This window comes from Notolepis coatsorum (genome assembly GCF_963971535.1).
Source record: "Notolepis coatsorum genome assembly, chromosome: 5".
Lineage (NCBI taxonomy): Eukaryota > Metazoa > Chordata > Actinopteri > Aulopiformes > Paralepididae > Notolepis > Notolepis coatsorum.
Window position 1 is genome coordinate 134672076 of NC_140169.1, and position 144179 is coordinate 134816254.

A 144179-nucleotide genomic window follows, 5' to 3' on the forward strand; every position below is an offset into this window, starting at 1 on the left:
TAACCGTTCTAACCTTAACCAACTCCGAAACAATGCCTAACCTTAACCTTAACCTTAACCATGCCTAACCTTAACCGGCGAAAGAATACACGTTAAAAAAAAAATCACGTTAAAAAAAAAAGATTTGATGGGATTCGAACTCACCAACAACAGACCGCAGGATCGCAGGACCGCTGCTCTGCCAGGTGAGCTGAAGCACCGAATGAAAGTCATGGCGTATTTGGACGGTTACGTAATTCCGCAAGCTCTGCCGCTCCGTGCCGCGCGGCAGAGAAAGTTGCGCGTCACGTGCCTGTCGGGGCCAATCAGGCCTACCCCGGAAGTAACTTACTGTTGCGGATAAGCTATAAGCGGCCTGGCCGTGTGGCAATAAAAGGAACTTGAACTTGAACTTGAACTTGAGATGACTTTCGATGGGCTAAACTAGATAGACTGCTTTTTTTCTCTCGACTAAAGTGAAATATCCCTTTAAGCAGTCAGTGGTCCAGGTATGCTGCCTGTTACTTCTTCTCTAAGGGAAAGTCCTGCCTAAAGTATAATTGTGGTATTTCTAAAATACTGTACAGCTCATTTTGATTTGTGAATAATGAATATCAACAAGTCTGTCCTTAGACTGAACACCAGAGAGACTGTAGTGATGATGTCATCAGAGCTACCCTGTAGACAGTGAATAATACAGTAACCCATGGTGATTTTACTGCATGGGATACATGGGTAGATTAGATGATTCAGAGCTGCAGGTCCTTTATTTAATTAAAACAACTTTGGATGTAATAGCTCAAACAAAAAAATACATGAGTACATACAATTGGTCACTAACTCATTGTCAATGGACCAACAAAAAGTGACAAATTCAGCTTTTGAGGCTCTGAACTCCAGCTTAGGGAGACAGTTGTATATGTGTATAGATAATGATTTAAAGGGGCACTTCACCAAAAAACAAAGCTAATTAGTTTCATAATGCATGAAGCTTTCAAATGTAAACAAATTCATGAAACCAGTGTGATCAATTGCTATGGGAGATTAATATTGGCTAACTGTGCTACTTGTTTGTGGACTAGCTAGCTGATATCTGATATGATACGACTGCTGACAGACAGACTGATGAACCAATCAGGGTATATCATGCAATATTTCAAAGGAAGTAGATTGGTTATCTGAAATGGCTTGATTTTGTTGATATCCAGGGGGATAGACATCAAAGGCCTTTAGTCATCATTTTCACCACCACAACAACAACAACAACAACAAACAACAATAGCTCTAACATGTTGGAAAACATTTGATCAACATAACTTCTGTTAAAAAATGCAACAAGATTTCTATTGTATTGCATCTTTAAGTCCGGTACGTTTCCTTCAAACCATGCTGCTGAACACAATTTGACCATCTACTTTGCCTCAACAAGTTGCCCTATTATGACACTATTGCATTTAATTGAATTTGTTTAAAGTATTGGAAAATATCTCAATGCCACCTGTTAGAACCTTTGCAAGTATTTTCAGAATTAAAACACAGGCCGACTGATATAATGTCCTATGGCAAGCTATGATCGTTCCCCTCTGTTTATACTAAGTCCTTTCTTTCAACTCATTCAACACTAAACAACAATACAATACTAGAGCCAATCACAGTACAGTTTCAGTCATCACATTACACAGTTACAAATTAATTATATAATTTCAGCACTAAACAAGAGGAACCATTGCACCCTATTTATCGATCTGTCAAAAGCTTTTGATACAGTCGATCACCGTCTAATATATAGAAATATTATTAATGAAGATGTGCACATATCTACATTAAGTGGTTCTAGCATTGAGAGAGACACTGAATATAAATATCTGGGCATATGGCTTGATGAGAAATCTATATTTAAATGCCATGTGGACAACCTTGCCAGAACCAGCTTTCCTCCGATTAGTAGAACGAGGATTGTCGAAGCAGTGTTCTTATCAGTTTTGGACAATGGTGATGTGATTTATATAGGCCCCTAATCCAGGCCTCTGTTTGTAGTCAGTTGCGTCATGTCTGTCTGTATGTGTCTGTGGCTGCAGTGTGGGTGTAAGCCCAAGACAAATTTCCCAGCTGATGGGACAATAAAGTGACTCTTGACTTGACTCTTGACTTGACTAACACGCTCTTAAGATTGAGATTCTCTCCCCTCTGTTGCAGAGTTTAGGACCTTGATCTTTAAATGGTAAATGGTGCATTTATATAGAGCTTTTACCCAAAACGCTTTACAATTTTTGTTACTCACATTTGACCGATTCACTCACACATTCACACACCGATGGCGGAGGCAACCATGCAAGGCGCCAAGCCGCCAACCTGCTCATCGGGAGCAATTATGGGTTAAGTGTCTTGCTCAAGGACACTTCGACGCGCTGCCCGGGAGGAGCTGGAATTGAACCGGGAACCTTCTGACTATAAGTCAACTGCTCTACCTCCTTTAACCACTGTCTCTCACGTTGTACTTGTTTTAGTTTATTTCTTCGTTTGTCCTCGTTCCTTCTTGACATGTTGTGATTTTGAAATGCTGCTATTTATGTTTTTTCTGTATGTAACCCGTCGTCGGTTTCAGTAGTGTATAGACAGTGTGGGTACTAATAGAATAATTACCAGAACCACCATGCGGCTGCAACTTTTCCCTGCGGTCGATCAGTACTTTATTTACATATTTTAAGTGAGAGCGGGCCGGGCCACAGAGTGAGTCAGTGTGAGAGCGGGCCACAGAGAGAGTCAGTGTGAGAGCGGGCCACAGAGAGAGTCAGTGTGAGAGCGGAGCGGGCCACAGAGAGAGTCAGTGTGAGAGCGGGCCACAGAGAGTCAGTGTGAGAGCGGAGCGGGCCACAGAGAGAGTCAGTGTGAGAGCGGAGCGGGCCACAGAGAGAGTCAGTGTGAGAGCGGGCCACAGAGAGTCAGTGTGAGAGCGGAGCGGGCCACAGAGTGAGTCAGTGTGAGAGCGGAGCGGGCCACAGAGAGAGTCAGTGTGAGAGCGGGCCACAGAGAGAGTCAGTGTGAGAGCGGGCCACAGAGAGAGTCAGTGTGAGAGCGGGCCACAGAGAGAGTCAGTGTGAGAGCGGAGCGGGCCACAGAGTGAGTCACTGTGAGAGCGGGTGACGGCAGAGACTGAGTATTAAGCGCAGCGCGGAAATGCCTCAGCACAGCAACACTAAAGCCAGGCTCACGACTCATTAGACCGGCCCATTGTCTCTCTATCCTCTCTGCACTGTTAACCTCTCCCTGACCAACCCCTCCAACCCAACACCATTCTCCCACCCAATCCCTCCCTTTATTCCCTTTTCCGGATCTCTGACTATTCATGTCCCCCGCTGCTGCTGCTCTCTGGTCTCCGGGCAGCTGAATGCGTGAAACTTCTCAGGAAAGGAATGATCGCAAATTGTGTGTGAAAAGTTATCCAGTACGATGATGTTTATTATTATTTTTTTAGTCATAAATAGCTTATTGTGGAATGTTAACGCAGGAGTGTCGTTTTTGTCAGCTTCAGATGTATCATTAGATTTGTTATAACTGTTTTAGTGCAGCCTCTCTGAGCACATAGCCAACTCTCAGTAGGCTGAGGGGGCGTGGCCCTCTGTAGTCTGACGTCACTCAGCTAGACGTGACTGGTGGGCTAATCAGAGTCACTTGAGTGCATTATGCAATATCTTCAAGGAAGCAGATTGGATATCGGAAATGGCTTGATTATGTTGATGATGTTGGGGAGAGACATCAAAGAGCGTTAGTCGTCATTTTCACCACATCAGCTCTAACATTTTCAACGTACCTTCTGGTGAAAAATGCAATGATATGTGGTATTCTCTCTCTCTCTTATTCGATGGCATTATTCAACGTGCCTTAATGGAATATTCCACCAAAAGAATGAAGCCGATTTATTCGGTCCATAATCCCTAAAATTAACCCTAACCAAGAACACGCTAACATGATGGGAAATGCGGTTACCGTCTTCTCCAGAGTCAGACAAGAATATAGATACCGGTTTCCTCTCTGTGCGTTCAGTAGAAGGCTATCCAGCTGCAAGCTAGCTTAGCACAAATGAATGGAAGCGGATACGGACCAGCTAGCCTATAGCTTAAAACTCAGGGAGAGGTGTTTTTGGCCAACAGGTAGCTGCTCCAAATCAGCATTTCCCATAATGTTGGCATGTTACCTTCCCGCTATACCTTCAAATTACATAAACATTTATAATAATTTTAAAGAAAAACATCTTTCTAGGCAATGGGATCTAGACACTACCGTTCTATTCCTCTTTTCATCCCACTTCCTGTCCTCCGTACCAGACATTGACTGACAGCACTTCCCTCCATCCACCTTCTTCCATGCTCTGCCAATCCCCTCCCTCTCTTGTCCACTATAGTTCACCCAGCCCGGCCCTCTCTCTGTTTTCTCTGAATGACACCCAGTCAGTTTCCATGTGGTGTGAGGTGTGACACATAAAAGACATTTAATCATTGATCGGCTTCCTGAATTATTCAGCCCCCGTGTTCTTGTTACAGCGCCTGTGACCATGTGATACACAGACGCCCCCACCCTCTCCCCCAAACACAAAAACACACACACGCATGTATGAAAATGGTCGCACACACATATACACATATACACACACACATGCATGTATGCATATGGCTGCATTTATATAGCGCTTTTATCCAAAGCGCTTTACAATTTTGTTCCTCACATTTTACCCATTCACTCACACATTCGCACACCGACAGCGGAGGAGACCATGCAAGGTGCCAACCTGCTCATCGGGAGCAATTAGGGGTTAAGTGTCTTGCTCAAGGACACATCGACACGCTGCCCGGGAGGAGCGGGAATCAAACTGGGAACCTCCGGATTGCCAGACGACTGCTCTACCTCCCGAGCCACTGTCGCCCCCAAATGTTATCTTTTAGCAGTGGCGGACTGGGACACAAATTCAGCCCGGGACATTCAGACACACCAGCCCACACACCGGCCCACGCACCGGCCCCGAAACCGGGCCCACACAACGGGCGTTATGAAACACTTGTCCAGTATTAAACAACCCAAGGCTGTGGCTAAGGAGTCAACATCAGGGAGACCAAATCTACACACCGCCCCTAGATGTGCACTCATGCACAGTGCACACACACACACACACAGACACACACATACATATACCGTTACTTCCCGTCATTGGCATATGTTTTTTTTTTTACTAACATCTTAGTGCCTCATTAGCCTAGGGATTAAGGATACATGAAGTATTAACTACACCATAATAATATTGAGGTTTTGATCCATAGAAAGTAGGGATGTCCGATATTATCGGCCTACCGATATTATCGGCCGATATCGGCATTAAAATGTGATATCGAAAAATATCGGTATTGGTTTTTAAAAAATAATATTTTATTTACATTTCTATAACCTTTATTTACCCAGGCAAGCAAGTAAGAACCAATTCTGATTTTATTTATTGTCAAAAGTATGCATAATGTTGTGTTAATTCCACAACAAGAGATATGTAATGTTAATTACCTGAAAGTATTCCATTTCTTGGGGCGGGAAACCCTGCATATATCGGTATCGGTTGATATCGGTATCGGAAATTAAGAGTTGGACAATATCGGTATATCGGTATCGGTAAAAAAGCCAATATCGAGCATCCCTAATAGAAAGGTCTGTGCTACACAATTTCAGTTAGATTGGATTTATTGTCCTTTAATTTGGCACTCATGACATTAGTTGCTTGCCGTTTAATCAACATTGAAAGACCCCCCACTTCCTCCCAGACACCCATTCCAAGAGCCTGTTTTCTCTCTCTCTCTCTCTCTCTCTCTCTCTCTCTCTCTCTCTCTCTCTCTCTCGCTCTCGCTCTCTCTGTGTATGTGTCTCTCTGTGTGTGTGTCTCTCTCTCTCTGTTTCTCCCTCTCTCTGTGTGTCTCTCTCTGTGTCTCTCTCTCTGTGTGTCTCTCTCTGTGTCTCTCTCTCTGTGTCTCTCTCTGTGTCTCTCTCTCTCTGTCTCTCTCTCTGTCTGTCTGTCTGGACTGGGCTCTCTCTCCCCTCAGGGTCAGCTGTGCTGGACTGGGCGCTCTCTCTCCCCTCAGGGTCAGCTGTGCTGGACTGGGCGCTCTCTCTCCCCTCAGGGTCAGCTGTGCTGGACTGGGCGCTCTCTCTTTCCTCAGAGTCAACTGCATAAGAAGAACATCAGCAATCAATAATAATGGCTTGAATTCATACAGCGTTTTTCAGCCTTTTGAAAACACCCAAAGTAGTAGTAGTAGTAGTAGTAGTAGTAGTAGTAGTTTATTCAGTCATCATCTCACACAATACAATATACCCCATCATTTAACAATATTTGATTTTACAGTGACTGAAAAGGTACAGACTGAAGCATAATGCTTATATATGCCTGTCCTATATTATTAACAAAAACTAAAAAAAAATGGCGGCTACGTGGCGTAGTGGGCAAGGCGCTCGCCACAAATACTGGAGACGCTGGGCTCGCCTGTTCGAGCCCAGCGCTCCACATTGCTTTCAGTTTAGCTGGTCGTTCATACTAATACACATTGGCCGTATTAGGGGGTGGGAAACTGATGGGTGGGGATCGGGCGTTGTGGACAGCGACTCCTACAGGTCGGTTGGTGCGCCTGCGCAGTAGAATCAGGAAGTGTCGGGGGCAGCGTGAGCCTCCCACGCGTTACTCCTCGCCACTGAGAGATCGAGCTGCGCAGGTGAAAAGATGCGACTGCTGTTACCTCAAGTACCGGAGGGGACTTGTGCTATGTATGACTTAGTCCACATTGCAGCCGGCTTGTGGGAGGCAAGAAACAGCGTTCGTGACAGGGGAGGGTTGAATTGGATGATACGAAATTGGGATGGGAGAAAATGTAGAAAATGGGAGAAAAAGTGGATAAAAAAAAACAAATTAAAAAAATTAAGACTCCAAAACAGTATTCTAAAAGAAAATAGCAAAAGAAAACAGTATTATTCACCCTTGTAGTTTTCAAAAATAGCTTTACAAACCTTTTTCTTAAAAACCAAAAGCGAATTACTCATTCTTAACTGTATATCAGCATTGTTCCACAAAGCGCTTCACAGAAACCATCAAGCATTCACACTCACACAGTCATACGCTACTGGTGGTCGTGAGCAGCATCAGCAAACACAGCTGCCCTGTGGCAGACTGACGGAATCATGTCTGCTAATCAGCGCCAACCACCATCAACAACCTTCATAAATACATTCAACATTAATGGAATAGGCTAACTACCAACTTAGCTGTAGCAGTTAGCTGTTATATGCAATCACATTTGTTTAACTACGAGTAGCACATTTAGTATAGTATTGCAGTTTATCATAACAGAATATAGCAAAGCATTACAGTATAGTAATATAGTAGTATATATATATATATTCTTTCATTTATTTGCATTTATTTTAAATTTGTTGGACCTTATGGTGTTCTTGTTCTGTTCTTGACTTATTGTTATGTTTCTTCTTGACTTGTTTAAAGAAGACATGTACGGCCCATGGGGACATTAACGTGTGTTGTCGGGCCTTACAAATAAATTTGATTTGATTTATATATATTATAGAATAATAATATATTAAAATAACAGTATATAAAATAATATTGTATATTACTGTATACCAATATAATATAGTCTAGTTACTTTAGTATAATATAGTATAATTTAGTTATAGTATAATAAAATAAAAATAATACAATTATATAGAATAATACATGATATAATAGAACAGTGTACTATAAATATATAGATACATGTGTGTGTGTCTGTGTGTATAAATGAATGAACCTCAGTAAATATGTAATTTAACTGATATACACAACATTTATTTATTTATGTTAATTTAATTGTGTTTATGTTTTAATTTCTGCAAAATAAGTATGTACATTTTGTTTGGTTTGGTAAACATTGCGCTATGAACAGTCTATCAGTGTACTGTATGTGTGTAGGGGCAGGTACAATATTGAGCCTTCTTCTTCCTGTTCCTTTCGGCCATGGAGTTTAGTGGATCATATTAAGTCAATATGTACTGAAGACACTGTTGGACTGTAACAATTCCATGTACAAATAAATAAAAATTAAATGAAATGAAAATGAAAATTGATTGATGGAGTAATATGGGGTTCTTAACCTGATAAATCAAAAGGATTTATCTTAAAATAACGTATATTTTTACATCTATGCAAATGCATATTGTGGTGGAATTTTAGCAAAAAATTACCCAGTTGGAACTGTGAACGAATGCTTACTTGAATCAAGGATAGAAGCTGATAAGCTAAATGTATTATCTGTGTACAGAGTCTCACTTCAGTTTACAAGGTGTAGCTGAAAAGAGTTTAAATGCAGAGACAGGATACCGCATACCGGGGGTGGGGGGCAAAAATGCAAACCTGCCATTTCTAACTGGAAACAAGCTTCCTGTGTTGCCCTGGCAACGGGCAGTTTTATCATTATATTTGACGTAGCAGGATGTGTAGGGGACTGGAAGTAACACCTGTGTATCTCCTTGCATCTTTACGAAGAAATATAGAGCAGAAAAACGTAGGCAATTTCCACAGAAGTGCATTGTAGACATTTTCTGAGCAGGGTTAAAGAGCAAATACAATTTTTTCCTATCACAATATGTAATATTTGTAACTTGAAGTAATAGAATAGAAGTAATGAATACAGAAACAGTTATTTAACAATATGTAAAGGAGTAGTTGCATTTATTTTACATTACATTATATTTACATTTATACTTTGGCCCTTTGAGGGCTACCATGCTGATGTGGCCCTCTGTGAAATATAGTTTGACACCCCTGCCCTAACCCTATCAAAACAGCAGTCAAAGTGTATATTTTCAGCACTGTTTGTTTACCAATGGATTTTAAAATCTTCACGCGATGTACCGGTAAACGGACGTTTTAGACGTGAGGACAGGAAGCCGCCATGAAATCACTGTAGTTGTATTAACGTATTAAATCATTTGAACAAAATAAAAAGCAGCAGCACTATTGCATAACTGAGTCATGTGTGCTATGGGGGGGGGGGGGGGGCGGCAGTATCGGATGGGTATCGCGGTATCGTGCCATCCCTGGAACTGATACAACTGTGTTGTAGTTGTTTATTGTTGGATTGTTTCATCCATGCAACTATGTTGGTGGTTATAGTCAACGGGGTAGTAGTTGACCTAGTTGTTAGCTTAAGCTAGTTAGCTGTGGTTATTTACAAACATGTAGATGAGACTAATCATATACAGATCGAGAACATGGCTAACAGTTGGGAATTCTAAGGTACATCTTATTTAAGCATGTAAAATGGCAACTAATCAATTCAATCAATTAGATTACCAATATTATATCAACATGAAAATTTGGAAGGGAACATAATAGTATTTTATTTTAGTATTTACTATTATAATATTAGTAGCCGATTAATTTGCAGCCCGTCCTAGGTTCTGATTGGCTCTCTAGGTTAGCACTTTAGCTTCTGATGCTGTGGTGGGCACTAGTCCTAACATTGCTAACTAAACTTTTAGTCAGAGAAAAAACGTCACGACGAGTCACAACTATTTACGTCCACGTGCTGTAAGGAATCAGGAATACGGAAAGCACATTGTCTTGTAATAGAATGACTGAAATCACTGCAAGAGCTAGTATAGGCTAGCTAGCCCTCATGAACCGGCAGACACCAACAGTAGAATATGCACTAGGCTACTGCATGCACCTGTCATGTTACTGTTGGTTCCTTCCACTTGAACTTCATCATCATTAGCAGCAGCAGCGGGTAAACATGTCTGTAATTTTAGAACATTGTTCTGCGTCTTTTACTAGCAATTTTAGTTTTTTAATTCTAGCTTTTTCAGCTCCACCCTTTCTTTTTTTGCATTCTCCATTTCTGCGCTTCTAGGCCTACTCGCGGTTGGGAGGAAACGTGAATCTCATTCACTGATGTCTCATGTCTCATTCAAGACTGGCTAACAAAAGCATGTCTTTCACTTAACACCAAGAAAACAGTGTGTATGATGTTCACAAAGTCACCAGTAGAGGTCACTCACTCTAATGTGTTTCTGGGAGAGGCGGAGCTGGACATTGTACATTAATTCAAGTATCTTGGGGTCACATTGGACTCTACATTGACCTTCAAAAAGTCATGTGAAGAAAGTGACAAACACAGTCAAGTTTAACATCGAAAACTTCAGGCAGATCAGGCCCTGCCTGCCAGTTAATGCTGCAAGGATGTTTCTGCATTCAATGATTTTATCACACATCGAGTAGGCCTATTGTTTTATCAACTGGTCTCTTTTATATGTCACTACTCTTACACCAATATAATTACTCTACAAAAAAGCCATAAAAGTATTTGATAGGAAACCAATTTCATTTCATCACTGTAATGTTTTAGAAAAACATAACATGCTAAGTTTCGAGAATTTCCAAGTTTTCAAATATACTTGCTTCATGTACAAGGTTCTGCATGGACTTGCCCCTCCCCCATTGAATGAGTTCATCCAACAGAAAGCAGACACTGGCATTACCACCAGGGCCATCAGTAGAGGGGACTGTAAGGTGCCTTTTCGGTATACTACCATTGCAAAAACTGTGTTCTCTGTTAAAAGTGGTAACTACTGGAATAGCCTACCAGTTGTGATTAGAGAGTGACCTACATACTCCATGTTCAAGACCCATCTTAAACTGCATCTTAAGGCAAACCAGAACTGTGATCATTTTTAATCTGATTTAGTTTATGCAACTTGTTTATTGTTTTATTGCCGGCCCACACACTGGCCCACACACCGGCCCACATAATGGCCCACACACCGGCCCACATACGGCCCACACACTGGCCCACACACTACACCGGCCCACACACTACACCGGCCCACATTAGTGGCCCACACACTGGCCCACACACTGGCCCACACACTGGCCCACATACTGGCCCACACACCGGCCCACACACTGGCCCACATACTGGCCCACACACCGGCCCACACACCGGCCCACATACTGGCACACACACCGGCCCACACACTGGCCCACATTAGTGGCCCACACACCGACTCACACACTGGCCCACACACCGGCCCACACACTGGCCCACATTAGTGGCCCACACACCGACTCACACACTGGCCCACACACTGGCCCACACACCGGCCCACATTAGTGGCCCACACACTGGCCCACACACTGGTCAAAAAAAAAAAAAAAAAAAAAAAAATTTTTTTTTTTTTTTTTTTGGACCAGCCCACTTTGGTCCCGGCCCATCGGGATTCGTCCCGAACGTCCCGATGGCCAGTCCGCCACTGTCTTTTAGATACAAAGCAAAAAGCTGAAGAACTATTGCGTCAACACTCATCACACACACACACACACACACACACAATCGCGTCACGACTCCCTTCCCTCAAGGCCCTGGCTAGGATACTTGTTATGAAGAATTATTGCAACGACTGATACATATAATGTCCCCATCTGTACTGCGTAGACGTGTTGTACAAATTGGAGAGCTGTGTCTGTGTGTAGATTCCACTGTTGAGTACAATTCACACTGCAATATTACAGTACTCCTTTTTTCTGAGTAACTAACCAGCTCTGAAAGTGTGTGTGTGTGTGTGTGTGTGTGTGTGTGTGCATGTGTGTGTGTGTGTGTGTGTGCATGCGTGTGTGTGTGCGCGCGTGCGTGTGTGTACTGTATGTGTGCTCATGCACATGTATGTAATGTGTTGGGCGTGTAGCCAGAGGGTTAAGGGGTTCTGGTGTTACATATTCGGCTTTCCTTTCTCTACAGGCTGAGGCCCTCTGACTTGTGTCAAGTTTCCTATACGTTTCAGGGTTGCCAAGGAGCCACGTCTTGAGAGGATAAGCTCCCAAAGTTGTAGACAACACAGTGACAGTAGATTTCTTGAGTCGTTGCAGTGTATAGTTTAAAGTTACTGCATCGGGACACAGCGTTGGATGTGTGTGTGTGTGTGTGGGATATGGACATGGTTTTTCGCTTGTACAGTCAGGAAGGCCTTATGAATTATCCAACACACGCACCTCCGACCGACACATATCTCCATGTCACACCTGTCCAGCGCTGGGTCTGTTGCCTAGCATCAGTAAGCCTCTAGAGATGGTTAATTCACAGACATAAGGTGGGAGGCTGGAGGGGCATGTGGCTATGAGGAGGTGTTAGGACAATCAACAGCAGCTGCTCCCACACTGTCCCCCCCCCCCCTCCACCCAAAGAAATAACAAAACAAAAAAACAAGTGGTCTTCACATTCTGTGAGAGAAGTAAAGAAAAAAAAGCTGCAGTCTAAATGATATTCCATGATGGATTATTGAGGTGCGGTTAACCTTGCACGGCAGCCGGCTGAATCCATCTCGTCAGGCTTTGAGTTATTATGCGCTTGTGGGCCGAACCGCAGTGATTCGGACCAATCAGCCGTTCCTTTGAGGAACTACTGGCGGCGACGGGGGTCGGTTTATGTGAGGCGACGGCGGGGACGGCGGCGAGTTACGAGAGTTACAAACAGTTTCAAAGGACGCCTTCCCAGATGGTTACTATGCAGTTCCCGGGGAGGGAGATTTGTTGACATGTGCAGCGCCTGCAATTAGTATTCGTGAAAAACGATTCTATATTATGTCATCATAAATCAAAGCATGAATAATTTTGAGGCACTGTGAACCGAGCAAACAGTGAAACAGTAACGTACTGGATAGCTTTCTAGCTTCTGACAGTGTGGGACCTATAGTTTGTTGTGAAAATATATACCGTTGGATTCTTTTCACTTCTCTGATTCTCCCAAAACTTCATGGTGCTCCTTTAATAATAAACTCTACAAACAAACAGACTGTACAGCATATAGGATTAACTGAGATCCGGCTGTGTATACAGTACATACATATAGCTGTGTGGCTATACAGTATAACATGATATCCAGACGAGATAAGAGATTAAATAAGGCTGAGAAAAATGATCTCTTCTGATTTTCTTATCCTCTTTAGGCTAATTTGCTTAAAACTTCTTCCACCCGACGGGACCGGCACCGATCCCGAAATGACATCTGGTCATAAATCAATATTTTTCAGACTGTTGTATAAAAGTAGCGATTTTTATTTCAAACGTATTCAAGTATTAACATCATAAACATGTCACAACAGCATGTAGAATGTATATTATCATCAATACGTTAGTTTAGCAATAGGTTAAAAGTGTTATTAGATAGATTTTACTTTTCGATTTGGTCAAGTCTATTTCGCGAGGGCGACCATTTTGGATATTTTTAACCATGGGAATTGTAGTCTTTTTGCTGCCATTTTGTAGCAGACTTCCACAGGTCTGGTTCTGCATTGAACGTTTTTAAAACTACACTTCCTGGAAGATTCTATGGGGTTCAAGGTTCGGAGTTCTGTATGAATTATTTCAATAACTGTTATTATTCGGGATAATAAGCCACAAAAGGTAAAGTTTTTGACAAATATTGAAAGGCAGTTAGTTTCTCTTCCCTATTGTTAACATTAACATTAACATGGATCGAGTAATAGACTGTTATTACTGTACCACCCATGTAGCAGTCAAAGCTCCATCACAAATGCAGTTATGTGAATAGAAAGGGATTCCACTGTCGTTGCTGCCGGGAGGAAAGGCATGCTGCATGTTTTCAATTCATTAAATAAAACGGATACTTTTTGCAAGGGTTTATGACTGTCATACAAATAATCAACCAACTACATACTGTAACTTTTCAGTGCACATTCTTATTTACATTGTGACAACAGCCTTGTGAGCTCCCGCACACAGACATGATGGAATTCAAGTTCATGTTTGTATTGATCACATATAGGCAGGCTACACATGGCGTATAGGCTACATCATACATGGCAGTGAGATTCATTGTTCTTGTATATGCTCTCGTATTATTGTTTATATAGGCTACCCCATCGGCGTATTTAGACCACTATCAGTAGGGCACGTGCCCTACTGATGATCATCTGTGCCCCACTGATTAAAAGAAAATGTTTTTTTTTTTACAAATGTTTTATATTTCCCCTTTTTTAACATGATCAAATGATCATTTAACATGATCAAATAATTATTATAATATTTTTTACTTCACTTTGAAATATTATAGTGAAATATTTTGCAATGTTGTCGCATTTATCTTGTTGAAATCCTCCAACAGGCTCTTTTTTGTAAGTTGACTGGTTTGCACACCAATAATACAGTGCAATAATAGAATAGTATTCTCATCAGTTTTCTCATCTTATTCTCGTTTTTGCTTTTATTAGCAATATCCATTCATTTTTCATCCATCCAGCCTGACGTTATCATTGAGAATGGGTCTGAGCTCGAAAAGGGCAAATACCGCCGCCTATCGTCTCCCGGATGGTAATGCACATCATTGGATTGGATTGGGTGGGCATGTGCATCAGAAAAAAAGTCCAGTCCGGGGTTTTCCCTTCTCTGGCAAGCAGTATCGTGTCATCACATTCACTGGCGAGGCTCGGAGCAGCGCCGATTATGTGTTTTGGTGCTATAACGTTGGATCAATAAACACGATCAATATTTGGAATGGCGATCAGGAATTGGATTCATCTTTTTGCAGAACATCTGATGTGAGGTAAGGACTCTATTTTACCAGTATTGGGTTAATCAGATATTTTTTTCTCAGCCATCGCGTGTCTGTGTGTGTGACGTTAGTGCTGACCAGGTCATGGATAATATATTTTTCAGCCCGCTTCTCTAGCGTGCATAAGTACACATATACTATCGATAATCTAGCATTTATTTGAAAACAATTCATAAATCAGCAGAAAAATGACAACGTGTTTTGTGTATTCCACTAAAGAACGAAAATGTACCAATGAAAAAACAATCCGTTTCATACATGTTGACTGCAAGCAAGTCATTGATTTCCCCGACCTCCCATTGACTTCAGTGCTGGCACTCTAGCCCATATAATTATGGTCAAAGGGGCGTGGCACTTGACCATCAATGTGTTAAGGGTGAATACACTAGAGTCCAAGGAATCATGAACAACAAAAAATGCAGCACTGTCCCTTTAAGGGCGAATACACTAGAATCCAGGAATACTGTGAAATGTTCTGAGTCTGTAAAAGACTCACCAGAGCACTGCCGACGGGCAACTCAACAAACAAGGGTCCACGAAAAAAGAGCGAGTACACAGGAATCCTCCCGGGGAAAATAGGGAGCGACAACGACGTCTCACACCAACAACGAGGAGCCACGGAGAGAGAAAGAAACGCACACGCACAGGAATCCTCCCGGGGAAGATAGGGAGCGACACGACGTCTCACACCGGAGACGCGGCAGTACGCGGCACCATACAGCAGTAGATGGCACGACGTCTCACACCGGAGACGCGGCAGTAGGTGGTAGTGTATAGATGGCACGACGTCTCACACCGGAGACGCGACAGTAGATGGAAGCAACAAGACGACCTGGCCACGAGTGAAAAGGCAGTAGGAACACTTATACTCACCCCACGAGCTGATTGCCAACCACTCTCAGGTGCGTGAAGCTGATTGTTCGGCACGCCCCCCGTCGGGAAGCGCGCAGAGTTCCACCAGCCCTCACAGATCCAGCTGATCAGCGTGTGTGGTGTTCAAAACGAATGCCATTACTGCCGATCAAAGCATCAAGAAACGACCCCCCCCCCTTTCATGCATTCATGATGAAACATAATACCTATTATATACATTTGATTTGGAAATAGTAGCGTGTCCAGGCGAGAAACGCCAAAGCTTTTAGCAGAATTCACGTAGCGCCCTATAACTCAGCTTTTCGGGAATTAGCCCGGATCACTCTGAAATTATACAATATTCACCACCGGATAACGTGCAAACCTATACATCAGTTCAGTTCAGACTTTATTGTCCCTCAAGGGGAACATTAACATTAACTATTTTTTTTGCATGTTCGGCGGGAGATACCGACTGTCAAATGACCATAGTATTGTCTCCATAGCTATAGTAGAGAATATAGATATAGCTCTACAAACATAGTGACGCACAGTGAAAATAGGCTATGGAAACCTGGCGCATTAGCTACAAGGATGAGTGTAATGGCTGGTGCTGAAAGTGTTAAAGTTTGTTCAGTAGCTTGGTTTACATTATGCAGCTCATACAAACATTTGAAAACGTTTTATGAAATGTTTTATGAAACTATTATTATAATAGCTTGGATTTATATAGCTCCTTTCCCAAATAAAAAACCACATAAGGAATAGACTAAATAAATATAGTAATAACAATAAAGGACAGGGAGACGACTAGAGGCCGTAGGCCTTAATGAACAGGTGGGTTTTCAGGGCCGTCTTGAAGGAGTCCAAGGATGTAGCAGAGTGGCTCTCAGCCAGGAGAGAGTTCCAGAGGGTGGGGGCCGCCACGCTGAAGGCTCTGTCCCCAAAGGTTCATAGGCAGGTGTGGGGGATGTAGAGCAGATCCCTGTCTGAGGATCGCAGATATATATACAGTAGGTCAATACAACCCCACAGATGGCTCTACCTTATGAATATTTCCATAAGGTTAGGCATTCTTATATAGGCACACCTAATTATGTGAGTTATTCACATGTTGTGGGTGCTAGAATGGAATTCATTGAAGATATGTTGTCTACAAAATCTCAAGTATTACATATTTACAAGTCTCTTAAATATCATCTTTGCCTCTTACCAACTATATATTGTCCAACCACGGTAAACAATCCAATTTCCCTGTTGTGTCTGTATTGAATGCAACGTCAGATCTGATATCCTACACTACAGGGTGTAATCAAATCATCCAAGATTAGATAAAGCCTCTTGTAAAGAAGGCTTCAGCAGGTATCTTGCTGAGGTTTGCTTGCTGGCAAAAACAAAAGCCATTCAAATCACATTAGCCCCGCCCCTGTTGGAGAAGCAAATGTGTCCGAAAACAACAGCCTCGTCTGAAGCAACAAGAAAAGCACCTTCTCTGTTTTCTTCTGGCTCGGAGTTCAGTCCAGAAAGCTGGAGGTTTTTGCATGAATTTACACGTTTATAAACTCTTTGCAAATGAAGATTTGCAAAGTTTCCAGGTCCCATGTCAGCACATGACTTCACCCTGTTTTCAACAGAGGGCTTTCCAACTCAGTTTGGTATAGAGACAGCCAGCACTGAATACTAGTCCACAATCATAGGACGTGTGAGACCATGTAGCATAGAAATAATGTAGAAATATGTGACATTCAAATTGACATTCAAATTCCGCATGGAGACATTCAAATTCACTCCATAACCACATATGTACAATACTCACAAGCTAGTATACATACTACACATATACTGTAGCTCACTGATTCTTGAGAGTCGGGACAAAACACTTTTTAATATTATATTTTGAGAATGCACACTATATTGATTAGAGTTGTATATTCATGTAGAGAAAGGTCTGAGCTATTTAACCATGTAAAGGTGCGGGCTCTACATAGAAAAACATTTTCAACAAATTCACATGTTTCCCTTTGAAACTTGATTTGTGTTAACTCCGTCAGACACACAAAAAAGTAAATAATTCTAATTATTCCAGTCCAACAAGAATCTAAAGTTCTGAAGTATGTTGTAATAGTGTTTAGTTACTCTGGTATGCAATCAAATATAATATATAAACCTCAGGTGTAATTTCACACTATTCTGAAAACCCAGATTTAGAAATATTTGCATTTTCAAACTTTGTTTTTAATTTTGAAATGATAAAAAAAGATCATTAAGTAAATAAGACAAGAGGATGAAGATCTGATGCTCCTTTATTACTTAAAAACATAAACTGAAGAAGGAATTTGTATTTTCCCCAAAATTAACAAAAACAAACATCTGACGGTGTTGACAAAGATCTGACGGTGTCGACGAGAAACTGACGGAGTTGACAAAATTGTATATGCATCTCTGATAAATGAACACATGCATTTTTTAAACAGATGGAAGTGACAATGACAACTCCTTGTCTTATACTGAACATTTTGTTAACTCAATTGTAATAACAACAAACTTTACATACACCGTTTCCAACTATTACAAAATGCACTGTTTCCAACAACAAAAACAGTAATGGAGACCAGGACCCCTTCTTCTCGTCCCTGTTTTCATCGACCTCTTCTACACCACTTCCGGATCTCCACTTTTGATTGATTGATTGATTGATTGAAAACTGTATTAACAGATTGCAGAATGGGTACAGTACAGTTCAATACATACAATTGTTAAGGGGATGCAGACCAGAGAAAGACTTTCGTCTTGTTTACATCAGGGTCCCCCATTTTCAATTCCTCTTCTCTTCCTTCTGCATTTCCGATTAGTTTCACTATGATGTCTTGAACTGGGCAGAAAGAGAACCTTTTCTGTTGGACCATGGGGATGCAGAAATTCCCCTTTCACATCTTGTTGATCAGTATCCACATTGATGATCTTGGCTAGCCACCAGTGGTCATCATATTAGGGCGGGCCATACTTTTGTGCAAACATGAATTTTTAAGAAATCTTAACATGAGGGGTGTCTAAAATATGTGTTTCTTGTGGGGAATTCAAATATAGGATAATTTTCCGGATATGATAACTCTAACCTACATCATTTTGGATTTCAAAATGATTTTACCATTTTTCACCCCTTCGCAGGGCCGGACTGGGGGAATTATTCAGGCCAGGAAATATAGTGTGAAATATAGCCCAAGTCAGGCCACTTTTTAAGCAGGGGGTCTGGGGGTCCCCCACCAGGAAGATTTTTGTTACAAAGACGTAATGCCCTGCATGCTGGTGCAGGACTTTTAAAATATTTACCCTTTAAATGCCATTGTTTGTGATGGCATCACAAATTGTTATATATATCAAAATGCAAAGTGGATTTTTCTGGGGGGGGGGGGGGGTTATTACAGGCTAATAATAGTTATAATCATCATGTGTCAATGGTTAGCAACAACACTGATTTTGATGGATTTTTACTTAGTTTTTGTAATGTCAGACTTAACAACTCTTATCAGAAAAGTGAGAGTATTTCATTTTTAATCTGACAAAATGAAAAATATGATCAGGACTGAAGTTGAATAAAAGATTTATGGAAAAATAAAAGTGACAGGGGGCGATGATGATGCATGGTAACGTTAGCTATGTTAGCTAGCTAGCATGTTTATTTTGATCACTGACTAACCTGGTGGTCCCGTGGTGCAACCCTAACCCTAACCCTAACCTGGTGGTCCCTAACCCTAACCTGGTGGTTCCGTGGTGCAAGAAAACATTTGGTCAATGTTGCCACATTTAGCGGCATCTCCTGCAAGGGCCTTTCTTTTTTTATCTCTCTCCCTCTATGCTCCATGCTTCCTCTTTTTTCCACTGTTGAACTGTTGAATCATTTCATTTCCAATCATTTCCATCTGACTGTTCTGTGAAATACAAGCAGTCAGCAGTATCCCCCCTCTCTGTTCCACCCTTCCTCTTTTTTCCACTGTTGAAACATTTCATTTCCAGTCATTTCCATCTGACTGTTCTGTGAAATACAAGCAGTAAGCAGTATGTATTTTTCTCTCTTTCCCTCTCTGCTATTACATTCCTCTTTTTCCACTGTCCATCTTCAAGCGCAGGTTATGCTTGATATTTTTTGTCTTTCGCTCTGTCTCTCCCTGTCATTTTGCAGAAGTGCCATCATGACATGAATCTGAAGGAAATCCTAACATGCAAGGTGTCTAAATGATGTGTTTATTAATGGGGAATTTAAATATGAGTACATTTTTGGGATAGGATAACTCTAACCTACATCATTTTGTATTGCAAAATTTCCAAATGTACCCATCCCCTTTCGAAGATTTTAAAAGATATGGGAAATCATTTATAATGACAAAGCCATCATTAGCACTATCCATCGTCACACATCGTCACACGTGCAGAGTTCAGGAAGAAATCCTGGACAGTCTGTGTTATACCCTGTATGAATGTTGGCCTTTTCTGAGGATGCGCCTTTTCTCTCATTAACTTATAGGTTAACCCAAACTCTTTAATTTGTTGAAGAAGACGATATTTTTTAAGAATCGTGCCTGATGACACACCGTGGGCCAGGAGTTTGTTTGTTTGTTTTCAGCTCTCTTCTGAGGATGTGGTGGAATAGCAGGGCCTTTTGGATTTTCCGATTCCTTACTTTGCTTCCTGATAGCATATTCTTTGTTTCCGTGCCTGGAGAGTCCAGTGGTGATGTGTTTGTAGCCTTTTTTCAGCACATTGTTTTTCTCAGGTTGTTTTGTTGCTTTGTTACATTTGTAATCTTCTCTTTCAAAATTTGTATTTCTCTTGAATACCTTTTTCGCATTTTACTTTGTTGCTCTTCCTGTCTGAGAGACTCCCTGCACTGTCTGGCATTGTTATCTAGAATATCCAGCACCGCACCTTCACGGGACCTTTTCTGTCTGCACCTTTTCTGGACCTCTCTCCAATATTTTCTCCGATACCTCTGTGCCCTGTCTCCCATCTTGTCTATTTCTATAACTTTTTTGTCTTGAACCCTCTTTTTCCACCTTTGTCTTTCCTGCTCTTGCATGGCATGTTTGCTCTCTGCGTCACTGTAATTTTTCTCTTCTCTTTCATTGGTACTCTCTATTTCTTCTCCTTCACTCCTCAACTGACAATTTTTGTCTAGCCATGCTTTCCTATTATACAAAAGTCATGAAAATGTATTAGAATAAGACTATAAAATCAGGTGTCTATTTACTAAACATGATTGATTGATTGATTGACGTTAAATCTTAAAGCTGCAGTGCATAGTTTCTACAACTATATTGCAAACATCTTCACACTGGCTTGTGCAGACAACATCCATGTTCAGTGGAAGCAGTGGGAGCAAATTCAAGAAGACAGTCATTCCAATATTCCTAGGGTATATTACAACTGATAAGATTGTGACAACTGACTAGCAAAATATTATCCTATTGATCACTCCATACCATAATGTATTACACTATGGAAAGTCAGAGAAAGGATGATGCAGCAATCTAGACACGCATGGACCAGTCCTATATTAAGAATTATTATAAAGATATTAAGATGAAATATCCACAGTTTACCACCGTGCACCTTTGCTCTGATGACCTAAGTAAACAGTATAAGAACAAGAATAACTGTTTTCTTCTGTCTTGTATCCCTTCTGGGATATGAAAGGGCAACATGGAACTCCTTCCCCGCTCTATAAAAGGCAAGAGTGTAGATGTTTGGTAGTGAAAACTACACACTGCACCATATTTTACATCAATCAATCAACCACGTAGACAAGTGATATATTTATATTTATGTATTAACACATGTGCTGGGAAAGTAAGACAATTATTCAATAAGCAGACCACAGCCTGCCCATGCTCTAGAAAGTCAGAAGTGTATTGTAATGCATGCTATTATATGCACACTGTGCAGATAAAACTCTGAAATAACATTTAAATCCTTTACTGTGTTAAAAAATAGTATAATAATAGCATATTATGAGGTTATTGATGGATTTGTCAACTCCGTTAGCTTACACGTCAACTCCGTCAGACACAAAATCTGATGGAGTTGACGTCTGACGGAGTTGACAAAAGGGCACACATTTCCCTCCAAGCCTGTATTGTGCACTACAGCTAGCTAGTTTTTTGGCAGTTGCTAGCTGTCTTAATAATCTCACTGAAACACTTGAATTCAATAAACTATTGTTTTTTAAAAAGTATAATAAACGGAGAGACGGTGTTGACATGTTCCAGCTGTGACCATCGGAATATTGACATTGTTTGTCTAAAATATCAAAAAGTGTAAAACTTACCAGACCATGTGTGGTAGTGTTGCATTCTATATAGATATCTATGGTTGCATTCACCACATTCAGGGGAAGGAAAAGGGGTCCTCAGGGATAGAGCTGACCATGCTATTGCCTAATTTAATTAGAATTATGAAAAGGTCTGACAGAGTTGACATAAACTGAGGACACAACTTTGATAGGTAGATTTCTATGGAAAATATTATTTGAGTTTCATGGCATGCATTGTTTTATACATGTGTATAACCCTTATTTGATATGTATATTTTCAGTGGAGAGGTCTTTCAAGCTTTTATGGGCTGGTCAATACTGTGACCCCTGGCTGAGGACAAGATAATTAACATGGGAGCTTCTAACCACAGATTATACATTTAAACAAATATCCCCCAAAAAACAAATGTATGTGCTAAAACATAACATCAGTATACACAACCTTTAGATGTAACTTTGTGAGTATGTCAATCATTATGAATTTCTTTATTTTTCTTTATATAAATTAGACTTTTCTATGTGGGACATGTTTTGTCCCAACTCTCAAGAATCAGTGAGCTATATATGTTTTTTTTATTTTTTTATTTTTTTTACTTCAATCAACCTCATAGCAGGTTGATACAGTGAAGTTGATCCTCCACATAGAAAGATAAATATGTCAAGAAATGCTCAAAATATTAACAACCCTCCCACAAATACACTTGAATTGTTCTAGCCATTTCTTGGTAAAAAAGAAATATATATACAAATACAAATAAAAAAGGCCACCATAATAATATGAGCCTATAATACTAGTATAACTTGGGTTATACAGGCAAAAAGAGGAAGGGATGTGAGTAGAGGAATGAGTAAACCACATAGCTTAGTTTAAACATCCTGGCACACCCTGATGACCCCTGTGCTGGTTGACTCATAACTCACAATAACTATTCATTCCTGATTTACAAATAAAGATTATGCCCCCGTTTAACCCTTCCATGTGTACACCAGGTGTGATTCGAATTTCGAGAGCTGAACATTCTAATGACCCATTCACAATGGGTACGGCTAACCTGAAAGGGTTAATAATAGCATATACAAAATAAATGACTAGTAGCCTATTTATTTCATTAGAGCAAGCTACACCCGTATTCCCTGTCAAGTTCATTGGCCGTTGCAGTGTTTGCTAATACCAACAACTGACAGGAAATACACTTGGGTCCAAACTGTTACCTAGCAACACAGCATTCCAGTGGAACCGTGTATAGATTCGGCTCAAGTGGTTCGATTTCTCTGAATATTCCCGTGCATTAAAAGAGATCGGCTACAGATACCTTGTGGTGAGGCACAGCAGGCTTTTCTACACGCGCTGTCAGGTGTTTCTGACAGGTTCCGTTCAGCTCGTAGACAGAGCATCATTCATTCTCCCATATTATACTCTCTTAGAACAGATGGTGTTGAGACATATACACTCTCTCTCTTTTCTCTCTCTCCCTCTCTCTCTCACACACACACACACATGCACGCATGTATTCAGCGGTTATTGTTATCGGGGATGATTCGCATGGACTGTGTGAGCTCCCGGCTCGGCCATCTCGTGTGGCCTCTTCTTTCGACACACACACTCCCGTGCAGACACAGACAGTGAGGGTGGCCCGTGGGAGTTATTCCCAGCGAACAGGTGCCATCATCCAGTATCAGGTGTCCTTCCTCCAAAAGGTAGCGGAGGCAGGGGAGCGCGGAGCTTGCCCTAGATCTGCAGTTAGCTCCATCAGAGCCGGTCCCGGAGGACCCTCGGCAGCAGGGTACGGCAGCCACAGACGGACAGCAGTGCTGCAATATCTAGGCTATGGAACCTCTTTTTTTATACTTTGAAATCAGGTTAGCCAAGTGGGCTCTGACTCCCGTCGTGTTAAACAGGTCATGGGAGCTGTTGGTTAAAGTAGGAGTTTTCAAAACGTACCAGCAAAACATTATGATACAATTAGATATACTTTGTTGTCTCCATGCATGCGGAAATGCGTCTTGGACTATGGAGTCTTAGCGCACATGACACAGTGACATATCGTCTTATCATATCTATTAGCTGCCTCCATAGTAATGATAAAAAAACAAAGTAAGATATAAACGAGGCAAGGCATAGCTCATCACAACCACAAATGACACATAATTGCACATACTGTAGCACACAACCATGAGTGAACAAGTGGTATATTGCACAACCCCTCACATCATACCATGGAATCTATTGGACAAACCCTGTAGCTTCGAGTGACATTATTTTAAAATGTACAATACATTTATTATGTCATTTTATCATAATATTTTAAATATTATTTATGTGTTCTTAAAAGTGCTGTAAGTGGTATTTTTTGTTTGTTCAAATAAGCGGTCTACGTGTTAAAATAATAGCTCTACACTCAATCACTGATATACAGTAGATTGTCTGGTCAATAACATGGGTCTCCCAGTCCCTCCGGCTCTGCAGTAAACAGAAAATAAATATTCTGGTATACCCTTCCCACTTTATCCAATCAGGAGAGATAACTCCAAAACTACTGCAATATGGTCTGACAAAAATAAGAAATGGAACTATCTTACTATTTCTTTCACTATTTGGAAAATTTTGCACAATTCCTGTGAGTCTATGGAACATATCTGTAATTTTTTTTTCAAAACAATTCATTGTTTTGTATTTCTAATCAAGTACTGTAGAGCAGCAGTTTCTGCCCTTCAAGATTCCAAGCTGTTTTTGGCTGGGATCCGCCCATACTCGCAATGCGCTTTGAGTAACATTTACATTTACATGCAATGCACTGGCAGATACCTTTTGGGGGAGCGAGAGAGATAGAGAGATAGGGACTAATTAATTTAGCCGCAGGGGGGGCATAATCCCACGGGACAATGCATTGGTAACTTGTTTCAAATGACAATATATACCCCGTGAATATTATTGCACGGATCGGAATACGCGTGGGAGCGTGCACTATGATATTTTGCAACAGGTTGACGGTGATACAAGCGAGTGCTGATACTACGAGAGAGCGAGAGAGAGAACGAGCGAGAGAGAGCGAGAGAGAGAGCCTTCTCCCAGTCCCATTACCTTCCCACCTGTTTTATATAGTTCTCTGGTTGATTCACGATGTGTGTAACGCTCTGGGTTCTCTGGCTGCTGCCTGAGAACCGTACACCATTCTGACACTTGTCACTTGTCTCCCCTGTCACAAATGTTCTGTGTTCTCTGATTCGTTGTCACTGTGGTGCGTGTGGAATGTGTGGAATGTGTACCTATGTAATCCCTGTCTTCCCTGTGTTTTATCGTCGGTTCTTCACACTACCTCCAGCTCGGTACACGGCGGTACCCCTGGACTCGGACGTTCCTGCACCAGATCGTCTTGATTAGTTGTTCATTTCTTTGTGCTTTTTCAGTAGACGCTCTGCGTCATTGCCTATTCTCTGTTGCTCAGGTGTATTGTTCCAACATTAAAAGGAACCACTGATAGACGAGCAATCACTCTCTGCCTCCTTTATTCCTCTACTACTGGGGCCTTGCCACTCACTGTAACAGAAGAACCGACCATCCAGGTTCTGGAAGGCGTTTGCCGCAGGCCTCTGCACCTCAGTCAGCCTGTCGTCTGGGTTCCATCCGCAGTCGAACGGGCAGACAGAGCGCGTCAACCAGGATCTGAAGGGGGTCCTGAGGTGTTACGTTGCCGGTTGTCCGGCGACGTGGAGTAGGAGGTTGGCCTGGGCAGAGTATGCGCATAATACCCTCCTCTCCTCCTCTACCGGTATGTCTCCCTTTCAGTGTCAATATGGTTTTCAACCTCCTCTGTTCCCCGAGCAGGAGCAGGAGGCTGAGGTGCCATCGGCCCAGGCACATGTGGCTCGCTGTCGCAGGACGTGGAACCGGGTTCGAACGGCGCTGCAGAAGGCTTCGGTTAAGGCTCAGCGGCAGGCTAACCGCAAGCGCTGTCCGGCTCCGGTTTTCTGTCCTGGGCAGCGGGTTTGGCTTTCCACCCGTGATCTCCCTCTCCAGGTGGAATCCAGGAAGCTGGCTCCTCACTTCATAGGGCCCTTTAGAGTGGTTCGTCGGGTGAATCCTGTGGCTTACAGGCTGCGGCTTCCGGGCTCTATGAGGGTTCATCCGACGTTTCATGTGTCCCTGTTGAAGCCATTCCTCTCATCGCCCTTGGCCCCGCCACTTCCTGTGGTTCCTCCGCCCCGTATTATTGATGGTCAGCCTGTCTACACTGTGCAGAGGATCCTAGGTTGTAGGCGGAGGGGTAGGGGGTTTCAGTTCTTGGTGGATTGGGAGGGGTACAGGGTAGAAGAGCATTCCTGGGTGCCTCAAAAGGATATCTTAGATCCCAGCCTGATCGATGATTTCCGGCGGCTGCATCCCGAGGCCCCTAGGTGAACGTCTGGTGCCTTTCGTCGGGGGGAGGTACTGTAACGCTGTGGGTTCTCTGGCTGCTGCCTGAGAACCGTACACCATTCTGACACCTGTCACTTGTCTCCCCTGTCACTAATTGTCTGTGTTCTCTGATTCGTTGTCACTGTGGTGCGTGTGGAATGTGTACCTATGTAACCCCTGTCTTCCCTGTGTTTTATCGTCGGTTCTTCACACTACCTCCAGCTCGGTACACGGTGGTACCCTGGACTCGGACGTTCCTGCACCAGATCGTCTTGATTAGTTGTTCATTTCTCTGTGCTTTTTCAGTAGACGCTCGGCGTCATTGCCTATTCTCTGTTGCTCAGGTGTATTGTTCCAACATTAAAAGGAACCACTGATAGACGAGCAATCACTCTCTGCCTCCTTTATTCCTCTACTACTGGGACCTTGCCACTCACCGTAACAGATGTGTGTGTGTGTGTGTGTGTGTGAACAGCTGAAGGTCTCTGCTAAATAACCGCTTCTGCATTATTTCCACTCGCTGCTCATATAAACGTATCACAGTTGATTGTGGGCGGGCGGTGGCAGATCAGTGCCTATTCACGTCAGCGAGGGAGTCAAATCAGAATGGCTTGGTTCAGTGGGGGAGGATTTTGTCTCATCTGAACTGGAGGAATGCGCCAACATTTTTATTTGAGACCTAGACAGTGTTGGTACAACCCCACATTGCTAGAAAACAATGCAAACCCCTAGAAAATGCCATTTATAAGATAGTTCCCCTTTAAAACTAGTTTTAAGCAAATATGTCCTTGAAACAAGTAAAATAATCTTCTAGTGCAGTAAGCAAATTTGGCTTGGTAAGATTTCTTGAAATAAGTAAAAAATATCTAGGGTTCTTTCTCCTGATTGGAGTCAGGAAGGGATACCAGAAAATGTATTGTCTGTTTACTGCAGAGCAGAGGGACTGAGAGACACATGTTACTGACCAAACACACAATATATCAGTGATGGCTGTCAGAATGTAGAGCTATTTAACACTTATTTGAACACAAAAATACCACTTACAGCACTTTTAAAGGAACACATTTTGGGAAATTAGCTTATCGTCTTCTCCAGAGATACCAGTTTCCTCTCTGTGCGTTCAGTAGAAAGCTATCTGGCTGCACGTTAGCCTAGCTTAGCACAATGAATGGAAGCGGACAGTGCCGGTTAGCCTTCGGGAGAGGTGTTATGTTGGACAATGCCTATAGCTAACCGGCACTGTCCGCTTCCATTCAGCCAGATAGCTTTCTACTGAACGCACAGAGAGGAAACTGGTATCTATCTTCTTGTCTCTCTCTGGAGAAGACGGTAAGATAATTTCCCAAAATGTTGGCGTGTTCCTTTAAGTACTTGAGTAAAAGTGATTTCCAACTGTGCTGCTGAAAAAAAAACTTTAATTGTTCTGCCGCATGGCCAGATCCACACTATATTCAATCAAAGGCCCCATCCTTGACACAGATATGGCTGCCTTATCGTAAAGCAACTGTTCTGCAGTAAGGCCACTACCACCTGGAGGGATTAGGTGACATGTGAGACGTGTCTGGTCTGTTACCTCCGATAAATATGCAAAGTCTCAGAGTTCAACTTCTGACCAAGGACAACTAATAGGCCTACACTTTTCCAGGAAAGCCGTTGAATATTTCTCATCTCTCTGGTTGCCATGGTAACAGCAGCCACTTGATATGTATTGGAGAAAGAGTGCAGAGGAGGTGACCCATACAGTATGTGGTCCTCATTAGTTTAAAAAGCCATGACCTGCCAGACAAATGTACCCGGTTGGCCCAATGTCTAGACTCTGATTTGTGTGTACTTTGAAGAATTAAGAATATTGATACAGTAGTATTATTAATAATAATAATAATAATAATAATAATAATAATAATAATAATAATAATAATAATAATAATAATAATAATAATACTAACTTAGAATTTTATAGCGCCTTTCATGAAACCCAAGGACACTTTACAAAGCAATAAAAAGGCAAATAAAACATGAGCAGAAAAATAATAATAATGATGGACAGGAAGACTTGTGAACAGGTAGTTGATAAAGGCTGCATCACCGATCCTCTTTTTACTGTTTCTGGGAGCCTCTAGTAGTCCAGCAGCTGATGATCGCAGTGTTCTTGCTGGCCTGTAATTTATTAGAGTGTTGGCGATGTAGCTAGGTCCCTGTCCATTTAGAGCTTTGTATGGAGAAGGACCTTGAAGTCAATTCTAAATGTTACAGGAAGCCAGTGTAAAGCAGCTAAGACTGACTGGACTAATATGCTCTCTCCTTTTGGTTCTGGTTAGCAGTCGGGCTGCAGAGTTTTGGACTAGCTGAAACTAGGGATGCTCGATATTGGCTTTTTTACCGATACCGATATACCGATATGGTCCAACTATTAATTTCCGATACCGATATCAACCGATACCGATATATGCAGGGTTTCCCAACCCAAAAAAACGTAATAATTTCAGGTAATTAACATTACATATCTCTTGTTGTGTAATTAACACAACATTATGCATACTTTGACAATAAATAAAATAATAATTTGTTCTTACTTGCTTGCCTGGGTAAATAAAGGTTAAATAAATGTCAAAAAATAAAAATTTTAATTAAAAATTTAAACCGATACCAATATTTTTCTATATCACATTTCTATGCCAATATCGGCATATAATATCGGTAGGCCGACATCCCTAGCTGAAACCTCTCTGTGGTTTTCTTAGGGAGACCTGTGAAAAGTGCATTACAGTAGTCTAACCGGCTAGATATGAATGCATGAATTCGCTTCTCAGCATCGCTTTGATTAATAAATGGTTGTACTTTTGCTATGATTCTGAGATGAAAGAACAATGTTTTGGTCACTTTGTTAATATGACAATTGAAGCTCAGTTCTGAATCTATGATAACCCAGAGACTTGTGACCTCAGATTTGATCCAAGGGGTTAGTCCTCCCAGGTTCTTTATTAACATTTCTTTTTTTGTTTTAAAGGAGTCCAAAGATGTGGCAGATTGGATCTCAGCCGGGAGAGAGTTCCAGAGGGTGGGGGCCGCCACGCTGAAGGCTCTGTCCCCAAAAGTCTGTAGGCGGGTGTGGGGGATGGAGAGCAGATCCGTGTCTGAGGATCGCAGCCTCCAGGAGGGGGTGGAGGAGGTCAGATAGGTACTGGGGGGGCGTGGAGGGATTTGTACGCAAGGACGAGGATCTTGTATGAGATAGGGGAATGGGGAAGCTGAGGAATGAGGAAGTACTTGTCAGATATACAGGAAGTACCTGTCAGATATATAGCATAGATTTAGTGAGAGATTTATACGATGCTGGCGTCACTCAAACAGCAGCGACAAGCCTTCATTTAAGGCCATTGTGGACCCTGTTGAAATGTTCCTGTACCATTCATTAAAAAGCAAACAAACAAACAAGCATTTAAGCGCTTTGTTTTAATAGACAAATATCGGCATCCTGTGAGTCATTGCCTAGATTTAGAAATCTCAAAAACATAAAGGAGGGGCGGTCAGGTGGCGTAGCGGAGATTGCGTTCGTCACCAACGCTGGAAACGCTGGGTTCGTGTGTTCGAATCCAGCTCCCGGCGTTGTCACCAGCTTGGCTGGCCGTTCACACACTAATACAATTGGCAGTATTAGGGGGTGGGGAAAGCTGGCGGGTGGGTCCTGGGCGTTGTGGACAGTGACCCCTACAGTTCGGTCGGGGCGCCTGCTCAGCGAGGGTAGGATCTGGAGAGAGGTAGTGCGGCCTCCCAGGTAGGGTTACACTCTCCCAGTGAGAATCTGCGCGGCCAGGCTGGCCTGCCGGCTGGCTGCACATGCGTCGGAGGAAAGCATGTGACAGTCTCCGGCCTCTCGGACCAACAGTAGGGGAAAGTGCGCAACAACCAGGAAGGGGGTTGGGAATTGGCATAACGACTAACAGTGGGATGGGAGAAAAATCGGAAAAAGGAGGGGGAAAAAGATAATCAAAAATAAAAACATAAAGGAAGACGTTTATGTTTGAGAATTGTACTGACTGCTGTAATTTTTTATACATTCCTCCAGTGCAACGGCCCGGCCCCGGGCCCTCTTGAGGACGATTTGCCCACCGGCGTGACGCACCACTTTGCCGACCTCTAGCGGCTCGGGTGTGCATTTTTTAAAATACAATATAATTAAAGCCCTATTTGTTGCCTGCCTGAGGCGTGCGCCAAAGTACACGGCAGAGTCAGATTGCCACCCCTGACTCCCGGGGCTCTAGCTCCATCAATCATTTGGCGATCTCGAAAATTATTGGACAGGGTTGTAGCCAATGAGTTTCCAATGATACCCAACCTGGGGATCTGCGAATCAGGGATCTAGGTGAAAAGTCACGAGCGAAAACAGGAAGAGAAAAAAACGCAGTTTACCAAAATCGCTCCTAATCACTCATTTCTGAACAGATTCTTATGAAATTTGGACATGTACTACATAAGACTTCAGGCTATGGACACAGGGTGTTTTCCTACAAGTTCTTCTACAACTCAAGTTCAGACCTATGTTACTCTATTTCATTAGCACTAAAAGTCTACAGTATCTATCTATGTCTATTATCTATCGCCTGTTTTTTCTGCAACACTACTATCACCGACATCTAAGAAGGGAGATCCCCCCTTGAATGGCCCTTCTAAGGTTTCTCTCCTCCACATTGCCTGTGGTGCATTTTTTCCTATTGCTAGGTTTTAGTGAGTTTTTCCTTACCGTCTGGGAGTGTTGCATTTATTTAAAATGTTTTGGACCTTATGGTGTTCTTGTTTTGTTCTTGACTTATTGTGATGTTTCTTCTTGACTTGTTTAAAGAAGACGTGTACGGCCCATGGGGACATTAACGTGTGTTGTCGGGCCTTACAAATACATTTGATTTATCTATCTATCTAATCTATCTATAGCCTGCCAGTCAGGTAAGATCCAAGATGGCCAAAAGTGTGGGGATTATGTATCAATCCAGGCATTTAGTCAACCAAAGGTCATTTCTCATCCTCTACCACGCACTTATGGTCCCATATTTGAACTATTGTCTGGAAGTCTCGGGTAATTCTTACCGTTCCAATATATCACCTCTTTATATACTGCAGAAAAAAGGCCATTAGGATTGTGTACAATGCTAAGTACAATCAACACTCTACGCCACTGTTTTTACAAGCATCAGCTTTGAAATTATGGGACTTGATCAATCTTAGAACTGCCGAAATCATGTTCTTTTTTTTTAACAAATGTTTTTTATTTTCCATTTTTTTTACATGAAACAAGACAAACAATACAGTAACAGTAATAATCAACGATAAATCACAGGACAATAACAGAAATAATAATAACAATAATGACAGTCCAGTAATTAAATCAGAATGAAAGTAGACTAAAAGACATACAAATAATAAATACAATACATGGGCCCTTGCTCGCCCCCCCCCCCCCCCGCCCCCACAGGACCCCCACGTGGGCTATACATCCACTACTTCATTCAACATCAGAAAATTCCAAATTTATATGCGTTCCTTTATCTTATCCACCACAGCTACCTAGACTGCTATGTTGGCTTCATTAACACCTAAAATTCATGCAGTAGATATCTCTAGATAAATCACATCGAGATAGGTGAGAGTCCATACCTTCGGGCACATTCTATCCCGTTGAATCCAGCGTGACGCTATCAACTTTTTGGCAGCTGTAAGACCCGCCAAAATGAGTCTCTTTACATGTACAGAGGTTGATAACTGAGAAACATCATTCAACAACAGTACAGAAGGCAGTGTCGGTATGGTCAGAGATAAAATCTCTGATAATTGAGTGGTGACATTTTCCCAAAAAGTCTCAACAGGAGGGCATTCCCAATACATATGCATATATGTACCAATAGCATCGTTTGAACACAAGGAGCATCGAGAGTCAGGTCTGAGACCCATTAGGTACAATCGTCTAGGGGTCAGGTAAGTCCTATGAACAAAGTTAAGATTAATCTGTTGGTGATCTGGGTTGCGTGATGATAGCCGAACATTTTCCCATACTGCATCCCAATCAAAATCTACTTGCAGGTCTGGGATATCCTTCCTCCAAACCGAGTCTAGGGGAAGGACCTTATATGAGGACGTAAGTAAGTGGCGATAAAAGTCAGAGACGAAGCCTCTCGACGTCTCCTTGTCATAAAAGAATTTGTGAAACCTGTGGTGCTCAAGTGGAACATCTAATGGGACGCCGTGAGCCTTCAAAGCTGCTCTTATTGCCGAAATCATGTTCAAAGCTTCACACAATTCTCTTCCAGCCCCCATCCAATATCAGTTCACTGAGAGGGTAGGAACCAGGATATATAATCTTAGAGGGAAACAGAAACTTCAGCAACCGGGTGCAAGAACCACTCTAAAATCTATGTGCATATCTGTTTGTGGAGTGAGATTATTGAATGGATTGGACGAGGAGGTAAAACTAAAAAAATAAACCAGTTTAAAATAAAGTTGTTTTGTGGTGGTTATTGTAGGTACTGTTTTGTGGTCGTCTTGTATTATATACTAAGTGGCATGGTTTTAAACAAAGGGAACTAAACTGAACTGCCACACACAACTGGAAAATATACTTCTCCATTTCCGGGTCACAGTGGCAGAACTTTGTCAAAATCTCTTTGGCATTTCCACCTTATCTCACCTCTCACTTGATCTGTAGGACTTGAGCTATTGAGCTTTGAGCTGTTAGTATAATGTTGTTGTGTTCCCCAGGTAGATCAAGCTTTGAGCTGTTAGTATAATGTTGTTGTGTTCCCCTGGTAGATCAAGCTTTGAGCTGTTAGTATAATGTTGTTGTGTTCCCCAGGTAGATCAAGCTTTGAGCTGTTAGTATAATGTTGTTGTGTTCCCCTGGTAGATCAAGCTTTGAGCTGTTAGTATAATGTTGTGGTGTTCCCCTGGTAGATCAAGCTTTGAGCTGTTAGTATAATGTTGTTGTGTTCCCCTGGTAGATCAAGCTTTGAGCTGTTAGTATAATGTTGTTGTGTTCCCCTGGTAGATCAAGCTTTGAGCTGTTAGTATAATGTTGTTGTGTTCCCCTGGTAGATCAAGCTTTGAGCTGTTAGTATAATGTTGTTGTGTTCCCCAGGTAGATCAAGCTTTGAGCTGTTAGTATAATGTTGTTGTGTTCCCCTGGTAGATCAAGCTTTGAGTTGTTAGTAATGTTGTTGTGTTCCCCAGGTAGATCAAGCTTTGAGCTGTTAGTATAATGTTGTGGTGTTCCCCTGGTAGATCAAGCTTTGAGCTGTTAGTATAATGTTGTTGTGTTCCCCAGGTAGATCAAGCTTTGAGCTGTTAGTATAATGTTGTTGTGTTCCCCAGGTAGATCAAGCTTTGAGCTGTTAGTATAATGTTGTGGTGTTCCCCTGGTAGATCAAGCTTTGAGCTGTTAGTATAATGTTGTGGTGTTCCCCTGGTAGATCAAGCTTTGAGCTGTTAGTATAATGTTGTTGTGTTCCCCTGGTAGATCAAGCTTTGAGCTGTTAGTAATGTTGTTGTGTTCCCCAGGTAGATCAAGCTTTGAGCTGTTAGTAATGTTGTTGTGTTCCCCAGGTAGATCAAGCTTTGAGCTGTTGGTAATGTTGTTGTGTTTGGTGTTCCCCAGGTAGATCAAGCTTTGGTTTTGTCATGAATTAAAACACAGAAAAATCTCAAATCAGTTTCCAGGGAATTACCATAAGACTGAAGAGATTCAATGAATACATCACCCCCCCCCCCCCCCCCCCCCAACATGTAGCTTGGATCCTCAACGCGGCCTCATTGTGTCAACCACCATGACCTTGTTAATACAATGCTTGTCAGAAGCCCTTAATGCACTGGCAAACATAGGAGACCTCACAGGAAATTGGGTAGGGCTCGCGGGATTCACTAGAAACTCTGTATCTCACGTACCGCATCGCACGCCACGTCCTATGGGCGGTTAAGGTGGGCCGTGAGGTCCAATGAGGTTAAGGGGTGTGCTTTTACACAAGATACGTTTTTAGGGAGTCCAGTGGGCTTGCGGGGGCGGGGAGAGGACCTGCAGTACAATTCCCCCCACCAGATGAAAGGTTGCACATTCCAGCCACATAGAAAGGAAGAGGCCTCATTCATCTCCCTTCCTCCCATTTTCTTTCTTATTACATTAGTTTATTTCATTATTAATATATTAATCTACCCACCGGCCCTCTTCTCTTGGGCCACTCTCCTTTCAGACACCCATGGCAGGATGTCTTGCATCATTGTCTCCTCCCTGTGACATTCTGCAGGGCCTTGCTGTGACTGTAATAGGGCTTATGCCAACAAGGCATGACACCAAGAGGAGCCTCATCCACTGACTCAGGGCTGACAGCACTGTTTGGACGCTCAAGGGGAATGAATGACACATATTCCAGCGCCGAACGTATTCCCAGGCGAGTCGGGAGTTTGGAATCAGAGCGTTCTGTCTACATTCTGGGTTGCTTTGGTTTATGCAACTAATACAAACATTTTGACTTTTACTCACCCACTTAAATAAATATTTTCTTCCACTTTTTAAGACCCGTTTGTGGACATATATGAATAACTTATTTTCGAATGAAATTTCAGATAGATCCTTGTAATTCCAAGGTCACAGAATGTTAATGCATAGTAATAGTGGATATTCTCAATGCAATGTCACTACCACTGGCACCAATCAACACGTAGTATTACATGGATACTTATTGACCTATCTTAGACCCCGCCCTCTTTTCTTGATCCTCGGGGGGAAGCAACAGTTTGGAGGATCAAGAAAAGAGGGCGGGACTTGAGATGGGTCAATGTGCCCAGGAGATCTTTTCTCCACACAATAGCACCTCTTGTATTCAAGTTCAAGTTCAAGTTCTTTAATAGTTGTCATACAGAAGTACAGAATACTTTCATACAAAATGCTTCTTACTGTTACGCTCCAGAGACTGTGCTAGACAAGATAGTATCAAATAACATAATAACATAATATAGCATGAATTTAGAAGAAGAAAATGAGGTCACAGTGTTCGGTATAGACATATGTACAATGTTCTGAGTTACCATATAATATACAATACACAATACTATGCAGTGTACTAATGTACAGTACTATCTAGTGCAAAGCAGAAATGGGATGAGGTACAATTTTAGGTACAATTTACAGTAAGGTGTACGAGTTGTAGTGCAATCCTTCATCCATAAATATAAAGTGTGGGGAGTGGGTGCTACAGTGTGTTTGTTTAAAGTGGGTGTGTGCTATAAGTGTGTGGAGTGGGTGCTACAGTGTGTTTGTTTAAAGTGAGTGTGTGCGTGTGGATGTGTGTGCTATGTGCGTTTGGTGGTTGTTGTTGTGTAGTGTTCATTCATTGTTCGTTTAGCAGCCTGATGGCCTGGGGATAGAAGCTTCTTCTGAGTCTTACTGTGCTCGCCTTGAGACTCCTGTATCGCTTGCCTGACCGCAGCAGTTCAAAGAGGCAGTTGTTCGGGTGACTGGAGTCTTTAATGATTCTCTTAGCCTTGCCCTTGCAACGCTTGTAGTAAATGTTCTGGAGGGTGGGGAGCCCCCCTCCAATTGTGCGTTCGGCTGAACGTGTCACTCTTTGTAGTGTGCTTTGGTCTTGTGCAGTGCTATTCCCAAACCAGGAGGTGATGTTGCCGGTCAAGATGCTCTCTATTGTACATGAGTAGAAGTTCTTAAGGATCTTCTGGCTGACTTGGAACTTCCTTAGGCGCCTGAGGAAGTAGAGGCGTTGTCGTGCCTTCTTCACAACACTGTTAATGTGTGTGGTCCATGTCAAGTCCTCGGATATGTAGGCTCCGAGGTACTTAAAGCTGTTGACTCTCTCAACCGGTGCCCCGTCGATGCTGAGGGGGCTGTAGTCCTTGACCCCCGACCTCCTGAAGTCCACAATCATCTCCTTTGTTTTGCTGACGTTCAGGGAGAGGCTGTTTTCCTGGCACCATCCCGCCAGGACCTTGACCTCTTCCAGGTAGGCCCTCTCGTCGTTGGCAGAGATCAGGCCCACCACCACTGTGTCGTCAGCAAATTTGACGATTGTATTGCTACTCCGCTGAGCCACACAGTCGTGTGTGTACAGGGAGTAGAGGAGGGGACTCAGAACACAGCCCTGGGGGGCCCCTATGTTGAGGGTGATGGATGAGGAGGTGCAGTTGCCTGCTCTCACCACCTGGGGTCTGCCAGTCAGGAAGTCCAAGACCCACTGGCAGAGGTCATAGCCCAAGCCCAGGTCCCTGAGCTTGGCTATGAGTATGGAGGGGACTATGGTATTGAATGCCGAGCTGTAGTCGATGAATAGCATTCTCACATAGTTCCCCTGCCTCTTGTCCAGGTGTGATGCTGCTGTGTGCAGCACATGGGATATGGCGTCCTCCGTGGACCTGTTGGGGCGGTATGCAAATTGCAGGGGGTCCATGTTGATGGGGAGGGAGGAGCAGATGTAGCCCTTTACTAGCTTCTCGAAGCACTTCATGGCTATGGAGGTGAGAGCTACAGGGCGGTAGTCGTTGAGGCAAGCAGGCTTGGATTTTTTGGGTACAGGGATAATAGTGGACTTCTTCAGGCAGGTGGGGATGACAGCCTGTTCTAAGGACAGGTTAAATATGTCAGTGAATACTGGGGCCAGTTGGTCGGCACAGACTTTTAGGACTTTTAGGACGTATTCAAACTAAAGCTCACAGGTGTATGTCAGACAAGCTCTCACTTCCTGTTCGTGCCTACAGATCACGCCCACCATCTCCTTATAAACAGGAAGTGTGTGAGCCATGGATTTGCATGGTAAATGAGCTCTCAGATAGGGGCAGGAAACGATTGTGGGGATCAGTGCAGAATTTCTTAAATAAGGCAGAGTGAAGCTCTTCCGGGTGAATACCTGCCACCTACATGTGACGCTAGAGATATAGTTGACTTGTATGTCAAACACTTACCCGATCCCTCCTCAGGAAGTGAGTCACTGAAGGTGACTGGTGGCCTTGACACACTGCTGGTGTGAGCTGAGGCGACTTTCACCTGGATGCAGTCTCATTAGCGGTCGAACAGCTCCATCCACCAGCAGCCTTCCCTACATACCCCCAACCAGCCCTCCTCCCCACGCCGAGTCCTACACACCAACAGCAAGGCAGTGACATTTAGTGTAATGAATGTGGCACATTTTCAGATCGGTGTCCAATGTAGTGCCATATAGCCCGGGGGGGGGGGGGATGGTTAGACTGCGGTCACTTGACTGGAATGGAGCGGTTTCTCTAGCATCACTTTCTCCTGCAGATGGCTTGTATTGTAGCTATACTGTCAAACTTCCCTCATGGGCGAGGTATGATGTTCCCCTATATGTATAGATTAAGGAAGTGGTATGCTGTAGCTAGCTCTATTGACAAGCTTTGTATGCATTGCTTATACAAAGCTCTATAACGAATTGCCGCAGATTCTGAGGGTTAAGTGGAAACTCGTCCTGACTAATGATTGCAAGTTCGCATTGTGTTTTTGAAGGGATCAACAGAAAGCTCCAAGAGTCTCGACAAAGGCTGGTGGGGTGAAAACACAAGCCGCTGCTGAAATGCGGTATAAAATTACCCTTTTCTCTCCGAAGTCTCCTTTCAAATCCTCCAGCCTAGATGTTAATTTCACACATGCAGAATGTTACTTGAGGAAATACTTTACATTGCCATATACAATATAATTATAGAGATAAACAACAGACAAAAATGGATAATAAAGACATACAATATCTAAGCATATCTAATAAACACACCGGGCATTCATCGAGCTTTACCAGAAAACCACAGAAGAAGGCGCCATTACTGGAAATTAACATCTCGGAAAGAAAAGGGTAATTTTATACTGTATTTAAGCAGCGGCTTGTTTTTTCACCCCACCAGCCTTTGTCAACTCTTTGAGCTTTCTGTTGATCCCTTCAAAAACACAATGCAAACTTGCAATAATTAGTTAGAACGAGTTTCAGAATCCAGGGTGGTTCGTTATAGAGCTTTGTATGTAATGCATATGAAGCTCGTCAATAGAGCTATAGCAGTGGTTCTCAACGTGGGGTCCTTGAGGAGGGTTAATTTCACTATTTCATTCCCTAGAAGTCAGCTTAGTTAGAGAATCAGACTCTTCTGATCATAGCTTCCATTCTCTCCACCTTTATCTCCTCAACTACAGTGTATGGAGTTCTGGACATAATCCAGTATATTATTATCCCAAGGGGATCAATAAAGGAATATCTTATCTTAATCATATCTAACGACCAAAATCTTCTTAGATGGGGATCGGGTCCCAGAGATAGATTCTTATCAAACGGAAGTCCGCAGCCTAATGTGTGTATCGGTTCGGGGGGGGGGGGGGTCCTCGACACAGAAAAAGGTTGAGGACCACTGTGCTATAATAGTAGCCTGTCACTCCAGTGTGAAGAGAGCTTGGTTTCAGAAACCACAAAGGTGACGCCAGGGTCCAGTGAGGCAGTGGACATTCCTGCTAAACCTGGTGCCCTCCGTGTACACCGCCTTCCTCCATTCCTCATGCCCAGATGAACTGGACACCCAACCTCACATCCAGTTCATAGGAAGTAGACTGCTTTGTATCTGTCAGATGTTTATGTTTATTATTAGGATCCCCATTAGCCGTCAAATTAATGGCCGCTAGTCTTTCTGGGGTCCTCACGAGAAAAGAATACAACAGAATACAAATACAGAATGTAATTAATTAGTAATACAATTAAAATGAGAAAAAACTAGAAAGCCAAAAACAGAACGCATAAAGGAAATCAAAAATGTATATTCAACATTGAAGATACAATGAATGGTTGTATTGGAAACTCATATCTAAAAGGGTAACTTGATAAAAATTGTCAAATTAAAAACATCAAATAGTTAACTATATTTATTCTTTACTGGCCTTGTGGATACTGGTAGCTTGTTCCAGTCTGCTGTAGACATGTCGGTACGTAAATAGAATCTTGTTGCTAAACTTGTATTTCTGACTCTTTTATCTCTTTATTTTTGTTACATAATTTCTTCCCCCTTCTAAATCTTATCTCTGCACATTCCTTTCCAAACGTTTCCATGCAGTGCTGTTGACAGGGATAATATAGTTGTATCTTATATCTCTGATAACAAATGTAGTGGAATAAAACGTAGGCCGTAGGATATTCCCTTTCAATGTAGTAGAGTAAGTAGTGTAAGTAAGTATACGTTCTGAAAAAACGGATACTCAAGTACAGTACAAGTACCTCAAAACTGTATTTAACCCTTTCACTACCACACTACAGAAAGTTGGGTTAACCTTCTGTAGTGTGGTTGTGGAATGGTTAACCCTTTGTTGTGTGGCAGTGAAATGGTTAAACTTCTGTATTGTCACAGTGAAAGGGTTAACCCTTTGGTAGTGTGGTAGTGAAATGGTTAAAGGAAAACTCCAACATTTTGGGAAATTTGCTTATTTAGCATCTTCCCTGGAGTTAGACAAGAAGATACATACATTTTTTGTCTCTGTGCAGGGAACAGCCGCTCCGTTAGCGTAGCTTAGCTTCATCACTGGAAGTGGGGCAGAGTTGTAGCCTCAAGTTCCCTACAGTTCCCTACAGTCACGAAATACACTCCAAATACAACTCCAAAACGTTCCTGTAAACATGTTGTGACCTGTGTATTTACCACGTGGAGAAATAAAAAATAATTGAATTCGACAATTACATTTTCTAAGCAAATATACTCGGAACTATTTTTTGCCTAACCACTCCTCTCTGGGCGCAGTCAGTGATTTCAACGTGAAGCCGTGTTTGTTGACATTCTCATTCATTCAAAGGATCCGAACCGATTGAAGTTTATGGATACCATGACTTAAAATCCTCTTACCTTGACGATTAAAAGCCTCCCCAATTTAGAAAACAGTATTCCAATGGCTGGTCTTGATAGGCTGCTAGCTAACGGAGCTAACCAACAAACACAGAACCGGGCGGACACTAAAGCAAATAACGAGAGCAATGACTTCCTATCTGGGGGGTTTCAAAATAAAAGAGCGACGTCTATAGCAGCGGAATACGTTTATTTTGTACATTATCTAACGTTAACACGAACCTAAACTAACGTTACAACTAACCTAAAGTTAGTTTAGGTTCGTGTTAACGTTAGATAATGCAGCCAGATAGCTTTCTACTGAACGCACAGAGAGGAAACTGGTATCTATCTTCTTGTCTCTCTCTGGAGAAGATAAGCTAATTTCCCAAAATGTTGGCGTGTTCCTTTAAGTACTTGTTTTACGTAAGTACAGTCCGTTTTTAATATAAATGGCACTGATACGTGTACTATATCAGCAGCATCAGGCAGATTTGTGTGTGTGTGGGGGGGGGGGGGGGGGGGGGACAAACCTCTGAAAAGTCTAAATAACGTATGATATATCTTTAGTATTGAATACATAAACTGTTACAAGAGGAAAACTGGATCCATGGAGCGCTGTTTAAAACTATAAATGATCTGTTTGGCTGTGGTACACCTACACTGTAAGAAAAAAAGCTGCAAGAAAACGGTAAATGTCTGGCATCAATGGTTTCCAAATACTTACTGTCAAATTACAGTCAAATCAAATACATTTACAGATTACAACCTTTATTTAATGGTTAATATTTTGATAAAAGGTAATTTACTGTATGGTATTTACACTTTTTACAGTGTACCCTTGCACCGCCTTTACCATAGAAGCATCCTCTAAGAGCAATGTTGGTTCACTTTGTTTCAAAGGGTGATTGTGGGGGATTTGTGTCAAGATTATAAACAATATTAAAGCATTTGTAACAAGTTATTGTCATTCTTTCTACCTGGTGCAGCTTTAAATACTTGAAAGTACTTAAATACTTTGACCCTGGTGTCTTTGTTTGTCTCTCTCTCTCTCTCTCTCTCTCTCTCTCTCTCTCTCTCTCTCTCTCTCTCTCTCTCTCTCTCTCTCTCTCTCTCTGCATGCGTGTTTGGGAAAAGCCTGTCAACCAAAAGTTCATGTCTGGGCTTCCAAACAAAGGCCAATAACTCCCACGTCAGCATATACTCCCTAATCCCCTGGATAAACAGAGAATGGAGCAGAGCATTATATTCCCGATGCCGTCTTTGCAGTGTGGAGGAAGCCTGCAGATAAGATGCTATCTCCATGATGAATGACAGACAGGATTGTGTTTCCTGTGTTGCAGCCTCCACTTGCACAGTGCCCATCATGCTGTGTGCGTGCATGCGCACATGTGTGTGTGTGTGTGTGTGTGTGTGTGTTTGTGTGTGCACATGCCAGATGCTATTTGACCCATCATTGGGACATAGTGTCACCCTTCAACATGTGTGTTCATGGGGGGGGGGGGGGGGGGGGGGGGGTGAAGGGAGTGGAAGAAAAAACATCCACATTTATTTTTCTTCTAGAAAATTAAATCAAATTTTATATACTGTACATAACTCATTCAATGCAAAGACAACCCAAGGTGCGTTAAATGTCAAAAAAGAAAAAAAGGAAACAAAGAAATCCACAGTGAAACGACGGTGGCAGTGAGTCTGCATCTGGTACAGATATCATAAACTGTATGTCAACTCTCAGCCAGGTGTGCAGTGAGTCATGCGTCTCCTTGGCATAATATGATCGCGTATCCGAGCCAAGTTTACATCAATATATTTCCCCGGTCTCCACGGCTTGTCGGACACCGAGCTGGGAGCAGAGGGGCAGGGGAAACCATGTGCTTCCCCTGTACGACCAATGGCTTCAGGAGAAGTCTTTTAACACGTTGTGACCGCTGCACACAAGGCAGCGCTAAGTTGATCTGACTCACTACATGCTGAACATCACCACCCTGTTAATTGGCCAGTGATTTCAGTGCTGTAAGGGTTACCAAGAGGCTTTAGCACCACACACACACAAAACACCCTCCTCCTCTCCAGCTTTTGTGATAAGCTTTTCTATAGAAGCCCTGTAGTGGCCGACTGTCATTCCTCCATGTGCTGACAGGCGTCCACGATGCACCCGTGATTAATTATCTACTCAGTCATGAATGCAAGAAACGGGGTAGTTTTCAAGGAGAGCAACCGTTTGTTCTCTCAAAAAATTCGTTTGCGAACGATCAGATTCTTTAAAAAAAAAGTATTATTCTATTTATTTTTGGGCTTTCTGTATTTTTCACCCGTCCCAATTTAGTCGTTATGCCAATTCCCTTCCTGGTCGTTGTGCGCATTGCCCCACTGTCGGCCTGTGGAGTCGCCAGACGCTTCTTTTCACCAGACAGTGAGGAGTTTCACTGGGGGAACGTAACGCGTGCCGAAGTATACGCTATTTCACTCAGTTCCCCTCCCTGCTGAACAAGCGCCCCGACCGACCAGCCAATTGTGTTAGTAGGGACGACTGACCATGCCGGAGGTACCGCTGACAGCTGGATTCGATCCCAGAGTCTCTGCAGTGGTAGGCGAGTGCTTAGTCCACTGCGCTACCCAGCCACACCCCAAACGATCAGATTATTTTGACGGCCCGGGCTCTTTAGTACGAATGAAGGGAACCGAGTCATACTTGGTGGGAGCTGTTCTATAACGCAATAAGGATATACGTTATTTTTTTCTCTGTAAAAACAAAACAGGAACGTTTTCGGAGACAGGGTTAGGGTTGAGGACAGATTACTTAATTCGGGGACTGTCCCTGAAAAACTGTCCCCTTAATATAGGCCTATATTTTTTCATTGAAAAACGCTTAATATCGCATTCATGTTTGACAATTTGAGGCTTTGTTTCCATGGGCTTTAAATATCTATGTTTGAATTTGATCCAAATCCCGTCCTTAATCATTATCCTAGTGATTATTCCGCAGATAAACCAAATATTTTGATTTAAGACTGATAAACCAATCAACACCCCCACAAGAAGAAGAGCGGCTCTTGGAAAGGAACAGAGCCAAATGATCTGGCTCCCTTCAAAGACATGTAATTCCCATCACTACTAATAATCATCACCATGGAACATGACGGTCTGTTTTTCTTTTCTCTTGTAATCTTAGCTGAGGATCAGCCGTTCTGTCGCTGTGTGAACAAGGCTTCTGCTCGTCATCCAACCCTTTCACTTCTGGAGCCATTGACCATGTTCACGTGGTGGCCATTTTGCTCTCATGCCGTGCTCAGGTTGGGATTCCTTTCCACCTTCGTGGTGTGAATATGGCCAATGGGGAGTGATGATTCACCCCCCCCCGCCCCCCCAACCTCCACCACAAACGTATTATGTTAAGCTGCGGTCGGCTTATGTGGATATTTGTTTATTTAATTGGTTTGGTTGAATTGGATGAGAAGGAAAGAATGACGGGGGGAGAGAGAGACACACAGAGAGAAAGAGACACAGAGAGACACACAGAGAGAAAGAGACACAGAGAGACACACACAGAGAAAGAGACAGAGAGAGAGAGATAGACACACACACAGACACAGGGAGAGAGAGAAAGAGACAGAGAAAGAATGACAGAGAGAGCGAGAGAGTGACAGAGACAACGAAAGAGAGACAGAAAGAGTGACAGAGAGAGCGAGAGAGAGAGAGAGAGAGCCAGAAAGTATTTCATATTTTGTGAATCATAGGTTGGTTGATGTGGAAGGACCATATTTTAACCCTTTCATGTGTATGTTTTTCCGGAATTCCGAATATTATTCCAGAATAATTCAAGAACTTCTAAGAAACCATTCCAAAAAAATAACTATACCTGAAAGGGTTAAATGTGTTAGAGGGAGAGAGAGAGAGATTTGAGATGTTCTGCATTTCTCTATACTTTTAAAGACCAAGATTTTTTTTTAAAACAAGTTCCAATACTTCTACAGCCCTGTGTGGTAACCATGGGAACAGAAGGTGGTGGGAGGCTGTTGACGGAGAAAAATACGAGTAGCATTTTCAAAAGTGAAAGAGAGGGGGGGGTGGGGGGCGAGAGAGAGAGAGAGAGAGAGAGAGAGAGAGAGAGAGAGAGAGAGAGAGAGAGAGAGAGAGCAAACAGATAAGCCAGATAGCCTCAGGGAAGGATCTGTGGTCAGTGAAGTTGAAGACCTCAATTAGCCCAGGCATCCTTTCTTGATCCGGCGGTAATGGTGCACATATCCATCTGCTTTCTGCCTGACCACCAAATGAGATCAATTGACTTAAGTCTTCATTTAGGGTGGGGACTGGGAGGCACCATGTGATTTTGGCCTGTGCTCCCTGGCTGCTGCGTAGGCCCATAGAAGAGTAGACCAGGGCCCTTCTGGGACCTAGGATGGTGGTCTGCGCATACAGTCTCAAATACAGACAGGTCCTGTTAGCGTCTGACCCACTCATGCCCTGGTCAGCGGTGTGGGAGAAACTCCCTAGAAACCCTTTTACACAGCTGACCCTGGTTGGTTAACCACAAGCTACTGACCCCGCTCCATCCTGTGTTGCATTTACACCAAGCCATGATGTCACCGCTATACTGCGGTGCGGCTCCGCTGGTGCGTTGGCAGTGTACGACTTAATTTAAAGGTCCATATGTAACATCACCCTCTTGTGGCGCATTATACGTCACACTTGTGCAGCGGTTCTCAAACTACGGGTCATGACCCAAATTGGGGTCGCGGGTAGGTGACAGTGAGTGAGGTCGCACAGAGTATTAAATCGCCTTTTTTAACTCAGAGAAGAAGCGCGGATTTTCCTTGCAGACTAAAACAACCCATTGTCAGATAAATGTGCTGATAATGAGCTGGATTAAGACTCCGTTAGTGGCACTCCAGGATAATCAGCGGATATTTTGGGGTATTTCCTGCTTGATGGCATTTTGTAGGAACAGAATGTTGCAAATTTTTTTTTGAAGCCCATCATCTGTAGCCACTAGAAGGGCTCATTAAACAATTTCAGAGAGAGAGCACGGACAATTTGGACAACTGGATTAAAGATCCATTCATTACGCATGACGCAGCAGGCCACTGTCTGAGCAGGATACGCTCCATGATCTTTCGTGTGACGAGCTACTGAAAGTCAAGTTCACTGGATAGGCCCTCGCAAAGTTCTGGATATCAGTCCGGAACGAGTACCCAGTGTTGTGTAATGCTGCGCTGAGAAAGCTTGTCCCCTTCACATCAACATACCTCTGTGAGGCCGGATTTTCAGAGTAGAAGCGGATCTACGTAAGCCAAAGCGCACGTGAACGCATTTTCTTTTCATGTTCTGGCAACATATTTTGGCTAAATATGCCTTGTTTTATAAATGTGTATAAATTGCTTTTGTTGATAATATTCATTAATTTCATTGATAACATAGTGCTGTAATTTCATTTTCTGATATGCATGATCAAGTTCAACAATGTGTGCTTTTATTTTGATATTCCTTATTTCCACGTTGACCGCCACACTGTTTTCCCATCTCTACTAAATGGCGCCAGCGTTATTGACCATTTCCGTGATGTTTGCGGACCCATCGTGTGTGCTGTATTATAGCTATGGAGACAATAGTATGGCTCATTTGACAGGCATTGTTTATAGTCCAACACTGACTAACCAGTTAATTTCTACATACTTTAGTTTGTGCGCTATTCCATGCTAAACATCGCCCCTTTCCAAAATAATCCTGTCTTTTTTTCTAGATCGCGAGATATGTGCTATATGCATTATGCCCAAATCATTCGGGTTGCTCGCCTGAAACTCCAAATATTTCCAAATCAAAGGTATATACCATATATATATGTTTCTTCACAAAATAATCAAAGTAATTTTACCTGGAAACTGCTATCGTTACCAAAAATATGTTTTAGGTTCGGTAAAATACGACACTGTGATCGGTACAAAAGCATGTTTTAGGTAAAAAAAATACCAGCAGGTTACCTAAAATAGACCTTACCTCAGTCAGAAGGTACTCCAAAATGAATAAATCCCAGTCATCCCATCGCGATCGCAATTACTCGTGTATATTGGGCATGGCTATCATACGGGAAACAATAGGTTTGAGGCATCAAAACTCAGACCGATTGCTTTGTCCTGATTCCCTCTGAGGGGGAGGAGTTCCTGCAGCAAAAAAAAAAGCATGAATGTGGATCAAAGGATCTAAAAACGAGAAAACTCATTTTTGTCGCTCAACCGTTGGCGACAAAACACGAGAATACTTGTTTTTGGCGGCCTATGAGTTAAGTGTTGGGTCGCCAAAAGAAATCCTAAATAAAATGGGGTTGTGGTATTAAAAAGTTTGAGAAGTGCATCGTAATCCAAATCCAAGGTTGCGGGTCGACCGCGAACCCTTTTCACATGAGTTCACCCGGGTAGGACCTGAGCGTCTCTCACCCCAGGCCATAGTCTTAGACATGACAAAAATTGACAAAGGGACGATTTATGTTGTTAAATGGTGCATTTGATATAAATGGTGCATTTTATATAGCGCTTTTCAATTTGTTCCTCACATTTTAACCATTCACTCACACGTTCACACGCCGACGGCAGAGACAACCATGCAAGGTGCCAGCCAACCTGTTCATCGGGAGCAATTAGGGGTTAAGTGTCTTGCTCAAGGACACTTTGACACGCTGCCCAGGGAGAGGGGGAATCGAACCGGGAACCTCCGGATTACCAGACGCCTGCTCTACCTGCCACTGTCGCCCCTCGTTGTTGCCAGGTAACTGCGTTGGCGTAAAAAAAATAAATAGGTTGGTTATCTTCCACATGGTGGTGAGGAATGGCGCCAACGCTCAGAGTGACCGGGGACTGCAGACCTGTTCTCCAGAGAGAGTCGCCCTGCCACACACTTCATTGTGCCGTCCCTCTGTAATGAGGCAGCGGAGACAAAGCGGCCGATATGTGGTGCGTGTCCTTCTTACCCCGCGAGCTGTGGTGATAATGACAGCTCTGTTTGTTGCCTGGCATCATGCTGAATCATGATTAATCCACCACAGGGCCTCCGAGGACTCTTTATCTCCCTCTCTTTCTCTCTCTCCCCCTCTCTTTCTCTCACTCTCTCTCCACAGCAGAATGCCATTGAGGAACACTCTTGGCTCGTCTGCCCATGTGCACGGACAATGAATCTGCGCACCACTGCCAAAAGTTATGATGAGCACTCGGGAGATGAGGTCATGAGACAAGTGTGACTGTGTTTCCTTTTCACTGATGTCTCGTAAGGTTTCCCGATCAGGCCCCTGTAGGTATAGCAGTGGTCGGCTCCCAAACCAAAGGTCAATGGGAGGGCAGGAGCTTGCCGGTACTATACGATGACCAGGAATATCAATGTTGAGGGGTGTTGTCTGTATCTCTTTCAGACCTGAATCAGCCTTTATGAACTGCAGTGTAACTAATCCTGTCGCAATAGACTTGTTGTACTAATTAAGATATCCTGTGTCTAAACTTGTGTTTTTCTACCTCTTTTATTTCTTTATTTTATTATACTTTTGTGGTGTGAGGATGGCTGGTTTAAATCAAGCTAATCAGACCTGAGAGCAGGGGTGGCTGTGCAGCTGTTGTACATTGAGGTGATCCATGTGCACAGTCTGGCATCCACACACACACACACACACACACTCACACGCACGCACGTTCAACCCAGATTCGGCTCAAACAAGGGACTGAACACGTTTCGCAATTATGCCACATGAATGTGGAACGCCCTACCCACAGCCGTAAAAAATGTGAATCCCTACCCACCTTCAAAACCGCTCTCAAAGAGCACCTACGGGAGGCTGCAAAAATCGAAACTGGCCCCTGTATCCAATGTACAGTTTCTTCCCCCTCAAATGTATATAGAAGATTCTGTCTCTTAACACATTGGGTGCCAGCAGGGGGTGCGCTATTTATCGCTTGGATGCCACCACTCTAGTCAATGAGAGGGCGAGCACATTTGCGAACACATAAACTATATCTTAAATTATGGCTATGTGTCTAATACACCCGTCGCTTATCAATGACTTGCTTGCAGTCAACATGTACGAAACGGATAGTTTTTTCATCAGTACATTTCTGTTTTATACCGTTTTTAATAAGAGTATAGTTTTGAAGATTTCTAGTGATTCCAGAAAAATCCGCGAAAATAGCCACTTACTGGAATACACAAAAAAACACGTTGTAATTTTTCGGCCTACTTATAGTTTTCAAATAAACTAGATTATCAATAGTATATGTGTACTTATGCACGCTAGAGAAGCGGGCTGAAAAATCGATTATCCATGACCTGGTCAGCGCTAACGTCATACACGCACACACATACACACACACACATGTTGTGAAATATGTGAAAAGAACATCTGATTACCCCAAAACTGGTAAAATAGATTCCTTACCTCAGATCAGATGTTCTGCAAAAAGATTATTCCAATTCCTGATCGCCATTCCAAATATCGATCGCGTTTATTGATCCAACGTTAGACCTCGAAACAGATAATCCACACTGCTTTCGGTTGCCTCAATGAATGCAATAGTCTCAGGTTACATGGCTCAGAAGTAAAATGTGGAATCCGGAGTTTTCTTTTCTCATGCATTTCCATTGACTCCAATCCAATGGGTGCAATACCATCCGGGAGACGGTAGGGGGCGGTATTTGCCCTTTTCGAGGTCAGAGCCAGTCCCAATGATAATGATAATGTTGGAACGCATGGCGGCCAACAACGAGATTTCTCGTCGTTGGCACCCAATGTGTTAAACAGTACTGTATATTTGTATATCTTGTATGTCATAAATGTCTGGATGTAACAGTACTGTTTATCTGTATGTCGTGTATGTCATAAATGTTACGATTAATTGAAAATGGGGGACCCTGATGTAAACAAGACGAAAGTCTTTCTCTGGTCTGCATCCCCTTAACACTTTGAGTGCCACAGACGTGTTATGTCGTCATTTCATGCCCCCTGTTGAGTGCCACCGACGTGAATTGTCGTTTGATTTTTTTATTAGCGATCTGAATTCATATTTCATCAACGAGTCTCCCGTTGGTACAGCAGCCCCTCTAGGAGCTCCGATGGGAAAATACCGCCCCCTATCGTCTATCCCTGTGTAACTGCAGGCCATTCGATTATACTGGTGGATCTGTGGAGGGGGAGCCTCCTCGCTCCACTATGCTGGCGAGGGATCTGATGAACAGGGAATTGATCGCGAGATGAAAAGCAGCCTGGAATATATATCTACAGCAGCCAATAATCAATCAATAAACGCGATCGATATTTGGAATGGCGATCAGGAATTGGAATAATCTTTTTGGAGAACATCTGATCTAAGGTAAGGAGTCTATGTTACCAGTTTTAGGATAATCAGAGCTGTATTCACTGAGATAACAGCGTGTCCCGTATGTGTATATGTGTGTGTACACGTATGTGTGTGTGTGCTGTTGAGGAAATGAGATAATCGATTTCTCAGCTCGCTTCTATAGCATGCATAAGTACACATATACTATCGATAATCTAGCGTTTATTTGAAAATGATTCATAAATAGGCCGACAAATGACAATGTTTCTAGTGTATTCGAGAATATTCCAATAAATGTTGTTTATGACGGAATCTTTCTATTTTCCGGAAATTTTCGAGAAAACGATAGCTTTTCGAAATGCTATAAAAAAGGATATGAACCGATTAAAAAACAATCCGTTTCGACAATGTTGACTGCAAACAAGTCATTGATAAGCGACGGGCAGATTAGACACATAGCCATAATTTAAAACATAGATTATGCGTTTTTAACGCTATCATTGAAGTGAATGATGGCACTCAAGGACATTAATCAACATTATGGCTGGCACTGAAAGTGTTAAAGGAAAACTCCAACATTTTGGGAAATTAGTTAACATCTTCCCTGGAGTTAGACAAGGAGATACATACCTTTTTTGTCTCTCTGCATGCATTAGGCTTAGGGAACGCCTGGACCGTTAGCCTAGCTTAGCTTCATCACTGGAAGTGGGTCAGACATTTACCCGAGTTCCCTACAGTCACGAAATATACTCCAAATACAATCAAAATACACACTCCAAAACGTTCCTGTAAACATGTTGTGACCTGTGTATTTACCACGTCTCCCAGTCACACAAGTCTCCCAGTCACACAAGTCTCCCAGTCACACGAGTCTCCCAGTCACACAAGTCACATGAGTCTCCCAGTCACACAAGTCTCCCAGTCACACAAGTCTCCAAGTCACACAAGTCTCCCAGTCACACAAGTCTCCAGTCACACAAGTCTCCCAGTCACACAAGTCTCCCAGTCACACAAGTCTCCCAGTCACACGAGTCTCCCAGTCACACAAGTCTCCAAGTCTGGGAGACTCGTGTGACTGGGAGACTTGTGTGTCTGGGAGACTTGTGTGACTTGGAGACTTGTGTCTGGGAGACTTGTGTGATTGGGAGACTCGTGTGACTGGGAGACTTGTGTGTCTGGGAGACTTGTGTGACTGGGAGACTTGTGTGACTGGGAGACTTGTGTGACTGGGAGACGTGGTAAATACACAGGTCACAACATGTTTACAGGAACGTTTTGGAGTGTGTATTTTGATTGTATTTGGAGTATATTTCGTGACTGTAGGGAACTCGGGTAAATGTCTGACCCGCTTCCAGTGATGAAGCTAAGCTAGGCTAACGGTGCAGGCGTTCCCTAAGCCTAATGCATGCAGAGAGACACAAAAGGTATGTATCTCCTTGTCTAACTCCAGGGAAGATGTTAAATAAGCTAATTTCCCAAAATGTTGGGAGTTTTCCTTTAACAATTGTGTGTATTGAGCCGTACTGTATTATTGTACCCATTCTGCAATCTGTTATTAATACAATTTTCAATCAATCAAACCCCAGCAATTGTATTGCACACTGTATTAACATGATACTGATTGATTATACAGCCTACCTACAACGTCAATGTTTCATTCGGAAATCTGCTGTTGTGAGATGGTCTATATTTTTCTTCTTCTTCACTGTGACGTCTGTGTAGTCCCAAAGCTGTTGGCAGTAGTTCTTACATTTCAAAAGTTACAGACATTAGAGTTTAAGAATTTGTCAAAGGACCTCGTCTCCTCTCTAACAAGGTTGGGACATCTTGAGGTAACCCACGTGTGTTCATGACGCTTTGTTTTGTTATCCTATTGGCCCACGGATTCAGCGAGCCAATTGCCATTGGCTGTCGCTGTGGGTTCAAAGGGCACCAGGGAGATGGGCGTGTGATCTTGAATTACAACAAGAACAGTGATTCGGAACTGAACAATAATTTAGCTAATATAACGATCCACGTGTACTGCTCTTCATCTGGGTCCGTATTGGGGAAGTATATTCGCCAACACCAGCGCGTCCTCTTCGTACAGTTTGTGTGCATTGCACCTCGCAAGTAATACTTGCACGATATCCAATGGTGACAACCTTGACATGCTAACGTTAGCTAACAGTAGCTAGCCAGCTAGTTGGGTTACATCCGCGTTCGAGTTTGGTTTGCTATGAAAAGCTTGATGAGAGAACGTTAGCAGTAAACAAAGCCAGGAGATCTATTCGACGTCCCCTGGGTGCTGTCAAAGCAATGGCCGCAACCAGACTAGTGTCCTCTACCTACACGAAAGCAGTTGGCCTGACCAAAACATTAGCCCGTGTCGTGGGATACAATAATGTCTGCAACAACACACGTCACCTCAGCGGGTCTTCAAGACTGCAGAGCTTCATGTCCGCCTGGGTCATTGACCAGTATGGCACCAATGGGGTCTTGAGGTACTATCTGTATGTCATATATGTCCTGATGAATTGAAAATGGGGGACCCTGATGTAAACAAGACGAAAGTCTTTCTCTGGTCTGCATCCAGTTGTGTGTATTGAGCTGTACTGTATTGTACCCATTCTGCAATCTGTTAATAAAGTTTTCAATCAACCAATCAAAGGTTCACAGATGAAGCCACGTTCCCCGTTGTCAGTCATGCCAGTGAAGTGATGATTCGGGTCCATGCCGCTAGCCTCAACCCCCTAGACGTGTCCATGAGGGGTAAGTCAGTGGCACCCCTCTAGGTGGTACATGTACTGTATGTATGCTCAAGCAGGTTTGGGTGGGAGGGGGATCCATTCACATTACATTTCAACCAAGTTCAGGGAGTGGATTTGTATTTAACACTGAATAACTTCAATGGAAATTGAAGGTTTGAAAATATTGTAGCCTATTATCCAACTCACTGAAAATTAAAGCAATTTCTGTTTACATTTTGAACCAAAAGTGAATAGCTGTGAACATTAGTGCAGAATCCCATTGACTATATTTACACGCCAGCCTTTTTGCTCTTAGCTCACCATGCTCGGGTTGGGATTCCTTTCAAGAGCGAAATGGCCACCGACGTGTGATTATGGTCAATTACTTAGAGTCCTGTGATGAACCCATCAGTGTTCATCGGTTGCTTGTTCCTTCCCCCGTTGTTTCAGGTGGGTACGGGGCCAAGCTGTTGGATCTGAGACGAGATCCAAAATCCATGGGGCAGAACGACACCGACTTTCCTCTGATCCTGGGCCGGGACCTCTCTGGCGTAGTGGTGGACTGTGGTTCTGAAGTGACCTATTTCACTCCGGGAGATGAGGTAACAGGGCCTGTTGTCCCTCAAATGGAGCTGTGCTGAACTTAGCCGTTTCCTAGACGGGAGAGGGACACGCATTATTTGTGATTCATGAGCTAAATCCCGAAAATTGTCTTGAAGGAAGATTTTGTAATGAATAATTGTTCACTCTTTCTAACACTAGATACACATGTTATCTCCTAACAAGGAAGACTGTTATGCCTACGATATTAAAAGTGAAGTCTGTATTTCAGGTGTGGGCAACTGTCCCCCCATGGAAGCAAGGAAGCCTGGCAGAGTTTGTGACTCTCACAGAGTACGAGGTACTGTTACAGTCACATGATTATAGTGTGTTTCCTTCACCATTAATTATGGACATTTGAATTGTTATTTAAAAAATGTTAATGAGATGATACTATATGAAAGGATGGGGTCATGCTCGATGGAGAGTAATATTTACAGAATACTTATTTCCATGATGGACAGTAGGACACATTGAAATGTTTGCCCTCTGGCCTCCGTCTGTCACTGTGATTTGACAAGTTCTTAGTTAAGAGACAATTATTTTAAGACTGGTCAGCGCCACTTTAAACACAGCATGATTGGTGTGTCTGAGGTCTGGCTGCCTCAGACCCACTCCTATCCGAGCTCCTGGGGGGTCATCAAGGCGAAGCAGGCTATTCTCGCTCCACAATGGTGCAACGAACTCCTCACCACAGTCAGCAGCACAGCTGAAACCCAGACAATGTTCCACCGTCCACTAAAAACCCACTTCTTCAAACAATATCAGACAAAAACAAAACAAACCTTCTTACTGTCTTTTTATTACTATGCTACTATACTTATACTACTATACTATCATGCTAATATGTCTATACTACTATGCACTCGGAGTGTAATACTCAAGCTTGTTACTATTTGACAAACAATACCACTGTGCCCTTAGCTGCCAGAGAGGTTCCTCTCTCGCTGACTTGTTGTTCACAATTCGTAAGTCGCTTTGGATAAAAGCGTCGGCTAAATGTAATTAATGATTATCCGGGGTATGTTTCCAAACAAGCAGCGAGTGAGGATAGTCATTTGAGAAACTCATATTTATGAACTGTATATAAATATGGAAGCAAAAGTTTGGAAGAGGTTCATGTTATTATTATGTAACACTGCAGTGTGTATTGTGCATAAATTAATTAGGATCAAGTTGGACTGGGTGCGTGAGCCTGGGAGGCAGGCAGCAATTAGGCTGAGGGACAAAACTGCCCTCTGTGTTGCAGACCGAGCCCCGTTCACTTGGCAGATCCTTGCTAGCTGTCCTCACAGCAGCTCTAATCATCAGAGCGTGATTTCTCATCATTGTCGAAACAAAAGCCGTTACTTTACACTAGAAGTAGCAGACAATCACAACAGGTTCATGTGCAGTTTTCTGTTTATATGTTATTATCTAGTGCTGGGCAAAATGATGTATCACGGTATACACGAAGATATTTTAAATATTCCTGTGAAGGTTAATATCTGTGTCTTATACAGATGGGTTATACCAGGGGGTTAATTGTGGTCTAAAGTAATAAAATGAGGGACAAACTCTACAAAGCTTCCTGCTTATTTCTGGTTTTAGACATAATGTTATTCTTCCGCTTTATTCTTCTTGTTTTTTTGGGATGCTACTCCTCCCAGAGAGCTTGCATCACACACACGCGTGTAAGGTGCCAAAACGACAGGCCTGCTCCAACTCGAGTTGCTATTACTTTTTTAGAAAGTTTCACCTCACGGTTTGGGGAAAAAAATCTACTTCAAACGGGCAATTTTGCTCCATAGGAATGAATTACTGAATGTTCAAAACTAGAGAGTAGCAGCTGCTGAGTTTTTGCAAGATGTTTTGTAAATCGTGACAGTGGCCTCAATCTTGCACCTAGATACGAAAGTAAGACGGCAAAACACTGCCATGACTGTCCCCTCGCTCATAAAGAAATAATTAATGGAATTGGACATTTCCATCTCAACTTATGGGCATTTATGTTGACGGTCACACTCCACACATACACACTAATGCACACTTCCGTCTAGTTGAAATCTGTGATGTCACAGTTTATTCACATGTTTTCAGATCGCCACAATTGCAGACCGAATGGCGCATAATCGCGCACATAATTGTTGTAGAGACTCGTAGAGAGGGGTCGTCATACTCGGCGGGGAGATCCGCTCCCGTCGGGTCGGCGGTGCACAGGAGTCGCCCACACTTTCACAATTTCCCCCGGGGAGTTGTGTAGTTATTAATAACTTTTCTATTCATAGCGTTTGATCGCAAGACATCGTGGTTGCAAATGACATGTGATTGCAATCGAATAGCAGGTTATTGTCATTAAATGGCTACCACCACGGCCAATGAGCTGTGGAATTGCACCACGTTGTACCGCAAAACACGACACGATGATGCTACGAACTGCCCAGCCCTGGTGTTAGAATGTCTGACTGTTAATGTTCGGCATTGTCAATACCTGGAGCTCTCATTCCAACCATTTCCCCCTCCGCCCACACCCCTTACCCTGAACCTGGTTTGTAGCCTACTCCCAACCCCTACACCCCTTACTTACCCTAAACCTGGTTTGTAGCATACTCCCTACCCCTACACCCCTTACCCTAAACCCCTCACCCTACACTGGTAGCCTACTCCCTACCCCTACACCCCTTACCCTAACCCCCCCCCCCCCCCCCACACACACACAGACATATGTAGCATAGATGTTTGCTAAGGGGATTGGGTTTCTTCATTGAGCGCTTATCCTTATAAGTATTGTGTGTTTTATTATAAATAGAGTTCTGCGTGTGATGTGTGTATATCACCAGGTGTCCCACAAGCCGAAGTCTCTGAGCCACGCGGAGGCGGCCTCCATCCCCTACGTAGCTGCCACGGCCCTGTCTGCCCTGGTCAACGCCGGCGGCCTCTGCAGAGACAGCTCTTACAATAAGAGGAAAGTACCAGCATAGCTACTCCCCCCCTGAAATCCGCCGACGCCCCAACCCTGGACACCTTCAAAACTGCTCTCAAAACACACCTTTTCACCAAGGCTTTTCCCCATTAGTTAGTTTAGATTAGGTTCATTTCATTATCCTTACCTGCCCTCACCCCCCCCCCCCTTTCCCCCTATTGCCCCCTTTCCCGAAGCGACCTTGGGTTTCCTGAAAGGCGCTATAGAAATTTGATTTATTATTATATCCCTGACGACCTGGTCAGATACAGTATCTAGTGTCTACTTATCCAAGTAAACTCCACTTCACCTTCTTTCACTTTACTGTACTGCATGATAATGCACATGCACACACACACGCACACACACACACACACATGCATGCATGTGTGCACACATACACACAAATGTAGGGGGATATTGGAACGGTTACTTCAAAATACAGTCCTTTTATAATTTTTTACTTTTACTTGGTTTAGAATTATAATCATTAATCCAATTGTCTGGAATACTCATCCTGTAATGTAATCTGATTATTTATACTTTTGGTTACTGTGTCCCCAACATCTATAGAATACGCAGTTTAATGAACCCTTTCTTACAATTTGGAGACTGTGATTTGAATTGTCGTCGTCAGACAACTATTATCAAACATTATTATAAGATAATATGAATGTCTGTAATCTCCCAAACAAGAATAATTTCCTCCTTATAGCATATTTCTAAATAATCTAACAAGCAATCACTTTTTTCCTTTTTAACACATTCCCTGCCACGCAATTTGAGCATCTTATACCACTCTCTGCCAGCACTGTAAGCCTATGGAGATGTTCACCTTCTTTGCAGGGCTATAACTTTTTAAATTGTATTGCTAAATTGACATTACTATGGCCCATTCAACATCGATTATCTATCGTTCAGGATGTAGGAACGTTTTACTTTTTCATTCATATATTCATACGAAAATACCGTCTAGAATATAAATATGTTTTTATCGTTTTCTGCAGTAATTCCTAGAACGTGAGATATAGGCATAAACGCATATATAGATTATCAAATGCCGTTTGTTGGCGATACACGCTATATAAAAAATTCCAACTGTACATGATCCTAAACGTTATGACTGATCATGCACGGATGAACGGGGGGGGGGGGGGGGGGGGGTCGTTTATAATTGCGTGATCGTCAGTAAATGCTTTATGTAGTATGGCTGATATATTGAGCAGAGCAGTTTGCATTGATAATAATAAACAAACACGCTGAAAGTAACGTCAGCGTCCTCTTACCGTTCGACGATGAGACTGGAGGAAAAAGATCCCACTTATTTGATGGCGATCTCCTAAATCCATTTCCGGTTTGTATAATCATAATACACGGCCAAATCGTATCGATTATTGCGTTATGGCAGCGATCGCTACACACGGACGTGTGTATACAGTCCTGCAACAATATGCAAGTGCCGGACGCATTTGTCAGATGCACCGGGATCACAAGAGATCCACTTCCGGTTTGGCAACTCGCCGATCATCCACCAGGTGGCAGTATTGAAGCGTTGCAGAGTTGTGCATGCTCCCACTGCATCATACCAGACTCCGTGAGGGAATTATGAATAACATGGCGAAAAAATGAAATATGATCTCAATAACGTCGTACGCCGTGGATTGGCAGAATTCGCATGAACTTGAAACACGTCGTAAGCCGTTTCCGGCGTGGGATGTGTTAAAGGTGTCTGTAATTAATAGAAGGATTTCTGCATCAGGGTTTAATTCACACAGTAATAGAAGGATTTCTGCACCAGGGTTTAATTCACCACAGTAATAGAAGGATTTATGCACCAGGGTTTAATTCACCACAGTAATAGAAGGATTTCTGTACCAGGGTTTAATTCACCACAGTAATAGAAGGATTTCTGCACCAGGGTTTAATTCACCACAGTAATAGAATGACGTTGTGTCTCTCCCCCACAGAGTTCTGATTACCGGCGGATCAGGAGGTGTTGGGACACTGTCCATTCAGGTAACCGTCTCAGCTGTGGCGCATGTTGAGGAACCTGATCTGTGATTCAAACATAAACAGATGGGCAGCCCCACGACCACGGACCACACTTACTGTATTATGGTATAAAAAAATAAAAATGTGTGATGGGGAAGGCAAGTCACTGTGTTGGAGCTTTAAGCTCTGAAAAAGAGAAGGCATGTCACTGTGTTGGAGCTTTAAGCTCTGAAAAAGAGAAGGCATGTCACTGTGGGTTGGAGCTTTAAGCTCTGTGTGAAAAATAATGCAAGTCACTGTTGGATGGAGCTCTGTGTGACGGTGAATGACGCAGTGTGTCAGTGTGTGTCTTTTGTGATGTATTTCTCTCTTGTTCTGGCAGCTATTGAAAGCCTGGGGCGCCCATGTCACGGTGACCTGCTCCCAGAGTGCCGAGGGGCTCGTAAGAGGCCTGGGGGCGGACGAGGTGGTGGACTACACAGCGGGGGATATGGCCGAGCAGCTGGATGTGATGGAGAAGTATGTGTTGCTATGGCAAAATGAAAATCGGTTACTATATATACACAGGATGGTGCCCAGCGCTGACCTGACAGTCATAGAAATGTACACGATGCACACTGGAAGTGGTGAAAGAGGCGTTTAATGAGCGAAAAGGAACAGATTGTCCCCCGTGCGGTCCAACGACACGCCGTTTTCGCCGTGATTATCAGGGGGGAGTCGCCGGACCGGGCACACCTGCCCGCCGGTTGGCCTCCTGGTTCCCATGGATACCAGGGGCTCAAGGCCTGAGTGGGCGCTAAACGGGCCTCTCTCTCGGGGTAGAAGGACGAGCTATTTTACCAATGTAGAAAGCAGAAAGTACCTGCATTACACTTCATCAAGATGTCATCAACTAGGACACAGACCATGTAATCGCAACGTCCTGGCTTAGAATCCATCCAACCCAAGACCTTTGTTGTATGTCATCCCCCTTCACAGCGTCAAATGCATTCGAGAGGTCCACTAAGATGGCAGCATGAGATGTTTTATTCTCATCCAAGGCATTGGCGATGTCATTCACAACTAAAGTGATAGCAGGAACAATGCTAACAGATTAGCTATCTTTACTTTTTAGGTATACACTGGTCTGATGATGAGAGACATGACAGTTGTAATACCGCAACTGTGAAGGTACATATTAAAGGCTGTTTTTCACCCAACTAATGCAGTGAAGTAACATCAGACCAGTAGGAATATGACATCACACTGCGGCGAATGTGTGTGTGTGAGCCTTTGAGGGTAGCAGAAAAACACAGATGACATGAACAGAAAGTGATGGCGGGTAAAAAGGGAAACGTTTCACTGGAAACCAAATGAGGAAGGATGTTTTCTCTGGAATCAGGGTTCAACCACACATTGCTTCAGTTCTCGTGAACAGGACAGTGCATCCAATTAACAGTCATGCAATATGTTTGTGTTTTCTAGACAGACTCAAAGTGCTGTGTGTGTGTGTGTGTGTGCCACTCACTGTCGTATCAAATAAAGTAGAAATGCCCTTTCAAAAAAAAATTGCCGTCAAAAAGAATGCAATACAACTGGCAACTGTTTTTGGAACCTCTGTGAAAATGTTTAGTGTTCAACTTTTCAGTGCTTTGATAACTATTTTGACACTGCTGTGTTTGACGTGACGGCAGCAGCAGCAGCCTGTCCCTCTGATGAAAGACTGTCCATCAGACCTGGTCGCAATCGCATGTCCCAGAGGCGTGAATACTTTACGCAAGCAAGTTGTCCTTTTGCGCGATCTGATTGGCCACTGACGTTTCTGGTCATGTGACATGTGCGCCCAATCGTGTGTGACGGCAATTTCTTTGGCCGGTTAAGCTTAGCAATAGGCGCTCTTTCGAAGTTGGTTAAGGTTAGAGTTTGTCTTAGGGTGCTTTCACATATAGTTTTGGTGGACTCGGTGCAGTTCTGGTAGTGAAGTTGCAACATTGTTGTATTCATCATTTGGTTTGTCTGCATTCACACAGTAATTTGTCAGGCGCACCAAACTTTATGAACAATGTCACGTGGTCGAAAAGGGCGCTCGTCTATTGGACACAATGGAGAGTGGAAATCCCTCCCCTTCAGGAAGTGAAATGCGGAAATACACAAACTGTGTAGCCGTGAGCAGGCGTGATAGTAGCAGAGGCGTGGCATTAGAGAGTGGAAATGTGTGTGTGTGGCTGCGAGCCCGTGTGTGTGTGCGCGCGCGCGTGTCTGTGTGTGTGGACTGCGAGCCATGTCTGACTCCAGATCAGCGGATCACCCAAGTCTGTCCACGAGACATGTTTACACAGTGTGCTTGTAATGCAGCGCGCCACGGTAATAATAATAAGCCGTGTTTTTTTCTTCTTCCTTCTACCCAAGATGCACAGTTAGATATATAGATAGATAGATTTACATTTACATTTACATTTAGTCATTTAGCTGACGCTTTTATCCAAAGCGACTTACAAGTTCTGTACGACAAGCCATCAGGAAGGGCACAACTCTTATCAGCTGAGCAACAATGTTCATCAAAGTGTTGAGTGCTACAGTGTAGGTTAGTTTATTAGGACAAGATTAGGACAAGATTAGGACAAGATTAGGATAGATGCAGTGATAGATGCAGTGTGCTGCGCGCCGCGGTATTAATAATAATAAGCTGCGGTGTTCCTTCTACCCAAGATGCCCAGTTTATCAGGTGACTGACTACCTTTGGTTTGCGTTTGGTCCGATGAAGGCGAACCGAGACCTATGTTTTTTGGAGGACCAAGTTCGCGTGTTTGGTCCGCGGACCGAGTTCGACTGCGCATTCACACAAACCCGAAAAACCGGACTATCGACTTCTGGTCCGATAGTCCGGACCAAACAGCCCCTGTGTGAAAGCGACCTTAGAGCATGGCGATAGAACACCAGCCCTGATTCCAAACTCTAACCTTAACCAACTGCGAAAGCTTAACCAGTGATAAACTAGGCGTTAGGTCGTTTGCAGGCTGTTCGACGCGGAAATGGGCTAAGACACTGCTCGTCATGCGATTGGGCGCACATGTCACATGACCAGAAACGGGAACGTGGAAGGACAACTTGCTTCTGGGAAGTATAGACGCGTCCCAGAGATGCCCCATTTGGTAGCATGCTGTGCTTGTTTAAAAAAAAAAAAAGACCAAATACGGTGACATAATATAACATAAGCTTCATTCAAATATCCTGTTTGAATATTTTAATGGCAAAACAAGACAAAACACTAACCATCGTCTTTTACTATCATGCTCCTTTCCACTAAATAATCGTCCTTAATATTACTACCTACCTACTATACTTATATCGTCTATATACTACTATGCACTCATCACTGCAGCACCCAAGTCTCAACGCTGTTGGAACATTGTTACTCAGCTGAAAGAGTTGTACCCTTTCCGCTGTCCTGTCGTACAGAACTTGTACGTCGCTTTGGATAAAAGCGGTCGGCTAAAAATGACAAAATGTAAATGTCGATGTAAATGTAAAAGCCCTAATGTTCTCCCTGGATCCTCTGGGTTCATCATCACGTGGCCTCATGTTTCCACCCTCAGGTTTGACGTGGTCCTGGACAATGTGGGCGGGGACACGGAGCGGTGGGCGCTGGGCCTACTGAAGCCCTGGTGTGGGGCCAAGTACGTCACCCTGGTGACTCCCTTCCTCCTCAACACCGACTCCCTGGGTCTGCTGGAGGGAGCCGTGCACTCGGGACTCACCCTGAACAGCAAGGCCATACAGGTGCCCCTGTGCTTTCACCACGTTACTGTCTTTTAGATTAATATTTATTGTCGTCATACAGCATTATTCATATTTATTGTCGTCATACAGCACAACTTAAGTACAGTACAACAAGAGTGCAAATGTAACGGTAAAAGTGCAATAGTAATATATAATGTACAGGTGATTAAACTGGGTAGGAAATACATAAACTAGTACTACTGGGTGTAGTGCTAATCGCATGTACAGAGTTGTAAATACCAATATGTACAGAGATACAGGTATAAAGACGGTATGGCTGTTGTCATACTGGCCAGCAGCGTTAACGATTAAGAGTAGGTAAGGGATATGTACAGATATAGATATAGTATCTACAGATATGCAAAAGGATTATGTGCAGGTAAGTTCATTGTGAATAGATATACAGTGAGAATAAATATATATATATATATACGGTGTATATACAGCATTATTGTACATGCTATCATACAGAGTTATATGGGTTATATGCAGGTGTATAAGTAGGTATATAGGAGAATTATTATGCAGACAGATATGGATATGTATACATCTAAATAATGTTGTATTCAACTTGTGTTCCTAGACGATTAGGACACTGTATTTCCACTTCCCATGCACGTGCAACACTGTATTTAGTGTTTGTCATGGCTCTTGGTGGAGGATCACGGGTGTACGGGATACTTTAAACGGGTAGCTCAAGTCAAGCAATGTGATTGGTTCATAGCTGTGGTATATCAGACCATATACCATGGCCATGCATCTAATTCCTTTGCACAATTCAGTATCGCTCTGCCTCTGAAAAAAAGCCAGCCAGCTACAACAGAGAGAAGATCCTTGCTTCTGGCACCGTGCAATTAAAACACACCTGTCCAAACACCCCTGTACCAGCAAAAAGGAGTGCTAACATAACTGAGCACTACTTCAACAATTGCACAATTAATGGCGATATCCAGATACATATTAATAATCACCCCAATGAATCTCAAAGCATGCTCGATGATTAGCATGTTTTCCACTGTGGCTGTCGCTGCTTACAGATTGTCAGTGAGTTTGGGGGGGTAACTTAGACGGCTGGATAGCTACCTAAGCTTTGCTAATATACTGTTACTATATACTATACTATACTATTATACTGATCATAGTCACTGTTTGCGAACCTACAGTTCTACAGCAACACTAGAGACCATAATGCCTGCTAGCATAACATTAGCTTTCTGAAATGTGTGTGTGTGTGTGTGTGTGTGTGAGTGTGCGTGTGTGTGTGACTCTGCAACCATTCTGCTAAATGTCTGAAGAACTACATTGCTTGGTGGAAGAATGATTTTGTTATCAATGAATGATTGCATTTCTGTGTTGCCGTGTGTCTATTTGATGAAACCTTGCCAGGTATTCATATTGCCAGACTCTGACCGTTTTATAAAAACTTCAGGCCGTGGTATATATGGTTATTAAGGGGCTGCAACGCCCCTTAGCTGTGATATAATAACCATATACCACAGCCTGTCGTGAGCTATTGCTTAAACAGAACCCCCTTTCATGTGACCTCAGTGGTGAGAAATTATATCATTGTGAATTCTCTTCCCGTGGCTCAGCTGGTGGGAGTTTTTCTTTTGTTAATATATATATATATATTTTTTTCCTTTGATTTATTTCCAGCTCTCAGGTGTTCAGACGAACGTAGTGTTCAGTTAATTCAGCCGTTTGCGAGGAGGCGTGACGAAACCCGCCTGGGCTTTTAGAACCTATTCTGGCTCCGCTGTGTGCAGTTTGTCCTCGATCAGTCGAGATCTCCCCTGCAGGTACGGCTGGTCTGTGGGCCAGGCCTGCTGCTCGCTCCCCTCCCTCCCTCCCTCCCTCCCAGACGCTCTTGTTTGTGGAGTGCATGTGTAATGGGCGTTAGAGGGTTTGGGCTGAAGCGAAGTGGGTCCACGGTGTGGAACAGGGTGGGGCTGCTTGGGGACTGAGGAGGGTTATCCTGGGCTGCGCTGGCACGGCTCACGGGGGCAGCGGGGCTAGGTCTGCGTGTGAGTGTGTCCATGTGGTATGTGTCTGCTGCTGAAACAGCAGTATTTGGGTATTTGGGCCAGATTGCAGCTGGCTGTCTCCCCTCAAATAGCGGTGTTTGTGTGTTTCCCACCAAGCCGCGGGGTCCATTGTCCAGCGGGAGCCGCCGGCTGGTCCGTTTGGCGGGGCTCAGCCCCATGAGTCACACCCTGAGAGCTCAAAAAACTAGACACTGGTGCCATAGTCTACATCTGGGTGGACATGGCCCAACGGCGCCCTCTGGTGGCTCACTGGGTAGAAGCGTTTGACTATTAGTCTGTCATTTCAGCAATGTCCCATTGTAAACAGAGGAGGCGAAGTGATGTCGCACGGCTTAATTGAGCTACAAATGTACTTGATTATAAACTTGATTATATAGATCAGGCCTAGTTTTTGTGGACAAGTTGAGCAATGGCCGTTATTATGTCATTGTCTTCAGAAGAATCATAAGGGGGTTTGTTTCTGTAGCTGTGTTTTGGTACATTTTAAGTGATATTTAGTTTGTTACACATTGATGACTAGTTTTGTGAATTGAGCTCATCATCAGCCACACTTACCTAAGTAAACAGTGTGTTACATCATATCCGCTGTCTTTTAAAACCATGTTAATGTGTACTCAGGCTAGCCCATATTGTGGTTAATATGCTAAAAACTGAAAACCGAGAACAGTTGGGCAGGAAATACGTCTCTTTCTGCAACATCAAGGGACAGAATGAACAGAATATTTGATATTCTTGAAGCGTGTGAATGTTCTTGCCGATTTTGATCTGATGAGAACCTGTAGGTAAAGCCCAGAGTGTGATGAAACAATAATAATAATAAAAAGAATCCTTCTTGTTTTGCCAAGGAGCTGTCTCTTCAGGTTCGAGCTTGAGTGTCTCGAATGCTACGCCAACATTACCACATATATGAGCTGAGCCACGGCCGAGAGCGAGAGAGACTGTTTTCACATTCTGCTATGTAGTCGCAACATGTCACATCTTAAGATAACGATCATAAATGCAGTACATAAATATGCTAATAAAAATAGTTACTTTTAAACATATATTTCTTTTAACCTGCTAATTTGAGTGTATTATTACAATCACCGCATCCTTATCTAGCGGCCTCCGTTTGACCTTATTTCATTAAAGACTCGTGGGTCCTGCACCTCCTTAATCGCAAAAGAGGCGCTTTATTCCATCCCGTAGCACCAGCGTAGATAAAGGAAACCTTTTGAGATTTGTTCCTGATTCCTTGCACCACTCCCGGGAGGCATTAGAGCAGACGGCCTGGTCAACAGAGCCTCATACAGCCTCAGCCTGGTCGCTCCCGGGAGGCATTAGAGCAGACGGCCTGGTCAACAGAGCCTCACACAGCCTCAGCCTGGTCGCTCCCGGGAGGCATTAGAGCCAGGCATTAAAGCGTTCCGTCTTGAGACGGATTTCCGTCTATTTGATTATATTTATATAATATTTTAATTTATATAAAAAAAAATTATTAATATAAAGTTTGCCAATAGGGATGTATCAGTAGTATTGGCACTGGTAGTAGTCCTAATAGTAATCCAGTCTATTTTTGTTTCTTCTAAAAAATAAACTAGTTCAACACAGGCAACCACTTTTGCTTAATTTCTTTGATGGCTCAAATGTATGCTCTCTAGTGTCTAGTCGATTTTGTGTTTTGAGCACAAAGATCATCATATATCTAGCCTCTTAATTTTGCTCTCAAAGTGCACCAGATTGATGCATTTAACTTTAAAACCGTAAAAAAAATAAAAAATTCCGAGGGGGCATGCCCCCGCACCCCTCTGGAGGGGCAGAGGTTCACCCACCACCACAGTCTCACTAAATCCTGTGGGAAACACTGAGGATTCACATTTTTTTACGGCTGTGGGTAGGGCGTTCCACATTGTTGTGGCATAATTGCGAAACATGTTTAGTCCCTTGTTTTCTTTTTTTTTTAATCTTTTTCCCCCTCCATTTTTCCTCCGATTTTCTCCCATCCCAATGTTAGTCGTTATGCCAATTCCCAATCCCCTTCCTGGTCGCTGCGCACTTACCCCCCACAGTCAGATCATCTGGGAGAGTGGAGGCTATCACGTGCTTCCTCCGACACACGTCCAGCCAATCAACCGCTTCTTTTCACCTGGCAGCGCGGATTCTCATTGAGAGGGTGTAGTGTGTGGAAGGATCACACTATCCCACTCAGGTCCTATCCGCGCTTAGCAGGCGCCCCGACCGAACTGTAGGAGTCGCTGTTTACAACGACCCGGACCCACCCCGCCAGCTTCTCCCACCCTCTAATACAGCCAATTGTATTAGTGTGAACGGCCAGCCAAGCTGGTGACAACCCCGGAGCTGTGAGCTGGATTCGCCTGTTCGAATCCAGCTCACAGCTCCGGGGGTTGGTGACGAACGCAATCTCCGCTACGCCACCTAACCGCTTTAGTCCCTTGTTTGTATGATAACAAGCCTTTTAGTTCATGGTTCAAAGTAATGGGAAAAGGGTGCTAGCTCGCCATCAATCAGAAGCTAGCCACAAGACTTGCATTCACAGAACCTCATACAGCCTCAGCCTGGTCGCCTCCCGGGAGGACTGGGCTCACGCCTGCGCTTCCTTCAGCGGCCCGACCACTCACCGAGTCAGAGGCCAGCGCAGCGCACCGCGGGTACATTTGCACACTGCGCTCGTTCTCGGGACACTTAAAATTGGTCCAATTAGCGAGCGATGCATAAGAGGAACATAATCCTAATCGTCTAACCCGGGTTTTCAGTTTCTGCTAATGCCATTTCCATAACTGTGCACTGCACTCGAGACAAGACATGGCTATTCTATGCAGATTCATGCAAACCAAGAGGAGACATTAGTTCTGAATGTTCCATTGCAGGGATTAAGAAAATATGAATATAGATAGATAGATAGATAGATAGATAGATAGATAGATAGGAGGGTAATTCATATTCAGTAATATTTGTATGAAAGTAGTGAAATTCTCTATAATTCCAAGGTCCCCCCCCCCATCCTTCTCTCTTTTCTTGCTCCACTGGACCTTATTGTTGTCTCATCGTCTTATTGTCATCTCATCTCTCTCTCCCCTCCCCAGAACCTTGCGTGTAGCGGCGTCTTCTACCGCTGGGGGTTCTATACGCCGGACGGGCCCGCCCTGGATGAGATCAGCGCGCTGGTCGATGCAGGGAAGGTATTATTAAGTGTTTATTTATTTGTCAATATATATCGGCGACCGTGTCCTGGACTCTTTAAGTGCAAGTCTCACACGGGTGGAGAGAGGGGGGGGGGGGGGAGGACGACGTGGAGACCGGTCTCATTTGCACATCATCATCAATCAGCCAATTAAAGGGTCCTATGAGAAACTCACAACAGTCCTGTATAGAGATCCCGGCGTACATATTGAATAGGAGAGCATGCCGGGGATTCCATACATGCTCCTATATATTCAGAATGCCTGTGTCTTTGTGTGCGAGGAGCGCAGTGCTCCCCGCTGTGCTGCTCGGCATGCGTGTGTGTGTGCGTGCGTGCGTGTGTGTGTGTGTGTGGTTTGGCGCTCCGGGCAGTGAGTCAGGCGCTGGGAGTGGATGAATGGGTTTTTAAACACTAGTGCTGAGCAGCCATTCGCTAAGCGCCCCAGGACCTCTCTGCCTTTGTCCCGGAGCTTAGGGCACAGAGCGCACCGGGGACCTGCCTGCGTTAGTGATGGGAAGCCTTTCTAACCCCCCCCCCCCTCCACACGCACACACACATACACACACAACCACCACCACCCATCCAACCTAACCAACCAACCAACCAACCAACCACACACACATACAGACACTATTGGTATTTTCTATCCTCAGACATGTGGCCGCGCTCTGGTGTGACGCCACCACCGCGCTCCCCATTCATTGTTTATGTGGAGAGAGAGACGCTGACTGGAATAACAAGCCCCGGCTTGGCGGCGTGTTGCGGGACTAGCGGAGGATTGTCCGGGCTCATCACATTCTGAGCCCCCCTCCCTCCTCACTTGTTTTTTGCCCACGCCGGTGAATACGGAGAAGATCCGGCGTTGGGGAGCGCTACGTTTGTCTGGGGCGTTGACTTCGGGGGGGGGGGGGGGGGGGGGGGTTTCTAGATCCCAGCGGATCCTCCTCGGGTCCTTGTCCTGATCTTCACGACCTGAGGAGGATCCACTGGGGGGCCGCGACGTCGTCCGTTATTATAAAAAACGGGGCGACAGTGGCTCAGGAGCAGTGGCCAGGTAATCGGAAGGTTACCGGTTAGATTCCGGCTCCTCCTGGCAGCGTGTCAGGAAGTGTCCTCGAGCAAGACACTTAACCCCCTAACTGCTCCCGATGAGGGTCTCCTTCGTCCAGTGGTGTGTGAGTGAACGGGTGAATGTGAGGATTAAGTTGTAAAGTGCTTTGGATAAAAGCTGCTATATGAATGCGGGCTATTTGCTATTCACCATTTATAATAAGAAACGTCTTTAGTCGCGAGCTTAAGACGTCTCCCTTTGTCTCGTCCTCTCCCTCCGACGCCCCCCGTCCTCCCAAGGGTTGTGTTCAAGTGTGTAAGGTTTCTGCTCGTGGTTCACTTCCACATCCTGGAGGAGCAGAACAAACACTTGTTTCTAGGGATGTCCGATATTTAACGGCCGATATTGGCATTAAAATGTAATATCGGAAATTATCGTTATTAAAAAATATATATATATATATTTTTTTACATTTATTTTACCTTTATTTACCCAGGCAAGCAAGTAAGAACAAATTCGTATTTTATTTATTGTGAAAATTATGCATAATGTTGTGTTTTTTGGGGGGGAAAACCCTGCATATATCGTTATCGGTTGATTTCGGTATCGGAAATTAAGAGTTGGACAATATCGGTATATCAGATATCAGTAAAAAAAAAAGCCAATATCGAACATCTCTACTTGTTTCCTATTTGTTCTGCACTCAGTGTTTCATGTCATCTGTGAACGTCTCTCCACGTGAGGAGATCCTGGCCACGGCCGTCTTAAGCTCGTGACCGGAACCTTTTTCTTCTTTTGGTTGTGATAAATAAAACAAAGGCGGCATTTTCGATCCCAGCGGTTCCTCCTCGGGTCCTTGACCTGATCTTCCCCACCCGAGGAGGATCCATACTGGGGGGGCCGCGACGTTGTCCGTTATTATAAAAAAAAAAAAACGGGGCGACAGTGGCTCAGGAGCAGTGGCCAGGTAATCGGAAGGTTACCGGTTCGATTCCGGCTCCTCCTGGCAGCGTGTCGGAAGAAGTGTCCTTGAGCAAGACACTTAACCCCCTAACTGCTCCCGATGAGCAACCTTGCATGGTTGCCTCCGCCATTGGTGTGTGAGTGAATGGGTGAATGCGAGGATTAAGTTGTTAAGCACTTTGGATAAAAGCGCTATATAAATGCAGCCATTTACTATTCACAATAACGTCTAGTTGTGAGCTTAAGTTATATTGTCTAATTTTCTCCCTCCGATGCACCCGTCCTTCAAGATTTGTATTCAAGTCAGATTTCTCCTCATGGTTCATTATCTTCAGTCAAATCACTTTGTCTCCTCATTTACTATGAGCTCCACATCCCGGAGGCACAGAACAAACACTTGTTACCCATTCGTTCTGCACTCAGTGTTTCATGTCGTGTTTCAGCGACATTGCGCCAATGGCTCGGGAGGTAGAGCAGTCGTCTGGTAATCCGGAGGTTTTGAGCAAGACACTTAACCCCTAACTGCTCCCGATGTGCAGGTTGGTACCACCTTGCGTGGTCGCCTCCGCCGTCGTCGTTGGTGTGTGAATGTGAGTGAATGGGTAAAATGTGAAGAACAAATTGTAAAGCGCTTTGGATAAAAGCTGCTACATAAATGCAACCATTTACCATTCAACGTTTGTCCACAGATCCTGCCGGTAGTGGAGGCTCAGTTCCCGTTCTCCGAGGTGCCGCAGGCCTTTCAGAAGGTGGAGCAGGGCCACGCCAGGGGGAAGACCGTGGTCAGGGTGACTGAAGAAGACACGGAAGGCTCTGCACTGGCCGAGGAGGAGGGGCAGCACACATACAAAGAGCCTCCGGAACCAGAGGCGGTCAGGGAAGCAGCGCCCAAGAGCTAAAAGCCCAGAGTCGGAGAAGCAAAGTGGGACCTCTGGGATTTCAGCGAGGCTACTCTCTACGTGAGCGAGTAGTTCAAATCAGAGACCTCTCTGTTATGCTTTGTTAAGCAGTGGGCTTCAAGTGTGACTTGGAATTGGTAATTGGATGTGGGAGGGGGGGGGGGGGTTGGAAGGTTGTTCTGTCTTGTTAAGATTATCCTCTTTGGCGTGACGGTGCTAAGGTTCTGGGTGTCATGGGCTTGTCTTGCTGACTTCTGGGCTCTCATTTGAGACTGCTACAGCATAGCTTTTTGCTTCAAGTAATGGTCGACAACAAAATACTCAAGGTATCCAATGTAGTTATTTTTTTACCACTAGCTGATTAAATGGAGCACAGTAGGAGAAAAGGGCTCCCAGGAAATGTTCTTCCAACAACAGCACACACACCACGAGCACAGGAGTGACGTAGAATAGAAAAAGAGTGCCCTGGAGGTGTGTATGCGCCTTGAAACTATTGGTCTCGGTCTCCCTTGAAAGCTAACAAGCTAACTGCCCATCAAAGTGTGTTGGATTCATTACTGAACGTGAAACTGAACATGGGACAGGTTGTGAACAATGCGAAAGCAAAGAGAACGGCCAGAGTGGAATTAGCAACGGTTCCTATGAGGTTGTAGGTGATGGAACAGCGGTTCTCCTATGTGACGTCCATGTTCCATAACCGAGCTCAACCCAATGGGAATGCAATTTTATCATGGGTATCTATGATTATCCGCCATTTAATGTTTCTATTTGTTTGTGTGTCAAGTGACAATGGGTAGGGATGCAATAAAACCTTCATTATTATAATTTTTTTTCCTGGATTAGGATTATGTTCCTTTTATACACTACCATGTGTGTATGAATTAAACATTACAAAAAGTTAACCTATTTCTTGTTAAAAAGTGATACTTTCCCTGTTTCTGAAGTGGGATTTTTGATTGTGCTTCACTGCATGCAGACTCCTCTCTGGTTCCAGTCAAGTGTTCCTGATATTAAAAGAATGTTAATGAATCAAATAAACTAGCGCCCCCTTTGAGCATCTCGACGCCCCCCTTTCAACAATTCTGCACCCAGTGCCCCCCGGTACTCTGAAGGCCCCATGGGGGCTGGTACCACCCCTGTTGAGTATATGGGTGTGAATAAAAAAACAAATGAGTTGTTTACAAGAAAACTATATTGGATACCTTTAAATACTTATATATATTTTTGAATACATTATATATACCGTATATATATTAGCTTTTGATTGGACAAAGTAAAGAATAACTCAAGCTTAAGTGATTCAGCCTCTTTTTTGTGTCATTGTATCCATGGTTACACACTTGGAAGAGGAAGCAGCATTGCACAACAGGACGAGGATAAGAACATTAATAGCAGACTTGAGATAAAATATGCAAACGGGTTTATTAATGAAAATGGACACAATATAAACCTCCCCAACAATATGTTATCATGAATGTAAAATATGTATAGTAAGTATTTAAAGTTCACAATCCACTTTTCTCATCATTATGAAGTAACGAATACCATTCTCTTGGTAATGCAGCCTTTCCCGTAAACGTCACACGTTCCAAATGTTATAGTCCTCCAGCAGCGCATTTTCAGCCGCCTCCGAAGGCGTGTTGTCTTTACTTGTAGGGGGCGGGGGGGCACGACCGGAGCACTGAGGCTCCTTGTTCCCGAGCCGGGCCGGAGAAAACTATATAGAGGTCCGTTTCTGCAGCTCCCCCAGTCTTCATAGCATCTCCACGGCCCACTGCTGGGTCCGCTTGCTCGGATCAAACGCATTGAGAATGACTTGGTTCTGGTCGTAGTTGTGTCCGCCTGCAACAGAGAGTCAAGAGTTACTCTCAACAATGATGGTGTCCGTGTTGTCATTGTTAAGTTAGTCCACAAGGGGTCACTAGCTGACTAGCTGGATTCTGGGCAGGCTTGTTAAAAACACAGTTCTCATTTAAACTCTTGCCTCCAACATACAGTACACATCAATGGCTATGTGTTCCAACATTTGTGTTGGGACTCGATTAAAAATTGTAATTGAATTAATTCGAGACTTTATAGTTAATTAATCGAAATTAATCACATTTTAATCGCATATCAATATTTGATGCGAAAAGAAATGTTTCAATTCAAATGAATTTGGGTATACGAGTGAATCAATGAATGTACATTATACATACGTTTAAGCAGCAAAATCCTGTATTCGCTACTACACAGACCAATGCAATTTTAGGAATTATATATATATATAATATATAGCGCTTCTTTTGTAAACTCAAGCACTTTCGAGGTAAAAGTAAAACGCAGTACTTTCAAGTACATTCCAGAACAGTTGACCATTGGAAAAAATAACTTGTGATTGATCTCAATTTCTCTTATTTTATAGTTTTTTTTATGAACAAACCAGACTAACAAAAAAAGTAATTTGCGATTTATTATACTTATAGCACATGCATGAGTCTGGTCTCCTTTGAAAGGTAACATTCGTACACAATAAAGAAAAATCATCATGCGATTAAATGCATAACTTTTTTTAACTTTTTTAATTCTTTCTGTAGTTAATTAATCAAAATTAATGCGATAAAGTCCCAGCCCATACAAATATGTAAGATTTGTATAGTAGTTTGAGTTGTTATGAAAGATCTAAAGTAAAAAGCATATTTCCCCATAAACAAGTCAACATTTATGAAAATACCTGAAATGTATACTGTCAAAATATAGATAAGATGAGATTATGCCTTTATTGATCCTCTTGGGGAAATTCAGGCGCCATAGCAACATGGGGGAGGGGAGGTACAGGTATGGGCAGGGTAATAGAATTAAGACATAAATATAGGCAATACAACAAGATATAAATATAAAAATCTCACTGATCTCTCTCTGGACTCACTGATCTCTCTCTGGACTCTCTGATCTCTCTCTGGACTCACTGATCTCTCTCTGATCTCACTGATCTCTCTCTGGACTTACTGATCTCTCTCTGGACTCTGATCTCTCTCTGATCTCTCTGGACTCACTGATCTCTCTCTGATCTCACTGATATCTCTCTGGTCTCACTGATCTCTCTCTGATCTCACTGATCTCTCTCTGGACTCACTGATCTCTCTCTGGACTCACTGATCTCTCTCTGGACTCACTGATCTCTCTCTGGACTCACTGATCTCTCTCTGGACTCACTGATCTCTCTGATCTCACTGATCTCTCTCTGATCTCTCTGATCTCTCTCTGGACTCACTGATCTCTCTCTGGTCTCACTGATCTCTCTCTGATCTCACTGATCTCTCTCTGGACTCTCTGATCTCACTGATCTCTCTCTGGACTCACTGATCTCTCTGGACTCACTGATCTCTCTGGACTCTGATCTCTCTCTGGACTCACTGATCTCTCTCTGATCTCACTGATCTCTCTGGACTCACTGATCTCTCTCTGGTCTCACTGATCTCTCTCTGGACTCACTGATCTCTCTCTGGACTCACTGATCTCTCTCTGGACTCACTGATCTCTCTCTGATCTCACTGATCTCTCTCTGGACTCACTGATCTCTCTCTGGACTCACTGATCTCTCTGGACTCACTGATCTCTCTGGACTCACTGATCTCTCTCTGGACTCACTGATCTCTCTGATCTCACTGATCTCTCTCTCTCTGGACTCACTGATCTCTCTCTGGACTCACTGATCTCTCTCTGATCTCACTGATCTCTCTGATCTCTCTCTGGACTCACTGATCTCTCTCTGGACTCTGATCTCTCTCTGGACTCACTGATCTCTCTCTGGACTCTCTGATCTCTCTCTGGACTCTCTGATCTCTCTCTGGACTCTGATCTCTCTCTGGACTCACTGATCTCTCTCTGGACTCACTGATCTCTCTCTGGACTCTGATCTCTCTCTGGACTCACTGATCTCTCTCTGGACTCTCTGATCTCTCTCTGGACTCTCTGATCTCTCTCTGGACTCTGATCTCTCTCTGGACTCACTGATCTCTCTCTGGACTCACTGATCTCTCTCTGGACTCTGATCTCTCTCTGGACTCACTGATCTCTCTCTGGACTCACTGATCTCTCTGGACTCACTGATCTCTCTCTGGACTCTCTGATCTCTCTCTGGACTCACTGATCTCTCTCTGGACTCACTGATCTCTCTCTGGACTCACTGATCTCTCTCTGATCTCTCTGGTCTCTCACCTTTAACGTCTAGCAGCAGGTCGGGGGTCCCGGAGCAGCGGACGAGGCCGTCGGGGGTGATGCTCCAGAGCTGCTGCGGGGCGTCGGGCTCCGAGGAGAGACCCAGGCGGCTGCCTGCCATGGTCATACTGCCGATGGGCCCCATGCAGCACCCCTCCAGCAGCTGGAGGACAGGGCAGGGGTGAGACACGAGACACAAGCTAACCCTAACCCCAACCCCTCCAGCAGCTAGAGGACAGGGCAGGGGTGAGACACGAGACACAAGCTAACCCTAACCCCAACCCCTCCAGCAGCTGGAGGACAGGGGACAGGGGTGAGACACAAGCTAACCCTAACCCCAACCCCTCCAGCAGCTGGAGGACAGGGCAGGGGTGAGACACGAGACACAAGCTAACCCCAACCCCTCCAGCAGCTGGAGGACAGGGCAGGGGTGAGACACGAGACACAAGCTAACCCTAACCCCAACCCCTCCAGCAGCTAGAGGACAGGGCAGGGGTGAGACACGAGCGCTGCGGGGGTCTGGAGGAGCTTATTCAAGGCACAGACCTTTGTTCATCTCAAGGCAGGCGTTCTCAAAGTAAGATGAGATAAGATATTCCTTTATTGGAGGTACATGTATGGGCAGGATAATAGTAGAAAGACATAAATGTAGGCAATAACATTAGATCTGAATATAAAAAAATAAAAATAAAAACAACAACAATATAATTAACTGAATATGATCAAGTAAACAGTGTAAACAAAGGTGCAGGTGAGGGTCTGTATGCCATATCAGTTATATATATATATATATTTACACATTACAATACATATGGGCAATAAAGAATAAAAATCGGAAAATATATTATGAGTAAAGTGAAGTAAACTGTATACACAGGTGCAGTATACATAAGGTACCCAAACTGGCATGATATATACGCCATACGTTGTAGTCCGTGCAGGTTTGGTGGTAAGAGTCGGACACACTTAGTGTAGTAGTAGTTCCTAGCGTGGCTCAGAGATGCTTCTGGCAGCCCCGCGATGAGTTGTAAATAACATGCATTATATTTGTCTGTTTCCAATACAGACCAACCTACGACATCACAGTACTTTGCTTTCAAGAGGGTAAAACTGCCCCCTTAGCTGTCAAGTAAGGAATGACGCCCTCCCCTTCTCACTGGCCTTTCGTTCAGGGTGAGCCGTACATCTGTGTTTCTATTTGACTGTGCATTTTATATTGTATTTTTATTGTTATATTTGTAGTACTGTTTGCAGTACTATTTTCTGTGTAAACTGTGCACATTGTTTGTATTTGTATTAGTATTTACAGTACTTTTTTACTTTCTATTTTTCTAGTGGAGCCATCACCATATATTGCATTATTCGGAGTGGCCCCAGCGGACATCCACTTTAGATGGTGGGAATCTAGAATGCTGGCCTTCTGCTCACTTTTGGCCAGAAGGCTGATACTGTTCAAATGGAAGGACCCGGGTTCACCTGTCTACGGCCACTGGATGAGAGAGGTCATGTATCATATTAAACTGGAGAAGATCAGGTATACTATCAGAGGTTGTACCGAAAAATTCCACAATATTTGGGATCCTTTCCTAACTTTCTTTGAGGGTATGGAAGCGGATAATGTGACGGAGGCGATCTGACTGGCCTCCCTGGTCTCTCAGCTTGTTATTGTTTATTTTTTCTATTATGTTCTTACTTTTCTTCTTCTCTATCTGCAGAATGCAAGAGATATGTGACTGCTGTCGGGTGATTTAAAAGCTAAAAGGAAAAACAATGATTAATAAACTATCTAAGATATTGTGGAATGATTTTGTCTGGTATAGGGGTGGGGGGAGGGAGGGAGGGAGGGCCTTATTTTATTTTTATTTTCTTTTGGCCCATGTGGGACCGCCTGTAAAAACAAAATTTCTATTCACTTTGGTCAACCTTGGTTGTTTAAAAAAAATATTTGCTCTATGAATACATTTGACGTTGACCTTGTTGAAAGCTTGTTAGGCTACTGGTTGCATGGCAACTAGGCATCTCACAAGTCGTGTATGACTCACAAGACGTGTCCCATTCTTTCTTGGGTGGCCCTCAATCCAATTTTGGGTCCCTAAATTGGTCCTCGGTCAAAAAAACGTTGACAACCCCTAATCTAGTGAATTGGGTTTGTCATTCAATACACACAAGGGTGTCTGCCTCCTCCCAGTTAGACGACTTATCGGTTGCTAGGGTCTTGTTTGACACGTTTGATTGATAATGTTTGCTGGATGACTTCTTTATGATAATGTAAAAGTAGGTTCTGGTCCTTCATAAGCACTATATTAGAAGAGATCCGTCTGTATCATTGCATTCATTTGCAGGACAATAACGTGGGAGATGCAATTGTACAGATTTGTCAGTTAAATTGAGTTAGTGACAATATCTTATGATTATTAGTTGAGTGAGAATTTCCGTGGTTGAGGACGGCACTGCTGGTATTTTCATGACTATAGCCCTACATTCCACAGCCCTGGGGGGAATATTTTGAAACAGGATTACTCTGCCAGAAAACGGCAAAGAACCACATGTAATTTATGGATGTTTTGAATGATTTGTTGAATTAAAGTCTCGATTGTTATGGATGCCATTCCAACTAATGATGCTTATAAACAACACTTAACAAGTCATTTCATAATAATTTTTTTATCGTCTTGCCAAGTTGTCTTATAACCGACAGATCGCTATGGTTACGATACACGTACCTTGCAGTGAAGATGTCCATCCTGATAGAACCAGACCTGCTCGATTCCATCGGTGTCCTCTGCTCCTTGGATACGCATCATTTTGATGTCATCCAGATCCCCGGTCACTGACATCAGAAGTCCCGTCTCTCTGTTCCTCAAACGGAAGTGGACATGCTTCTACTCAGAGAGAGATAGAGACAGACAGACAGACAGACAGGATCAATGCCTCTGCTCACTGCCTCCAAGCAATCTATACACAACGATTTTAAAATAAATTATGTGACAATGTGGGGAAAACCTTTTAGCTTTTACAGTAATACAATATTTTCCTTTTAGGCATTCATCAGGTTCATGATGGAAACGTGTGTGGGGTGCCTTTTGATCCATAATAGAAACGTGTTCTATGGCCCTACATGGGGCATTGCAAATGGAACCCCATAACAAGGAACATGATAATGACATGGTGCACAATGACTTGAATTTGTTTTCGAGATTACATATGTTTTTACGCCTTAAAAAGGGAACACACCAACATTATGGGAAATGAGCTTACCGTCTTCTCCAGAGTCAGACAAGAAGATAAATACCAATTTCCTCTTTGTGCATTCAGTAGAAAGGTATCAGGCTGCAAGATAGCCCAGTTTAGCACAAATGAATGAAAGTAGATACGGCCGAGCTAGCCAAAAACGTCTCTCCCAGAATTATATTAAGCTGGGTTAGTGGTCCGTATGTGCTTCCATTAATTTGTGCTAAGCTAGGCTAGCTTGCAGCCAAATAGCTGAACCACAGAGAGGAAATTGGTATCCCATCTTTTTGTCTGACTCTGGAGAAGACGGTAGGCTAAGCATTATTATTCCCCATAATGTTAGCATGTTGCTTTAATGTGTGCATTTTAGAATGTGTGTCAACACTTAGCACTGTTAGCCATCACTTTTCATTTCACGTTTTAATCACAACGCATTTAAATAGGTTTCCCTTGTTCTGCGTACGAGGGTCGACCTCTCAACACATGTGTTTTCTTTAAAACATAAATAAATAAACAATAATAATAATAATTCAGATCAAGGATGAATTTGCTGAATAAGAAACGACTGTAAATGCAAACATGGCTAATTGTGGAGGTGGATGTGTTGTTGACATGATGAGCGGAGGAAGCCTGTAGTTGTGGCATAACTCTCACACAAAATGTGCATCATTCCTGTTTCCACCATTGTGTGTCCACAGTATTTCAGTTGTTTTCATACATGTTCATACATGTTCATACATGTTCATACTGGCTACTGTAATAATTTCTAAGAGCATCAGGGGGTGTGGCCTCTTACCTGAATAAGAGGTCGGAGGGATCCAATTCGCTGCCAGCTGCTGAACTTGCGCCAATCAACGACCTCACCAGGCTTCAGTAGAATCTGAGCACCCCTGTAGTTGCTCTCCTCATACAAGACCCACCTATTCATAAAAAAAAAAAAAAAAAAGGAAAAAGGTAAACCCCATGTCACTCCCAACATCTAGCATGTCTCCTTGTGCATGTTAATAGATCTGAGGTGCTTTTCTTTTGGTTTCTCGCATTTGAATGTTCTGTTGACGTTTTTGAATGCGGGTGTTTGAATGCTTGCCATGATGTCATCATTGGGGGAGTATGATTACATTCTCGAAGTCAACTTCCTGTCTGTTATTGCTACGCAACTGCAGCGTGGGGGGAAACTGCCCCGCCTGGTACATTGTGTACACTATTTAGTGGAGCAACGGATAGTTAAAGCGGCAAATTAAAGACAACCAAGCAGACTTTTCTTCAGTCCTTCACAATGCCAAAGAGCTGCTGTGTTACGCGTTATACTAATGACAAAAACAGAAATCCAAATCGGAAGTTTTATACCATCACAGAGGAAAAAGTGGCTGGTGGCTAACGTTCGGCTAACTCGCTCTGATGTTGTGGTCGTGGTAATCAGGGGGAGTTTCTTTGACTCATATCTCGCCTTAGAATCACCAGAAAGGCTTTCGAAATAGTGAAATGCCATGTTGGCCTCAATATTTTCAAAACAAATCGTATGAAAATGTTATGAAATGAACAAGAATGTGATAAAACATGTAATAAAAACGGAGCTCAATGCATGGATTTGATGGTAGAAATCCGTATGGTCCCCCTATACCAAGATGGCGGCGGTCTCGTGACATCAGAGTGTCTTCGAGAATGGGCTATCTGTGTTAAATGATATTATCTAGCATAATTATCTATTAATTAGATCATGATGGATTCAGCTATTGGGGATCTTAATAAAACAAACAAACAAACAAACAAACAGCACAAGGAATAGTTATTAAGTGCTGGAAAGGAGCACTTCTATAACAGGGTATCTGCAGGTTTAGCCCAGTCAGATTTAAGGCTTTTTAAGACTTTTTAATGCCACTCAGAATTAAATTTAATACCAATTTCACAATAACAAAATGGCAAAAATCATGCAACGACACCAATTAGTTTAAGTTTAGGGACACGTTGGTCCAAAGATGTTTATTAAAAAATAACTTGGAAACTTAAAAATCTTGAACTTAAAGGAGTAACTGGATTGGATGAATTTCAACAAAGGGGTGACCAAACATAAATAGCAAATATAGCTATACAAAATATACCAGGGGCCAAGCAGCAAGTGCAACAGCCACATTTCCGTCAGAACACATACTACCATAGGACTGATACCTGTAAGAACACATGATTATCACCATAGGACTGATACCTGTCAGAACACATAACTATTACCACCCTCCCCAGGGTATCAAAAAAGTCAACCAACAAACAAGATTCTTGTGCCGGATCTCCTCTCTGGTAAACAAGAATACCCTGAAGACTCTGGCAGGAGCACTCATTCAAGGGTACTACGACTATGCTTGCACCTCATGGTACCAAAGCACCTCAAAGGCCCTAAAAACAAGATTACAAACATCACAAAACAAACTGGTCAGACTACTGCTAAACCTCACTCCTAAAACCCACTTTACCCCTGCCCACATTCAAAACCGCTCTTAAAGAGCACCTACGGGAGGCTGCAATTAGAAACTGGGCACCGTAAATGTCCAACCCCCCCCCCCCCCCTCCTAATGTACAGTCTCCTCCCCATCATATGTATATATTTTCTGTTAGGATCTCTGGGTAACAGTACTGTATATTTGCATATGTCACAAATGTAACAGTACAGTTACTATGAATTGAAAATGGGGGACCCTGATGTAAACAAGACGAAAGTCTCTCTGGTCTGCATCCCCTTAACAATTGTGTGTATTGAGCCGTACTGTATTGTACCCATTCTGCAATCTGTTAATAAAGTTTTTCATTTATTCATCCAGTCGTTTTGTTTTTGTGGTTTGGTTGAATGAATGAAAACTTTGTTTAACAGATTGCAGAATGGGTACAATACAGTACGGCTCAATACACACAATTGTTAAGGGGATGCAGACCAGAGAAAGACGTTTGTCTTGTTTACATCAGGGTCCCCCATTTTCAATTCATAGTGACATTTATGGCATAGGGACATGATACAGGTATATAGTACTGTTACATTTGTGACATATACGATATGCAAATATACAGTACTGTTACCCATAGATCCTAACATACATATGATGGGAGGATACTGTACATTAGGAGGGGGTGGGTGGGAGGAAAAAATACATAGTGGGTGACTCTCATCGAACATAAACACAAACGTGCCCTTGTTTACATCCGTGAATAGATTATTTTCAAGTTAAGACCTCAGCTTCAAGCGTTGGCGTGGAGCCGCATGTTATCCAGACTTCTGTTGGTGCAGATGTTATAGTCCTACCTGAGATGGCGGGGCCGAAAAGAAATTCGAAATAGTAGTTTGCAGGCGCCGTTTTTGCAGAGGTACGCTTAGCGCTGCTCAGCATGTGCGACTCGACTGCTCTTTTTTTGTTGTTGCAGCGGGCCTCGTAATGGTCTTTGACTGGGACCAACCATGGCGCAAACAGTGGATTGTCGAGCCAGTTCTCGTTAAATTGGCACTTTCCCATATTAACGAGTGCAAATGCTAAACTAAACGTAACGTTATCGCTTCCGCTTCGCCTTGCTAACGTTAGCTAGACTCCACTGGCACTGAAATTGTTCCCGGCCAACATAAGGACCTGTGTTGGTTCCGCCCCATTCCGGTCTGCGTGATGCTACAACGCGGCCAATAAAAACTCCCGACTTTATCTCCCGTTAACCGTTCTTCCCCAGATTTCATAATAAAACATGACATGGCATTTTATCTTTCCTTTCTATGGCATTTTTAAGACCTCTGAAAATGGATTTAAGACATTTTAAGACAAACTAAGGCCTTAATTATTGATAAACCAATTTAAGACTTTTTAAGACTTTTTAAGGATCCGCGGACACCCTGTATAACCACTATTTCACTTTGTGTGTTCATTAGTGTATGTGTGTGCGCGTGCATTCGATCCAAGCACCAAACACACTTGTCTATGTTCAAATAGGAACACAAGTGTAATGATCTGAAGACAAGTCTAATGTCCCATAGAGACGACGTAGTCTTCTCGCAGGCAAAATGCAGGACAGATAACAATAACACAAGCGTGTTTGGCATCCCTTCTTCTTCAGGTTCACTCACTGGTCTGATGACATCACACGGATGATGTCACCATTATCTAGCTTAAGTGAGAGATGTCCGTCGCTGTTTCTAACTCAACAGCTCCACTCTTTGGCTCGACAACCCCAGCAGTGGGAATGTCCACCCCGATCTCGCTTAAAATATGTAAATACAGTACTAATCGACCACAGGAAAAAGGTACATATTGTACGTTATGTTATAGCCATAAGTAATATGTTGAAAATGTACAATGTGTACATATTACTAATAAGTACATATTATATTACATAAAAAAAAAAGTCAACTTTTAATGTTTTCAGAAAACATTTGAGCTCCCCTGCTGGGGAACAAACCCAGGGTGCTAGAATGGGAGGCAAGACGACCAAGACACACCTTTCTGACAGCCTCCTCCAAACCCAAACCCTAACCACACTGTTACCTTAAACTGACCCTAACCTTAACCCTAACTTTATATCTTAACCATAGCCGTAAAACATTCAAACGAACCATCATCATAGTATTGTTGTGTTTGTATCAGGTTGGGTGGGTGACTGTGAGAGCACTCTCTCTGTTGGTTCAACTCCCGGTCTAGACAGTATTTGTTTTGGACTTTTGCCGACACCAAAGATAAATATATTACTAACACAATATGTAAATACACTACTCATGGCTATAACACAACGGACATTATGTACCTTCTTTCCCCTGTGGTTGATTAGTCCTTTATTCACATCTCTGACGACACACAGTGTTGCTAGTTTACGCGTGTGATTTTCATTGCAGTTTTTAACTTAGACTCAATAGCTCCATTCTTTGGCAGACTACCCCGCTCTGCTGCAGTGGGAATGTCCCACTCCTGAGGCAGTTCTGGCTGGCCGTCTGTGGGCCCTTTCTTCCCATGGGGTGAGTTTGCACCTCAGTCCTGAATCTCACACATCACCCTCATGTTTCCACCGCATCATTCATTTCTCCCGTCAGCTCACTAACCTCGTCACCCTGCGATGTAACCGCTGACCTTGCGTTCTACGTCCCAATCAGTAGTGTCGTCTAGCGGTACCTGCCTGTGACATTTTGAAAAAGTATAGTGTGCCCTCTTGCAGATGTTTTTAAATATTCTTGACTCAGTGTTGTAGTCGAGTCACTAGATCGAGTCCGAGTCGAGTCTCGAGTCCCCAGTGTTCGAGTCCGAGTCCAAGTCCGAGTCACCAAAGAAGAGCTTGAGTCGAGTCCGAGTCGAGTCCCCATTACCCTATAGTCCGAGTCATCGAGGTTGAGTCCACTCCACTCTGGCAGTCAAAGAGCGGACATACAAATACTGTACGTTAATTTACTTTGTGACACAATAGCCAAACAAATGCACTAGCCGTCAATATCTTATGCCAAATGATTAGGGCCTATTACAATTTTTTTTAAATAAATAACTGTATTTATCAATTAATGAGTCTGAATGCAGTCAATGCTCGAGTCCAAGTCCGAGTCATCAGTGCTCAAGTCCGAGTCGAGTCACAAGTCCTGAACATCGGGACTCGAGTACTACAACACTGTCTTGACTGCAGGGAAGACTTGCTCATATGCGTATATTCAGAGTTAATTATATTGTTTACACTGCCTATTTTTTTTACTTTTCTACTGTACTATAATTCTATTGCCTGTATTTATGTCTTCTACTATTACCCTGCCCATACCTGTACCTCCCCTCCCCCCATGCTGCCATGCTGCCTGCATCTCCCCAAGGGGATCAATAAAGGGGATCAATAAAGGAACGTCTTATCTTATCGGACTTCAAATCTTGAATCCCGTTTGCGTCTTCACTGCCAAGTTCACAATATTCTCTAATAGATGAGTGTTTGAATTGTGACAGAACTGCAGGAATGTTCACTGTTAATACTGCTATTATAACTGATAAGCATAATCAGCATTTATTTCTAACAATACTTGCACACTCTTAACCCATTGAAACCGGGAAACACATTTGTGTGTATATATATACAGGCTACAGTATATAATGCATTATTAGCAGGCGTTTTAGGTCTAAAGAGCGTAAATCATAATAATCCATGCTTTTCATTGAAAATGTAATTAAAAATCAGTCCAAAGCATTTGAATCTCCCCAGCTGTAATGGAATGCTCTCAGTTACTGTATGTGTGGATGCATGCATTATTATATCTATTATCATTATTATTATTATTAGACACAAGGGGTAAGATCATCATAATCAACGCTAGATCATCATTATTATCCTTCCTCGTGCAAGAATGAAAAGAGCCCTGGACCGCGGCGCCCCCCCCCCCCCCCCCCCACCTCCTGCACCCAACGGCACACAGCCACACACAGAGACAGCGTCGATCGGGGTAGAAATAAATATCAGATCAACGGTCAAATTTATATATAGTGTTCTTACCTTGTATCTGATGTAATGCAAAAGAAATAATCCAATTATCTGATCGCCATTCCAAATACTGCACGTGGAGGTCCGTACCACATTACCGAGCCATACACACGAATGGGCAGGCGGGGTTACTGTTCCATGCCATTGTTGTATAGACCTACCTCGCCTGAGTATTTAAACCCCACCCGCACGGCTCAGATCGTCCCAGAAAAGAAACTACACCATTCCTAATGGAGTGCAATACCAGCTGGAAGGCGTAGGCGGCGGTATTTGCCCTTTTGCGAGCTCAGACCCATTCCCAATGATAACATCAGGCTGGATGGATGAAAATGAATGGATATCGCTAATAAAAGAAATAACGATTAAAACCCGACTATACTCGTGATTGGCGCTGAACGGTCGGCGAGTTAACCCGACTATCATCGTGACTGGCGCTGAATGTGTTAAGAGTCATAGCCTCAAGTATTGCCGTATGTGTAAAAGGTTTAATGTTGATAAAAAATACTGTGCCGCAATCTACTTAAAAACACAAAACAGGCATTGCAACTGTTTCCAAGGACTCTTTTTTAATTTAAAGGCAGAATCTGTAATGTGGTCAAACAGTCACCTCACTTGGCATTGCACGTTGTTTACATGTTTTTGTTTTGGTCCGACGTGTGGGTTGTTGGGAGTTCAGTAACTTATTACAGTGTGAGTCTCTCTCCAGACTCCTCTCTTGGCAGAGCCTGAGGAGTGGCCAGCAGTAGCAACGCCCCCCCCCCCCCCCCCCCCTGTCCCCACTCAACTCCAACCCACACACCAAAACAAAACAAAAATAAATGTAAACAAAGTGCAGTACCGAGCAGGGCTCTTTGGCCTAGGGGTCGCCGTTTGACCGCATATATATATATATTTCCAAATATACAGGTTTTTGCACATGGTGCTAGACATGTGAGGCCCTGTGTGCCTGGTATGGGCCGCAGCAAACCACTGTCATTACACTGTCGCAGTGATTCATTGGTCCTCAGTGCTGCTCTCGCGCCATATAGTTGGTGCTCCTGAGAGCAAAGCCTGCCTGCTAAGTACATGTCTGTGAGGGATGTCCTCCCTGTTTCACATCTCCCCGTCACTTTTAACAGCCCCTTCCCCTTTCACCGAGAGTGAAAAGTGTCTTCATCACTTCAGGGAGTCTTGTTCCCTGCGTTGGCATCGTAGAACTGTATAAAACCGGGTTGGCACACACACACACACACACAGACACAATTATTGCTATGCTACGCTTGGTAACAAAACAACGATGTGACTTTCAGACGCCTTGACGACCGAAACCTGGTCCTTGACCCTGATAACGTCTCAGCCGCTGGTGTCAGTAGTCAGTTTTGACCGTGTGCTCCTCCGGTGATCTGTCCTAACCAACCAGAACATTGGCCTGGTTAGGCAGCCGTTACTTACATGCCCCCTTCCACCAGCACCGACTGCACCCGGCTGCAGCCTCCAGCCAGCTGCAGGTTGACCGAGCCACTCATCAGTATCATCTTCTTCCCTCGCAAACCACAGCGCTCAAACAGAGTGAGAGACGGCAGGGAGAACTCCTATAGGGAGAGAGAGAGAGAGAGAGTGAGTGAGAGAGAGACAGACAGAGAGACAGCTCAAACAGAGTGAGAGATGGCAGGGACAACTCCTATAGGGGGAGAGAGAGTGAGAGAGACAGACAGACGGCTCAAACAGAGTGAGAGACGGCAGGGAGAACTATAGGGGGGAGAGAGAGTGAGACAGAAAACGACAGAAGAGTGAAAGAGACGGAAAGAGAGTGAGAGACAGAAAGAAAGAAAGTGAGAGAAACAGACAGACAGAAAGAGAGTGAGACAGAAAGAGTGAGAGACAGAAAGAGAGTGAGAGACAGAAAGAAAGAAAGAGACAGAGAGTGGGAGAGATAGAAAGAGAGACAGAAAGAGAGAGAGAGAGACAGTAAGAGAGAGTGAGAGATACGGAAAGAGAGAGTAGAGTTTGGGACTGAGTGGGCAACAGAGACTATTGTATAGAACTGTTCGGAGGTCACCCCGGAAACAGACCAAACTCCCACTTATCTGGACGGTTTCAACAACAACAAAACAAAAACATAAACTAGCGTTTTAGGCCATCTGTTCTGCGGAGGACAACCACAAAAGAGACCCTCTATAGTCTATATACCTTTGTTACGTTGGTCGTCATTTCCATGGACGCAAGTAACTAAACGGACAGACGCCGTGAAATGTTTCAGATTTCAGGTTTGTATTTCTAAAGTAGACTCAAAACGATGGGAGGGAGGGAGGGAGGGAGGGAGGGGGGAATAATTAAAAGATTATTTAATTAAAATACAGTGTGAAAGTAGCGTTGCTGTTTACTTCCTTTCGGGGCCGAAGTGTTTTTTTTTTTTATTATTATTATCTTTTTCCCCCTCCTTTTTCCTCCGATTTTCTCCCATCCCAATGTTAGTCGTTATGCCAATTCCCAATCCCCTTCCTGGTCGCTGCGCACTTACCCCCCCACAGTCGGTCTAGGAGAGTGGAGGCTATCACGTGCTTCCTCCGACACACGTCTAGCCAATCAACCGCTTCTTTTCACCTGGCAGCGCGGATTCTCACTGAGAGGGCGTAGCGCCGTAGCGTGTGGAAGGATCACACTATCCCACTTAGATCCTATCCGCACTTAGCAGGCGCCCCGACCGAACTGTAGGAGTCGCTGTTTACAACGACCCGGACCAACCCCCGCCAGCTTCTCCCACCCTCTAATACTGCCAATTGTATTAGTGTGAACGGCCAGCCAAGCTGGTGACAACCCCGGAGCTGTGAGCTGGATTCAAACAGGCGAATCCAGCCGCTCCGGGGTTGGTGACGAACGCAATCTCCGTTACGCCACCTGACCGCCCCGGGGCCGAAGTGTTTTGACCGTGAGACATCGCCCAACTCGCTGCGTAGGAGCACGGTGGTCAGTTGTTGCTATTTAAGAGAAACACTGCTTCAGGAAATCGACTGCAGTCTGAGCCGTTTCCTAGCAACGCATCAAACAATCCACCAAAATACTTCTTTGGCCTCTGTTCCTCTGGAAAACAGATGGGAGAGTTGTTTCTACAGTAAATGTATCATCCAGCAGTGGCCTATGAATCATATATCATCCTGTATGGAGACGATGTGTGATTCATATAAAAATGAGAGAGAGAGAGAGAGAGAGAGAGAAACAGAGAGACAGAAAGAGAGAGACAGAAAGAGAGAGACAGAAAGCAAGACAGACATACATAAAGAGTGAGACAGTGAAAGAGACAGAAAGTGAGAGAGACAGACAGAAAGAGTGAGAGGCAGAAAGGGTGAGACAGAAAGAGAGTGAAAGAGAAAGAAAAGGAGACAGAAAGAGAGAGAGAGTAGAAGAGAGAGTGAGAGACAGAGAGAGAGTAGAATAGGGAGAGAGTAGAATAGAGAGTACTGTAGGTAGGCGACTTACAAAGCCAGCGGTCTGTAGGGACTGGATGGAGGGGCAGGAATGAGAGCAGCCCATCGCTCTCAGGTTGGGATAGCTCCCTGCCTCCAAAACATACATATTCCCAGTGAAGTCCTGGCCTTCAAATGCCAGCCAGCTGAAAAACATTCACCCACAAAGGCATTGAGCGTGTTAACGTTGGAAGACTTCCTAGGTCTAAAGGTATTTAGCCAAATGTTGGTAAATGTTGATTTTATAAAACTGACTCATAGAACAATCATTTCTTAAAAAAGAATAACCTGTTTTGGAGTTAACGTAAACCAAAGGTCTAGAAGCCCAGAAGATACTTCTCTGCATAGTACACATCTATTAGCAAACTAAAGTATAGGCCCTGCACACAACACAATGAGACTGTAACCTTCTAGGTAGCCTTCTGGCTTCAAGCTGTGGCGTAATATTCCCCCAAGGACTGTTTGTTTATCCAGTTACGGAAATAAATATATAATAGAATTTGTTTTAACTTTTTATGGTGGACTTTCTAAAAACACTAAGGCACCGCAATGTGAGGGTAACGGTTGTAGTTCTTCCTGGATGAGGGGTGAGGGGGGTGAGGGATTGAACATTTTATTAACAGATTGCAGAATGGGTACAATACAGTACGGCTCAAGGATGAGGGGTGAAGGGTGAGGGATGAGGGGTGAGTGATGAGGGATGGTGGATGAGGGGTGAAGGATGAGGGATGGTGGATGAGGGGTGAAGGATGAGGGGTGAGTGATGAGGGATGGTGGATGAGGGGTGAAGGATGAGGGGTGAGTGATGAGGGATGAGGGGTGAGTGATGAGGGATGAGGGGTGAGTGATGAGGGGTGAGGGAGGAGGTGTTCTCACCTGCCCGCTTGGACCCTACAGGAGGCCAGAGAGAAGCCCTGCTGGAGGGACGCAGCGCTGTCCTCAAGACCGAGGACGACGCCGTGGAAGTCCGGCTCGGAAAACAACTGCACCTGAGAGACGCAGACAAACACAACAAGTCTCATCCTCTGTGAGTCATCCTCTGTGAGTCATCCGGTCGATATCTCACTCAGACACACCGGGCCCCGAAAATGAGGGAATAAATAAATCAGCGCCAATGAAACAGAAAATACGATTCCATGGCTATTTTTGTTTTACTCACCTTAAAATTGGTTGAGTTCTCAAAGTTATCCTGAAATGAACCCAAGGAGGGAAGAATTATTAGTATTTTCAGGCACTCAACATATTTCTCTTTAACAACTCATTTGATATTATATACATTGTGTGATAAAAGGAATAATATATATATTTCAACAAACAGGGTTTTTGTAGTTTCAATGAAATACGCAAAAAATTTAATCTCACCAAGTCCACATATTATTTTTACGCACAGTTATTGGCATGTTTGAAGGCTCACGGTGTTCCATTAAAGATACCAATTGTACACCACAGATACCACAAATTTTCTATGAAAGAGAGACATCGAGAGGTTTTGTATCAGATCTTTATCATCAATTACTAACGGCCTCGTATGAAACCCTCCATCTAGACTCAGTCTGGAGGAGGGATATACCAGACCTGGAGACAGACTTTGACTGGCAAGAGGCCTGGGCAAATGTACGACTTGCATCAAGGAACCCGGACCATCAACAAATCAATCTTAACTATATTCACAGGACATACTTAACTCCTATAAGACTGAACAAAATGAGTCTTAAACAAGACTCCAAATGCTCCCTATGTACAAATGGGGACGAAGGGACATTTATGCACATGTACTGGGACTGCCCACCAGTTAAGATATTTTGGAAAGAAGTGACCCAGCAATTAGCAAATCTCTTAAAGGGGAACTATTTTACTATTTCTTTCACTATTTGGGCACTTTTACACAATTCCTGTGAGTCTATGGAACACCTCTGTAATATATATATTTTTTTTTTATTCATTGTTTTGTATTTCTAATCAAGTCCTCAAAAACAGCATTTTTCTACCTCAAGATCTCGAGCTGTTTTGAGCCTGGGCTCCTAAACCACTGCGCAGCGGTGGCGGCGCCTGAACATTAACATGCAGCGGTGTCTTTCTGACATCACATATCGCGCACATTTTCAAATGACTCAGTTCAGTGAGGGTGAATATTGTGAGAGGAGAATTGGAAGAATGCGCCAATATGAGAATTTTGAGACATAGATCATATTAATATAAGTTCACATAGCTAGGAAACAATGCTAAACACTCAAAAAGGCCATTTATAAGATAGTTCCCCTTTAACTCTGGATATACCTGTACGCCCCTCTGTATTACTGCTGAATGATGTCTTTGAGCATGCAGTACCTCCACAGCTAAAGAGATTGGTTTTATCCGGTATCACAGTGGCTAAAAAGCTGATAGCATCACGATGGTTTCAACCGGAAAAAATTTGCCGGAAGGTCTGGACTCTTACATATCTCGATGTGATTTATCAAGAAATATCTACAGCAAGAATTTTGGGTCTCAATGAATCCAAAATGACATTGTGGTTAGAAGTGGTGGAGAGAATAAAAGCTAGCATATAATGGTAGTGTCTGGTTAGGAACAAGTTATAATGGTTGGATTATCCAATGGGGGGTCCGGGAGGGAGGGGTTCGAGCTGGAGCATATGTGTGTAGGTTTTTAGATAACAGGTATTAGGGGTATATCCTGTATAAGACATTTGACTAAATGGTAATTTCATTGGATATGCACTGTTAATTAATGCTTGTATATCTTATCGTGTGTTGTCATGTTTGTTTATATGTCTGTTTAAAAAAATATATATATATATATAAAAAAATATATATATATATATATATAATAAATTATTTGAAATAGTATTAATTATATATATAATATAATTATATATTAATAATTTCTTTTAAAATCAAGAATCAGGAAACGCTTGCAACTGGCAGATTTAATTCTCACCACAACGACTGGCATCACGGAGGCGATTCTGGGCCGCGAGGCCCCCCAGTCCTCTGGGCTTCCGTACAGGCCTCTCTCCAGCACATAGGCGTCCCCAGAGAAGCCTGGCTCCTCAAACACCACCCACCTGGGAGAGAGGAGACAATAACATCGGAGAAGAAATAAGAAGTAGAACTCAAAAAGATTCAAAAACAAAGATTGTGAGGGCATGGCGGGAACTGTGGGGGAAGGGTGTGTGTGTGTGTGTGTGTGTGTGTGTGACCACGCTCACACAGACGACAGAAAACCACACAGTCGCAGAGGCAGAGACAGGGCTTGTGTGTTCGTTAAGTGACTGTATGCCAACACTTAAAAGGGAATGTCCACCTTTAATAGTATACTATAGTATTCATTCTGTAGTATAAAATAGTATTCTGTAGTATACTATAGTATTCATTCTGTAGTATTCATCTTAAAATATAATACTGTGTTCTACAGAGCTGTACAATTTATTTAAATATAATACCGATACCGATATACCGATATTGTCCAACTCTTAATTTCCGATACCGATATCAACCGATATCAACCGATACCGATATATGCAGGGTTTCCCCTCCCCCCCCCAAAAACTGAATAATTTCAGGTAATTAACATTACATATCTCTTGTTGTGGAATTAACACAACATTATGCATACTTTTGACAATAAATAAAATCAGAATTTGTTCTTACTTGCTTGCCTGGGTAAATAAAGGTTATAGAAATGTTAAAAAAAAAAAAAAAAAAAAAAAATTAAACCGATACCGATATGTTCCGATATCACATTTTAATGCCAATATCGGCCGATAATATTGGTAGGCCGATAATATCGGACATCCCTACCACTGACCCTTAGCTGCCAGAGGTGTTCCCCTCCTGCTGACTTGTTGTACACAATTTGTAAGTCGCTTTGGAAAAAAGCTTCAGCTAAATTACTAAATGTAAATGTAAATTCTATGTTAGGGCGGATTCTCCCTTCAATTTGTTTGTTTGTTTGTTTCCAAATGACTGTCTTCCACAGGATGAAGAGTGAGCTTGATCTCCCACATCATAGTGGCTAAATGACTATACTGTGTGTAGCCTCACGGGAAATGTGGTATGCGTGTGTGTGTGTGCGTGTGCATGTGTGTGTGTGTGCGTGTACTTTGTCTTCTAAAGAGAGACACAGACAGACAGATAAACAGAGATGTTCATAATGTGTAGTACTGATTACTTGCTAGAAAGAGATAGAGGGAAGAGCATTGTTTACAATTGTGTTTGTGTCTATTGGAGAGAAAGAGACAGACTGACTGAAAAACCAAGAGTATGTTATTCTATTCACAAATCATTTTGTGTGTGCACGTGCGTTCGTGTGCGCGCACGTGTGCATGTGCATGTCTGATCATGTTTGCACAGACAGACAAGTCTCTATCTGCAGGACTACCAGAGCCAATTCGTCTTGAAGGGGGGGGTTGCAGCATGACAAGGGCGAGGTTGTATAATATAATAACAGGCCAGCAGTAGGCATCCGAACTCTCCAGGACTGCTAAAGACAGCAAAGGCCATGTCTACTGAAGCAGGAAGGAAAAGAATGTTCCATTCCTCATTATCCTCCATTTTGTGAGTCACTCATCATAACATACGGTGCGGAATGAGGTGCATTAAATGAGTTTCTTCAGCTTGTCAAAAAGTCAAGGTAGTGAAAGGACTTTGTCACGTTTTAAAATAAATTACCAACAGCAACGAAAACAATCTGACGCATGTGTAAACAATAGAGACTGTATAACTGTTAACCACATTTCCAGTGGTATACTACCTCGGTTTGGCCTCAATCTGTACTATACGCAGTGTTGTAGTACTCTAGTCGAGTCCTGGACTGCTTTTCAGGACTCGTGACTCGACTTGGACTTGAGCACTGATGACTCGGACTTGGACTCGAGCATTGACTGCATTTGGACTCGGAAGGTGCAGACGAGGACTCAGGCTTGTTAATTGATAAATACATTTTTTTCCAGTTTTCTTTTGTAATAGCCCCTAATCATTTGGCATAAGATATTGATGGCTAGTGCATTTGTTTGGCTATTGTGTCACAAAGTAAATAAACTCCCTTTGAAATGGTGACCGCTGTGTCATTTATGTTTAATGTAGACCTTTTTTTATTCGTATGTCAGCTCTTTGACTGCCAGAGTGGAGTGGACTCAACCTTGATGACATGGACTCGGACTCTGACTATAGGGTAACGGGGACTCGACTCGGACTCGACTCAGGTTCTTCTTTGGTGACTCGGACTTGGACTCGGACTCGAACACTGGGGACTCGAGACTCGACTCGGACTCGACATTTAGTGACTCGACTACAACACTGACTATACGATAATAAGAGGAAGCCAGACAAATGCCTGAAGAAGAGAGCACTGTACTGTACATGTAATTAGGCCGTTGATTACTAAAGCCTGACTGCTCACAGAGCTCCTCCCCGATGTCCCGCCTCCAACCTCCACCAGGGTGTGGGACGGTCACTTGACCAACTAACAGTTAAAAGGCGGGAGAAATGCACCGAATGTCAGAGACACCGGCGATCTGTCTCAACCTGCCGGCCTGGGAGTGGCCATTTACTCCTCTGTCCTTGAACTACACACACACGTTGAACTACACACACACACACACACACACACACACACACACACACACACACACACACATGAATCAACTAGCACTGTATCAACACACCTTGAATGAACAATGCATCTCAGAGCAAGTGTGGCACTTATCTGTCCATAATGGTTATCAAACAGCAGGGTTCCCACAGACATTGCAAAATGAAATTCAAGGTATTTCAAGTACTTTCCTAAGCACTATTTTCCATTTTAAAAGGGCATTTAAAAGGATACAATTCACTTTTAAATGCTGTTTTTTATTGAAGAAAAATCGGATCCAATATTTATGGCTTAACCCATTTCCGACAATTAGTTACACTTTAAATAAAAATAAATTCTTGATTCAGAACAATTTGATCATGGATGAACAACACTTTCATTGCGAATGGTTGATTTTAATTTCAAGGACTTTTTAAGCACCTTGTTAAAAAATGGGCTGTTTTCAAGGAATGCCAGGCCTTGACTTTTTTTTTACAAAAATCAAGCACTTTAAGCACTTCAAGTTCAAAGACCTTGTGCGAACCCCGCGTCTAGCACATCTTATAAGTAGAGTAAGTGGGGAAAGATAGCTACAGTATGTTCTCTGAAGCTCAGGCAGTGATAATTATCACCGGGGATATGGTTGTTAAAAGCGGTTTGTTTGCTTTTTAAATAAGTGCTATATAAATAAACTTGACATGACATCTTAACTACTTTAGTCAACAGAAATGTGATGATGCCTTGTGAACACTTGAGCAAGGATCCTGACATTTACCAGCCAGCCAACCTAACCTGTTCCCTCCCCATCATCCTTATGAGAGAGAGAGAGATCTGACGGTGCATTACAGAGGGGAGAGACCTGTTCCCTCCCCCATCATCCTTATGAGAGAGAGAGAGATCTGACGGTGCATTACAGAGGGGGGAGACCTGTTCCCTCCCCCATCATCCTTATGAGAGAGAGATCTGACAGTGCATTACAGAGGGGAGAGACCTGTTCCCTCCCCCATCATCCTTATGAGAGAGAGAGAGAGATCTGACGGTGCATTACAGAGGGGGGAGACCTGTGACTTACACTCCTCCCAAGACGTCGACAGACTGCGTCTTCAGCCCGTAACCTGTGTCCTCCATGATGGGAACAGGGACTGTGAGGTCGATGTTGAGGCCCAGCGCGCCGAAGTCTCTGTCGCTGAACATCTTCAGGTGTGGAGCCATGAAATCCTGTGGTGGGAATGAAACCATACGAAACCAATGACCATCACATACAGACGTCGCTGGTTCCCAGGGCTGTATGTGTACCACTACGCTTTGCTAGCTTCATATCTCAGCCGGGCAAATGAATATAGACTCAAATTAACTTTAGATCTCCTGGGGCAGCAGTATTTCATGTAATTCTATTATATTCAGAAGCATTTTACATTACCTAAACATTGTTGAAATGGTCCCAACTTCTTAAAATGTCTGTTTACTGGGCTGGGCTATGATGCATCGATGACTAACAAATGTTGCGCTCGGAAAACAGACAGACTCCTCGTTTACATTGTGAGAAGTTGGAACATTTCAACAACTTTGGGGTAAGCGTTTGACAAATAAGTGGCCCAGATGTTTATGTTTAGGTCGTATAAAATGCTTCCGAGTAAGTAAAATAAAATGACACGATGTATGTACCACTGCCCTGGAGATCAAAGGTACATTTCAGTCTATGTTAATAACCCTTTCACTACCACACTACCAAATGGTTAACCCTTTCACTGTGACAATACAGAAGGTTAACCCTTTCACTGCCACACGACAAAGGGTTAATCCTTTCGCAACCACACTACAGAAGGTTAACCCTTTCACTACCCACACTACAGACGAGCAAAAAGCGCAGAGATATACATATACAGTCGGGAACCAGCAAATCCAGACATAGCTTACTGTACATCCCAAGTGCTTCCAGCGATACACTACAAGCATCCAAGTACCAGCAAGCTAAGCACACCGTAGTACCAGCACGTTACCATATAGTTACCACCATACACAACACATTCCACTTAGCTCAGTGTGATACGTACAGTGGTTACAGGTCGTAGAGACAGGAGGTGTTCGGAGCCTCCTCCCCAGTCCTCCCAGTCCTGGTACTCTCCCTCCTCCAGGACATGCTGTTGGCCCTCGAACCCTGGCTGGCTGTAGCCCACCCAGCTGCAGAGGAGAGAGGGGTGCATTATGGTCAGATATGAGGACATTGTTAGATAGAGCAATAACAAAAACCCAGGATATTGTAAAAATAAATAAATAACACTGCCTATTTTAATTTTTTATTTCCCCACTGTACTGTACTATACTTTTATGACCTCTATCATGTCTTCTACTATCACCATGTACCTGTACCTCCCCTCCCCCATGATGATATGATGCCTGAATTTCCCCCAAGGGGATCAACAAAGGAATATCTCATCTTATCTTAATAAATACTTTTGACCTATCTCAAGCCCCGCCCTCTTTTCTTCAGCCTCTCCACCTAGGTATCAACAAACTAATGGTGTCACTGTCACGCTGCTGTCTGCACAAACCGCGAAAGCAAGGCTGGAGCCTATTCCACACAGTGCACTCACAGTAGGTTTAAAACGTCGTTTTCAGGGCTTGTACAGACAGGAGCGTGACATGACCCCATTTGGTGCATTAGTTTGTGGTTAACCGGGTGGAGCTGCCGGCATCCGGTATGAAGAACAACACGGAGTGTGTTGAGAAAGTGTTCCAGCGCCGAGCGACGACATCACTGGTACAGTGAGTACGAAACAGGGCTAGGGTGTAACCCTTTCACTGCCACACTACTAATGGGTTAACCCTTTCACTGCGACAATACAGAAGGTTAACCCGTTCACTGTAGTGAAAGGTTAACCTTCTGTGGTGTGGTAGTGAAAGGGTTTAAAAATTAAACATAAATTAAGATAATGTGTAGTGTTTCCATCGTTCAATGTGTTCACGGAGGAAACGGGAAGGTTGTGAGGGACTTGAAGAGATAGTTCAGAATTCTATTCTGACATCAAGCGGTTATGAAATAGTGTAATCGATGCGTAACAGTTAGCTGACTCGCAGAGCGCCACGGTCGGAGTGTTGTCCCGGGTTCCGAGCTCCTGACAGGCAGCAAACAGTTATTATTAATTAATAAAAATATAAATAATAATTATTATTATTATTTGATTTAATCCACACCACAACATGGCGCCAAAACGTTTAACCATCCACAACAGAAAACATCGGCCCCTGCTCGTTTCCCCCCATGCTTCAGATGCATAGCTTCATGCTTCATACCCGACACGCTAACCCTAGTGCGTAGTGACTGCATACACACAGGGGCTTAGATCAAAGACAACATGACAGTCTAAAAAGCATGAGAAATGCACAAGGACCGCGTTGCATTACCTCAAAATTACACGCCCCACACAATAAACACTGTCATTTCTAGCTAGAGCGTTGCCAAACTGTGTTGCTAAATGTATTCCAAACAAATTGTCACATAAATATATGGCGTAATAATATTTTTTTAATAGAAACAACGTACAGTCCTCCAATGATCTTTACAGAGCCGGCCGACTGCAGTTTCCTTGAGTCCTGATTGGTCCCCTCTTTGACATTGTCTCCTTCATAGTCGTCGAAGCTGAAGACTTCACCGTCGATCTCCAGACAGGTCCCCTCAAAGCCAGGCCTCTCATAGACAAGAGCCTGAGGACAGAACGGGTCAAAGGTCAAATTAAACTGATGCCTCAGCACGGGCACCGATTGGTGTGTCAATACAAGTCATTTCAGAATGAATGCCGATTCACGACATTTAGTTGGCTGCTTTTAAAGTTACACACGTGTAATAGTATAATGATCACATCTATCGGGTTCTTTGGTAAGAAATATATATATATTTATTTAAAATAAATATTTCATGCAAATATTCCAGATTATAGCCAGAGGCTAATTTCCATCTGTAGTCCTTGCAGGTTGATGTTAACAAAATGTACACAAACTTTACAACCATAAAAAAACAGACAATAGATGATACAGACAATGACAATATAATATGTCCAATGTGGCGAGACAATAGGAAATAGGAAGACTATAAGTTTAAGTGTTAAAGTGACTGGTGCTTGTGCCAAAGTGCTAATGTGCTCATTTTATTGCACTTGAATTGTAAAGTGCTGGAACAGATTGCACGTTAATTGTAGATTAGCACGTTTCCCTTTATTGCACAAGGTTTTGCACTGCGTGAGCTACATAGATATATTTATGTATGCATTTTATAGCAAGTTGTATACACAGATTGTACTCGTATACGTGTTATTGTAATAGAAAATTGTCACAGATCAGGTTTAGCCACATCATTCAAATGACTGGAAGAGTGTAACATCAACACAGATGTAGTCACCCACATACATGTATCACAAGCTATGCATGTACAAAATAAAGCACAGAGTACTGTATACTGAACATAAGATAAGATAAGAGATCATATATTCCTCTTATTGATCCCCTTGGGGAAATGCAGGGATCATAGCAGCATGGGGTAGGGGGAGGGGGAGGGGGGGGGGGGGGTACAGGTATGGGCATGGTAATAGTAGAAGACATAAATATAGGCAATACAATTATAGTACAGTAGAAAAAGTTAAACGTAATGTAAAGTAAAAAAATAAATACCTTGACTTCATTAGGATTCTCCACCTTAATTCCTCCCTGGAACACACAGACATTACCATTAACAGACACCCTTCCTCCCCTAATTAACTGGCCACGGCATTAAAGAGGGAGTAAGCAATTATGCAAATTGTCAAATTTGCATAAAGAGTACAACAAGGAGCCGAGCTGCTTGAGAGAACCAGGGAGGGAGCGAGGCAAGATATCCCTCTGCTGAACGGAACTCTGCCTGCAATATAATGCAATTCAGTAGGGATGACACCATGCAACAGCTGGGCGTAATTCTTTATATAAGACTATTTTCACACCGCAAGCCTTAGCGCTCAATTCTGATTTATTGCTCAGATCTGATTTTTTTAAATGCAAGCTAAACTGTCAAAATGAAACGGCATAACGAAGCACAAACATTTATATTTATGAAAATGACTCATTACATGGAGTCTGGGCAGCAGCAGATATGGTGGGTGGAGAACACTCTGATAGGATGCTTCCTTACTGCTGCTAATTAGGGCTGTCAGAATGAATTTCAATACTCCAATTTGAAAATAATACATGAATTTGACTACCAAACTGCCAGTCGAATGTAAATAACAAAATACAATAAAACATTCATATGAGGTGAACTGAAAACACATCACTGGTTCTCGTGATTTTGGAAACAAATTGGCCTCCAATGCAAACCAATAAATGTGTGTACCACATGAACGTCTTTCCCCTGCTGTGTACATAATGATAGTGAACATAAACATCGGATAGTGAATATAAACATCTTACATAATGATAGTGAACATAAACATCTTACATAATGATAGTGAACATAAATGTATTTCTCCTGCAGTGTCCATAAACATCTTACATAATGATTGTATGTGCCTAAATGCCTAGTCTGGTAAATAAGAGTAATTTCAGTTTATGAGAAAGTATTTTGGACATGTATTTCATGGTGTTTAAATAGATAAATAAATAGATAAATAGATAGATAGTATTTACAGTAGGCTTGGGCGGTATAATTTTTTTCATACCATCATACCTGCTGACATAATACCCCGGTATACGGTATATGACTGTATGACATTCATTTTCATCAGAGGGGGGGAGGGGGGGGGGGGGGCGGAGCTAACAATATACTCGTTATCACCATACATAACGCTTATATTGAAACACGTTGACATTAAGGCCGTTCTTTCAACCTAAAAGTGCACTTTCTTCAGCCTCAAACCTAAATTCCTTAGCAACCCGTGTTACCAAGTAAACAAATCACAGAACGGTAGCCAGTTAGCCCGCACCATCCAGGTATCAACGTTAGCTCTCAGAACGGTAGCCAGTTAGCCCGCACCATCCAGGTATTAAGGTTAGCTCTCAGAATGGTAGACAGTTAGCCAGCACCATCCAGGTATTAACGTTAACGTTAGCTCTCAGAACGGTAGCCAGTTAGCCCGCACCATCCAGGTATTAACGTTAGCTCTCAGAACGGTAGCCAGTTAGCCGCACCATCCAGGTATTAACGTTAGCTCTCAGAACGGTAGCCAGTTAGCCCGCACCATCCAGGTATCAACGTTAGCTCTCAGAACGGTAGCCAGTTAGCCCGCACCATCCAGGTATCAACGTTAGCTCTCAGAACGGTAGCCAGTTAGCCCGCACCATCCAGGTATCAACGTTAGCTCTCAGAACGGTAGCCAGTTAGCCCGCACCATCCAGGTATCAATGTTAGCTCTCAGAACGGTAGCCAGTTAGCCCGCACCATCCAGGTATCAACGTTAGCTCTCAGAACGGTAGCCAGTTAGCCCGCACCATCCAGGTATCAACGTTAGCTCTCAGAACGGTAGCCAGTTAGCCTGCACCATCCAGGTATCAACGTTAGCTCTCAGAACGGTAGCCAGTTAGCCAGCACCATCCAGGTATCAACGTTAGCTCTCAGAACGGTAGCCAGTTAGCCCGCACCATCCAGGTATCAACGTTAGCTCTCAGAACGGTAGCCACGTAACCCTCTGCTGGCGCGTGCTGTGCACTACAATCAACTCAGTGTAATAGCAGTCTGTGACGTCACGGTATTGAGAATCATACCGGCGGGATCTCGTAATACCCTGGTATACCGTAATACCGTCATACCGCCCAAGCCTAATTTACAGTACAGAAGTTAAAATGTGAAGGCAATTCATGTTTATTGATAAGAATGATTTCTTTGTTACAGAGTTTGTTTTTTACATGATATTTGGCTGATAGGCCGAGGGACTTTTATTTTGACATGATAACTTTATTTTACCGTCAGAAGGAAAATAACGCAGATTGTACCGGCAGTCAGACCGAGTGATGAGAGAGTGGAGCCAGACAGTTTTCAGACCTCTCTCTTTCCCTGGATAACTTTACTAATCTCGCTCTATATGATTAGGAAACGTGAAAGTGTATATGAAAACCCGACATTAAACAGTAAATATTACGTCGTGGTCAGTGGCTTTCTTGCATGTGGATGTGGAACGGGAGAATCGAAGTTTGGGAGCGTCCGAAGCTTATGGCATTAACGTGTTTTGGAAACTACAATGATAGTGAACATAAATGCTATACACACCATTTTAAGGGGTCTGAGGGATCCAATGAAAGGGGAGGTGAAGCCCCAGGCCTCAGGACAGGGATACTCTCCCTCCTCCAGCACAGCTAGTAGACCCTGGTATCCTGGATCACTGAACACCAGCCACCTGCAGTGATTGAGAGGGAATTAGGGCTGGAAGGTAATATGAGTTCATAGGGCTTTCCCTAAACAATGGTATAGGGGCACAGCGCCACTATGACAATGCACCAATGCACAAAATAAACTCAAATAAAGCAGTGAAAACTTGGGGCTAGCTTAGAAACAGATGCATCTTTGTCTAATACGTGATTGCTGGATCCTCTGTTCCACTGTGTGTGTGTGTGTGTGTGTGTGTGTGTGTGTGTGTGTGTGTGTGTGTGTGTGTGTGTGTGTGTGTGTGTGTGTGTTTTCATGTTCAGCGTTAAACTACTGTGCAACCGTATACACTGTACTTAAATAAGTTAAACCTATTTGGAACTTACCCTTGTGTTATGTGCTATTTTATTGAAATTATGTTTTTATGTTGCAGCTAATGGATTTCTTTATTGCACATTTTCTTTTTCCTGACCACCCCCCTAGTTGAGACTCAGCACCATCTAGTTTGAAAATCCCGGGGAATAGATCCGATTCATATGCAATCATAACATACGGTTATTCTATAACCATAGTTATACGAGTATAGCGAGCGCTCTGCTCGTAGTGGAACTATCCCTTTATCCAATCTAATAATGAATAATTGTCTCCACATGCACACACCCATCCGCCTGGCCACACCCACATCCGCTCCTCTACATAAGCGGGGTCGTGGCCTCACCATCAGCTCCTTCCCAAGTCTTTCACCACCGAAGGCGAAGACCACGGGGTCCTCAGTGAGTCCGAGCAGAGCGCTCGCTATACTCATATAACTATGGTTATAGAATAACCGTATGTTATATATCGTAATAGCTTACACTCTGCTCGTAGTGGAACACAGGAGCTGAGCAGAGAGGAAGCTCGACAGATGTACCCGCTGAGGCCCCCCACAACCATCTGAACCGGGGAGGACCCGAGCCCCTTGGACCCCCCTAGAGGAGGACGGGAGGGAATCGGATCCGACTGTGCGAATAGGGTTTAGTACCTCAAAACGCACAGGGTGAGCAGACCGTGGGACTTACCAAGCCCGGCCTCAACCCGAGAGTCGACTCTGCTACCAACACACCGGAGAACCAACCAGTTAGTTTAACAGAAAACTTAGAAACATAACTGCGCGTATACACAGGCTATACAAGCAGTACAAGTGTTTCAGCTTTCAAAGGGTTAACCCAGGCCAACAGGTCGACGAGAACAAGTCCGGACCTGGGCCTGGCAGACCGGGACCTACACAGGGATGCCTAGAGGGGTTGACAGCAACCACCCCGACAGCCCCCTCCCATCCCCGCCCAGCAGGAAACAAACGGCGCAACACAGCGCAAGGTACAACACAGTATGGACCAAACATGTCACCGTTATGGGCAAGTCGTAGTGGCATACATATGACACACACATCCATGACATCAATCCCCGCGAAGCCCGGACCGACCCGGCATTTTCCCCCCCGAAAAGCACAAAGTCCTTCGGGGTACCAGAACAGCAGATCTGCGCCCCGGCGGACAACGGGTTAACTGACCTGGTCCGGCGCAACCAGAAGCAGTCCCGCGTCCTAGTCACGCCGCCATCCCCAGTCCTAAGAGGGGGGTAGGTACGCGTGTCGATCTAAAACATCACAGAAGGCGCCACCAAGATGGACAGAACGTGAATGCACGTGAGTCATCGAGTCTAACCTAGTGCACTGGCACTCGGTAGAGATAAAAATCTCCTTCCTAGTCGCTCGCATAAAAAACGCTGTCTCTATGAATTGGGCAACTAAGGCGCGCCGGCCCATAACGTGGTTCCACATTGGAAGCACCCAGGGCCAGCGCTATATGCACGTCAAGAACCCGAAACGTGCAACACTCGCGCCGGGTGTTTTTCATCTTGAAAAGCGGGGCCAGCGCGGCAGCAGAGGGTATCCGTTTGTCCAGAGACCCGGGGAATTGAACCGCAGATTCGGAATCACGGTCCCAGGAAAACAAAGCTACGACTTCACTGAGGAGGAGCCAATGTTATCGTGGGGCATCAGACTAGAACCCCCTCCACGCCGCTAAGGGGCAGCGAAAAGGATTCTAGCCTGGAGCCGACCTTCGTAAGCTGTGCAGTTGTCCCCCCACAACTGACACACCTGGCGCCCGCATCGCAAAAAACATCACCCGCCCAGAGAGGCCGTCAGCCCTCGCACAGCCGACCGCCTCCCAAGCATAGTATCCAGCTGCAGAGCCGGAGACAATGCCGGTGGGGATTGCTCAGCGACGCGCGCCCCTAATGCCAAGCGCCGGTGGAGGTCAGAATGATCATCATCTTCTAGACACTCCGGTGGCGAAGACATTATCGCTGTATTTCCTCAAAAAATAGTGAGAGAGAAAACAAAGATACAATGTCAACGCAGCTCCTCTTCTCCAATAACTATTTTGGCACTAAACTCTAAAGTGGTGTGTTACAGACACTTTTTCTGTGGTGAAAATAGGGAAGGAGCTGATGGTGTGGCCACGACCCCGCTTATGTAGAGGAGCGGATGTGGGTGTGGCCAGGTGGATGGGTGTGTGCATGTGGAGAAAATTATTCATTATTAGACTGGATAAAGGGATAGTTCCACTACGAGCAGAGCGTAAGCTATTACGATATATAACCTCTTATTTATAGAATATATGAAGAAAGGGACAGAAAAACAAAGACCTGCAGACAGCGAGATAACCACTGGTGCTGCTCATCATTTAAACCTCGGATGTCAGAATCATCTGCAATTTGTTGCATTGTTAAAGGTGCTATAGATAGCATTTTTATGTAGAGTAATAAAATAAATGAATGTTGTCGTTTACATGTTGCAGGCATGTATCCCCTCCCTACTCTCATTTCCCCACGTGGAATGCACCCGATTGGATAAATGACATGCTGGCGCTCCAGTGGAAATGTTATCAATAGTACCTAATGTTTGATATATTGGTTGATGTATATTTCCTCCGATAGCCGGTGTATTTTCATTTTAATACATGCTCCGATAGAACCGACACCAAAGTCTCATGCCAAGTAGAGCATAGAACGCTGGTATTCTGACGCGATGACCCTTCCTTCTTTTACAGTTTCCTTGACGATAGGTTAACTAAGCAAAACTCCAAATTGCATTTGTTCAACAGACATTCCACATGTCTCCGTTTTAATACAGTAGGAGGAGTTGCTGGGAAAGTGGAGGCAGCATCAGTATTCATGGGTTAGCAGAGAGGGGCTGGCAAGGACTGGTCTTACATCTGACAGCGGTTAACTCTAATTTTAGCTTTAAAGGGACAGACCATGAAAGCCCGACCTCTTTATTTAACCATTCCGGCTGTATGTACATAGCTTCTTGAAGAGTTTGACGGTAGAAGGAAAATAAGTACTTTTCTAACTTTTACGACTCATTGTAACTCAGAATACCGGTTAACCTTCTGGCTTACGCCATCAGAATGCTTTAGAAACTTGGCTCAAATTCTCAGTCAAGTTGAGAATGAAAAAAATCTCTCCAATCCTGTTTTGGCTTTCAGTGGTGAGACCTGTTTGTTTTCGAATGGATTACATCCTTTACACTTTCAGGAACGTATATGATGTGTCACAAACAAAGACAACCAAAACACTTGAACCAGGTTTGAGATATTGGAGGCAAAAATGGTTTTGTTACAAATGCTTGTCGAATTCAATTGACCATGTTTACATGGCGGTCATTTTGCTCTCATGTCGTGCTCAGGCCCCAAGGTGGGAACAGGGTGGAAAGGAACCCAACCTGAGCATAACATACAATAAAAATGGCCATCGTGTGGATATGGTCAATCGGGGGCACACACTTTTTACTTCTCTTAGCAATGCTAACAAACGTGCTTCCAACATCTCAAAAACCCAAACCGTTGTGCCAAATCACAGACTTCTTAAAATGTGAAGTATCCCTTTAAGGGTTAGTCGGGAACAGAGGAGGCACTGAGCATTCTTTTTTCCCCTCTTTTTTAAATGGTTCCCGAAATGTGACTTTTTCTGTGACAGATGCCAAGGTAAACCAACAAAGAACCACTTGACGCATTGAGGGAGGCGGTCCGCTGCCATCGCCTTCCTTCAGAAGCTGGGCACAAAATGTCCTACATACCTCCTTCTCTCTAAAAAAAAAAAAGAAACAACACTGTGCTTTTTCAGAACCTCTCGCTGCCTTTGTCCGTCTCTCTCTCTCTCCAAATCTACCACTGGCTCCTCCTCTCCCTGCCTTTACAAGTTTATTTCTCTCTCTCTCTCTCTCTCTCTCTCTCTCTCTCTCTCTCTCTGTCCTTCTCTCTATATCTCTCTCTCTCTCGCTCTCTCTCTCTTTCCCCCTAACATGCAGGAGCAGGCGGGACATTCCTGGGCAGGGGAGCGAGAGAGTGAGAGAGAGTGAGTGAGTGAGTGAGCGCAGTCCACAGGATAAACACTTTAGAACACAGTAATCATTATCCATTATTAGCACAACCCTTTCTTCTGCCCTGACAGCTATCGCCAAACAAGAACATCACGTTATAATAAGCAACTCCGGCTCCAGCATTTCCATGACACTGTGTTGGTGCCACTTCAGCCAGAAGCAATGAAAAAAAACTATTAATTAATGGGTGCTGGGATTGTTTTATTGCCTAGCGCTGTGAGATTTCACAGGAGCACGCTTCAGCTACTTCATCGCATCGCAATCCCCCCGGGTGACTCGATCGTGCTCGCAGATAGCGATCGCATCAAACCAGGAACAGAGAAGAACACATGGGCCCCCGATGTGCTCATGTCGAGTGCCGATCTCAAGCTTTCAAACCGCCACGAGACCAAAAGATTAGTTTAGCCGGATTTTTACACCCGCCACACACACTTACACCCCCGAGTGGACTTTGATGGAAGCGGTGGTCTGCGGGACGCCGAAGGACCCGAGCTCTTCCGCGTCGTCGTGGTACGGAGTCAGCCTGCCGTGGCCCTCCGGCTCACTGTACAGGTCCACGTGGGGGAGGCTGTAGTCCTGCAGAGGTGACGAGACAAGACAGGGCAATTAGCAGCGGTGGGACAGTTTAGACCGAACATACTGCTTCGGTCGTCTGGTGAATGGACTGCATTTATGTAGCGGCTTTTTTTTTTATCCAAAGCGCTTTACAACTTTACAACAACAAGAGGTGACAGTGGCTCGGGAGGTAGAGGTAATCCGGAGGTTCCCAGTTTGATTCCCGCTCCTCCCAGGCAGCGTGTCAAAGTGTCCTTGAGCGAGACACTTATTAACCCCTAACTGTTCCCGATGAGCAGGTTGGCACCTTGCATGGCGGCCTCCGCCATCGGTATGTGAGTGAATGGGTGAAATGTAAAGCACTTTGGATAAAAGCGCTATATAAATGCAAATATAAATAATGCCATTTACCATTTACAACTTATGCCTCACATTCACACACCGACAGCAGAGGCAACCATGCAACGTACCGACCTACTCATCGGGAGCAGTTAGGGGATGAGTGTCCTGCTGATTACCAGACGACTGCTCTACCCCCTGAGCCACTGCCCCCCCCCCCCCCCCCCCATTCACAGCCACCTGTGCTGTGAATCAAAGCCATATTTCAAATCCACCCTTTCAGAGCTTCAATCCGTGAACCCAGAATAGATTTGTTTTACTCCATTGACAAACATTAGCAACGTGAGAAATCGTTCACAGCTACAAAATACAGATAATCCAATTAAAAACGCACACGTTTGTCTAGTGTTAGTCCTTGTATCAAGAGCTCAGTGCATCAGCTAGAGAGGGAAAACATGTCTCCCTTCTTACGTCTTATTTTCAGAGGTCAGGCTTTTAAGATCCAACCAAACAGGATCTGATAAAACACCATCTGGGTCTTATTCTCATCTCTTTTAAGCCGGTCACAAATCCAGACTGAATACTAAGTGATCACACAGATTTCAATAGCATCAACAGCAGCAAACCTCAAAAAGAAATAGTGTTGTGCAGACGGGTCTAGACTAGAGGAAGAAACAACCTTCAAACAATAGAACAAAGTTATATTGATCCTCGACACTGAAATATTGATGACCATGTTAGGCATTCACGACTACTGCCTTTTAGTGGTCGACTACGCCCAGAAAGTAGTCGAATAGTCGATTAATCACGGAGATATATCATATATATATAATAGGCTTACCGCGGTGGTCGGTGACACCAGTGTTACTCTGTGTTCAGGCATCCACCGAGTACATAACTTGCTCACCGCTGATTAAACCCCACAGCAGGGAAAGCTCGACTGGAGAGGAGCTCAGAGGACCAGTCCAGACCAACAAAGGTATGTTTGCGCGATGCGCTAAATAAGGCTGCAGCTACATTGATCTGTCAATGAACAGATAGAAAAGTGACCGAAGGTATTACTGTCCATTGGTATATATTTTTTATTAGAACCTAACGTCAACTCTGTCTGTCCAACAAATGGATACCGATCATTGAACATTTTAAAACATTTTAAAAACAGACGTAGACGGTCAGACACAATGGATCAATGTAGCCGCATAACATTAAATATTAAAGTAAGCGCTCTAGAGATATGGAGCATCATTTTGTAAAATGTCCAGTGTCACCGGTAATATGGGTGTTGTCGTGAGTTTATTAGTCATGGGAAATTCCACATCACTGTGGCAACCCTAATATATAACCACGGTTATGTCCACTGTTTTAGTACTGTACCGTGATAAAACCACAGATGAATGATTAATCCACGAAGGATGCGGTGTCGACTAGTTTTTTTTTTTGACAGTCGATTAGCCAACTATACTGTGAAACCCCTACGACCAAGTGAAGTGAGAGAGAAGGCGTGGAGGACACTCACCCAAACAGCCAGCCGGATGGAGCCGATCAGCATCGGGGGGTCGACCTGCGGCTGGGTCTCCGGTCCGGGCTCTGCCCACACGTTGGTCAGCTCGATGCAGCCTTCCTCCAGAGCGATGGAGCGCCCCTGGAAGCCGGGCTTCTCATACAGCACCCAGCTACAGTCACAAGAGAACACAGGGAAGACACATGAAGCATATATTTAGATTATAGCGTCTATGTAACTATATTTATTGTAAATGCAAATACAATACAATGCTTATTTACACGGCCTACTTGCTGAAGAGTTAATTATATTGGGGCGACAGTATTGGGGCGACAGTGGCTCAGGAGGTAGAGCAGTTGTCTGGCAATCCGGAGGTTCCCGGTTGGATTCCCGCTCCTCCCGGGCAGCGTGTCGATGTGTCCTTGAGCAAGACACTTAACCCCTAATTGCTCCCGATGAGCAGGTTGGCACCTTGCATGGTTGCCTCCGCCGTCGGTGTGTGAATGGGTAATATGTAAGTAACAAATTGTAAAAGCGCTTTGGATAAAAGCGCTATATATATATAAAAAAAAAAAAAAAAAAAAAGCAGCCATTTATATTGTTTACACTGCCTTTTTTCCCCACTGTACTATAATTTTATGACCTGTATCATAAATCCTATCAAATCACATTTATTTGTAAGGCCCGACAACACACGTTAATGTCCCCATGGGCATTCTACTATCACCATGTACCTGTACCTCCCCTCCCCCATGCTGCAATGATGCCTGAATTTCCACCAAGGGGATCAATAAAGGAATATATTATCTTATCTTATCTTATATTCAAGTCACCGTGAGAGACGGCTCACGGAGCACCTTGGGCTTTTCACGCTTGTGTTTCTGAACCAAACAGGCTGGTCAGCAGTGGTGGAAGAAGTACACAGTCCCTGTGGTCCTGTGGTCCTGAGTAGAATACACCTAGATACACGAGTACTCTTGGTAAAAGTAAAAGTCCTCCATTCAAATTCTACTTAAGCCCTGGTGAAGGCTGGCCTGCCCACCCTCTGTCCTCTCATGGTAGACATCATTAACTCCTCCCTGTCCACTGACTCCGTCCCTGCTGACTTGAACGTGGCAGCAGTCACCCCAATTCTCAAATAAACCCGGTCTGGACCCCGATAACCTCAACAACTTCCACCCTATTTCCAACCTCTCCTTCCTCAGCAAGGTCCTCGAGCGCGCAGTAGCCGCCCAGCTACATGGCCCACCATGACCTGTTCGAACCACTCCAGTCTGGGTTCAGAGCTAAACACAGCACCGAGACCGCCCTGATCAAGGTAACAAATGACCTCCTCATGGTTGCTGATGCTGGCAACATCATGTTATATTGCCTGGTTTGGGACTATCCAGACTAAAACGATTTTGATCCGTTTAGTTTTCGTTTAGTTTTAAGGTTTCCGTAAAAACGAAAACGTTTCAAGATAATAAGTGCATGCCACAAATTTACAAAATAAATGTCTTTCCTGTTTCTATTATTTTGAAAACCCCCGACCGGAAGTGTTATAGTGTCTGTTGCTAACAGCTTAACTTGTGTCGGCCGGTTCTGTGCTTTTCGAGCTAACGTAACGTCATTAGTTTCCAAAGGAGAGGAGAAAGACCGCGGCTCACATGCAGCTCAAACTACCTGTTGGAATAAATTAATTGATTGATTGTCCCTGTGTGTGTCCAGTCATTTCGACTGCTGTTAGCAACAGACACTATAACACTTCCGGTCGGGGGGTTTCAAAATAAAAGAAACAGGAAAGACATTTATTTTGTAAATGTGTGGCATGCACTTATTATCTTGAGACGTTTTCGTTTTTTACGGAAACCTTCAAACGAAACGAAAACTAAACAGATCAAAATCGTTTTAGTCTGCATATGTGCATGTGTTAGAGAGAGAGAGAGCGAGAGAGAGAGAGAGAGAGAGAGAGAGAGAGAGAGAGAGAGAGAGAGAGAGAGAGAGAGAGAGAGAGAGAGATGTGTTGGTAGATTCCCCTGTCATGTTTGCGAAGGCCCACTGTGAGGGCTTGTTTTCCTTTAAAGGTTTCATTTAAAAGTGGTGACTCACCATCCTCTGACGACCTTGACAGAGATGAGAGGGGAGAGCTGGAGAGAGGAAACATCTACCGCATCCCTGTAGATCTCACAGCACTGGCCGCTGAACTGAGCGTGCTCAAACAGCACTATCTGCGAGGAGACGTGCAGTGTCAACTTTGGACTTCAAGCAGAGCAAATTGTCACTCACTAATGGCATTCATTTAAAGAATGAATCTCTTGACTGCTGTGACTATTTATGTGGATTATATTAACATGGATACAAAAGTATATATATATATACCGTACTTTTCGGACTATAAGCCGCGGCTTTTTCCCTAATTTTTCGACCCTGCGGCTTATATAACGGTGCGGCTTATATGTGACTCAACGTGACCAAACCCGAAAATGTTAAAATCGAAATATTGCTTTTTTGACTGCATTGAAATGTTATTTATCTGTTCCCTTATTTGCTAAACTTAATACAACTTGTAAATGAGTTAATTCTTGTTATTTGTCCGACAGTATTGTGTCCCAATGCTAATTACATATGGTAATTAAACATTAAAACACCTGCGGCTTATAGTCAGGTGCGGCTTATAGTGCGAAAAGTACGGTATATACAATATGGATAGTCATTCCGCCTATATGTAAATGCAATATTCTATATGGATAGTCTATATGCAAATTTGCAAAGATGTGTGTGTGTATATATATACACACACTATGGATAGTGATTCCACCTATATGCACATATCTATGTGGCCAGGTCAATGTATATTAGGGATGTTAGGGATATCTTCTTACTATTCTTATCTGTATTACCTATAGTTCTTCCTTTTTATTTATTTATCTCACTTATGTTAGTGAATATAGTGAGTATATTATAGTGAGTAGATAATCTATCTATCCATCCATCTATCTAAGTTGGTGGAACTGATTTGTATTAGTGACTAGTTCAAGTAAAGTCTAGTTCTAGTGTAAGTATTTGAGTTTTATATATATATATATATATTCATATAACAGTAGCATGAGGCATGCTAGTCGTGTGCAATGTTACGTCCTCCCCTTTGCCATCCCACAATGCAGTGCTCTACGACGTGGTTTGGACTGCAGTCTCGTGGTTTTAATCACATCCAGCTGAGCATTTGAACTGTTCTTTCTCCCTCAAAAACTGTTTACCCCCACAAAGAAAATATCAAAAGCAGATGTTTTCACAGAACAATAACTTCTTTATCCAGATAGGTCCTTCCACTCAATTCTTTCAATTCCATCCTTTCATTCTTGTATGGAAGGTAAGAAGTGAGCATACCTTTCCAGGGCGCCTATGAAGTCCTTTAACAGCTCCCATCTGCGGTGCAAAAAAAGAAGAAGAGTAATCATCAAAACACTGCAGGCTGCGCTGAGAGCATGGTAAACATCAGCAAAATGCTGGAGCGCCGTATCAATATTTGCTTGTGACGTCGTACTGTTTGGTTAATGCACAATAGTTAAAATGTGTTGATAAGAAAGTCTTGTGAACCCCCACACGCACACACACACGTACACACATACAGCTAGTGGTACACTTACAGCATTAGTATGCGTCCTCAGTGGAAGAACCAGAGGGTGGCGGGGCTCAGGTAGCACAGCCTGTGTGGGTGGAGCGGTAGGGACATGCAGAGGCCCTTCATCAGGTCTGTCAGGCAGCAGAGGCCCTTCATCAGGTCTGTCAGGCAGCAGAGGCCCTTCATCAGGTCTGTCAGGCAGCAGAGGCCCTTCGTCAGGTCTGTCAGGCAGCAGAAGGCCCGACGTCACAGTCAGGTCGGCTCTGCCGCTTGGAGGCAAGGAAACCATCCCTCTAGTCCTCTGACACACAGACATGGTAGGGAATCAAGCACTTTACACCGGCTTATCTATAGATCTGGGCTGAGTCATGTGATACGTTTTAAGAGCCGCCTGGTTCTGCACGAAGGCTCGCCATGTTCCATGGGAGTCTTTCAAGGTGGTTTATATGGTTCCACTTATTCAGTTGGACTGACCTTTGACGGGAGCAGAGTTGAGCGTAATTAAATGAGATCTGCATTTACATTTTTGAGGAAAACCTAGAAGAAGGCCATGGGTACACAAGACTGTGTGCGTAATGCAAAACTATGTCTTTACAGGAAAGGGTTGATTGCATTTGAAGACCGGTCTGGAGTGAACGCTGCAGAGCTGAGGACGATGTCAGGAAACCAAAACTGTCAAAACAACAGACTGACTATTGGAATACGAGGTCATTGTCGCAAAATAATTGACCGACACAGAGTTTAAAATACCGAGCCGCCTCGGCGAGGTGTTTTAAACGTCAGTGAAGGTCAATTATTTTGCGATGATGACCGAGTATAGCTATACATTATCCCGCTTATTACATGGCTAACTTACTAACAATATACCTAATTCATTTGACAAATCGCAGTTCTGTGGCTCTGTCAGCCCAAATAAAGTGATTATTATTATCGCGGGCAGCCCGGCAGGTGTGTCTGATTGGCTGCACTGAAACAGTGTGTGTCAGTGGGGCTTGATTACGCCAGCTGCGAAAAACAATAATCACCGGTGGTTATCGAAAGATAATTCACCGCTGTCGGGGGCTATTGACCAATCACAAGCAAGCATTTCGGCGAATGTGAAAACGCCATGTAATAATCTAATATAATTATAGACCTCATGATTACCTCATGTTTTTTAACATTTTATTGAAGTCTAAAGAGAATGTCAACTGATACCACGTCAGAGTAGTTGTGCTCTTGTGACTGGTGAAAGATTGGCGAGGGCTTATCTTTGTTTATGGGTACTGTATTAGTTACCATGGAAACAAGTAAATATTACAATATAAAATCTTTCTCAAAGATTAAGTTAAATCATTTACCTTTATTGGTTGTAAGTAACAGTATACAAATTCAATAAGCTATACCCCCGTCAAAGATTATGAACCTACACAATATGGTTTGGCTGTAATACTTAATAGTTTTGATCTTCAATGGGTCATCATGGGTCATAGAATACACTGAAATACTAATCAGGAACAGAGGACAGAGTAGAGATTATCGAGGTACTGTGGGAATCTTCCTCTCTTTAAGACATGGTGAATTGTAGGCTATACTTTTTGATCTACTGTCATTTGGCCTTGCCTCCCTTCACGCTGCTTGTATGGACTTGCTATACCGTGTGTACAGACTGAATCTCAATGAACACATGGGAATCTCTCAACATTCACGGCACGTTCACTGAATCTGTTGAAAACGAGAGTAATACAGAGCTATAAACTGACCTCTTTGCCGGCTTGTTCCTGTCCTTCTGTGCTCGGCTCTGCTCTCGCTTGCTCCCGGGGGAGGAACTTCTCTAAATAGTCAGGCAGCTTGATGTCGTTAAAGGAAGGAAGCGGAGGACCTGAGTCACTGACCACAGCCAGGACTGCAGCAACATCGCACAAGGATGGGCTCTGGTTAGCCAACGTCTCATGGAAAGGAGCTGTAGTAGTGGGGCTGGACGGGGGAGGCTGGGATCCTGCTGGGGGGCTCGCCTGGGGGGACTCACTGGGCGACACGTGTCCAGAATGGGTGGTCTCTTCCTGGGTCTGGCCTCCGTTCCTCTTCAGCCTGTAGCTGGAGGCCTGGAGGCTGCTGAGAACACAGCTCCCCTCCAGGCGAGACTTCACCTTGATCGGCTCGTCTTTCTTCTCTTCCCCCTCTCCCCCCTTCTTCTCGTCCCCTTCCTCCGCGGTCTTCTCCCGGTGTTTGAAGCGAAAGTCCAGGCCGTTAAGCAGCATGCTCCTGTCCGCCACGCTGGCCCTGGCGGGCTTCAGCGCCGCTTTAGTCTCTGTGCTTTGGAACCTGGCCAGGAGGCTGGGGGTCGCGTCACGGTCTGCCCTCTTCTTGTTCAAGCCAAACAGAAACTCGTCTGGGTCAAAGGGCTTCTCGAAGCGGTCCTCCCTGATGGCGGGCATGGCGAAGGGAGGCTGAGGCGGCCGGAGGTGGCTGTGTTTACGCGGCGGGAGGGAGAAGGGAGAGCAAAGCTTCTTGATGTTCGCTATGAAATCGCCACCCGGATCACTGGACGCGTCCAGGAGGTTGCTCTCGCTGACGGACGAACTTAGTTTGGGTTCAGAGAATTTCAGCTTCTGCTGGGGGAAGTCCACGTCCAGCCAGCTGGAGGGAGCATCTCGCTGAGGGGAGGTTTCACCTCCGCTGAGCCCTCGGGCGGAAGGGAACTTATTCAGGGATGAAAGCTGCAGAGAGCCAAGGCTGTGTTTGGTGTTTGTAGCTTTACTTGAGCTGGGCAGTGATTCTGGCTTATTATTGGCTGTGAGGGCCTGTAGGAATGGATGGATGTCACCGTTTACAACTGGTGAAAGCACATTTGCCAGAAAGCCTGCTTTCTTATCATTTTCCCTCTCTCCCACTGTAATTGTGGTGGTACTGTTCACGGTCTGTACCGAGTGGCTAGGAGCTGCTATGTTTTTGCTGTCTAAGGCCAGTGTACTATTAACTGAACTTTTATTCCCAACACCTAGGCCTGTCTCTCCACTGCTACTAGATTTAGTAGGAGTAGAAGTAGGAATAGGTCCCTTAATTAAAGGAGATGATTCTTTCCCATCCAATTTCTCTGTGTGGGTTGTCACTTTATTGTCAGCTGTTGCCATGGTACTGGTAGAATCTAGAGATTTAAGACTCACTGATTTGACCTCTTCCTTTGCTGTAACTACTTCAGCAGTAGGCTTTGTTGTTGCAGAGATAGAATTAGCTCCCTGTGGATGTGAGTCATCGTTAGAAACATCCGTCTTTGCCACAGACGTGGACTGGAGCTGTGATTCCCCCGTTGTCACAGCTAGCTGTGTTTCTCTTCCGGAGATTTTTGTAGCATTTATTTTCTGCTCAGGCACATTTGCAGCCGTCCCTCCCTTGAGAGGTTGGATGGTCTGTTTGTCACTGTCCGTCTCAATCGGGGTCCTATTAGTGTGGGCAACTCCACAAGTAGCAGCTTTAGGGTGTTGAGTCTTAGGAGGAAAGTGTGACGGTGCAGTGGTCCTTGCCACGGGTTGGACAGCCGGCTCTGGTTGTTTAAACTCTTTAATAAGCTTTGTGTCCTCTTTTTTGTGTGTGTCAACGTCGTCACCCGCAGCCCCCGTGGTGTCCTGTCTACTGCCCGAGGCCGTGTCTCTCGTCATATTATTTCCTTTAATCTCAATCTGTTTCGGCCCACTGGCTCCCTTTCCCGGCTGAGTTACTTTCCCCGCGTCCCCACTCTGATCATTTTTTTCTGTATCCATCTTGTCCGTTCGCACTTCTTTCTCTGTGTGTCTTTTCTCCGTGCGATTCACGACTCCTGCGTCTTTCTTTTCCGGTCGTTTTTCTTTCTCTGCGTCGTTCTTCTCTGGCAGTGTTGCTTTTTCCGCATTTTTCTTCACAATTTGCTTCGACTGCTGGCAGTCTGACTTGGGAAAATCTGCAGCTCCCTCTGCTGAGGCAGGTTTCTCCATGTGAGGCTGTTCTGGATGAGATGTGGGGGAGGGGGAGGGGGAGGGGGCCGCTGTTCTGACATTATCCTTGGAAAGATGTTCCTTCTCCTCAACCAACGAGATGCCACGGCCCTCGACTACCATTACCATCTGGGGTAAAACACCTGGATGCATACGAACCGTCTCCTTTGATTCCCCATCTCGGACAGCGTTATCGCGCTTGTCGTCTTTGCCGACGGCAGGTTTTGATACGTCTCCCTTTCCCTTCACTGTCGTTTTGTCACAGCCGTCTTTTTTGGATTCCGGATCTTTTTGTTTGTCCGATACCTTGGATGCTTTATTCGGTGGCTGCTGCTTGGTACCGCTAGTTTTTTTTACATCTGGTTTAGTGTCTACTAGAGGTTTATCTGACGGTAGCGTAGCTGTCTTTTTGACACACTCAGTAGGAGAGATAGTTTTCTCCGTGGCACCCGCCTCTTCGAGTGTGCCGGTTATCACCTCCTGCTTACTCTCCGGGAGGTCTGGTTTAATATCGTCAGTTGGCTCTTTACTTCTCCTTTTCCTAGAGCCTGCCTTGCTGGGTGCTTTAGCCTGTGGCCTATTCTTAGTGTCGGGTTGCACTGAGTCACCCAACCTTTCAGCTGGACAACCTGAGTCAACACCGTCAGGCTTCACAGGTAGATTCCTTGTTTTGGGAGCCTCTTTGTCTTTTGTTTTGCAGTCTGTCTCTTCTGGTTTAGAAACAGGAATGTTCACTACAGTGGTGGCATCTGGTCCTACTGGTTTAGATGCCATCTCTGTCTCGGGTGCTCTCCGCGTTTTATCTTTAATAACAGCCAGTTTACCTTGCCCTGTTGTCGTCGACAAAGCAACTGTAGCGGCGGAGGATGTTTTTTGGGACATTCCTGACATGGCAGACTGTTGAGGCAGAGCTGGTTTGTCCTCTATCGCCCCCACAAAGTTCCTCGCTCGTTCCTTGACTGTCTTCTCCCTGGCTGGGGGAGCAGAGCTGGACCTGGCATTACCCTCCCGGTCCGCTGATTTTGCCCTCTGATTTAGTGACCCAAAGACACCTGCCTTCAACCGGTCAGTGACTTTCCTGGCAGGGGAAACATCGGCACTCCTGGGGCTCTGGAGGGCCTTCCTGGCTTCCCCCACCACCCGACTCTCAAAGAGGCTGATCTTATCTGCGATCCGGCCAATGACTGGGATAGGCTCCTGATCCATTTTCTTCAGGTCTTGTGGTCTACGAACAAGAAGAGATAAAAAAAAAAGGGGGGGGGGGGGGAGGATTGAATTCAAACACAAACATTGATAGAAGTTTTGGTTGCACTTCCCAAAAACAAATAGCAGCACAAACCCTTCATGATTGTATCATTGAAGCGAGCTCCTATCACTTACAATTGTGGTACAGCCACCTAAATTACGTTCAGCTTTGTTTGAAAGTGATTTGTTAAATCTTATCTAAGCTTTACTTAATTACTGTGTTGATCATAGATGGGGAATAATCTAGTTAAGCCTAAAGCATGGAGAGAGTAGTACAGCAATCAATTCAGTACCCTGTATCTCTGTAGAATGGCGAGCTAACAAATTATTTATACAGGGGAGAAGACATAACTGTACAGATGGGTGAGTGACGTAGACGGATCGGGATGAGCGACATAGACAGATAGCAGAGAGGTGCTAAGAAAGTACAGTGTGTATGCTGATAATTGTCCATATCAATCATATAGCCTAAAGGGCTGTACTCTGTTTGCATTATGCTACTAACTAGTCAAGTATGGTATTACTTCCTCAGCAATCAAAAAATACACTTTCCCCTTTTAACAAGGTATTTGTTCTCCTAAAATACCATTTAAATTAGGAATTTACTATGTTAGTTAATTAATTTGTTGTATTGTACATTACATCCTTACAAATGTTGTGTTTTCATGTGCCTTCCATTCCTGTGGAAGGTTTGTACTGAATTGTAGAAATACTGTATACGATGATTCAGTGTTTCATCCATAAACAAAAGACAGTCTGGAAACTCATACACATATTATATCCTTCTGAATCTCATCATTCACGTCCTTCAGGTAATAAAATAAAACCCCACCTTGTCTCAATCTCTGGTTTGGTCTTTTCCTTGGCTTTGTCCTCAGTATTTAATCCTTTCTGAACACTCTGGACCCCCCTCTGGTCCTCCTCTGGACACAAGTCAGAATTCACCAGCACCCTCTTGGTGAAGAACTTCACCTTGCTCACGGAAACCTTCACACTCCTGCGTTTGGCCTCAGGGGTCTCCGTTTTTCGCTCCACCCAATGATCCTCATCCGGATCCATGGCCCCCTTGTCATCAACCACAGATGCACGTGTGGCTACAACAGGTGAGTCTGAACTTTGGCTGCCATCAGTAGGCGTGGCTGTCTGCACAGCGGGAGAGGCGGACTTGCTTTCCCCTCCCTCGGGTGATGACTGGGAGGCGGCCTTGTGTTTAGACAGGGACGAGTCTTGAGACACTTTCCCCAGAGACTCCACCCCTGTGTCCTGGTTCACTGCATGCTCTGATGTAGGGGAGTCCACCTGGACAGGCTGGGCCTTGTTCGGTGTGTTCTCCTGGGAGTCACTCCCTGCATCTCCCTGGGAGAGCTTCCTGGACCTTCTCCTGCTAGTGTTTTTACGCCCCATTCTCTCCGTCTCCACTTCACTAAACCCAGGCTCTAATGGTGTGTCTGTGCGTGATTTCAGTGACACTCCTACCAGGGCACTGTAATGACCTTCGACCCCGATAGTCGGCCTCAGAATAGTCCATTTACCCTCAGGCCGCTCTGAGCTGGAGTTCTTCAGTGCAGGATCCTCGGGTGAATCTGTACCCTTTGCCTTGGAGATGACCTGGAAGCCTGTCTTGACCTTGGTCACTTCCTGTCCACTGTCAGTGTCCTCCCCTCTCCGGGTCACGCTGGTCTCCTCCAGGTACACATGGAGCGCTTTGCCTATCCGAGCCCGAGCCTGCTCCTGAGCCTGGTGCTGATGACTGTGGGCCGGGTCAGCGCCCGACGCCCCTCCCTGTTGTTCAGCACAGGAGGAGGGATGTGTCAGATGACTGGCATTCTTGTCTGAGGCACGATCCCCGCCGCTCACCGAAGCGTTGTTGCCACTGCTCTCCTCCTTCCCCCAGCCCTGGCCAGTCCTGCTCTCTCTAGCCTCGAAGAACTCCTCCTCTCCCTCCGCTGGCTCCCTGCTCGCTGGGAGGGGGCCGTCTCTGCGGGCAGACTGTGTGGCGACGGCGTCCTCCCCTTCACGGAGGAGAGTATCCCCAGAGAGACCGAGACGACTGGGGTTGGAGGAGCGTTGACCCCGTTCCTCTCCTGGCTGTTCGCCGGTCGCAGGACCTCTCTCTGGATCCTGGCTGCTCCCTCCTTCTCCCTCTAGCCCGGGTGCCTGGTCATCGGTGGGGGAGGCATCTTCAGCAGAATTCCCAGGGCTCCTTGCCTTCCAGGGAGAGAACCAGCTCCCGATACGACCCAAGACCCCGGGACTAGGAGGCTCCTCGGGTCTGTCGGCCTGGGGGGACAGACAGAGACGACTCACTAGATATGTCTCCACATGTGGACCGTGATGGTTAATAATAAACATGCATTTGATTAAATTGAATATGGACACAATTCAATTGAATATTAGAAGCATATAGGTTACATAGCTCACTTTATATATTGCATACACAGGTAAGGTATCACACGTTTAGGGTCCAAAGGTATATTGGTCTTTGTACACTGACTCATTGTAGTACAGCCGTGCAACTTTTCACCATAGCAAACGCATGCAGTAGATAGAGTGCTTATAACCTGTATGCTTACCGTGGAAAATACCATATCATTCAGACTCTTTATGTAGGGGGTGAACATGTTAAAACACAAACACCTACGTAGAACGAAAAACATAATCATTCGTCTTGTAAATGAAAGTGCAGAAACGTTTTTTTCTTTTTTTAATTATTATTAAAAAAAAAATATTTATATATAAATGCATATTTATTTCCTTAGCAAAACGACAGGTAGGCTAGTAATAATAAGCTCTATGCAAATACAAACAACTCACCCTCAAGATATATAGCAGAAAAAGTTTTCGCTCAATACAACATTGTCGGTTTTTAGAGTGAATAGATCATGATGACTGTCTCTCTACAGAGCACTGAGATGCATGCATGCCGAGCAGATGAACCATACCGTCGTAATGAGTACTCCAGTCCTTCTTTCCGACAAGATAAAGCATGCAGAATATGACAATAATTGCGCGGTGGACAGTGGAATCGATGGTATGCGCGCAGGCTCAGATGAAGTTGTTAATTGCTATAGAATAGAACGGCGCGCGCACGCAGCCTAGCGGTAAAAGAAGGTGAGAGTCCCACTAGAAAGTGCAAGCGACACAGAGACACATCCCACCTGCGACCCACTGAAAAGTTTTCCTAGGAGCTGGATGTGACGCGGTGGTGTAGATTTGCCTCTTGAACACGCCCCCTTACACACGTTCAAAACTCGCCCCGCCCTCTCCATTTGGCGCGCTGCTGCTCCAGTCAGTGTTTCCATGCCGCGTCACAGGGAGCTTGTTGTTAACCCTTACCTGCCTCGGCACTGGCAGCCAGCCAGGGGATATCGAGATCTCTTATTATGAGGAGAGAACAACGTGATCTTGAATTTGATGACACGGTCAAACTAGCCATGCGTGTCATCATGGGAGACTAGGTCCAGAGTCCAGGTAAACAGGCCTGAACAAATTGTATTACGGTCTTTCAGACTTCAGAGAGTCTATTTTAGAGCATTCAATTCATTATGAATTGAAAAATGGGGGGACCCTGATGTAAACAAGACGAAAGTCTTTCTCTGGTCGGCATCCCCTTAACAATTGTGTGTATTGAGTTGTACTGTACTGTACCCGCATTCTGCAATCTGTTAATTAAAGTTTTCAATAAATCAGCATGAGACAAGCTGCTTCATTTTGTGTAGGCCTAAAGTAGACTGATGCATCTTAATTTATTAGGCATACTATACTAGGCCATTCATAGGCATATGGTATATTGTAGTTGGGGTATTATCATACATAATAAATACATTGTTTTCATTATTATTTAATAATATTAAACTTATTGTGGCTACAACATGCATCCCCCCCATACAGGCTGCCTTATCAATTTGGTCACACAGGCCTGTAGCTTTTGGGAACTCTAATACTGCATTTGTTCATGGTTGTAAGTGGGAAACACGCCGTCTCTGATCTACGTGTGTTCGAGCTACAAAGCTGGAAAAACATGGATGCTCAAGGTAAACTTTTTTACGCAATTCTTTCTTATACAGTACAATTTGTCTTGCGTGAACTACAACTCACGAAGACAGTTTACAATGACATTATAGCTAATACGTACAAATGTGCTCTTAACCCTTTCACTAGCAAACGGTTAACCCTTTCACTGCCACACGACAAAGTGTTAACCCTTTCACTACCACACTGCAGAAGGTTAACACTTTCTGAAAGGTTAACCTTCTGTAGTGTGGTAGTGAAAGGGTTAAACAGCTAACGACAACATTAACGTTTATATGATGTGCAGGTGGCCATGTTGAAATGACGTCAAATGATGCCGAGGCTTGAACTGTGGAATTGAGAAATCATACCAGCTGTGTGCGACTAGGAGCTCTGAGTTGACGGACTGGTTTATTTGATTTGAGCTAGTAGGAAGGCGGAATGTCTGACCTCCGAGTTATCGAATGCAGCATTACGTTGCCTTTTCGGACATGTAGCACACAGCATGCAATTCTCAGGGGTAGACATGCGAGTGTGAGTCTTTCACCTTTTACATATCTAGCTTTGACATGGATTGATTGTTTAGATCGCTAACAAATGCAAATATATTGTTGTTGTCTGCGCCGTTGTTCTGACCAGGATTAAGTTATTTTCTGCCTCGGGTCTGCGCGCGCATGTTTGTCATGACGTCGTCGGCGAACAGGTCTATAGGTAGATAAGAGCAATGACGAGCAAATAGCGTTTTATATCTCATCCTCAGTCAGGCAGCGGAGCAAACTGGCCAGCCTATCATCTTGACTTGATATTTCTAAGATCTCCATTATTTTTTTTATTTTTTATTATCTCCCCCCCCCCCCCCCCCCCTCCTTTTTCCGATTTTTCTCCCATCCCACTGTTAGTCGTTACGCCAATTCCCAACCCCCTTCATGGTTGTTGCGCACCCCCCCCCTACTGTTGGTCCGGGAGGCCGGAGACTATTGCATGCTTTCCTCCGACACATGTGCAGCTAGCCGGCAGCCAGCCTGGCAGCGCAGGCTCTCACTGGGAGAGTGTAACGTGTGGAAGGTCACACTACCTCCCTCCAGATCCTACCCTCGCTGTGCAGGCGCCCCGACCGAACTGTAGGAGTCGCTGTTTACAACGACCAGGACCCACCCACCAGCTTTCCCACCCCTAACACTGCCAATTGTGTTAGTATGAGCGACCAGCCAAGCTGGTAGCAACGCCGAGAGCTGGGCTCGAACCCAGCGTCTCCTGCGTTGGTGGCGAGTGCCTTGCCCACTACACCACCTAGCCGCCCGTTTCAAAGCATTATTGAGCAAAAGATGAACTTGAACTTGAAAAGCTGAACACATTGGGGCGGGTTGTAATTACGTGGATTATGTGGAATAATTAGCATGTTTGTGTTCGGACAGCCCCTCCGATTAATGTGCGGCTAAGACCAGCAGGAGTCCAGTGCATGTCCGAAAGGGGCTTTACTGTAATTCTTAGACTTATTCTATCTTATGTTATCATAAATGAAAACAAAATCATTTTGCTAGAATATGTTTGTTAACAAAATTCCAGGCCCTGCTTTTTTTAAACGACAGCAATGAAATAGTAACTTTTCAGGTATAGCTTTCTAGCTTCAAACAGTGTTCCAGGGATCACATTTTCCCCTGGGGACAGTTTGTGTATTCACGTTTTGAAAATATACCTTAGAAATTATTCACTCCTCTGATTCCCACAAAACGACACAGTGCACCTTTTAAAATACACACCCACCAAATAAATCACACTCAGAAACGCACGCTATTAGTCGATGAGCAGGTATTGGAGATCTTACCATGATTATGAGACGATCTTCTTTCTTTCTCCGATATCTCTCTGGAGGAATGGTCTGATATGAATCCTGCCCCGGCGCCTCAGAGGAACCGCACTTTGCAGAGACGAGAGCGGCCGCCGCCTCCTCACTGTGGCGAGTAACCCAACCCAGTCAGAGGGGCACCGGCACGACCTGAACCAACATTCATCGCGGAGGTAAAACGGTTTGAGGCGGCAGGCCTATGTTAAGCGGGACAATAACATTATCCATGAAGCGTTGAAGAGTTTCTCAGGTAGGAGGAATGAGCAGTGACAAACAGGTGGAATCTGCCCTACCCAGGTGACACACCCCTAGGCAAAACCCTCAGTTGTGCAACTCTCTCAGCCATATACAAACAATCCAGGCATGTGGATAGACTACAGCCATGGTTACCAGTGCCCCCTTAACCCCCCACACCCCCTACACGCACACACACACACATAGATTGTAAAATGAAACTGTGCACACTGACATAATAGTCTGTTACATTCACTTACACACACACACACACACACACACACACACACACACACACACACACACACACACACACACACGCTCTCCCCCATCTCCTCCTCTGAATTATTCATGTTTTTGAAGTTGAAACCTGCCTCAGCCAGCCCCATGAAAAATTAACATGTCGCTTTGCATTTGTTTGCTAATAGTAAAACACAGTGATAAAGGTACTGGGATAGCTCACTGATATTTCCTCTCACAATGAACCGCTTGTTAACGTGACATTCCCTGTTTAAAACGTAACGGTACACTTACAACATAATAGGGACCATCGCAGGCTTTTCCGACCCTGGGATCGGCGGCCCTGACATGGCAATAGGGTTCCTCGGGGCACTTGTTTTTGCGCAGTATTTAACAATGGACACCAATAACATACAGTGTGGAAGACACAGACATTTCACGTGATTTACTGTAAATGTTGGTCCGGCATCAATATATTATAGACCATTTCAGCTGTCCTAGGGAACAGCTTGGACCCAAGTTTATTCGCTAATATCAGTAGCTGATATTGAAATCGTAATGTAGTCCCTTTTGTATGTCTATGTTCAATGTTATGGTATGGTCAAGTTGAAACACAGTGGTCCTTCACTAGCTTGCCACTGAGTTACCTAGAATATCATGATGTGATCTATTATTAGTAGAGATTGACAATGCAAATGCATGTACAGTGATTCATACTCTGTACATTCCAGCTTGCTGAGCTGTCCCTGAGCCACCTCTTCTCCACTGAGACACAACTCTGCCAGACTCTGGCTTCAGCTAGATGACATTTTCCACATAAAGGGTGAAACACAATCGCTCTTTGAGGCCATCGAATGCTCAATCTTAGAAAACAGAGAGGAGGGGGGAAAGAGAGAGAGACAGACAGACAGACAGACAGACAGACAGACAGACAGACAGACAGACAGACAGACAGACAGACAGACAGACAGACAGACAGACAGACAGACAGACAGACAGACAGACAGACAGACAGACAGACAGACAGACAGACAGACAGACAGACAGACAGACAGACAGACAGACAGACAGACAGAGTGAAAGAGACGGAAAGTGAGAGAGACAAACACAGAAAGAAAGAGACAGAGACAGAGACAGAGAGAGAGAGTATAATAGAGAGAGGTAGAGAGTAGAATAGAGCGTATGGCGACTTACAAAGCCAGTGGTCTGTAGGGACTGGATGGAGGGGCAGGAATGAGAGAGAGAGAGAGTAGCTTGGCTCAAATAGTCATAATAAGGATTGTATTGGTAGAATCTCTTAGTATGCCGTTATCTATTTCACCCTTTGCCCTTCGGTCCGCTGAGGGAGGTCGAAGTCCTCAGTTTATCAGACTGCCCTCAGACTGTTGCCTGCTATAGGTTAACTGCGGTATTTATGTATACAACACACAAGGACCCATATTCACAAAGCCTCTCATAGTAGGAGTGCTGATCTGGGGTAGAACAGGAACACTTTGTCTTCATGACCTTACCCAAACTGAAAGAGCTGGAGCTGACTCTAGATCAGTGGTTCCCAAAGTGGGGGTCGCAATCCGCCACGTGGGGGGGTCGCCAGATGATAAAAAGAAATAATTAAAAAAAATATATAAATTTTTTTAACGGATTTCTTTTTCTTTTTTTTATGCAGTCAGACCACTGAACTTAGAAGCAGGCCAGGCCAGTGTTTCTAGTTGCAGCGGCGCAATAGTTAGATAACCTAGGTGGGGAACAACCAGGAGATCACTGCAACTCACACAAGTTGGAGAACGTAACGTTATTCTATAACCCTAGTTATATGAGTATAGCGAGCGCTCTGCTCTATTGGAACTATCCCTTTATCCAATCTAATAATGAATAATTTTCTCCACATGCACACACCCATCCGCCTGGCCACACCCACATCCGCTCCTCTACATAAGCGGGGTCGCGGCCTCACCATCAGCTCCTTCCCAAGTCTTTCACCACCGAAGGCGAAGACCACGGGGTCCTCAGTGAGTCAGAGCAGAGCGCTCGCTATACTCATATAACTAGGGTTATAGAATAACCTTACGTTATATATCATATAGCTTACGCTCTGCTCTATTGGAACACAGGAGCTGAGCAGAGCGGAAGCTTGACAAATGTACCCGCTGAGGCCCCCCACAACCATCAGAACCGGGGAGGACCCGAGCTCCCTGGACCCCCCTAGAGGAGGACGGGAGGGAATCGGATCCGACTGTGTGAAGAGGGTTTAGCACCTCAAAACGCACAGGGTGAGCAAACGGTGGGACTTACCTTCACACAGAAGGACCCGCGACCACTCAGGCGCGCATCCCACATGCCACCAGGGAACGGACGGGAAGCAAAACACCTCCGTCACAGCCCCCAACATCACGGGGTCGAAGGTCAAGAACCCAACCCCGTGGCAAGGCCGTAGCAGCGGAGCGCAGAGGAGGACCCAGCCCTAGGAACAACTTGACGGCCAGGACCCCCCGAAAAAGGGGGCCCGGTGAGGCCAACGATGCCGTAGCATCGGGACCCCACCAGACGGTCACTGGTGACACCACCCCCCCACATCGCCAGCGTATCGGACAGGGCCCAAATCAAGAGCAGGCCCTTCCCCACTTGGTACGCCGCTCTGAAGCACTCTAGCTTACTGCACCTGGTATTCCCAGGAGGTCTCCCATCCAAGAACTAACCAGGCCGAACCTGCTTAGTTTCCGAGATCTGACGAGATCGGGCGTGTCCAGGTTGGCATGGCCGTAAGCCCCAAGAGGCTAACCCCCCACAATACTGTGAGGCCAGACAGCGCGCCGGGGAGACAACCCCCAAGGGGGTTGATCCCTCAATCCAGGCAACAGGCCAGAACTCGACGTGTGCCTGGAGCACTGCAGACTAGACAGGCGCCTAAGGGGTCTACTGTGAGAACAGTACCCGGCGGAAGGGGTGTTCGGTATGCTGTGCACCATGTCATGACCTCCACAAACCCGACCCCTCCAGCGGGGTCGAGGTTCAAAGGAGAGGCCGACACAATTGGCAGACGTCATGATGATGCAGGGGCACACTCTCGGGCAGACAGGGTCAAGCCCGGCCTCAACCCGAGAGTCGACTCTGCTACCAACACACCGGAGAACCAACCACCTCCCTATGTTTAGTTTAACAGGAGGCGGTTGTTCCCTTAACCCACCAAGAAAACTTAGAAACATAACTGCGCGTATACACAGGCTATACAAGCAGTACAAGTGTTTCAGTTTTCAAAGGGTTAACCCAAGCCAACAGGTCGACGAGAACGAGTCTGGACCTGGGCCTGGCGGACCGGGACCTACACAGGGATGCCTAGAGGGGTTGACAGCAACCACCCCGACAGCCCCCTCCCATCCCCGCCCAGCAGGGGGAGGGAGGGGTGAAACAAATGGAGAAGGACCAGGCCCCCTAACACAGCGCAAGGTACAACACAGTATGGACCAAGCGCGTCACTGTTATGGGCAACTCGTAGTGGCATACATATGACACACACATCCACGGCATCAATCCCCGCCAAGCCAGGACCGACCTGGCATTTCCCCCCCGGAAAAGCACAAAGTCCTTCGGGGTACCAGAACAGCAGATCTGCGCCCCGATGGACAACGGGTTAACTGACCTGGTCCGGCGCGACCAGAAGCAGTCCTGCGTCCTAGTCCCGCCGCCATCCCCAGTCCTACGCGTGTCGATCTAAAACATCACAGAGGGCGCCACCAAGATGGACAGAACGTGAATGCGCTGCTCCTGGTGGCCCACCTCATGGGCGTGAGACCCCTCCGCCAATGTATTGATCTACTCCGTCATCTCCCCCCGGAGATGCACGTGAGTCATCGAGTCTAACCTAGTGCACTAGCGCTCGGTAGAGATAAAAAATCTCCTTCCCAGTCGCCCGCATAAAAAAACGCTGTTTCCATGAATTGGGCAACCAAGGCGCACCGGCCATAACGTGGTTCCACATTGGGAGCACCCAGGGCCAGCGCTACATACATGTCAAGAACCGGAGACACATCAATGGTGAATTCCAATAAGAAACACCAGACAACGTTCCCTCCATGCTGTCTGGGACGAGCAGCAGGAAGCCGGTCAATAAGACACAGACACGGGTCTCATATGAGGCGTCTGAGGGCAACCCTGTCAATTCTGCTCTTTACATAAGAGGGGAAGACAGAAGTTCCCCCAGAGAGACCTCTATGTCAATTGAAAAAGATACATGTAATAATAATTGGGCCAAGTGACCAACGGCCCAATACACACTGTAATAGAGAGCAGAGCAGAAAACGAACAGTTTTCGAATGCATCGCATCATCCAACTTTGACAATGACAGCGGTCTGCAGCACAGAGCCTGTAAACTCACGGATGTCTCATGGCCAAATAGGAAAAACGCGCCTAGTGACGTATTCCATGGCCGGGTGGAAATCCTGTGACCCACCCATCCTAACATGGAGTGGAACCAGGGAACCCCCCCCCCCCCCCCCTTCCCCCTCCCTGTGACGCGCTGCCCCTCAGCCGACAGGGAGACTGACAGGTAGGAGGTCCCACCTCCCGGCCAATCAGTAAAGGGGGGAGGGATTTATTAGTCCACCCCTTATGACCCCTCACCCCTGATACGATGCAACAACAAAGCAGAGCCATGACACCAGTCAAAGCGCGCTACATGAAAGCACATTATACCTGTTAGGGTAACAGTGTCACATTCTGCACGCCAGCCACAGACGATAACCTTGTTTGTGCAAAAACTGGCTTTATACACGGCTTCAGGCTCATGTGCGAACTTGCCACCTGAATTTCTACATCTTTACCCTAAAGTAAGAAAAAAACAGACCAAAGAGAGGGGCCAAAGGCCTTGGTACAAGAGCTACACACGTAAACTTATGTAGGCCAACACCTAACCCAGTCGTGGACTCAATGCCACGTTTACTTAAACGTGAAAACACGATACACACAACCCTCTATCACAATAAAAAAGGCAAAAAGTTCACTCTCACTACTGCAAGAGGAACGCCGTTTTTTATGATGAGAGAAGACATAAGTCCTCGATCAAGTGCTGGTTACAGCCAGGCCTTGCTAAGTCTACATAATAGCGACCAAACTATTTTCAGAGAAAACTGCCTCTCTCTAAGCAAGAGCACAACCCCAGCAGTAGCTGAGGGATTATACACCGTATCCCCAAAAATATAGTGAATCAACACACATTTGGGGGGGGGGGGCAGGGGCAAACCGGGGAATAATTTTACCCACCCCCTCACCACCTCACCCCTGACACGACGCCAAATGAAAAAACAGAGCCGTGATACCAGGCGCATGGCGCGCCAGATGAAGCACATACCTCTACCTGTCATGCACAGCAGCCACAGCCGATAACCTAGTTTGAAAACAGGTTTCCCACAGTTCTGCTTATCTGTGAAAACTTGCCACTCGTTATTTTTATCATTACCCTTAAGTAAAGAATAACAAGCTAAGAGAGGGACTCAGGCCCTCGATCATATGCCACTATGTACAGCGCTGCAGGTTAACACCCAGCCAGTTGTGGACTCAGCCACGTTGTCTAAACGTTACATGAACACACACAACTTCTCATCATACAACAAAAAACCCAGTACATTTTTACTCGCGTAAAAAAAAAAACACTGGTTTTAGGTAGAGAGAAGACATAAGCCTTGGCCAATGCTAACCTAAGCTATACAAAAGCGACCAAGACAATTTTCACACCACACATCGTATCTCCAAATGTAGTGAAGTAACATATGTTTTGTTAAACAAAGACAACGTTATTAACCAAAAACATTCGGGAGGGGGAGGAAGGAAGAGTGGAGCAATGTCCTACGGACATCTTACCTGCACCATTATGCAGGACGAAAGGCCACAACACAGGTTGGTCTACCACGTTGACGAGGCCTCTCGCTGGCAAGGCCAGAAGAGGCGATGGCTGGAGCCCCGCTCCGACGTGACGCCCCCCTCCTGCAGCCGGTCATAGCGCAGGCCCGACGACATCTTCTGCCAGAGATGACGTCGTAGTCAGAGTGCCAGGGCCCGCTATCCTCACGGCTAGTGCCAATGGTTGCAGCATAAGCTAACTCCAGGCTAACTGATAGCATCAAGCTAACGTTTCTAGCCGAGCGTAGCCGCCAGCTAACGCAGTGGCAAGCTAAGCGGCTACTACTGAAGCTGTACAACGTGAGAATAGCAATACAGGCCAACACTTCAGACAGACGCTGTCTTTTCCTCTTCTTATCCGAAGAAAAAAGGCAACACACGCCCCTCTCACAGAACGGTGTTTACCAGACACAGCGGCATCGGCAGCAAGCCCCTCGTTGTACGCGGGCTGCAGCCGACCTGAGCTCGGAGATATTCTCATAATGAAACACCAAGCTCACCCCCCTCGCGCCGGGTGTTTTTCGTCTTGAAAAGCGGGGCCAGCGCGGCGGCAGAGGGTATCCGTTTGTCCAGAGACCCGGGGAATTGAACCGCAGATTCGGAATCACGGTCCCAGACTAGAACCCCCTCCACGCCGCTAAGGGGCAGCGAAAAGGATTCTAGCCTGGAGCCGACCTTCGCAAGCTGTGCAGTTGTCCCCCCACAACTGTAGGGGGGCAACTGCACCTCCTCATCCATCACTCTCAACATAGGGGCCCCCCACTGGCGCTGCTCTGATGGCTGCCTTTCTGATCGCTCCGACGAGACTGTGCTTTATTTTGTTAATTTTTATAGTATTAGGAGTTTTATTTGCACCAACTGTTGGTGCATTATATGTGTATGACCGTCAGTCAATCATTGACATTGGATTAAGAAAAACTTACCGTTTGGATTGCTCTCTGGATCGGATCGCTGAACAGCAGAAATGGCCCGCCGAGATCCTTTGTTATGCCGGCCATGGCCAAGACCAAAAGCCGCCGCGAAGACGAGGAAAGAGAGCCGGGGTCCGGAACAGACTGAGGTCCAAACGACACAGAACCACATTGCCCAGCATATTGTTGGCCAATGTGCAATCGATAGGAAACAAATTGGACGACATCAGAGCAAGGATCCAATTCCAGAGGGACATTCGGGATTGTAACGTCCTCTGTTTCACAGAAACTTGGCTGAGTCCAGATGTCCCGAACCACGCAATAGAACCGGCAGACCACTTCTTCGTTCTCCGCAAAGATCGGACGGCAGAAGAGTCACTAAAGACGAGAGGAGGCGGCATTGCCTTCATGATAAACAAGGAGTGGTGCGATTTAGGCAACACAAAGGAACTGTCTAACCACTGCTCCCCAGACCTGGAGTTTATCACGATAAAATGTCGACCCTTCTTCCTCCCAAGAGAGTTAACGTCCATCATCCTCATCGGAGTGTACATTCCACCACACGCGAACACTGGGGTCGCACTTTCAAAACTTCACGACGAGGTAAACAAACTCCAGGCAGCTAATGTTGACGCTGCCATTTTGGTCTTGGGGGATTTCAACAGCGCGCGTCTTAAAAAGGTGCTGCCGAATTTCTATCAGCATGTGACCTGTCCCACCAGAGGCGAGAACATATTAGACCATGTATACTCGCAATTTAAGAATGGGTACAAGTCACAGGCTCTTAGTCCATTCGGTAAAAGCGATCACGCCGCCATCTTTCTTTTGCCAAAGTATAAACAGAGTCTCAAGCGAACGCCGGTGGTCTCGCGAGAGGTTAAGCGTTGGGCCGTGACGTCAGTGGAGTCACTCCAAGCAGTGCTGGGAAGCACAGAATGGAGTGTATTCCGTGATAACACAGCCAATATCAACGAATACACCGAAACGGTGATTGACTATGTCTGTACTCAGGTAGAAGTAATAATCCCCTCCACCAAAATTAATATCTACCCAAATCAAAAGCCCTGGGTAGACAAATCCGTCCGTGAGGCTCTGAAAGTGCGCACATCAGCATACAACACCGGGCTGGTGACAGGCAACATGGAAGAACACAAGATGGCAAGATACAACGTCAGGAGAGCAGTAATAGAGGCAAAACGGCGTTACAGGGATAAAGTTGAACTTCAGTTTGAACAGGCTGACTCTAGAGGCATGTGGCGGGGCCTCAGAACAATGACAGACTACAAAGGAACCCCCCTCAAACTGAACAGTGACATCTCCTTAGCAAATGATCTCAACTCCTTCTATGCGAGGTTTGAGGCTGTGAATAACAACACCAGCCTACAAACCACGGCAATGGGGGGGGGGGGTCTGCTGATGGAGACTCAGTGTTCAGGGTAACAGAGCATGAGGTGAGACGGATCTTTAAAAAAGTGGATATCAGGAAGGCAGCAGGACCGGACGGCATCCCCGGCCGCGTCCTAAAAGTCTGTGCCGACCAACTGGCCCCGGTATTCACTGACATCTTCAACCTGTCCTTGGAACAGGCCGTCATCCCCACCTGTCTGAAGAAGTCCACCATCATCCCTGTACCCAAAAAATCTACGCCCGCTTGCCTCAACGACTACCGCCCTGTAGCCCTCACCTCCATAGCCATGAAGTTCTTTGAGAAGCTAGTGAAGGGCTACATCTGTTCCTCCCTCCCCATCAACCTGGACCCTCTGCAATTTGCATATCGCCCCAACAGGTCCACGGAGGACGCCATAGCCCATGTGCTGCACACAGCAGCATCACATCTGGACAAGAGGCAGGGGAACTATGTGAGAATGCTGTTCATCGACTACAGCTCGGCATTCAATACCATAGTCCCCTCCAAACTCATAGCCAAGCTCAGGGACCTGGGCTTGAACTATGACCTGTGCCAGTGGGTCCTGGACTTCCTGACGGGCAGACCCCAGGTGGTAAGAGCCGGCAACTGCACCTCCTCATCCATCACGCTCAACATAGGGGCCCCCCAGGGCTGTGTTCTGAGCCCCCTCCTCTACTCCCTGTACACACATGACTGCGTAGCACAGCGGAACAACAACACCATCATCAAATTTGCTGATGACACAGTAGTGGTGGGCCTGATCTCTGCCAACGACGAAAGGGCCTACCTGGAAGAGGTAGAGAACCTGTCACAGTGGTGTCAGGAGAACTGCCTCTCCCTGAACGTCAGCAAAACAAAAGAGATGATTGTGGACTTCAGGAGGTCGGGGGTCAAGGACTACAGCCCCCTCAGCATCGACGGGGCACCAGTTGAGAGAGTGAACAGTTTCAAGTACCTCGGAGCCCACATATCCGAGGACTTGACATGGACCACACACATTGACAGTGTTGTGAAGAAGGCACGACAACGCCTCTACTTCCTCAGGCGCCTAAGGAAGTTCCAAGTCAGTCAGAAGATCCTTAGGAACTTCTACTCATGTACAATAGAGAGCATCCTGACCGGCAACATCACCTCCTGGTTTGGGAATAGCACTGCACAAGACCGTAGCAGACTACAAAGAGTGACACGTTCAGCCGAACGCACAATTAGAGGGGGGCTTCCCACCCTCCAGAACATTTACAACAAGCGGTGCAAGGGGAAGGCTAAGAGAATTATTAAGGACTCGAGCCACCCGAACAACTGCCTCTTTGAACTGCTGCCGTCAGGCAAGCGATACCGGAGTCTTATGGCGAGCACAGAAAGACTCAGAAGGAGCTTCTATCCCCAGGCCATCAGGCTGCTAAACGAACAATAATCGCTAAACGAACAATAATCACTATGCAACAACCATCAAATGCACACAGCACACACACCCACACGCACACACTCACTCAAACAAACAACACACTGCAGCACCCACTCTCCACACTTTAGATCACACAAACACACTTACACTTTATATTTATTGATAAAGGATTTGCACTACAACTCGTACACCTACTGTGAATTGTACCTAAACTGCACCTCGTCCATTTATGCCTTGCACTATATAGCATTGTATATTAGTACACTGCACAGTATTGTATATTGTATGGTAACTACGTCTACGAACATTGTACATATGTCTAAACTGAACACTGTGACCTCTTTTTTTACTTCTAATTTTTACTATGTTTTTATTTCATACTTATCTTGTCATGCACAGTCTCTGGAGCGCAACAGTAAGAAGCATTTTGTACAAAAGTATTCTGTACTTCTGTATGACAACTATTAAAGAAACTTGAAACTTGAAACTTGAAGGGCTGTGTTCTGAGTCCCCTCCTCTACTCCCTGTACACACATGACTGTGTGGCACAGCGGAACAACAACACAATCATCAAATTTGCTGACGACACAGTAGTGGTGGGCCTGATCTCTGCAAACGACGAGAGGGCCTACCTGGAGGAGGTCAAGGTTCTAGCGGGATGGTGTCAAGAGAACAGCCTCTCCCTGAACGTCAGCAAAACAAAGGAGATGATTGTGGACTTTAGGAGGTCGGGGTCAGGGACTACAGCCCCCTCAGCATCGACGGGGCACTGGTTGAGAGAGTGAACAGTTTTAAGTACCTCGGAGTCCACATATCCGAGGACTTGACATGGACCACACACATTGACAGTGTTGTGAAGAAGGCACGGCAACGCCTCTACTTCCTCAGGCGCCTAAGGAAGTTCCAAGTCAGTCAGAAGATCCTTAAGAACTTCTACTCATGCACAATAGAGAGCATCCTGACTGGCAATATCACCTCCTGGTTTGGGAATAGCACCGCACAAGACCGTAGCAGACTACAGAGAGTGGCCCGCTCAGCCGAACGCACAATTGGAGGGGGGCTTCCCACTCTCCAGGGCATTTACAACAAGTGGTGCATGGGCAAGGCTAAGAGAATTATCAAAGACTCGAGCCACCCAAACAACTGCCTCTTTGAACTGCTGCGGTCAGGCAAGCGATACCGGAGTCTCATGGCAAGCACAGAGAGACTCAGAAGAAGCTTCTATCCCCAGGCCATCAGGATGCTCAACGAACAATAACACTATGTAACAACCATCAAATGCACTCACAGCACACACATCCACACGCACACACTCACTTTAAACATACAACTCACTGCAGCACCCACTTTAACCACTTTAGTACACCTAAGCACACTTTATATTTATTGGTAAAGATTTTGCACTACAACCCATACCTCATTACACCTTACTGTAAATTGTACCTAAATTGTACCTCATCCCACTTCTGCTTTGCACTGAGTATAGTATATAGTATAGTATATTGTATGGTAACTCAATTACTTCTACTCTACATTGAGCATTGTATATATGTATATACTGAAAATGTTTGTCTACGTACTTGACTTCTATTTTATACTTGCTATACTTTCTTTTCTATTTTTTCCTAGCACAGTCTCTGGAGCAAAACAGAAAGAAGCATTTTGTATAAAAGTATTCTGTACTTCTGTATGACAACTAATAAAGAAACTTGAACTTGAACTTGAGCTCGCGTCGCAAAAACATCACCCGCCCAGAGAGGCCGTCAGCCCTCACACAGCCGACCGCCTCCCGAAGCATAGTATCCAGCTGCAGAGCCAGAGACAATGCCGGCGGGGATTGCTCAGCGACGCGCGCCCCTAATGCGAAGCGCCGGTGGAGGTCAGAATGATCATCATCTTCTAGACTCTCCGGTGGCGAAGACATTATCGCTTTATTTCCTCGAAAAATAGTGAGAGAGAAAACAAAGATACAATGTCAACGCAGCTCCTCTTCTCGTCAACAAACTATTTTGGCACTAAACTCTAAAGTGGTGTATACAGGCACTTTTTTGGTGGTGAAAATAGGGAAGGAGCTGATGGTGTGGCCACGACCCCGCTTATGTAGAGGAGTGGATGTGGGTGTGGCCAGGTGGATGGGTGTGTGCATGTGGAGAAAATTATTCATTATTAGATTGGATAAAGGGATAGTTCCAATAGAGCAGAGCGTAAGCTATACGATATATAACTATCTCTCTCTCTCTTGCTCACACACACACACACACACAAAGGGAGCCGCATGTGATTGCTGGAGGCGGGACCCTTACAAAAAAAAACAAAAAATCCATCAAAATCAGTGTTGTTGCTAATCATTGAGACATGCTAGCCTGTAATAATCCCCCCCAGCATTTGATATATTGCAAATATATGCCATCACACACACTGGCATTTAAAGGGTTAGAATTATAAAATGAATATGTGGTGTTATGATCAGGGCTGAAGTTGAATAAAAGATTGTATTTTATTCAATCTGACATTGCATCATACATATGCTAGCCTGTTTTTTTAACAATAATTTGTGATGCCATCACAAACACTGGCATTTAAAGGGTACAAATAAAAGAAATCCTGCACCAGAATGCTATATTTCGCACTATATTTCCTGGCCTGAATGATTTCCCCAGTCCAGCCCTGATTAAAAGCCTCCAATGCTTATTAGTGTGTGTGCGTTTGAACGTTTGCATGTTTCAACCATACATTTCCATTTATAAAAAAAATAAAAAAGTGTGTGTGTGTGTGTGTGTGTGTAGACCCAGAAGTGCCAGTACATGTCCTCTTCCAATTAAATTATATAGCCTTGCAATGCCATGCAAATAATGTGTATCTGTAATTGCCACATTCAGCAGACTACGCTAGTGTAGCAGCAGGTGATTTGTGTCAGATGGACCTGTTCTCTGTGTGTGACAGTACCCCCCCCCCCCCCTCCTCCCCTCCCTATAAACCTAACTCCTGCCATGGTGAGGTCCCCCCCTCCTCCCCTCCCTATAAACCTAACTCCTGCCATGGTGAGGTTTCCAAGATACAATGCTGCTGCCTGTCTGACTCAGAGGCAAGGCAACCTGACACCAATGGCTGCCGTCACACCTGTCAAATCGCTCAGAGAAGATATTCAGCTCTTTTCATGTTCGATTCACAACAATAAATAGGTAACTATGTTTGTTTTAAAAGTGCACTGTGTGGGTTCAGAACAGAGAAGGGAAATAATCCTAAGGTGTATTTTCATAACAGAATAAACAAACTGTTCTCAGAGTAAAATTGGGTCCCCGGAACACTGTTTGAAGCTAAAAAAGCTTCCTGAAATGTTACCATTTCACTGTTGTTGTTGTTGTTGTTGTTGTGAATGTTCAAAGCACATTAGCCTTCATAGCAAACGTACCTGTGGGAAATAAGGAAGGAATGTACGTTTGCCATGAAGTATGTTGTGCATCTTGTTTTCTCACAGGTCAAATTGCCATTTGACTGACAACATATCCACTGAATTCCAAAACACCATACAGTCCAAAAGTACCATAAGACTCACTCACTCACTCACTCACTCACTCACTCACTCACTCCTGTTACTATTCCACTGCTGCTCCTCTGCTATGAAATACCTGCGCTAACCTGTCAGTCACAATGCCAGCCAGATAAGAGGCAGGAGCACGGGAGCGAGCCTGTTGCACGGAATGGGCATCACTCCATTGCCCCACCCGCTGGTCGTTCGTGCACATTGCACCCTCATGGATCCCCCCCCCCCCTCTCCCTTCCAGTGGAAACATTTGGTCAGATATGGAAACATTTGGTCAGTGCCGCTGAACCACCGAGACGTGTACACAGTACGCCCTGTCTACACTCTTTTCAAACAGTTTCTTAGGGTAATTATGTTAGAGAAAAGCTATGTGAGGAGGAAACCGAGCTTGATTATACTAATGCCAACCCAGAGTTTGTTCTTCTTAACCCTTTCACTGCCGCACTACCAAACGGTTAACCCTTTCACTGCAACAATATTATGGATGGAAGGTTAACCCTTTCACTGCCACAAGACAAAGGGTTAGCCCTTTCACTGCCACACTACAGAAGGTTAACCCTTTACTATCACACTACAGACGTCTGTAGTGTGATAGTAAAGGGTTAACCTTCTGTAGTGTGGCAGTGAAAGGGTTTGCTCACTTGCTTGTGCGCGTGTGCAAGTCTACAGAATGAGTCACAAAGATCGAACTTGCCTCCCAATTTGATTCCTTTGTGATTCACAGAGGAAAAATCTTGACAGAACAACGTTCCTTCTTTCAGGGCCGCCTACTCCAATACTTAGATCACCACAGAAACAATGCTTGTTGAATTGTAAACACTCTCTTCTTCTTAAAGCGATAGTTCAGATTTTCTTTTACATACTTGCCAGTGGTGTAATACAGGCGGTTCTCAAAGTGGGGTCCGGGGACCTCTAGTCTAGGGGACCCTGAGAGGGTTCCATGGGGTCCCCAGAAAAATGGGGAATAGTTTAATTTAATTGAAAATGCATATTCTATATATTATAGGTTTCTCTCTCTCCTCGGTCATCTCCCCACCTACAGTATAGAGACAGTTATGGAATTGTGGACTAAGTCGTATCTAACAACACATATTTTCTGAGATGAGGGTCTCATTGGGGAGACAGTGGCTCAGGAGGTGGAGAGGTTGTCTGGTAACCCGAAGGTTCCTGGTTCGATTCCGGCTCCTCCCGGCAGCGTGTCGATGTGTCCTTGAGCAAGACACTTAACCCCTAACTGCTCCCGATGAGCAGCTTGGGCACCTTGCATCGCCTCCGCCGCCGGTGTGTCAATGTGTGAGTGAATGTGAGTTATAAGTTGTAAAGTGCTTTGGATAAAAGCACTATATATAAATGCAGTCCAAATGCAGTCCAGTCCAGGGTCCCTGGAACTAAATCTTATCAAATGGGGGTCCATGAACTATTACGTGTCTATTTGGGGGTCCTTGACGCGGAAACGTTTGAGAACCACTGGTGTAATAGATGCATACTGTAACTATTGGATGACTCCTGTTGTCTGGGGCTCTGGTTGGGCTCCAGGTGAACCGGGAAGCTTCAGACAGGCGGCACAATGGGTCTGGAAAGGAATAAAGTTTGACTCCACACTGCGGACAAAAATCATTCTTAGAATTATTCTGATTTTATGTCATCATGAAAGAAAACTAAAGAATTGAAGTAACATTTTATGTTCATATGGCCAATAGATTTGATATCATAGTGTATTTTTGATTGATTAGTAATAGTTATTCAACAGTATTATAGCATTATTCAGAATGGCTAATTGACCACAGTTTGGCTTGACCTTTGGAAACCTGATTAAGTTGGCACACACACACACACACACTATCTCATCCCCACCCAGGAACCAGTTTTGTTGTAAACCTGATGAACGAGAGAGACACACACTAGATGCACGTGACACATAAACATAAACTCATCTTTTATTGGTGAGATGTTTGATCTATCTGAACGACGCGCCTCGCAAGATAACTACAGGGATTGTCTTTGCCAGTTCATCTTGAGGACATGCCTCCCACTTCATATTCATTATCTTCAGTATCTTAAATGCTGTCGACATCCATTCACAATGTTTTTTTTGCCACAATGGATCACAATGGATTTAATTGCCAAACGGAAATGGTTCAAAGAAGATATTGTGCATAATCTTGCTTTATAATGATATACAGGTATTTCCATGTAGTAGACCCCCCCCCCTCACACACACACACACACACGCACACACGAAACTAAAACATTGAGGACCCACATACCGGTGGAACAAGATTACCCTCCACACAGGAGCCAGAATTAGTGAATTACCATGTTAATGTCTAGAACGAAAGTCAGCCTTTGTGATCAAATAAATGTATTGTCATTATGCTATGTGGACCAGTCGACTCCAGTACCAGATACGGGGGTCGAGAAAGTGTTTAAATACTGAGCAGTCTCGACATTAGAACACACTGGACAGAACCAAGTTGTCTGTGTCACTCTTTGAGATTATTTGTATCCTGTGAGTTTGCTGTATTCTACCGCTGATGCCCTGCTGAATAAATCAACTGGAGAAATCTGAAAACCATTGAATTTCAACCTGTATCTAGCATCCACTTTCTTGCCCTGAAATTGGTCATTGTATCATTGTTGTTTACAAAGGCATAGCTGAATTGTAACATCAGAATCTTTGGGCACGTGAACCAAACGTAAGCCTAGAACATAGCTGTCAACTCTCACGGTTTTACCGGGATTCTCCTGTTTTTTTCGACCTCTGCACGGCCTCTTTACGGCTCACGGATTGGTACGTATTTTGTACTTATTATTATTATTTTTTTTTTACAAAATGGGTGCAATTCTCCTCCGTGACGACAGGTGGCAGCAGTGTAGATTGGACCGTTATCACAGGAAGTCAGACCGTTGCGACCAGAAGAAGACAGCGACACGACCGGAGCTCAGGGGAGAGAGTAGATGATGCACCGAGGCGGCCGCGGACCGAGGGTGTCAAATCAACTTAGCCAGTGTCTCTTGATTGCCCACTCTGTGGCTTTTGTCTCTGGAACAAAAGGTTTGCAAATCTTCTGTGGATAAAACAATACAAATGCAGGAATGTGTAAATGTATTGGTTGGTGAACACTAACAGCCGTTTGCTCCTGCTCCTGCCATTCCTCCACGGATAGCATGCTTTCACTGACGCCCAATTTCCTGAATGCGATTTATACATATAAATAAATTGATCAGTTTTAAAAGTTGTCGTGAATTGTCATGGTATGACAAATACAGTTACTGGTAACTCGCAGGCATTGCAGAGATATTGAGGAAAAACACAAAATCGCATTGGCTTTTTTTCTATCTCATTTTTCTCTGTAGAATGAATGAAAACTATATTTAACAGATTGCAGAATGGGTACAATACAGTACGGCTCAATACAGACATACTACACAGACTTAATAGACACACACACACTGTTCCAAAAATGATATTCCCATTTCCCACTGCTAAATTAATGACCATAGGTATTTTTTATAGCTTTTTCAGGAACATGGCATGTCTTTTTTTTATCATGCATATCCTGTGTCTATATTTTTTTTGCATTTTGCACAATCAATGCGGGCGTGACCACCTGCATTTCACTGTATGTGACAAATAAACCTCTTGATTCTTCTTGAGTTGTCGTATTAATATGTAGCCTACAGTGATGAAGGTATAAAGACACTGGTAATACATTGATTGATTGCTAACTAAGGCGCAGCTCTATTCAGATGCAAAAATACCCCCCCCCCCCACCTCTCCTCTGTGGAGAGTACAAACTGTTTCAAAACAGTTTTAAACACAGAATTCTTACAATTAGTTATTATATCTGTTCGCTGTTATACTAAATATGTTCTTCATGTTCTAAGTGGTTGCCTAGTGGAGATTTAGGATTCACTGACTGTAGACTGTAAGAAAAAAAGCTGCAAGAAAACTAAATGTCTGGCATCTATGGTTTCCAAATACTGTCAAATTACAGTAAAATCAAATGCATTTACAGATTACAACCTTTATTTAATGGTTAATATTTTGATAAAAGGTAATTTACTGTATTTTTATAGCATTTACACTCTACACAGTAGGAAAACAAAATAATACCGGTTTTGACCAGCAGATGGCAGCGACGAGGCAGCTCCATTGGGAGGGGGCGGGCCGGGTGGGAGGGGGCGGGCTGAGGGGGCGGGGCTAAAACCTGCACGTTTTTTTAAAACCCAATGTTGACAGCTATGGCCTAGAATACGTTTGTCAATCTTTCTCAGAGGACAGTTGGTTTACTCAGTTCTGAAAACAATACCTTAGAAATGACTCACTTCTCTGACTCTCACAGAACCACATAGTGCACCTTTAACAGTGTGGGAACACATACTCAATGTCTAAAATATCAAAACAAATCTCCCCTCGCGGTGAGAGAGGGACAGAGAACAGAGGCCCATAATGTAATTTGCATCAGCCCTGCCTGCAGCATTATAGGGAACGGACTAACACCCGCTGTCCTGCTAAGGCACCGTCTTTAAAGAACATTTGATTTATCATGAGCACACAGGACAGAGGATTTAGCATTTGACAAATGCCTTTCCTTTGGCCCGATAAGAACGGTATTAATGGACTGTTTGTCAGCATCCAAGTGTCTGATTTAGGCCCATTAATGTTCCTCTAATGCTTATAGCCTCACCAGTATTCTCAACACATCCCTTGTATTAGTCAAATACAGCCGCGGCTGTTATTTCGATGTACCTTTTGGCTAATGTTTCCTCGCGGAATTATTACATTCTCATTTGTATTCACTGGTTAATATATGTATCAATGCATAGACAAAAAAATCGAAGCGCAGGGATCTGTTCTCTAACTTAAGGTCTTACGTATACTTGTTATCAGGCTTGTTCATGCCTTGAATGTTAATCTCTCGGAAAAGCAACCGTTTTCAACGGATCCATGCATAGTAAAATACATAAATAAATAAACATAAACTCATCTTTTATTGGTGAGATGTTTGATCTATCTGAATGACGCGCCTCGCAAAGATAACTACAGGGATTGCCTTTGCCAGTTCATCTTGAGGACATGCCTCCCACTTCATATTCATTATCGTCAGTATCTTAAATGCTGTCGACATCCATTCACAATGTTTTTTTTGCCACAATGGATCACAATCTTGCTTTATAATGATGTACATGTATTTCCATGTAGTAGACCCCCCCCCCCCTCACTCACTCACACACACACACACACACACACACACACACACACTTATACAATAACGTGACCGTTTGTAATATATTCCTCTCTGTCTAAAAATGCAGATTCCATATTATTATATTATTATTACATCAACATCGAGATCTCTTTTCCAAGGGAGACCTGTATACAAAAGACATTATGGTATACAACCACATTGGACAGACGGGTACAGTTCAGACATAGATTACCAGATTACAGTAGTTGAGCAACAAACAAACAAGTAAATCAAAGGAAACAATTACAATCACCATCTAAAATGTCAGAGTTCTCTTCTGTTCTAAAGAGATCTTCTAACTGCTAAACTAATTCCAAGGTTTTCCACAGTTCCATTTGTACGGAACATAGTTTTACCAAACTCAGTTTTTAAACGTGGTGCATCTAAAGCTAGTGAATCGTGTGACCATGAAGCACTGGATGAGTCAGACCAACGGAGTCACAAGGAATCTACGCACGTACTTTCTCATAGAGTTGAAGCAGAGGAACTCAGCACAAGGACCACGCTCAATGGATGGGCGGTGGTAACATTCATTTGAACCTGGAGAATGTTCCCGGTGATGCCCACGAGGCCGCAGCACATGGTTTCCAGGGGCACTCCTCTCAGGGCCACTACTCTCAGGGCCACTCCTCTCAGGGCCACTCCTCTCAGGGGCACTCCTCTCACTCCTATCAGGGGCACTCCTCTCAGGGCCACTCCTCTCAGGGCCACTCCTCTCAGGGGCACTCCTCTCACTCCTATCAGGGGCACTCCTCTCAGGGCCACTACTCTCAGGACCACTACTCTCAGGGCCACTCCTCTCAGGGCCACTCCTCTCAGGGCCACTCCTCTCAGGGGCACTCCTCTCAGGGCCACTCCTCTCAGGGCCACTCCTCTCAGGGCCACTCCTCTCAGGGGCACTCCTCTCAGGGGCACTCCTATCAGGGGCACTCCTCTCAGGGGCACTCCTCACTCCTCTCAGGGGCACTCCTCTCACTCCTATCAGGGGCACTCCTCTCAGGGCCACTACTCTCAGGACCACTCCTCTCAGGGGCACTCCTCACTCCTCTCAGGGGCACTCCTCTCACTCCTATCAGGGGCACTCCTCTCAGGGCCACTACTCTCAGGACCACTACTCTCAGGGCCACTCCTCTCAGGGCCACTCCTCTCAGGGCCACTCCTCTCAGGGGCACTCCTCTCAGGGGCACTCCTCTCAGGGGCACTCCTATCAGGGGCACTCCTCTCAGGGGCACTCCTCACTCCTCTCAGGGCCACTGCTCTCAGGGGCACTCCTCTCAGGGGCACTCCTCTCAGGGGCACTCCCATCAAGGCTGCCCATGATATGGAGACACTCCTGGTAGAGTGGCACCTTACACATGATGGCAGGGGGCAGTTCTTTGCCCAGTATGCGTGGGAAATTATATCCACAATCCAGTGAGACAGGCTCTGTTTTGACAGAGCGCAACCCTTCCTAGGGTTACCATAACAGACAAAGAGTTGATCTGAGCTCGCGGTAACGTTCACATAGGCTCTTAGGGCCCATACCGGGCATAGCAGCCTCAATCTGTCATCACCCTCTCCTACTGGGGGGTTAAACTGCGCCAGCTGGATAGGCTGGTTGAGGTGTGAGTGTGAGAACACCTTCAGGATGAACACTGTATTCAGCCACAGCGTGTTGGCCTCACACACGAGTCACTCACTGACGAGGCATGTAGCTCACCTACACGTTTCACTGACGTGATGGCAAGGAGGAACGCAGCCTTAGCTGACAACCACCTCAGCTCTGCCTGTGGCAAGGGCTCAAAAGGATGTAGATATAGAGCATCCAGCACTAGGGACAGGGTCCCATGCTGGAGCCCTCGGGCCGCCCGAGGGATGCGATCTCAGAGCCCCCTTTAAGGAGGCCACAAGGATGCCAGATCCGACCTCCTAGCTGAGACAGGAGGTCTTAGGAGATGCCATGGTGGGCTGTGGCACAGCCTGTGCAGCAGAAGAAACCATGTCCCCGCTGGCCAGAAAGGGGTCACCAGCAGAAGCCTGTGGCCTTGTTGAAGAACTCCTCCATCAAGGAGAACCAGAGGGGGCAGTGGGTCGATGCTTCTGAGGCAATGAGATCCACATCTGCCCTGCCAAAGAGGTTCCAGATGCTGCACACCACCTTTGGATGAAGTTGCTACTCCCCTGGTGGAGGATTGTGACGGGAGAGGAAGTCTGCGACCTGGTTTCGTTCACCCAAGCGAGTGCATTGCCTGTCGGCTGGTCAAGAGACCCTGGCACACCTGGAGCAATTGAGCTGATTTGTTGGCCCTTTGATGGTTTACGTGAAAGATGTTTCCCCCTCAGGTGCGGCAGGAAGTGCCTGAGCGCCAGATGCACCTTCTGTAACTCCAGTACATTGATGTGCTCTACAGTCCCCAGCCGACCACTATTCCCGAACTGTCCTCTTCTGCCACACTGCACCCCATCCTGAGGGGCAAGCATCTCCCGTCTGGGGCAAGCATCTGCAGCGTCTCCCAGTGGGATGGGACGGAGCTTGTGTGGATGCCCCCACCACCATATACAGTAGGACCTCCATATAAACCCAATAGGCGAAGGAACAGGATGTAGGGCAATACCCTGCCCCTTGTGCCCCATGTGCTGAGGCGATGGACAGGCCCTCATAGCGACCATGTTCAATGCCACGCCGAAAAAGGTTGTGGTCTGAAAGGGGTTCTGTTAGCTCTTGTCTAAATTCAGACCCAGCCGGGCGAAGACGGCACACATATCAGCCAGTTCTCCAGATATGGCAGAATCTTCCTAGATTAAACTGCAGTTTGTCGTCAAACCATTCCTCATCTGCTGCGCTATTGCTTACTGTGAAGACAAATTCGTTTGAGTATGTACCGTATGCTGGAAGTGAAAGCACTGCCTTCACCAATCAAGGTTGTTGTCAATATTCACCAAGTTAGCTGTAAGGCCTAAAAGAAAAAATGGTTTGGTTCCGGTTGCCGACCGACCCTGCCAATTTAGGTGCGACCCAATTTATTTTACGAGTAAAAATAAAATAAAATATTTAATAAAGTTTTACAATAAAGCTTCATAAGAATCTTAGTCAAACCTTTAGTATTATGGATATTAAACATGCTGGCAGAGTACATGCATCCATGTTGTTGTGAACATTTAAATTAAATAAAGAAATTCCCTATCCATAGTCGCCGTGGGAAAAAATTAAATAAAAAATTAAATAAATTCCCTACCTACCCATGGCCTTAACTGACAACCAACAGAAACCAACATTCTTTTTCTTTTATGCCTAAGCGAAAGTGCTACTGCTTAAGACAAATTAGGAATCAGGTACCATATGCTGGGAGCGGAAGCGAGAGCACTACTTCACCAACAACGGTTATTATCAATATTAGCTTAAATTAGCTTTGAGTGAAAGCACAACGAATTAGGAAACCATGTATCGTATGCTGAGAGCAAAAGCGAGAGCACTACTTCTAATAACTAATTGACGTCATTGTCAAATATTCACCAAGGTTAGCTGTGAGTGAAAGGACTACTGTGAATAAACAAACTAGGAAACAACATACGACATGTTGGCGTACGATAATCTACAGACTGTAAATTGTACTTATCCAGCTGAGACCAATCAGTCGGTGATGAGGCTAGAAGCCATAATTCGGTGTTGAACATTAAGTTCCTCCTTCCCTGGAGAGCCTGTCGCAGCCCTTGGAGGGAGGATAGTACTCGCTGAGTACCCTGCGACTTCAACCGATGTGTGGTCACGAGGCTACCAGCGGCGCGCTCTTGAGTAACGTAATTGATTTCACTTTAGCTAACGCTATACTATACTATACTATAGAGCCGCTAATGACACCTGAAGATATAGCCTAGCTTGGGTCATCAGGGGTCACAAGTAACTTTGTTGGTATAAATACTCAACAAGGCAGTAGATTCGGTGCTTTAATTAAGCACCGCCTCAGGAATGATGAAGAATTATTCAGATTCAGATTCCTTTAATGAGCCATATGTGTAAACACATTGGTAATTGTTACGGCAATTAGTTACAGACTAGTATATGCATTTTTACATCGATCTTTTTTCCACATAACAAACAGCAACAACAGACACAGGACA

General features: G+C 44.5%; 2 protein-coding genes across 5 annotated transcripts; one reads left to right on the forward strand and one right to left on the reverse strand.

Moving 5' to 3' along the window:
• Positions 1–51267: 51267 nt before the first annotated feature.
• On the forward strand, positions 51268–69635 carry LOC311229336 (reticulon-4-interacting protein 1 homolog, mitochondrial-like). Its single transcript, XM_084315422.1, has 10 exons — positions 51268–51812; positions 51980–52080; positions 52509–52660; positions 52891–52959; positions 55478–55600; positions 57565–57615; positions 57974–58110; positions 61167–61350; positions 66479–66574; positions 69280–69635. Exons 1-10 carry the CDS (start codon positions 51628–51630, stop codon positions 69487–69489), a joined length of 1308 nt encoding a protein of 435 aa, XP_084171548.1. The 5' UTR covers positions 51268–51627; the 3' UTR covers positions 69490–69635.
• A 1257-nt stretch (positions 69636–70892) lies between these two features.
• On the reverse strand, positions 70893–121433 carry LOC311229191 (uncharacterized protein). 4 transcript variants are annotated; one of them, XM_084315258.1, is made up of 23 exons: positions 121174–121433; positions 117911–117974; positions 116170–117617; positions 111885–115317; positions 110168–110443; positions 109908–109946; positions 108630–108748; positions 106554–106710; positions 104580–104719; positions 99622–99748; positions 97059–97094; positions 95938–96098; positions 94448–94574; positions 93466–93611; positions 89760–89886; positions 87982–88011; positions 87699–87811; positions 86836–86968; positions 84811–84950; positions 77717–77840; positions 76413–76571; positions 73690–73852; positions 70893–71331 (listed from the first exon to the last, which is right to left on the reverse strand). In XM_084315258.1, exons 2-23 carry the CDS (start codon positions 117956–117958, stop codon positions 71243–71245), a joined length of 7335 nt encoding a protein of 2444 aa, XP_084171384.1. In that variant the 5' UTR covers positions 117959–117974; positions 121174–121433; the 3' UTR covers positions 70893–71242. The 4 variants fall into 4 exon arrangements, with proteins under 4 accessions (XP_084171384.1, XP_084171382.1, XP_084171383.1 ...); XM_084315256.1 differs by lacking the exon at positions 121174–121433 and adding an exon at positions 118280–118437; XM_084315257.1 differs by lacking the exon at positions 121174–121433 and adding an exon at positions 118152–118226.
• Between the last annotated feature and the right edge of the window lie 22746 nt (positions 121434–144179).

Excerpts from the sequence above, each read along its gene's own strand:
- LOC311229191 (XM_084315258.1), bottom strand. The coding sequence starts at position 117,958 with ATGTTCACCCCCTACATAAAGAGTCTGAATGATATGGTATTTTCCACG. Across the intron at positions 87,812-87,981 it reads AGAACTCAACCAATTTTAAG|GTGCAGTTGTTTTCCGAGCC; the intron begins GTGAGTAAAACA and ends TGCGTCTCTCAG. Across the intron at positions 76,572-77,716 it reads CCCTCCGACCTCTTATTCAG|AAGCATGTCCACTTCCGTTT; the intron begins GTAAGAGGCCAC and ends CTCTCTGAGTAG.
- LOC311229336 (XM_084315422.1), top strand. The coding sequence starts at position 51,628 with ATGGCCGCAACCAGACTAGTGTCCTCTACCTACACGAAAGCAGTTGGC. Across the intron at positions 58,111-61,166 it reads CAGCTGGATGTGATGGAGAA|GTTTGACGTGGTCCTGGACA; the intron begins GTATGTGTTGCT and ends TTCCACCCTCAG. Across the intron at positions 66,575-69,279 it reads CGCTGGTCGATGCAGGGAAG|ATCCTGCCGGTAGTGGAGGC; the intron begins GTATTATTAAGT and ends GTTTGTCCACAG.